The sequence below is a fragment of the Varroa jacobsoni genome, unplaced genomic scaffold (assembly GCF_002532875.2).
Source record: "Varroa jacobsoni isolate VJ856 unplaced genomic scaffold, vjacob_1.0 contig00257, whole genome shotgun sequence".
NCBI classification, from domain to species: Eukaryota; Metazoa; Arthropoda; class Arachnida; order Mesostigmata; family Varroidae; genus Varroa; species Varroa jacobsoni.
The window spans coordinates 62,295-184,505 of record NW_019214437.1 but is presented as its reverse complement, the minus strand read 5'-3'; the positions used below and the strand labels follow the sequence as shown (position 1 = coordinate 184,505).

General features: G+C 39.2%; 5 protein-coding genes and 2 long non-coding RNA genes across 10 annotated transcripts; 3 read left to right on the top strand and 4 right to left on the bottom strand.

Annotated features, from left to right (window-relative positions):
- Positions 1-778: 778 nt before the first annotated feature.
- On the bottom strand, positions 779-18,752 carry LOC111270999 (uncharacterized). The gene is made up of 12 exons (XM_022851509.2): positions 18,618-18,752; positions 17,304-17,388; positions 16,861-17,011; positions 16,034-16,121; positions 13,981-14,133; positions 13,529-13,654; positions 12,737-12,838; positions 12,110-12,227; positions 9,808-9,904; positions 5,490-5,583; positions 3,865-4,096; positions 779-1,051 (listed from the first exon to the last, which is right to left on the bottom strand). Exons 2-12 carry the CDS (start codon positions 17,386-17,388, stop codon positions 942-944), a joined length of 1,356 nt encoding a protein of 451 aa, XP_022707244.1. The 5' UTR covers positions 18,618-18,752; the 3' UTR covers positions 779-941.
- A 1,107-nt stretch (positions 18,753-19,859) lies between these two features.
- On the top strand, positions 19,860-29,300 carry LOC111270998 (putative glutamate receptor). 2 transcript variants are annotated; one of them, XM_022851508.2, is made up of 11 exons: positions 19,860-20,063; positions 20,334-20,534; positions 20,852-20,937; positions 22,137-22,221; positions 23,049-23,210; positions 24,649-24,799; positions 25,355-25,572; positions 25,817-25,969; positions 28,205-28,341; positions 28,711-28,838; positions 29,147-29,300. In XM_022851508.2, the coding sequence occupies exons 2-11, from the start codon at positions 20,424-20,426 to the stop codon at positions 29,260-29,262; spliced, it is 1,347 nt and encodes a 448-aa protein (XP_022707243.1). In that variant the 5' UTR covers positions 19,860-20,063; positions 20,334-20,423; the 3' UTR covers positions 29,263-29,300. The 2 variants fall into 2 exon arrangements, with proteins under 2 accessions (XP_022707243.1, XP_022707242.1); XM_022851507.2 differs by having other exon boundaries at positions 19,861-20,063; positions 20,837-20,937.
- Positions 29,301-35,316: 6,016 nt separating this feature from the next.
- dlt (codanin-1 like protein dlt) lies at positions 35,317-42,248 on the bottom strand. 2 transcript variants are annotated; one of them, XM_022851514.2, is made up of 7 exons: positions 42,022-42,248; positions 39,682-39,733; positions 39,454-39,534; positions 39,155-39,253; positions 38,767-38,969; positions 38,039-38,641; positions 35,317-37,659 (listed from the first exon to the last, which is right to left on the bottom strand). In XM_022851514.2, the coding sequence occupies exons 1-7, from the start codon at positions 42,244-42,246 to the stop codon at positions 35,737-35,739; spliced, it is 3,186 nt and encodes a 1,061-aa protein (XP_022707249.1). In that variant the 5' UTR covers positions 42,247-42,248; the 3' UTR covers positions 35,317-35,736. The 2 variants fall into 2 exon arrangements, with proteins under 2 accessions (XP_022707249.1, XP_022707248.1); XM_022851513.2 differs by having other exon boundaries at positions 39,454-39,733.
- Positions 42,249-42,737: 489 nt separating this feature from the next.
- On the top strand, positions 42,738-48,400 carry LOC111271000 (histone acetyltransferase KAT8). Of its 2 annotated transcripts, none has more exons than XM_022851510.2 (8): positions 42,738-43,196; positions 43,663-43,737; positions 44,012-44,100; positions 44,762-44,905; positions 45,220-45,444; positions 45,632-45,763; positions 46,137-46,355; positions 47,082-48,400. In XM_022851510.2, the coding sequence occupies exons 1-8, from the start codon at positions 42,998-43,000 to the stop codon at positions 47,361-47,363; spliced, it is 1,365 nt and encodes a 454-aa protein (XP_022707245.1). In that variant the 5' UTR covers positions 42,738-42,997; the 3' UTR covers positions 47,364-48,400. The 2 variants fall into 2 exon arrangements, with proteins under 2 accessions (XP_022707245.1, XP_022707246.1); XM_022851511.2 differs by having other exon boundaries at positions 43,058-43,196; positions 44,002-44,100.
- A 1,224-nt stretch (positions 48,401-49,624) lies between these two features.
- Positions 49,625-53,229, bottom strand: LOC111271002 (uncharacterized). The gene is made up of 2 exons (XR_002686589.1): positions 52,867-53,229; positions 49,625-49,723 (listed from the first exon to the last, which is right to left on the bottom strand). It is a non-coding gene; the product is annotated as an uncharacterized LOC111271002 (long non-coding RNA).
- A 10-nt stretch (positions 53,230-53,239) lies between these two features.
- LOC111271001 (uncharacterized) lies at positions 53,240-56,087 on the top strand. Its single transcript, XR_002686587.2, has 2 exons — positions 53,240-54,963; positions 55,249-56,087. It is a non-coding gene; the product is annotated as an uncharacterized LOC111271001 (long non-coding RNA).
- An 8,219-nt stretch (positions 56,088-64,306) lies between these two features.
- Positions 64,307-65,097, bottom strand: LOC147752051 (uncharacterized). The gene is made up of 2 exons (XM_086972733.1): positions 64,933-65,097; positions 64,307-64,795 (listed from the first exon to the last, which is right to left on the bottom strand). Exons 1-2 carry the CDS (start codon positions 65,095-65,097, stop codon positions 64,307-64,309), a joined length of 654 nt encoding a protein of 217 aa, XP_086828859.1.
- Positions 65,098-122,211: the final 57,114 nt, after the last annotated feature.

The window sequence follows — 122,211 nt, the reverse complement described above, 5'->3', positions numbered from 1 at the left end:
ATTCACTAGTCATTTTTTAGATATTAACTGCAAATAACTTTATCGAAAAGTTATTTGCATAAAAGTATGTGTCCAGCAATATTGGTACGCGTGAGCTTGTTAAAGTGCTGCCTGCATACATTACATGAAAAATTTCAATGGATACTAATTTAGCACTGATAGTAGGCCAAAACACCTAGAAATGCACGGGGGTTAAAACTGTCAAAAAGCTCAAAATGTGTGAAACACTTTAAAAATAATAACCATTGCAGTTTACCCAGGCGACCCAATTGGTATTTGATAATTTTCTTTAAAACTGCCTGTGATTTTCGTGTAAAAAACCCCGGTGTATCAAAGATGGCTCGCTAAGACGTTTAGATCAAATGTTGTGCCGGTCAAGTCTAAATCCCTTCAAGGGCTTTTCAGTTTGCCTAATCGTAATTTTCAGAAGCTGCAAAAAAGCTGACGATAACGTAGACTATCGACTTCGGGCAATAACTTTTTTGGCCTTGTCGACGCCTTGCAGAGTGTAGAAGGCTTAGATAATAACTAAACTTTTCTCCAATTCCGAAAACGACGCGTTGTTGTTTTCCGTAATGAGCTCACTGTTGTATTCTACAAAGAACTGACTTTTGTTCGATATTAGGGACAGCAGATGAATGGATGCAGGTTATACCTGCTAAGTTTTTTTCCCATTTGAACGTACCGCCTCCTGTATATATATATATATATATATATATATATATATATATATATATATATATACAATAGGCTACTCTAGTCAGGTATCAGAAATATGTGAAACTGAACAGTATAGCAAGGTATTTATTTAATTCCCTCATTGTTTGAGTCCACTACTTACAATGTACTCTCGCTTTTGGGTTTTTTTTTGTTATCGAGTGAATAATAATCAGACCCCTAAATCAGGAAGTGGCAACTTGAGTTTAAAACTGCATTTATAGTCAGCGACCAGTATTGCGGAGTTTATCACTCAAACCTGTCAGGAAATGCAGTACACTTTGCCCTCCGCCGGCCTGTTGAGTACTGTCACCTAACTGGCGGAGAAAGCCACCTGAAAGACATATATATATATATGTATGTAATAGATCAAGATTTTACTGCGGGGGCCAAAATTGATTGGCGCCTAATACATCTTAATGTTGTTGGTTGTATATGATGTATAGCGTTGTATGTAATGATGACATACACGACCGGTCAGCAGTCAGCTGATAATCATCGAACTGAAAGCGTAATATAATAGCGTTAATTTGTATGCATTCCGAAAATTAGTCAGAATCCCATCTGCCTCGTACTACAGATAGTCGTTAGTCATTGCTGACGTCGTGAAGATTACAGAAGATTAGTTCTTACGTTACTTAACCTGTGTCCATTTATATAGATGTGATATGCTGATGCTTTCGGCAGATGTACAAGTGTTGACAATGACCAATGAGATACGGTAAGTAGCTTTGGTTTAGAGTGTTCAATTATCCGTATCGGGTGCTTAGGTTCGCTTAGATTATTTGAACCAGGTTAGGCTCTTCCGATTTTGTCCATGAATATTTTGTGGAGTTGTCTTCGTTGATTTACCGACGCAAACCTGTGCTATTTGCCCGGCGGTCGAATATCATCGGCGCCGTAGGAGCATGCTTGGCGAAGGCTTACACACACAGCCCTGCTTCGTAATTCTATTCGACGATATTAAATGATTTATGCCTCTTTTTTCCTTGGAGATAACTACAACCATTATGCATTCTCTCTACATCTGTAGAGTTCTCCTCTAATCTACGCAGGTGTTAAACAATACCATCCAAAAACGCACAGACAAGATCGCCTCTTTTATGTGTCAATTATAGATTTCTTCTAACTGGCATGTTTTCGGATTCGGCGGAGTGAAACTGACAACAAACACCTCAGCCGCTATAAAATGGTGATGCAAAGCCGTGATCCACCGAAAAACCCTCAGATAGTCAGCATCAGTGGTAGTAAAGCATTTGAATCTGGATCATTTCGCTTGAGGTTACTCCGGATATCTAGAAATAGATCTTACAAATTTCTTGTTTTGACTCGACAACTAGGTCTTAATGGCCTCTCGTATTGGAGCCAAACATATGAAGGATTTCGAAAGTTCCTAGAAATTTAGATTTGTTTCTCTTCGGTCTTCAGTTTCTCACGCTTGGCGCAACATTTATAGAAATTTGTTACCATTATAACGAATGGCCTACGATATAGTTGAGGTGCTTAAAGGAAAATGTGATCCGTCGGAAAACGTTCTGAGACCATTTATGCCAGGTAGTAAAGATCGGCCAGGATGGGCTCACATCTTTAATATGATCGCTAGAAATCTGTAATGAAAATTTATTTCAGAGCTCTCTATATAAAAATATATTAGTGGTTGCTTTTTAGTACTCATTAAGCTCTAACTTTCTGTTCCCGAAGTGCTGAGCCTTTATGAGCATACGTTGTAATTTTCATCCCGACGGAAATATGCCATTTCAATCTAAATTTATACTTAGCAGATCGTTCCTGAAGATGTATGTGGTGAACATGCTTGACTAAAAATCCTATACGACCTATAAGGTCAATATTTTCAGGTCAGCGACAGTAAAATGACACTCATCAAAAATATTTTACATTTCAATTGCTCAGGTTTGTTTTAGTTGGTCGATGATTAGGTAAGCATGTCCTGCGACAATCGTTGCTTCCCTGCAGAAAGAGTCATTGTTTCTGGACGGTAGCAGACAGCGAGGCCACCGTTTGCGTTAGCACGAGTGGTATTGTGACATTCAGCGTACAACTCCGGCAACGTAAAAGGCCCTCGCCGCAGTTCTTTTTCACAATACTTCTACTCGGTTCTGTCAAAGGCAAGGACAGGCGATCCTTACAATTTAATGTAAAAAAAAAAATTTAAAAATTTAGTTAGTCATAGCGCGTTGTTTTTTGAGCTGGGTTTTTTTTCTTAATTTTAATAGGCAAGCAAATTTTTTTTATGAAAACGACTCCATATACTTTGCCGATTCGATATTTCTTTATAACACCCGCAGAAGGCTATAATTTTATTTTACCGATTTAGTGGCAGCAGCGAGTTTTTTTTATATGTAAATGTTTCGAATTTTACGTTCACTACCACTAATACGACCGGTGTGTCCTCGCACCTGGACCACCTCAAACAGATTATACACTACGCCATATGGAGGGCTTGTTTGTAGACAAAACTAGTCCAATTTATTTGTAATTCTACCACGATATGGATAGTTTTGTTTGAAATCTAATATTAAACCTGCGCTTTTTAGGCTTTGTTGATGTTGTCGTCTTATTTAAAATCTTGTAAATGAAATAATGTCATGTCCGGCAGCGTATGTTTGGAAAGAGGACATTGCGATTTTCTCTGCATAATTTCATCAGTACTGTCAGGCCAAGCCTCGGTCCTTTGTTAATCGAATTTCTATTTCTGCAGCATCGCATATATTGCCCGTCGAGGACTGCCGCTAACAGAACGAACATCTTGGTTCGCATAGCTCCTATTCGTAAAATTTAGCATATATATATGTTAATAATTAAGAACAGCTTCAGCTATGTTCCCATAAAGAACCTCAGCTACAGCCAGCATTCAAATAAAACTTCCCGATTGATTATCACATAATGAACTCGATATTGCCCGAATTTTATTTTGTGCTATGATTAGAACTCCCAATACATTTTATACTGTAACAAAGAGATCCATGCCTATGGTCAAGCTGTGAATATAACCACAAGATGTGCAGCCTCCCCGCCAAGCTTGATGAGTTCCCCCGAAATATCTTCTATCTATGGAGGTCCCATTTAGCCAAATTTTTTCGTTTTGAGCAGATGTAAAAGTACAACTATGCCATCAACTTAGCTTACCAAGAAGCTGATTTGGGTCAACGCTGGAAAGAGATTTCTGCGATCCCGCGCTTGAAGGTTGCGACACCGGTGATGTTGGCTGCTGTGATGCGTCGTCAACATCACCCGATTTTCTACCCTCGGGAATAAAACCCTCAAAACCTTCTAACCCAATAGGTGCGTCTGCCGGTGTAGGAGTTGCAGAGTCCACCGAATGTCCGCGCACTTTTCCGGGTTTCAACCTAGACTGAAACTGAAAGGTCAAGAGAAAATAAAAGTAAAGGGAAACAATGGCAGATAGAAACTTAAAGCTACGTAAAGCTTCCTAAGCGGTACCATATTGTTATAATAATGAGCCAACTATTAGAAATTACATGTGCGCTACGAAAAAACAAGTTTCCACTACACGACTAGTCATATGGCTATACAAGCGACTAGTCATATGGTTTTAAAAGGCCGAATCGGCTATATTCAAGGCTATTCGGTACGGTGCTTTATAAGCATCCATAGAGTTGGCTTATAACAAATAATAATCACTTGACGATTGTTAGACTAGCGCACATAAAGAGTACAAGTCGAGAGAAATTGCAAAAGCTCTAAGCCAAGGGATAGTCAGAAAACAAGAATTCAAGGTGATTGGTAGGCCAGAAAAACCCAACACCCCTGATCGTTAGCCATTCCTGCTCATAAACGTATTTTACTATAGCCAGCTTTAAGTTCACAACATCGCATCGCTTTCTATCCACGATACAGTGGACGCAACGGAGTAAGCATGTATCGTTAGTTCGACACCGTTTATGCTTCTGTACTTAAAAATTTAATTTTTCAAAAGCGAATTGATTAAGTATCAGGTCACTGACAATGTACCGTAGATTGCGTCTAAGTTCCTGTAAGTTAACATACAAGATAAAACTATGGAAGCGTTTCGTTTACTCGAGCTGTTCATTCGTAAAATCTTCGTCAACTATAAACGTGTATGTGAAGACTCGTACTAGCTAAAACTACGTAAGGCAGATAACTTAGATTCGTAGAGTCCAATAAAAAAATTATTTATTTTGGCTCTTGACAAATCTGATAATAAAGATTGAGTTCCTATATTAAACTCTTACTGCAACAAAGGGTCCACTTTAAATAATTAAGTCTCACCTTAGACTTCGAGCTGTCATTAAAGTACCTGTCTATGTAATACATAGTTTGAAAGAAATTAAAGTATTTCTGAGGAATTCTCTGTATATATCGCTGAAAAGTATAGCTCACAGTAGGGTGTTTGCCAAGGCTCATCTAGTGGATACTTGTGAAAGTATGGTCGGATAATTGAGTTGTGACCTGGCAAAGGCACACCTGCTAAGATCATCTGTACACTATACCTTTCTTTACTGGGCAATTCTGCAGTGACCATGACTAACTAGAACTCAGGAATAAAATTACTTATATCATTACATTATTTGAAATGTATAGCGAGTAATATTTTCGATATCTGAATAAGTTAAAATCGAACACTCTACCTCCCTAGTTAATTTAGAAATCACCGCCTCAGAGTCTTCTGATTAATTGCGTGATATTCAAATTGATTGAAACCACACATGCTCATTTACTAACTATAGATTCATAAAGCTGATTGAAATATCTACAAATTTAAGGATTACCTGTTTTGCTAGGTTTTGAAGGAATGTAAGGTCCGGCGTCGATTCACCGAAGGGGCTACCCGCAATGTTACCTGGATCGGGAGAGGATGCGCCTCTGAAGAAAAATGATGATACTGTTAAATGCAGTGCTAATCATTCCTCACGGTGAAGTTGTTATAAGTTTCCCCTCGGATACTTGTTGACTCTTCCCCCGCCGTTGGATAGATTGAAGAAATACATGAATAATAATGACTACTAAATGCGCAAGTAGAAAGATACCGAACTTATGATTTATGGTTGAATATTTTCTTACAATAAAAGTGTACCTAGTAAAATAAGAACATTGTCGCCATCCCTGCTCCCGAAGGCACAAGTCTCACAAATTATCCCGACCAACTTCAAAAAACGATATTAACGATACCATACAGAACATCAAACTACCAACTAAAATTCCTGAACAACCGGTGTTAAAGCTCTATGGTTCACAAGTGTTACTGAGCCTTTGTGTTCCCTCGAAATTATAATTTCCTAAATGTCATGTTCCCAAGTCTTTAATAGCTATTATTTCTTATCTAGACCAACGTCCCCCCGAAAAGTGTTGCCTGTCCTTTTGTAAGGCATAATTTTTCCTGTTTATTTCCTGCTTTCTATTGCACAACAGTTTAGTTACCTGCGCTAATTGTTTTGTGACGCTACTTCAATTTTTCTAAAATGATTTTGTACCTGCGATAGCTAAAATGTTCTCAATTAAATAGCTGTTTCAATCACTATCTCATAACATATCAAGTCATTCAAATAGGCCGAATTTTTCAAATTAGCGCGGCGTGAGCTTTCTGCGTTTTCTTTTTAAGGTTAATTGTAACTATTGCACATCCCGATCATTATTTTTTTCTAATTGCTCTTGGCATCATATGTATATGCATAGCTGAACACGCGCATAATACAACATGAATGTACAGGACCATTTAAGAGCGAGCCAACGCGTTTATATGCGACAATGCTATCGACTGTAGCGTGATTTGCTTGGTTGGCCGCAGTTACTTTGCCCTCGATCCTCGTAATCACGTCTCTCCGTAAAGAACAAGCAGACGACCCAATTTTTAGTAAATCTTTCGTGATTTACCGGCAAGTGTTTTCACACAAACAGCAGCCCATATGACATACAATGTACAATATTTATATCAAAGAGGGACGGCGTCGTCCCTAGTAGGAGCCCACGTAAATTCTCAATCGTTGCGACGGCCAGCATAGTTTTCAGCAACTTTAGAGTGTTTTGCTAATTAAAGGATAGCCCACTTAATGACAACGTTATTTACGAGTAGCAGTGAGCTCTACGTCGCCTGCCGTCGAACCAAGGTGAAGACAATGTCGTCTGCATCTACTGATTTTGCATTTATGAAAATGTTTGTTTCGCGATGGATCCGTTCTTCTTTTTTGGTCGTTTTGGCATAGTTTGGCAATTATCTGAATAATATCGTCGTACATGCTGTTACTTTCCCTTGTACTTTTTGAGGGATGACTGGTTATTTGTGGTGGCGCTATTGCCTTTTTGTCGCAGAAAAGCACCATAGACGAATTTTTGTCGCTTGACGTAGAAAAGCAGACGAAGCCATCTTCACAGTAGTCAAAGAGCCAGCCTATGAAATAATGGAGAAAAACAATTTAAAAGCAAAATATACTTGTGAGAGCACATGTAAGCAAGCCCATGACAGTTAAAGAGATACATTCCGCTTCGTGTACCCACTGAACTTCGCTCAGGTCAAGCTTCTTCGCTCACACCTCAAAGGGCATCAAGACAGTTCGGTGCACGCAGCAAAGCCCCATGAAGGAGGGCAATACACTAAATAGAAGCCATGCATTTATCTCGAAGAAAAGTGTAGTCTTGCTTTTGCATCATATGAAAAGTCCCATACGCCTAAGGGCGAAACCCGCCACGATGATCAATAAAGACAAACTTCGTATCGCAACAAGTCATGTCATGGCCTCCATCCGCGCCGCAGACAACATCACAGTTGAGGCGCAGTTAGCAAAAAGCAGAATGTCAAAAGGAGCGTCGTACGCTGTACAACACCAAACACTGCCTCGAGTGGGTTTTTTTCGAAGAACCGTGGCGTAACTTCCTGCGTTTGGCGACAATGAAGGCCGGCTCATTATTGCAGTTAACAATATAAGCGGAAGGAACGGTGTTACTGGACAAGGATGTAAGAGCTGCGGGTGATCGAATAGATAAAATACTTTACGAATGTACTATGTTTCTTCGGCTTGTCTTTATCGTCAGTACAACAACACAAAAGCGACTGTCGGTGGGAACGATCATGTTTATTGAGAAAGGTTAACGTTTCTGGAGAACGTCACAGCGCACTTCAACATCTACAAAATAACGAAATGCAGCGTAACGCACTGACTACTACTTCTCTCTTTATACTAGCTTACTATTGGAAGAGACGAATCAAATTATTAGGTATAAATTACCCTATCTTGTCGTTCTGCTTCTACAATGACAATGCAACTAGATACGGCCGATGAGCTCCGATGACAAATAAATCCAATCCATAAACTAAACGCCATAAAACGCGTACCATCTCGATGTCTTATCGGTACCTCAATAAAAAAAAATTTGGGGTTACGACTACATTGCATTCTTATGCGTTATCACTCTACAATATATATATATATATATAACATTGCTTATACACTGTAACGTGTGTGTCAGTATGTAATTTATGCTGGCATGTTTGGAATACTACAGCGCAAAGAATTTGCTAGTTTCAAATCCCGAGGACAAAATGTTTTCGTCTGTCTGTGTTGCACGCATAAACATTGTTTCAGACGACTGCTCCCCACACCTAAGAAAAGATGTCTATGCCCAGTTCCGAACTTTTCATGCCTTTTAGCTTAATAAGTATACCTATACGTCATGCGCTATAACGTAAGACTGTACATCGTATCATCACATGCGAAAAATATACATGTGCCCATTAGTTATAGTTTGAGATAACGCGTTTCGAATAGTTTCGTGTACTAAATTTTCAGCCCTCATATTACTCAGTGGAAATAAAAAATTGCACCGGGACTATATAGATAGTCCTGGCATGAGGTTACAGCCCATGTGAGTAGCTTTAGTTCAATATACGTATACAGTGATTCAGAATTCACTTAGTATAATCAATATGTTCTGTCTACAATAAGCGTCTTCAGGGTAACGGAAGTCACCGTTGTTAGAAAGTGACTTCATTTCATCATTGATATGTATTATAATAGCTAAAGGCGATGGCTGCACTGTATTATAAAGGACACTTGGGGGCAATGGTGCTTACCTTTAGTACCTAGGTTTCATGGATAGACCATGACCCGAATAAATAACACGACCTAAATTAGGAGACAACAGAGTCTTTTTACAGTATTTTTGTTAGTCATAAGGGACCTCTAAGAGCTTATCCTACTTTCTAGTGTTTCGTAAAAAATCAGAGACGAAAGCTTAAGACGGACAGATTATAAGCAAAGGCTGAAATAGCTAACGTGTGTGATCCTTTAGCCGGTTTTTCCAGTCAACTCAGCGAATTTACAGGGAAAATTCTCATCCGTAATAGGAGAATTACAGGAAGAGGGCAAACAGCATTCGGAATGTCGCTACTATGGCCATTCTAAACCGCGGTGTTAGACTACCGTCAAATAGTCCGTGTCTGTTAGGAAAGTATTACCCTTTGATAACTAATAGATGTTTTCATATAAAGATACTATGAAAAAAAACTGTGTATGTTTTCAAAAAGGATTACGGTGTTAGCCAAGCAACTGTTTACCATGGCATCATTCATCTATGCAGTAGCCTGGGCAGTATGAGTGAATATAGCTGGACAAATCAGCAAAAGGTTTGCACCTACTAGGAAATACATTTAATAATATAAGATATTGATTCATCTATATCTACTTACACTACATAGTTTGCATTCAATGACCGAGTGCTCGAAATGGGAGAAAACAGACAAACTGCACGAAAACACTGAATAAACGATTGATTGTTCTGGTAAGAAATTGGGTTTTTACATTAGTTATTATATCGCATTAAATTGATGGCCTTTTGCTTGAAGCGGAACTACGCCCAATTTTAAATCTATACCTGTTCACGTGCCTATGAGTTTAGTGGGCACACCTACACCATCACGGGGAGTTAAGCATTTAGACGTTGTGCAGGAAAAGCTCCATTGATATGCTTTAAATAAAGCTATTACTAGGGAAAGGATAGGCAAAGGAGAACAGGGGAATCCAAACTGACGCTGTTTATGATGTATATCTAAATAGGTATTTGTCAATGTAGAAGTATAACGAAACCATTTGATACCTATTTTGTAGCTGCTTGAGCTGGTTAATGAAGGTCTCTAGAAGTAGAGGTCCCGTTGAGCCTTGACTGCCACCCGGCCCGCCATTTTCGTCTCCACCTTAAAATTAAGGACAGCAAATAATGATCATGCAAAATCTTCTTAGCGAGTTTATTCATTTAAGCCGTGTAATATATATATTCTGGCCTAACAGGGTGTTAGACCAGGGATCTCTTTATAACTCAGTCAGAGTATTAGCCGGTCAAAGCACCTTAGCGAGATCTAGTTCATAAAGTTTAGTTCTATGATTAAATGTTTACAGCGTCGTCATCTGCTTAAGAGTATACCGAAGCTTACTTCGGGTAGTTTTTTCTTCTACGAGATACGTGCCTTTATTTAAGAAGCGACAAAGAGCTGCAATTCAAAAGACATTTACTTCGCTTAGTTCCTCAGAATAGCAATGAAGATCAAATAAGAACTCGCATGGTTTGTCCGAGAGTACAAAGTAGATGGAACGACGAGAGAAATAGCTGAGCATAGCGCGCCGATTCTATCTGTAACGTACTTTGCATAGTCCTATATACCTATATAACTGAACATAGCTAATTCATGCATTTTGAAACGCAATTGTGATGTTGCAGGTGACGCTCATGTGACGAAAAATATGACGGGTTTAGTATCACTATACAGAATAACACAATTCTGTATATACAGTTCGGTTGAAAGGGGAACGAAATGCATGCGCTCGTGCAGTTGATGTAAGCTTCTATTAAAATATTTTCTATATGAGCGTGCATTGGATACGGCTTTTTTTGTCAGGAAAGAGGTTGTGAAAGCTGTAAAGTTCTTTATAATAAGGCATGTCCTTATCACCGCACTTTTTTCCAATCGTCAGATGAGGAAAACGCAGGGCAGAATCTAGATGGTTCAGTTTATCGTCTATGGGCAAACGTGCTTGAATTTGCTAACTGCCTATCTAGCATAAGGCTCTCGAAACGTTTGCAGTTTAGCCTCCGTACGATCAGAATTAGCCATCAATTTAAAACCATAGTGTGGGTAAAGCCCACAAAAGAACCCGACGAGAAACCCTCTATATTTGTGCAATCTCGTATACGGGATCTTCCACTCAGAATACTAGAAATTCAGCATAATATCTAATATGGGTGACGGTTTCACAAGTAGCATAGACCCCGAATATACCGACGATTATATTGGTCTTCGAGGCCGAAATCGCCTTATCCAAATAAAGTCAGCATTGCCCATCACTGCATAGCTTGCGTATTTTCAATCTAGTAATGCGTCTTGTTGGGATTCAGCTCTTGCGAGTTTTCGCAGCTTACGTCAAGGACATACATAGTAAACACATTGCTGTGTCTTCAGTGAAGGACCTTCCAAGAAGATATATACATTAATTAGTTACAAAACGTTCTGGAGGCCGATAGATACTAGACAGGCACTAACCGATTAAATATGTTAGTTGAATTGGCGACACTGAGCCACACTTTAGGCGGCATTGTATTGGAACAACTCCCGTCGAAGCATCATCTTTTATACTGATTGTTAAATAAGCGCGAGAAAACTAGGCACACCTTTGCGTAGCATTTCTGCATAGTTAAGACTTGCTTAACGTATACGACTATGTTGAGACCGAGCCGTTTGCATCATACCGTTTTCCCGTCAGGTCAAAGATAATCAGAGCTGTTATAGATATTACTGGAACTGCTTTAGCAATACCGCAAACGGGCAAGCTTTTCTCTGTTAACGAGAAGAATTACTGAAAGAATAATCGTTCTAATCTAAAGTGTCTAAGTTGACAAAAATAAGATGCAAGCCAAACGAATCTCACAATGCTACTGTCATTAGGTATTAGTTTAGCCGTGTGGGCTGGTTCGATTAACTGTGACTCTGCACACTTTATTTCGATACTCTGAAAAGAACTAACCAAGGGGGCATAGTAGACCTGCAATCGTTGGATGAATGACCTCTTCGTTGGATGAAAGAACAACGCCTTTGGATTAAGCCGTACTGCATCACTGAGACGGATACGTACACAACAGTTACATTTGGAGGGATGTGTGATTCGATTGATACGTGTTTGATTGCGGCAAGCAGATCACAGGTACGCGTTAATAATGACTGATAGAAGAGTTAGCATTGGGGCATCGAGATTGTCCAATGATGAATATATTCAATAATAACGGTCATTATCGTTTTTTGTAAAAATAATAAATTACTCATACATCTATTTCCTTTGCCATTTCGATTATGAGCCTACTTTTTTTCTATTCCCCTCCCCTCCCGCCCTCTTGGCCCTGTCCGCATTACCTTGTCTGCCCTGAATTTGCTGGAGAACATTTTTGAAACCCTCAAGTAAATTTGTCGGGTCAGGCATTGAAGGCGAGGGGCTAGCGGGCGTTCTGCCACCATTAGCACGCCCTTCAATCTGAAAATTCACACAGTCTTTATAATCGTGACACTGCCTTCTACACATGACTAAATAATCTGAATAATATGACTAAATAATAAATATCAAGAATAGCGAAGCAAACGACACGTAGATTCCTGTTTTTGAAATGCGGAGCACCGTCGCATCTCATTATCAATAAGCAATAGTATTAAATAGCACTCGGCTCGCACAGCCGGTATTGGAGGACTCAATGGAATAGCTAGTTTCAGTACGTACAAGATAGGCAATGCATAATAAACATGTATATTCTACACTGGGAAAAGAAGCCAGCACACGAGTGTTATATAATATATTGCTCATAATGTGCATATGGCAAGACATGCTTTGGGCGAGAAGCGTCAACTTGAATCAGATGCCCTTCGAAATTTCAGCAGAAGCAGCCTTGTAGATAATTCGCTCTCACACAATCGGTAATTGCTTATATATCTTTTTGCCTAGGATCGTATCGTCTCAGACATCTTGTTGAATGAGAACGTATGACTCACCTCCTGTGGTGTCCTACGTCCTAAAAAGGCACGCACAAGTCCCTCGAGAAATTCTGGTTTTGGAGTTGTAGTCGTAGTAGTTGTCGTAGTAGTTGATACTAACTGTTGTTTTAGTCCGAAACGAACAGATCGTTTTATTTCAGTGTATTGATTTGTACTCAGTAAGTGTACATAATGAAATTGACCAATGATAGATTAAGCAACCAATGCCTCGACTAACCTATTCATACATGTGTTATATCTCATGGATTATTATACAAAATATATTGTGGAGACTATTTACCAGTAAAAGGATCAAGAAAAGCTGAGGAACTTCAGCAGGAAACTTCGATCATCGCAAAAACCGATAGTAAGACATAAACCGTAATCTTAACACAATTGAAATACGCGTCGTCGCCAATACCAACTGTGCTCGTTCTGTCCACTCATAGAAACCGAAACTTCGAGTGAGAGCAGTTTTGGTGCATTAATGAATTCAGAGATGAATGAATCTGTTTACCCTTTCGAAAATTTGGGAAAAATCACCCGGTTCTAGTAGTTTTTAGAGAAATGTTAGTTAGATTTAAGCGCTAAGCTGTAGTACATTGATGACCTTGTCTGTATCAGCCATTAGAAAGAGCGATTTTTTTCTAACCACCATATATCTAAGAGACGTACCTCTAATACTCCTTGGAACACATGCAAGTCCGAAAAGGACTATGGCGTAACGTACCGTATCACTAGTTTCAGACCAAAACTGTATACCCGTTGATTTTAATGGAATAAGAAACAAAAATAGCGTAAACATCCCACCTGTTTGACCACAGCGTCGAAAATGGCCCGTCCAGATCCATTATCGTTGTTAGATAGCTGGCGAAGAATCCCACCGATGAACGAATTGTCGGCCGGTGAAGGTGTTGTTGGAGCATCTGGACTTAGCTAGGATTCGTGATTAGGAATGCATTGTGGACTCTGCGTATGTAACCTAGTTACTAGTTAGGCTAGTAGTTAGTCGTGTAAATTTACTTAACGGTTACTTAATGAAGAGTGTTCATCTATTAACATATTGCTTTTGTCTACAAGTGAAACGTTGTAGATCATTAGATCGAAGACAACGCAAACAAATTGATTAATTCGTAATATTAACCATTTCTATTTTAGCAGAGTAGGTATTTTTAAATTAGGAGAAGACGAATCTATGAACACGAAGAAAAAGATATTTTCAGATTGCGTCTTAACAAAAGCGTCAGTTCAGGTTCATCTACCTGATTCACGATCGTGTCTACAAGGGCTGAGCTGTCCAAAGAAGATTTACTGCCCGAACCGGCATTTCCCGCAATCGCCTTGAGTGCAGCATCAAAAATAGATGTGTCCGATACCGACCCAGTTCCGCCGCTCGCATTGATCCTTGCTCGAACCTGCACATAAAACGTGTAATATAAAAGCAGCAACAGCAGTTTATTTATAACCTAATATGTTATACTATAATATATATACTACTAATCCTAAGACGAAATAGATTTTAAGCGATAGATTACAGGTAGTGATCATATCTAACATAATTGAAGATGGCAACATTAGCAAGCAGACTGTTAACATCGTTCATATATCTGCGCTACAGATGACCCTATAATAGCCAAGAAGTATTTTTTAAAGCTAGGAAATAAGTTTTTTAAAAGCTGGAAGTACTTCTACTGATTTTATCGTACATCCAGAAGCAAACGGGATCTACCAAAACATCGAACAAAACATGCTTGATAACATTGGACGGCCTATTTCCAAGCTCTGTACTCTACTCCACCTTTTGGTCAAAGGTATGATAATACGGAGTGGTTGCAGATGTCGGACTAAAAAGAGTCGTTTATAACCATCTATATGCACTTGGGCCTACGGTAACCATTATGACATTTTCAATTACCACTAAGCTATTTTTTGAAAAATCGCTTTACGCAATCTTTGAATAATCGCATACGGCCGTTTTCAGTCGAAGTTTTCCGTTACATCCTCAACGGACGGTAGTCTCTCGAAAGCGTCTTCGTACAGAGAGAATGCCTCACGGAAGGAACATTCCTTGTACTAAATCACTTTTGTACTTCCTTTAACGTAACCGACGCAACTTTGAGATTACTTTGGTGATATACGGTATTTGTGCGCTAATTTGACTTCTTTTGGTGCTGCTTGGCCCTTTCCACCAGGAGTGACTCCTTCTTAGATTAGGGCATGCTAAGTTTCCTAGTTTTCTAGCATGCTTGCCATCATATTATTACCTATAACGTGACGTATATAACCTAGTGACGTAAATTTTTTCACAATAAATCACGGCTGTATTATAACGCTTTTATTTTACTGTTGGCCTTCTCCGTGAAGGTACTGTTGAATGTCATATCGACTTCTTTCAGAAAAATTGATTTGATTCCGCAATAGTGAGGCAGGCATTTCAATAAAAGAAAAAATGGGAAGGTCTAGCTGAAACAAGGACTATTAGGCAGCTATGCTTTAGGCCCTATTGGTCGATAGCCCAGCATTTACCACCTGTTGAGCCGTGCGCTCGAAGTACGATTCTACGATGCGCTGATCATAAACCCGAGCTTATTTCTCAAGTGGATAGTACTGAGATGTATCGTATACCGATTCTAAGCAGACTGTCTATTTCATGTAGTGTTACATATTAAATATAAGGTAATCAACTAACTGTAGTTAAGAATTTGACAAATAAGAAGATTGCTTCGATCGATATGCCTTTTGTTCTCGTCATTGAGAAACTTTGCACCTGAAGATCTTCCCTTTTCATATGGCTAGCAGTATAATCATCCACATCTAATTCAAACATGTACGAAGGTATCAACTGATAGGGTCAGATGTGCGTTATGCTCCTAAGCGTCATAACCAAATGGCTAAGATGAGACGCGTTTTTGTAAGGGATATTTTTTTTACTGGACTACTAGGTCCTGTTAAGGCTCGGACATTTAGACGAACTAAGGGGTGCCTCTTCCAAGCAATGTTTATTGGACCTCTTATCTTACTTAAAGTCAAGTACTTAGACGGGTAACAGCATCATGTACATGATGAGTGGAGGAAAATTCCGTTACACGACTTCAGTTTGTAATCTTTTGATCAGTTTGGTAGACTGAAATGATGCGAAGAATCACGTTTATCATATCACGTAATATCAGAGTACACAGGTACATCTATATTACCTATATCTATATCTATACATCTATATTAATATTGAATAGAATATTAAGGTTGTAACACTTATAGTTCTGACTGGGCTTTAATAGTCTACCTTTGTCTACCTAGCATCGATGACTGACCAACCTGTCGTATCGTCTGATCAAGAACGTCTGATCCTGTACTCTGTCCGCTGCCTGCGGCAACTCGAGCAGTCTGAATAACTTGTCTCAACCTATGACCAACCATAACAAATAACAATAGAGGGCAGTTACAGCATAAGCTTAGTCGCTTTGAAGCTATAGGCTTCTATATGTTCTATAGGCTATAGGGCTTCACGCGTGTGACTGTGCCTGCAGACGCCATGTATTCGAAATTTTGCAGATCCTAACGGACGATTTGAAGTTAAACGAATCTGCATCGTCATTGGCCCTAACTTAAAAACAATTCTCCACAGATGGTGAGGAGTCAGGTAGCATGGCATTTTTAGCACGTCAGGTGGCCGTGATATTTTTGTAACCTTGACACGAAGCTTAATGCGCATCGGACTTTGTCATGAGTGGTCTAAACAACGTTTCTAAGACGACATCTACGTTTAGCGATCGTTGATTTTCCATATTTCGCCAGAACATGTGTCAGAAATGAATAGAACGACTGCACACGGTTAAAAACGAAACAAATAATAATTACACATTTTTATGCAACAAATAAGCTTTTGTTGTTCAGTGATGTTTCTGTTTAGTAATCGTGTATACGCGTTTTGCACACTTCAGTTTATAGTCGCACGACCAATATTGAGTCGACCAGATATGGTAAAAAGCTTCCCATATAAATCGACGAGTGTGTCTTCTTTGATCAAAGAAGTGAAGTGGTATGTTAAAATCTATCGCTAAAAATAGTCATTTTAAATGCTATCCGCTTTGTGTTATAAAAAAGCACTGTATAAGCGGAAAAATGATCCGCGCATGCTATACCGATGTTGAAAGTTGGAGACGTTTGCTAGATCTTCTTCATTGGCACCTTTCTTTTGAGCTTTCTCCGCAACGTCGGAAAGCAGCATTAGCTCTTCAAGAGAAAACGAAGTCTTCGGTGAGCTTGACCTTAGTAGCTCCTGATCACCTGATACTGAACAATTTTGAGAAAATTACTGCTTGCCTTAACTCGAAAACATTTGCAAAACAATAGCGGCGTTCCCTATGACAAAATAATACTATCTGTTCTATTCGACGACAGTCAGTCCTACGGAAAAAAAAGGGTTCCGATAAACCTGTAGACATTGTAGTTCTTGAGATAATTCTGCATGAAGCCGTTTTCGCTAAATGAAAGACGAGAAGAAAATAATCCAAATTGCCTATTAGCGTAAATGCACGTATTTTTATTACGTGTGTAAACGATACGCATACGAGTCTTTACACACCCAGTCGGTTAAGGCCACTAAACAGGAGCGCAAAAATAGCGGGAACGACTATCGGCAGCTTGCGATGAAGTCCCATAGTTGCCATCTGAAATGATTGATAAAAGACAATTTTACGCAGTCATTCCGTTGCATTTGCAAGCTAAACCACCCAGCAGTCGCTGACAGAATGAGCTACAAGACTTACTTTTATGAATGCGCAAAAAAAACAAACTTGTGTCGCAGATGAGCATTTTTGTGTCTCTGTTAATGGATCGTTCAATTTTACTAGTCTTTCGTATATAATAATACAATTATACAGCGTTGAAGCACAGAACTAGTTTTCTAAGCTTAAGTGTGGATGTATGCTTGAGTGCACACACATCATGGCGTTTATAAGAAAAAAATATAAGCGTAAATGCGTCGAATTCGGCAATCGTAAGACACCAAGAAACTTAAACAGATGATACGAGTGCACCTCAGATTTGAAGCGTCGCTTTCGACTGTAACGAGCTTCGTGTGATATAAGTCTTCTCAATAGTTATACAAACATCCGCATATGATTTTAGCATATGCGGATGTTTATATATATATATTGACACAAAAGAAACTAGCCAGTGTGGGTCTCAAGATCATTCTCATACCGATTTAGCCCCTTAGCAGTGATAGAGTTTAATTTCACATAAGCTTGTCATAGGAACTGCTATAGCATTGAAACAAAAAACAAGAGCCTCTGTCTGAGCCCTTGAGATACTGATTCGAAAATAACAATCAGTTGATTATCGGACATAAGCAAGACAACAAGCCTTATTCCTACGGAAAGCTTTGCGTTTATGCACAAACACGTTTATATTTCTAACAGATTCGCCATTAGTCGTAAGTGTTACTAAACAGTGTCAAACGCTTAATTTGTCTTATACAAGAATCATATTTGCCCTTTTAAAATCCCGTCCTTCATTCCAAGAGAAACAACAAAATCCACCCAGGAGAGGTCTTCAAGAGTTCAATAAATCAGTGAGCCTAAATATGTCCGAAAGACATGAAGTCAACAAGGAATATTTGTTCATATGGTTCAGTCTGTTTTATCGATATAATCCACTGTGCACGCCTCGTATATCTGTATCATTCGTGTCATAAGCGGCCTATGTGCTACTGTGGCCTGAGACAAGCACGTCGTTCAGCACCTACATTCACAAATTGTAAAAAGTAGTCTTACATATTAATGCAGCTGCCAATCGGTCAACAAGATTCTAATTTAATTCTTCAAAATATGCCTATATCAGTGACGCTAGTAGCACTCGTAGGTGTTGTCGTATTGTAACATATATTAGTACATACGAATGGATGTTCCAAAGAAATGACGACGAACTCTACGCGAGCGAAGCTCCGTTTTCACACCAACTGCGTCTACGATAGTGGCGATTGTAACGCACGTACGAGCAGCTAGCAAGTGCGATCTTGATTTTCTTTTTCGCCATAGAGAAGTTGAGACAAATTAGAAAGACGGGGAGGGATGCCATGACAAAAAGAAACCTTCCCTTGACAAGCGGTTAAAGGAAATGGCTTTCCTCTCGCCTTTCGCAGTTTTTTTTTCAGTGTGACCAGCGTCAAACAGTTGTCAAACTAGCAAACAATAACAGCAAACGCTGCTGCAGCAGCAGTAGCAGCGACTTACCGGCCAATGGGTGCTAATGATGTTTGTCTTGATTTTTCGCCAAAGTCCATATCGGTTGTTGTCATCCCCAGTGGAGACATACAGAGCTCTAAACGGCCTTAGCCGATTGTTTCAGGTATATCGGCCCATCGATAAGCTCTACGTTTTGTCCGTGTGCAGGAAGATTGTTTTTTTTGCATGTAAACGCTAGGCTTAATGGTATTCGAGAGGGAGAACATTCAAAATGGGGATTTTGCTTCATTAGCGGTTTTTAGTCTTGGAAATCCTTCGTCCATTGCTTTCGTGAATTTTTATGAAACAGAATATAATTGGATGTACATGTCTTTTGTAGCGCATCAACTAGGCCCAATGCGTAGATTTTTTCGTAAAATTCATATGGAGTACCTGTTTATTTAATAGATTAGCACTCTAGACAACGGCTAATCAACAGCTTCCGCTTTCGACTTGACTATGAACCCATTCCGACGATAGATTCGTGTGTCGCGTAAGGCTTCAACCCGAGAGCGATTGCGTTTATTCTTCGATTATTACCAACCCTCAATACACTATAATGCTGTTTTCGCTTAGTTACAGAGAGACACCGTTAAGAACAGCATTTTTTTCTAAACTACATACTATGCATAGAATTTTCCTTGGCATTCGCTGCCATTTTATAAATCAAAGCTTCTGTTTATTAATCGATTTGAAAGTACGTTACGCAATTCTGTTGCATTATTGATATTTTCCCTTTAATTGATCCCCTGCTCAAGCAACGACAAATTGGCACGAGCTCGTCATACTCTGCGCCAAGGATATAGTTTTAATTGAAATAGGTCTAACAACAGATCCATGCAGCTCGTCCATCCTCGCGTTTACCCTAAACGTCTGTCCTTCGCAAGCGCAGATGATTGCAGGAGCCCGCTTCGCGGACAACACTGATTAGCGACCTTGGTGTCGCTAACGGCCTTCAGCTACAATATTTTTTGGAATATTTTAGTATGATTGTTATCGCTGTTGTTTATGGGATTGCCTGTGACAATTTTCCCCTTCCGACACCCTGGTCACAACGGAATAGAATCCACACCATAAAACTTTTCTAATGATTTTTTCGTCGACTTCTAGTCCAGCTGGTAGGCCTGATTTGCCGTGCTCTATTATGTGATTAATGAGACGTATTTGCATTTAGTTCCTATTATTCTGAAAACCGTCTAAAGGTGTTTGTGATCTTTGTGCATCTTTGCCTATTCTAACGTTTGCACTGTATTTTGAGAAATCAATACGACCTTATCAGATCCACGCGTCTGCTTATTCTAATTGGAGCCGACGTTGCCGACGGCTAAAACTGCCAAATCGCTGAAAGCCCTATTACCTGTGGTGTGTAAATATTGAATATATTACAGGTAAGGAGTGTGATATTGTATGGTGGTTAATGAAATGATGCTCATTTTTGCTAGCGGCAACAATGGGTAGGCACATTAATCTTCGTGATAATGAACTTGGAAGACCTCTCAAAACTCCGTAACAAAACTCAGTCGCCTGGTAGTTATCGTTTGCAAAGGATGAACATGAACACGACGTTGCTAAGAGTGGCTACGTTCAACGTACGTAAGACCTGTACCCAGTTCCAATGATAGGATCCAGCTGAATTTCCTTATCCTTTTCTTGTGGTGCAATAGAGAATTTGCCTAGTCTTAAACTTAATCTATTTTAGCTTTAGTGAACAAACGAATTGACAACCTTTTTTCTTTTCTATTATACCTCTCGTATACGTTTAGTGAATTTACAAAAGCACATTCTTCCTGTAGTCGGTAAGATAATGATCGGTACTGCTGGCACTGAACTATAATTAGACGTTTGTTATAATTTTGTGCGCCTTAACAACAAATAAACATTGATGTTGCAGTATAAACCGTTTCAGTTCTTCAACGAAACCGGCAATGGCGCTCAGGTTGGAGGCTTCTATGGAAACATTTTGAATGCGCTCGGTTCATCATTGAAATTCGAGTTCGTGTGCTCTTTTTATATTCGATCTACAAAATGTATGGACGCAATCGCATAGGGTAACGGGAGTATTAGAAAATAAATTTAAATTTGCAAAAATTTAATTTGCCCGACTAGTCGAAATCAGCCGGACAAATTTAAATCGCTTTTTTCACTTCTGCTAGAAACGCTCTTTTTGGATCTGCGTGATGTATATATGGCATTAGATCTGGTAAGTACGTAGATGCACCTGTAGCTAGACCTAAACATCGAATTATAATTTTCTACCACTTGACATTTTTATGCAAAACTATATTCTAACAAATTATTTTCTTAGTAGTGAACTTCTTAGCGGCAAAAAAGAACCTTTCAATCTGGACGCCCGTATTCTGGTCCTTAAGTAACCAAACTAACAAATAAAATGAACATCACGTAAAAAAAAAGAGCTATGTTACGATTCTTAACGGAGCCTCCAAACACACTCATATAAAGTGGACATTCTCGACGAACACTACTTCCAGGCTAAACATACGAAGGACCAGAAAGTATTATATGGACCCATTGAACCTCTAATACCTTCCTCGTAAGCTGTGCACCGATGTTTATCTGAAGCGATAACTAACGTTGATTGATTCCGGGCGCTTCTTTGGTAACTGCATTCACTACTCCGTTGTGCAATGATAATACAACAAAACCCAACCCTTAAATGGAACGTTGTGTTTCAGTCAGTCGATAGGTATTTCGAAATTAAAGACTATTATTGCCGACCAAGGAGGCTAGTTTTAAAAGTGTTTTGCCTTAGACAGTGGACAGCGTGTACGGCAGTCGGACCCACCATACATGGTGTCAAGCTGAAATCACTTGAACTTATAGGCACGTATCGGGCAGGTGAAGTACCATTTGTATACGAACGTTGAACATAACCAAGTTGTGCTAGAATCGTAATACAGTGGACGTTTGTCCCGTGGGTACGTAGTCGACCCTCTAACGTAGATTAACTTCTTTTAAAACGGTTCCAGGTGAATGAAACGTACAAATATATACAAAAACACACGGCACAAGTATACATATATTCAAATTGCGCGAGTATTTGTGAAAATAACATACTTGTCATTAATTCTAACCACTGGAGATCTTAATAAAGATATCATCTTAAACATAACGTCGGCAAGAACAAGTTATATCGAAATTTAATTTGTCTCTACTTCTCTGTATTTTGACAGGTTCGATATTCTAGATTGCGGCACCTGGGGCGAACGGCTCCCAAACGGATCATGGACAGGAGCATTTGGAGCAATTCATGTTAAGGTAAACTATGTCCAGTTTGCTCCTACACCACAATTTAGGCAGTTTCGCACGGAGATCGATTGTCATTTTGCTTCAACCACTTGACATTCGCATGTGATCAACAGATAAGCGCCCATTTCTTTCATTTGATCCACCTTTGGCCAACCGAAAGGCCAAATATAAGCAGGTCTCTATTTACCATCTAACGGATACCGGCACGAGTTCTGTACAAGCGCGTGTATTCACAACCGACCGCATCGTGCCTCGATCTGCATTCAAACCGGAAACATACCACGCAAAAGGTGAAACTGGTCTGGTTTCCATTCAGCGTTGTAGGGGTTTATGTTTGCTAAAAGTTCTTTGATAAAGAACGCGTTTATTCTATTCACATTGAACCATACGTTTGGCTTAAACGGCATCTATCAGTTTGTATGCTAAAATACCTTTTGAATGATATAGCGAAAATTTGCCATATCATATTAACATGTATTTTTGCTATTGACCGACCAAACGTTGCCGCTTAAACAGTGACTACGCCCTATATTTGGTCAATTTGACGCCATTGATCGCCTTCGCCCCATATCTTTCTAGTAGCTCACATGATTAATCTGTTCAAATGAAAAACGTTTGCCTCCAAAGAACGAGGATACGCCCTCCAGGCAACTTTGAAACTTGAAATTTACATTAAGCAACCATCGCGTTAATTTAGGTAAGATACAATTGGACCTACATAAACTGTGTACAAACAATACATGAGTAATCGCCTGTACATGTATTCATAGTATAATTCAGATTTGTCCGTGTTACGCTTACGTTCATATATCTTACGATAATCGTATATATTCTAGGAGGCGGATATAACGTTGTGTCCAACAAACCCATCAGCGGAATACTTACCATTCGCGGTGCAATCGCCTGGCCTTCATCCAACTGAGCTCATCGTTCTCGCCGGCAGATTATCGCGCTTTGAGAATAATGCATTTGCGATTATTACGACTTTTTCACTACCGGTACGGAAATCGTGAAGAGCTACATTTTGAAGCCCGCCTCTAGCGTATTCATAGACAGCAGAAGCCCAACAATAAGCATGTCTGAGCAGGCAATCGTGATGAAGACTCCTACATAAGGCAATATTTTCTTTACGTAGTCTTGGCTCACCCTCAAAAATAATCATAACAGAATTACTATCGACTCAAGCTTCACCAACGACATGCACTGCACGACAATTTAGATTAAATCAAGGGCAAATAGTAAAGCTATACATGCGATAGTCGTCACTACTGTATTGATTAAAAAAACGAATAATAATAATCGTACAAGTAATAACAATAAACGAGACAACTACCGTGACACGTGAAAATGCCCCACTCTACAACTTTCTTTTTTACCCAAATGCAAATTTCCGCCGTGTGCTTAATGTTCCTATGCAGATAATTTCCATACCTATTTGCCACTGTAAAACGCTTCATTTATTACCGCCTACTTATTACAGAGCCGCACTATTTCAGCTACAAAAAAACTGCCATTATTATTATTATTATTAATTTTCCAATGAAACGTATCAGGTTTAGAAATCACAAAATACAACCAATTATGTAACCAGCCAGCCAGCCAGCCGAGTTTTATCGGGTAGAAAAATTCGAACGCAGCTGACTAGCGTCTCCAGAAGCAGTAAATTTCCTCGTTTTCCTTTTCCTTATTCAGTCTGCATTCTTAATCCATTATATACACGAGCGTACTCTGACGATGAGTGCTAGTAGGTCACTAAGAAATCACAGATTGAGATTGTCTCCCGCAACGCTTCTACCCTAACCCCGAAAATAGCAGCTTTTTATTGGCCAAAGCATCAGATCAAGTCTATTTGAGTATTCCAAAACAATGTAGGAAGGTTACGCTATAAATTCAAGCACATCCGGTGGATATGGGTCGGACAAGAAGCGGGAAGGGAACATTGGTGCATTTTTCTGCACACACTCTGCATCACTTAAATGACTCAAATGAAGAAGTGCCTGATGATTGCTATCCTGAATGATCTGGGTAGAATTCATATTTGAAGGATGTGCAGGCCACTATCGCACGCATGCGCTGTTAAAACGAAGCGGGCTTGACTAAAGCAACAAGATAATAAAAATCCAACCTTTCTTTGCTATAACGAATTCCATAGGAGCTGATTACTACATTGTGATATTCTAAAAAATCATATATTTTATAGTCCTTATGAATGCACTGGTTACGTTTATGACTAGAGTTAACGTAGATGCACTATTTGATTAAACTGAACGTCAACGAATAACTAAAACTACGTCGTCATAAATAGTAGAAAAAAAATAGACTTCAATGGCGCCGTTGTCTCTCCAGTTATGCACTAGTCACCCATTTTTCCTATATAATATCAGGCGTTGTTTAAGCCATATGTCTGCTACAGATGTTATCTCCTGAAATCTATAGGTCTGGCTTACTCTTGCTTGCGGCGTGGTTTTATTTGCCTTTGTCACGGCCTTCAGTTATTGGGTGTTGATGCGACCATTAAAAATTGTTCCATTTACCAAGCTCGCTGCGGACTACGCGTTCATTCTGGTTGGGAACATCTGGCAACAAGGTATGTCGTCCTTCTACTTGGAGCAATTCATATGGAATATTTAGAGATTCATTGTCCATACATTATCCAGTATCTTAGAGCCGTAACGACAAGCTTATTGTAAGACCACCTGCATATTAAACTTCAAAGTTTTAACTTATTTGACACTAAGTAACAATAGTAGCGTTGTGAGCTAGAATGTAGAATAATGGATTTTGACTTAAATAAAAAACAAAAAAACGCCATAAGGTTAGCTAAAAAAATAACCATAGCTATAAAATTTAGATTTTTTACGATACTTCAAACGAAAAGTATGCTCGGATGGACCACAGTTCTCACTTGTTAAGTGAAATTGTGGTTTAGCCAGGGGGGCTACATTGACGCACAGTTTTAAACCTCCGATGCGATGAATCCCCGTTCTTTTTACGTGGGCAGGTGTGCTGGTCGAAAACACTGGTACTGTATATTTTAGTAGAAACAAGTTTAAGTTGAAAGTAACTACATAAAACGAAATGTTAATCTACCTGATTTGTTTTCGTCTGCTATATTATTGTTTTCTACAATACTTGGTTGCAGCAATTCCTCCACCGTCCTTCAACTCGATTCGAATACTGTGGATGTCGTGGTACCTTAGCGTTACCCTCATACTGATGTGCACATTCGCTGGTCAAATGAAGGCATCGATGATGTTTAAACCTGAGAAAAAGCGTATCGACTCAATATTTAATGTTTACCAGAAGAAAAAGCTCAAATTATATATTCCCAAAGACAGCATAATAGAAAGACTGCTAAAGGTACAAAAGCCGAATGGCGAAATTCAGTACGGTCTTTGTCTTTTGTGGACCATCAGTGCCTTATACATACAGACCTGTAAAGATTCTCACTTTAGGGAAAGTTAATTAGTAGCTTTCAATTTTTTCTTAATTGCTATTTTACTACGTCCTTCTGCATTACACGTACCGAAACTGTTTATGATAAGAGACTAACAAATGAACTGTCATTTTGATGAATATTACAAAAACGCGATTTCAATTGCAGAATCACGCGGAGCCGTGGGGGCGCTCCTTGTACCTGCGAATAATGCGGCAGGGTACAGTTGGCAGTGCCGCCAAGATCTTTCATACCGATATCCTAAATGAAGTCGTTCATTCGCGTACCGTAATTATTGCCAGTCGAACTGCATTGGCAAGGGTAACGTTTAGTTAGCAACACATAGGAAATACAAACGATGCATAGGAATCTTAGAGGGGCAAGCAGAAAAGTTGCCCGTATTGGCAAATTTGCCGCTTTGCTGTAGCAAGTTTGCCGGCAAAATAACATCGACGTGGTTTACTTTCCTAACTCAAAAACTGTTCGCACTAGCCAAAAAACTTAGTATATATATATATATATATATATATATATACCCATTCGAACCAAATATAGTTGTCTGATGGGTTTTGTGATTTAAGAAGCTTCCGTAAGGTGTCAAGCTATTGATGCCGCGTGGCCGTGGAGAACGCACTGCTAGGTAGCCTTGGTGGCATTTGATGTCGTTGCTGTTTATTTGTCATCAATTAGACCACCGATTTCTTTGTCGGCGCAACAGTAACTGAAATATATATGCTGTAAGGATTTAGTAAAAGCCTAGAATGTAATCATTAATAGCTTATGGGCTACGGAATGATCCCCTCGTTTTTGAAAAGTCAATGTATAACCAGAATGTCCTTCGTTGTTGCTATAAACATCAAGCTTCTTAAGTTTCTGGGAGCGTAGCTGGCAATACTGAACGTTTTTTCGTCGTCAGAGTAGATATGGTCAACAAATAAGTACCCTGTAGGATCTTGGCAGTAATAAACTGAAACCACTATTTGCTTTGATTGTAACAATATCCGTTTCAACCTGGTTTTTGTCGTTCTCGGCAAGTACAATCACAGAATCGCCTCTTCGCCGTCGCCTCTTAGTGGCCACACTCGGATAATCTATGGACATTTGCTCATTGGCACGTTCCAAAAGCGAAACTAACACTCTTAGCAAATCTGAAATTCCAAACTGATACCTTGAAGCATCAGCGAGTTTTCTGATGAACGACTGTCGAAGATCTCTCGTCAGCAACAAGTGCAAGAAGTGCTAGGCTGGCCTCCTATGTGAAAGCTCGCGTACCATATTGTGACAGAGCTCAAATCCCAACGATAAGGAACGCTTTTTCTTCTATGTGCCTTTGTAATTTCTATGTAATTTAAAAGCGCTTCAAGAACCGGTGTTTTTTGGGAAGACGCCCATTGCACTACTCTTGAAATGTTTGGCAACTGTCCAAAGTATTTGAGTTCGCGTATTGCCTGCTACGCAGAACATCGGGTCGTGTCTATCAGACCGTGGCGCACTTTTCCAGCTGTATTCCTCTATAGCAGCCGCGCTATTACACCGTACATGATGTTCACGATTCAGGGTATTTGTCTAAAGTGTAAAGCATGACAAGCGCGCAAATATCTTTAGACAAGATTGCTTGCTTTTTGCATACCATCCATATTGATGCTCATTTTGAGATAATAGAATTTCGCGATTCACGGTACTTAAAAAGGTAATTTTGCTCAGTTAGCTCGACTGCAGATTCACCTCCTTACGTTATTTTGCTGTTGGTTGACGAGACGTGTTAATAATAAGTGTGCCCTTAATTTCGAAATTTAATCCATAGGCCAAGAATGAATTAGATCCATACGCTGTGTTAGGGCTTGTATGACAAGGGCCTTGCCCGTATTTAATGTACGCCGTAGTAGCCCACAGTAGCCTCGATCACTCATCATTGCTCGTCTGCGGTTTCTTTCTCTAACAGCTCTACAATACGGGTCAAACGTATTTTGTCCTGGCTAAAGGGACTGGGTTTAACAACCAGATCCTATCTCGTGAAGCTTAGTAGCCGACGACAAAACCACAAGGCTTACTTGCGACACGATAATTTTCAAATTGCGTGACAACCTCATTAAAAACTCTCGAATGCAAAGACGACTAAATTTGAAAAAAAAAAAAACACTGGATAACCTGATTTAAAAAGCCCGTTTTGCACATATGTATCCTTTTGGCTACAACAGCAATCAGCAAAGCCGAACTCCGTGTTAAAACTTTTGCTGTCCTCCATTTTTGCCGGCAATTGCCATTTGCCAAAACAACTAGTACTGCGCATTTTAAAATTTAAATATTTGTATTTAGCCTGTGACCTCCAACAACAAAACATTTCAATTGTTTTGTTGAGTTTAAACCCATACCTTTAAGAATGCGCCTAGCTCCAAACTGCAACCTAAACATGCGTTTTTGCATGGAATGTAACAGGAAAATGTTACAGACGATAGGATGTAAATATTTGCTATATATATATATATATATATATATATATATGTGTGTGTGTGTACCAACAGCTGTAAAAAAACGTTCATTAGTTGTTATTCACAGGTGGCCGACCCATACTGTTCCGTGATGCCGGCTGGAGAATTCTACGCAGCACGTCAGGTCGTGTACTCGTTTCTGGGGGTGATTCATCTCAGTCGGAGCACTCTGAATGAGAGAACCCGGGGGAACATACTTACAAGGTAAGACAGGGATGATTTTTTCTTAAAAGTCCACGATAATAGCAGTTCTGATCAATGCAAATCGTGCATTATATCTAAATTGCTGCGCTCCTGCGCTGTTTCAAAAATTTCATCTTTAAAAGTTTATGGTGGCAGATACACTACAAAATGAGCAGCATCAGAATAATGGATACCTTAGTCATAACATAGTGGAATCCATATCCAGATATGACAAATATTTTGCAAAACCAAGTGATATAGGAATATAATCAACTAAATTTATTAAGTTGACGGAAATGTCATAAGTGTAAAGAAAAAAGAACAAAAAGCAGAAACAACTAAAACGGAACGATGAGAATCATGATTATGGTCTTGTTCTTTGAATTGCAGATTGACCTGGTTAAATGAAGGTGGGCTTCTTGCAAAGTGGGATGCGGACGTCTCAGGGGCGTGGGAAGGCTGTCTGTCACGGTTTTACAGTGAAAAGCATGAAGCACTTGAGGTTCAAGATCTTGAAGGTTAATATACGAACGTTTGGATTTCAAATGCTCGGATTAAAAAACCTCTTGTATATCAATTATTCGAGTAAATTTAGAGCTCTCCGATTAGAAGAACTCTAGCATTTGTCTTCAATTTCAGTCCCTCAAAGCAAATGTAAACCGAAAATATAATTAATTAGATAACAGACGAGAGGACATATGCACCTCTATTAGACTACTTCAACATAATTTAGTTACGTCGGAATAAACAGCAACTTGTAGGTTACACGCTTAGATGAGAAATAAATGTGAGTATTTACGTCTAATAGATATTTTTTGTTTTTCAGGTGCTTTTTACATTTGGTTTATCCTGACAGCAGTCGCAATCGTTTGTTTGATTAGTGAAATAATTGTTTTGAAAGCGTTATCTGTCAACAAGACTAAAATCGGAAACATTCTCTGAAAAATCGCGTGAATAAAGGCATACGTCATTTTTCTCAATTTTGCCCTGTGTCGTCAGGTGCGATAGCTCAAAAAAAACGGTCGAAATTCGGGAAAACAATGCATATAGTTTTTTGGATAAAGGAACAGTTATTGCAATAAATCTAATAAACAAATGCATAAACAAATAAATTGTGATACAACTGTATAGGCACTTAAAGTTTATGCTCAACAAGTTTTACTCAAAGAACTTTAGAAAAAAGTTCAGAAAAGCAGCACATTGTTTAAATTTAAATACAATAAGACTGAATTGTAGTGAGTGGCTATACACGTTAAGTGTTAAGCCATAAGTGACTATCAATAAATACTAAAATAACGGTAATAACTCTTGTACTTATTCGCATTTTTTTCAGGGATCATTAATTCAGCAAGTATTACTTTACTAATTATATTTCACTATTAATAACAATATTATTATAGCTAAATCTCCACTGAACCTCGCAATCCAAACTCGATAGAGGGCTTTTTCTAACTTCCTAAGAAGTGAAAACACCAGGAACCGCGTTAGCATTGCCTCAGTGTGTGGCTCCCTTAATGAGGTCTCATTTGTTCAACAGAAGCTGTGAGATCTTCTCTAGAATTACCCAAGGTAACCGTTAATCCGGTGTGCTGCGTTGTTCCTTTTTTGCCTTTCTTTCCTTTAGACGCATGATATTTTCTGTGTAAAACGCTTTCCTGTTCCACCCTTACCCAAACTAGATCATTCACTTAAAAATACTTTTAGTGTCCGGTCATTGTAATTCCATGTGTGCGGCATCTCTTCAGGCCGCTTCCATTGCCCGACATTTTGCGACAACATATGCCTCTTCCCCTAAATTGCATAGAACACAAGCGTTAATCGACGTTTTTATAATCCGCACCATATATGCTTCCATTACTATGTATTTCTAAAAAAAACCAACGTGAATTACTACGATACCGGTACGAAGGATCGATCATAGCACTCCCCCAAGCCTCGGATCAGTATCTAAGTATGCTTAATTTGTGTGTGTCCTTCTCTAATCAGGAATTCCATCAGCTCAGTATCTGTCTTGTTTATTTAAAGTAAATTATTTTTCTAGTAAGCACAAAAAAGCAAAACTAACATTCCTTTTATTATGATATCTGAGATGACTTTCGACCGCTAGTTGTACAGAGCATAATATGATATCAAACTTATCACAAGCCTAATTGTTTAAAGTATGTAATTCCCTACAGGTCGTTAACAGAAATACGTTTGTCTCTTACGCCAGATAATCATAATGATTATTACTAATCCTTATGAAACATTTGTCTCAGTCTGCCATGTGCTTTCCTTGTTCTCAACCGAGTCAAATGGACGGCACTTACGCCGACAGACGCTGACAAGGCAGATGTCTTCGTCGCCTATATAAAAAGGAAGTTTACAAAGCAAGAAAGAAATACAGTACACAATAAACACGGCTATAAGCGAAACTGGTCTAGCCAAATTCAAGCTGCATTTTTAAGGCACCTTCCTGTTCATAGACGAGGCAAGAGGCTAAGCAAAAATAGATCCAACAAATACATAATAGCCAGGATGTGAGCGGAATATCAGATTACCAAGAAGGCCATGGAAGATTCTGAGTAGACCAAACAGGACAAAGTTGATGTTTGGGGGAAGTGCGTAAACATGTAGCCTTAGAAGGGGAAACATGATATACGGAATGCTAAGGAAAAAAAAGGTGGAGAAAAAGCCGCTGCTACATAACTTTTCCAACTCGAAGGTCAGCTATTAATAAACTTAACCACTGATGACTGTTTGCTTCCGTATGTATGGAGCGGAAATTTCTCGGTTAAGAAGGTAACCAAAGAAGTGACGCTAATATCGCCACGAAGTTCAGCCCCGCAAAATATTGTTTGTATCGATGTACACGCACGCAATATGATAAAATTGTTCATAAGAAATAACATTTACACGGTCAGGAATAATCTTTCGCTGAAGACAGGTAACAAAGTTAAAACTCAAAAATTCTTAAGTTATCGTAGTCGATTCTTAAACCTTACAATTCGCTTACATTATTGGCATATCATTAAAGAAGAATAAAAGAAAAAATTATTAATCAATGTACATACATTTTCTGCTTATAGGAAACGGCTGGATTCATCATGTAGCTAAAATTCAATTGTGCCTAAAAAAGAACATTTATAAATACTCATTGATAAAGATCCTTATTCCGTCCTCTCTTTGCTGAGGACACTAGGATTCATAAGTCTGTAGGTATAATCAGTAAGAAATCTTGATCATTTCCAGGTTGACGATAACAAAAAATGATAGATAAATGGACTTGTAGGATAAAATCGCGAACAAACATACAGCAAACAAATTTTTTTTGTATTGTACATCAAGAACGAATAGAAAATAATCTAAGTAAAATCAATCAAGGTAACAATAAAGCGTTAAACTTGTTCGTTGGTTTTTCTCTTTCACGCAATCGTTCCAAATTCAAGCAAGATAAAAAAAGAATTAATAATAAGTTGAGAAGAATAAAAAAATTGAAAACAAATTGGATGTCACAAAGATCTAAATAACTGGTGAAGTAATACCTTTCTAAAGTGTAAGATCCTTTTAAAGGTGGTTCCTCTTGCATTTAGTTGGACCAATTGCGGTGTGCGTGATACGACAGGTCAGACTAACGTCTGCAGTTATTACAACACAAGAAGCTGAACAAGAAGTTTCAGTACATTCCGTTACAGCCTTGATAGCTTCACATATATATATAACAATGTCAATAACACAATAAGTGGTTTGCGTTTTGCCCAAACGCAAAAGGTAAGGTGTTAAATCAGCTAAAAGCTAACCGGTTTTTGATCTTATGTAAGTTAAACATCAATGGCCTTTTCCTAACGGGTTCGATGATACCAGAATTCATGTACACAAGGATGCGAATAATAGTGTAGTATTAAAATATCTACTAGTTAAGATTTTTAGTCTAACTCGGCGTAATCAATAGGCGCGTCAGATGTTATTTTCAATAATGACTGTATTCTTTGACTTGCTTTAAAAGGCGTATACGTCAGGTGGACTGGGTATCCTACGCTACCCGATACGCATATAAAAATGGTGTGACGTGAGATAGGTGCTGCGAGATGCGGCAATATAAATTTAACTGGCGGTCAGAGTTTTCTCGTATTTAGCGAATTTTTGAAATAGCCGTTACTCGCCTGTTCGATGTCTCATTTGAAGAACCCAATACGAAAGAAAACTAAAGAGTGCATGTGAGTGCATCTAATGACCTTTGACGCATACCATTGTAACCCTTCTGTGACACGCTAACGATTTTAAATCATTTCGTTATTAAATTATTACTAAATTGCATAGCTAGGTTGCATAGCTAATGCTTATCGTGTGAGGCCGAGCGTGCGTATCTCACAGCTTTCATAGTAATAGCCAACGATGTTCAAGAATCAGAAGTTATATGGCATTTCAGACAATTAAGGATCGGCTATAAATAATGTAAATATCGCGTTGGGCGGCATAGATTGCTGGCTCGCTTATATACAGTACAAGCTCACGCTGAAATCGATCACTGAACTTGGCCAACTCCACAGTGCATCGTCCAACGGGCTCCCTCTTCCCTCATCCAAAAACTTATCTTCGGCTAACTCTATCACCTCATTCAGCTTTCGGTCGACTTATACATCTGTGAATTTCTTACTTTTCATCTCAGTGTGGATAACAATAATAACAAACAGCATCGCCGGGTATCTTGCTTAGCTGCTTCGTTCTTTTGACCAACACCTACACTATTCAAACTAGAGGTTGGGTCCAGTCGCTACATCGGCTTCTTGTTCGCCGATTAGACAACAGTGCTATTTACACCAAGGGCGACCCCACCTTAGCAAATGCTTCAATGGAACAATAATTTTAGCAATTTGACTTTCGAATTAAAACATAACTTAACCAGCAGACGTTGGTAAAGCAACGAGTTTGTCCTCCAAGCGCTCCATCGGTTTTTTAAAATTTTTGTTAATCTTATATGTGATTCATCCAATTGCAAAACTGCATATTTTTGGCAAACGATTCCTTTGACCATTTTAGCTGACAAAGCCACTATTCACAAGTCATAAGTACTTTCAATAACGTCGCGGAAAACAACTTGGTATTCACACCCGCGGAATGGGTTCCCTTTATGAATCAGTTAATTTGCTCGCGCGACGACTCGATCACCTAAAAATTCTGAGAGCGTCACTCCCCTTGGCTAATTCTTTCCTACCAATCGAACCGTACTACGCCGACATTGCGAAGTTTATCGACTGTGACTCAACCTCGCTCAGTTTACTCCGCTTATTGGTCCAGAGCCTCTAGCCCGCTTCTTCAGTTTTGTTTACCCTATATCGTCGCTAGTAAATCAAATTAGCTACAAAAATGTATTAAAACGAATTATTTAAGAAAAATAAAATAATTCTCCTACGGGAATATTAATATATTTGATTAAATAGTTAAAATAAAATAGAACTTGCATATATACAACATGGGTCCGTCCAGCAAAAATATCTTTTCAAACAAGAGACAAACGTTAGTTTATGTAGAGTAAACTAGGTTAGCTTAATGATGACAAAAAATCAAAGCTGGTGTAATTTATTAACGTTGCATGTTTCTGATAGTTTGCAGACCAGAAAAGGATTCTTTAAATCTATTTAGTATAAAAGAAATAACTAGGGCTGCACGAATATCTTTGATTTGATTAAGCAGACTATTTGATTTAACCCAAAATAGGCGCATGCGAGTAGAAGTGTGGGATAAAGCATTTTGTAAATAGGCGCTGAAAAAATGAATCATGAAAAGGACATATCGAAGGACACGAGATACTAGTACATTGCCTGTTAAATCAGGCAATGTTGATTACTTTTTCACATTCCATAAGAGGCAGTCGAACCTAAGACTGCAACAATCCTTGTGAAAATTGTGTACCTAGTTATGCTTAGATAAAACACCAAAAAATATGGTTTATATCGTTTTTAACGCTAAAAAATGTTTCGTGGAGTGTGCTGAATTGTTTGGTATATAGAGTGAAAAGCATTAATCCCATATTTCAAGATGACGCTATTTTGCAATAATGCGACGCTTCGCACCACTTCATTTGTTTAAGATGCACTGCAACTTCCCAAGTACACGTGTGTTAGTATTTAGGTCTGATCTAAATAAAAGCACCATAGATATTTACCTAGGTCAAATCGATAAGGTAAAAAAAATTGACAAAAGGGTGCTGTATACTCTGAGCGAGAATCAAAGAAGTAGACATGGACACATTGGCTTCTCTATGCCTTTATGTCACAACAATTACTCATTCAATATCGAATTTTGACCTGTGATGAAAAATGATTTTTTGCGATTATCATAGACGATCATAGCAGAGAGTCGATGTGACCGAAGCAGCAGAAAATCACCCCATCGCTCTAAAGTAACTGTTCAAAACGTAAGAACTGATGGCGCTTATGTGATGGTCTAATGCAAGTGTTATCCGCTACAGCTTCATAAGGCCTGTTTTGTCGATTAACGTTGAAGTATATTGTTAATTAGTGGAGCAGATAATTTAAAAACTCCGCATTATGTCGCCAAAATTAGTAAACAAAGGTAAACCACTCCTATTACACTACAATACTTGTCCGCATACGACAAAGATCTTGATGGACAAATTTTAGGGAGTTATAATTGAAAATTGCTTTTATAAAATACCGTTTTTTTTTCAGGATCTCGATAATTTCTTATTCACATCTTAACCTGATGTCGAATTTGCCCTTCGAAATTTCATAGGTTCTCGTGGCCCAACCTTTTACAGCAGTGGGATAAGTAAGTTACCACACAAGTGACAAATGGTCGTAGACAATAATGCTGCATAGTTCAGTTGAAAATATGAGAACTAGATCTATGAAAAATGTTCGAAAAATGGAAGTTCTTCATGCTACAATTTCCATAAAATAATTTTTTTGTATTCTTTTGTTCACAAACTGACATTAATATCGTCCGCTTCTATTAATGACTATTATTATAATTATATATTATGAATCCATCCAATGTATTTATCAATTTATTTATTATTAACGGAAGCCAAGCATTGGTGTGTTCTACTTGTGCATTGCATAATCACTAAATGAACCAGTATAACACGATATTGTGTTACATGCTTTCTTTATTTTTACAGTCAAAATGGGATAAGACTGTGTTACTAAGCTCTTTAATTACGTTGAGCGCATCTAGTAATATCAGGGTTCTCAATAATAATTATATCAAACAATAATGGGTAATAAAGTATGAAAGTGTAAGTTTTTTTATAAATAGTTTTTGATTTTTAACACTACGCGAAGAGCTAACTAAAAGCACTATTCAACGGTACGTTTAGAATATAGATTTTTACCAAGCCTTATATATATATATGTGTATATATACATATACACACACAAACAACAACTCTTTCTAAAGCATCTAAATCACCGATTACGCATTTATATTGTCAATCATCAACTGATATTCACTTAGCAAAGCTTTTGACGATTCGCTGTCTCCATCGGCAAAATGTTCAAAAATATATCGGTTTCTGGCTGAATCAACTTCGTACTCTTCATGCAAACCAACCTCTTTCAGTATCTTAATAACAGCGCAAGCAACCTCCATTGTTCCGACTCTCATAATCGATATCATCCCCAAGTCAACGAGAAGACTTTTAGTAGCACTCAATGACGCTTGAGTCCATTCACGACGATGCAATAAAGCCTGGCGGGCACTTTCAACCGTCGTCTTCCACGGTGGTAAACGGCTTTTAAGTGTCACCCTTATTAGATGTTCCAGCGAGTCGATAACGTAACCTACTGAATTGGTAGCTTCGTGCATTTCCACCGATTTTTGTTCAAGCGCAGCCTCATCCATTATATCAACTTCATCAATAGCATCCTTATTACATTCCTTAATTAGACTGTGTAGGTACTCCTTCGAGATACGAGATCGGATCCAGTTTTGTATTTGCATGTGACACTGTTTAGCACAAATCTTCTTTGCTACAAGCACTGCGTCTGGGCTACAGTCGACGGACAAAAGCTCACTGAGAGCACGACCCATATGCAAATCACACGCCGGAAGAAGAATGTTTTCTGCCTTTAACTGCAATCTGGCACACATATTTTGAGCGAGGGTTCGCATCATCTCTGATATAACCGTTTTTCCGCTGGCCCGTACTTGTTTCAGAGAAGCTTTTACGTCCTCACGAAACTGGAGTTCTAGCTCGAGCTTTTTAGACTTGACCACGTTTTCAGGGATCTCCTTGGCAACATGAGCCACGTTTCTTTTGACCGAAGGAGGATGTATGAAAAAGAATGTTTCTTCCAGTTTGGCTTCTAGATTAAGTTCGTGCCGTGACTCGCAACCGACCGGTACAGGGGCGATTTTTTTTAAACGAACCTCATTCGGATTTAGGCAATAGTAATCTATGACTATGGATTTTAAGTTATTCAAAAACGGAAACGTCATTTGCAGCAAATGTACATCAATAAGTTCTTCAACGCCGGGCTTAAGTGAAATGTCTATTGTGGGTCCAGAGAATATTATTGGCATGTCCAGGTTGTGATAGACCCAACCGATCATCATGCGAAACAAGACAGAGCACAAATCTGATGATTTACATGACCGAAACAAAGCGGACAGTATCTTCCAGGTCTCCTGGTAAGTCGAGAGTTTGCTAATACCCGGATCAGCCAATGCAAGATACGCGCTAGCCCAGGACATTGTTAAAAGGAGTCGCTTCTCTCGTACAGATGAACGCAGGCACTCGGCAAGATCCACAAGTGGGGGCATCTTTTCACGAAGTGTACGCTGATGTTCTTCTAGTTGAGGAATCGCAAATTCGCCAGTCGAGTAAGGCAAGAATTCGACAAGCCCAAGAAACGCTCCGTATAGCCTTAATCTGTATAGATGCGTGCAAAGTTCTTCACGAACTTGGCTGTCAATGCTAGTCTCAGTATCACCAGGGGTCATATCCTGTCTGTCTTCGTTGAATATATGATTCACAAGAACACTCTTAAGATGAACATAAAATTGCGCGTAATTTGCTTCAAGAATAAAGCTATGAAAAAATGCTTGGTGCCCATTAAACTGGTATCGCGTCGACAGCGAAGTGGAGACAGGCTTCTTAAGCCGACCTCTTAGCTTCGACAGCTTATCGGGATTTAAGTTGCGGAGATCTTGAATGACCTTTTCGGATGTAGTCCCTGATTCGTCAGTTTCGAGACTTCCACAGCATGTGGCAACTAAGTGGCGCGTCAAAAGCTGCGCAAGATGCAATAAATTGCACGAGTCCATACATAGCTCGAAAATATTGCGGACTCTACTACCAAAACGCAGCTCATGATTATCGTATCCAAAGGTCGCCTGAAAAAAGGTCAAAGATAGTATCAGTATTTTGGGTTAAAAGAATATTAGGCGACTGAAAAATTTGTTACCAGCTATAATTTCCAAGCACCCCTAATTTCCAGAATGGTCGGCGGGAAATTACATGCAATAAAATACTTAATAGACAAAAAATACTTCCAAATTACAAACGCTGGACTGATTACTAATCAAACATAGTTGTTTGTATAACCTAATCAGACTGTAAAGTGGCTGTTTTTATCTTAGTAGAGAAACATTTTCTATATGAATAGCAATATAATAACTCAGATTATCGGTTGTAGGCCTTTACGGATTAGGTTAGACGCTATTAACTTGACGCATGAGGGAATACTAGATATGCATTTTCAAACAGCGCTACCTCTTGCCAGTCTTTCAGTAATTGGCAGAATGCATCTCTTTGGCGGCGAAAGGCTCCAAACTGCTGCTGTGTCGGAAAATTATCCGCGTTATCGATAGACGTATCGAACGATACTCCTTGAATAAAACTACTCCGAAAAGTCGAGAAACTCTTTTCTTGACTATACAGTTCCGCCAACCGATTATGCAATTCCAGGTTCATCCTTTGCACATGCGGAAGATCCCTCAGAAGCTTAAGCATGTCACGCCCAAGAATTGCTAAGAGAGAATCACTATAGCGTAATACTTGGACCGCAAAATAGCCACAATTGCTGATAGTACCGAGCAGTAGGCTGCTCTGCGAGTTCATGCGCTTTATTTTGACGACGAGCAATTGTAGAACGAAATGTATTTCGACTAAAAGGTTTGGTACAAAGTTGCGCGTCAGACAATTGGCGTAAAGGTGCGCGAGACGATCAAGAGTTTCCTGTCGACACACAAGTTCCATCTCGGGCGAATCAATCATTTCGTCACTCGATGTGGGTACTATTGAAGCGTTGTCTTGTTTCATGGTTCGAGCAATCTTCTTTTGCCTCTGCGTCGCTTCTTGAGGGCTACGGCTCATCTAAAATTAAAAGCATTTATGATTTATAGAAAATACTTCCAAGTGGTGGCAGATAATTGAAAGTAATCGGAACGAAATATGGTCGGTGTTCTCCAATAGGTTCCACACGTGCCGAAGACAATTACCTCTGGCGTATTCACGAAATCAGCAATAAGGACTGGTGGCTTTTGCCATACGCTGACAGGCGTCGGAGTAATTCTTTTTTTCGGCGAGACCGACTGCTCATGTGTTGCATCCTTGACATGCGACTGCGCTGTCTGTGGGGTCAAAGAAGTCTGCTTAGCTCGACCAGCCCTACTGCTTTTCGGAAGCGAGCGACTGAAGATACCTGCAATAATAAACAGATTCCTAATGTACTGATTTCCACTATACGGAGCAGATGAAATAGTCTATTGAAGATTATTAAAGTAATGCGCCTTTATGAACACATAAAGAATAGGTTATAGCCTATTTTGTAGAAGTATTGACTTCGGTTAGCGGAAACAGGTATTCCAATATGAGCAGCGTACTCACCTTCAGATGCTAAGGGAGAAGTATCTACGTCAAGGTTTCCTGGCGATCGAATTGGAGTTGAATGTAGTAACTTCTCTCTTTTGGGAGTTTTTCCGCCACCTAAAATATTTTTGTATATAAGTTTTCAACATAAGAGCAAAAATGTAGCTTAGCCCGTATTAGTAAGTAGTTACAGCCAGATGTTGTCCTGCAGCTATCTGTTCGCCAACATGAACTATCCTACTAAAACCTACTAATAGAATCTTTTTTAAACTTATTATTGGGTCATACAATGGAACTTCATATCAGCAAACACTCACCCTTGATTGGAGTTGAAGAATCACTAAGCGACGGAAATTCCTCCGTACTGAAAGATAAAGCTGCCGGTGACCCACAATGTGCTGCAAGCGACGAGGCAGAAAAGTCCGTTTGATCTCGGTATGTGCTATTTCTCGATCCATCATATTGAGAACTATTCCTAATTTCCAAAGGATTACATAGTTGACGAGGGCAGTCCGAGTTACTACAATTAATCCTTTCAGGTGTACCTTTATCAGAGGGTCTGTCACTGTTGGGTTTCGATGATGTTAATCGACGATTCTGCAAAGTAAGTACACCACTTAATAACGGCCATAATATTACTACATGTTCGGATCTATCTCGGAACATGAATCAATAATATTCTTTCCATACAGAACGAATTTTTTTTGTAAGGACTGAAACCTCCCTACTACCGCAATAGGAAATAATGACTACGGCCTGGTGTGAATCACTTTTTAATGCATTATAAGTAGGGAGTCTCCCCGCACGCATCATCTCTGTGATAAGCGTAACAAGCGAGAAGGCACGTAAGTGGGTTTTCGGAAGACTAAATAAGCAAGATTAATTACTACACTATGTCACACTCATCTCACTAAATCAATAAAGAATTTTCTGTAACAAATCGATATTGGGTATGAGAAGAGCATTTTCAATCCCAATCTTAAAAGCAGGACATTATAAATTAATCTCAGACAAGCAAGGTATTAAAAGCAACGATGAAGTAAGCCAATCTATTCAGCATGCTAGTCTTTTTTGTGTTGTGCGACACTAAAGGAATTCTTTAGTATGAGCTTTTAAATCATCGTGAAACTATTGCTCCATGGCACTATTATTGCCAAGAGAATAAACGAACGGCTGTCACGGAAAAGGAATGAATTCATATTGGTGATATCCGGAAACATGGGACGCGATAGCTAGCATAAAAAAAATATGCAATAAAAATCATATAACTCTATCGATACTTAAAACCCTTTCTTTATAGTTGGCTCACAGCTGTATTCGTACAGGCTACAATTGTTTACCATTTCTCAATTAGGCGGTTATTTCGATAATAGTGAGTAAATGCACTATAGGTGCTCACCGAGCACTACAACAAATGGTGGGTAAATAACAAACAGGTCACCTAGTTTAATCTCACTTATGGAGTGGGGCAATTGTTCTTGCCACTATTCTTCACACCATGCCTTAAACAATATGATCTCCCCTCTATATAAGTTGCGGAATCACCTTTTCGTAGGTATAGCATAAAAAACTTGTCCCCATGAAAAATGTCCCCGTAGTGAGCCTTGCTGCACTTATGAAAAGTTTTTGCCAGCAATTCAATGAATGGCATGGCAAACGTAGAAACAGCTATCAGTCTCAATACACCTCACTTCTTTAATTTTTGATTGCTTATTTGATTGATTACTTTTCTGATTATTAACATTTGGTCATCTATTTTGCCAACGCTACAATTTGAACTCGCGTGGTGGCATGCTTGTTAGTTATTCATAATTTGATGCTACGCACTCAAAAAGGTGTGCATTAGCCATTCCACCCTGCTTTCTTCAAGGCCCCTACGCCAGCCGATCTCGATGCGCAGCGATAACCTTAAGTGGTCGCCCAGGTCCTGTGATTTAGATCCTCTCGATTTTTGCAAGCGCAAAACAGAGTCTATAAAACAACGGCAAAAACAATTCACGACCTGAAACACAACATTTATGAAGTGATTGGTGAAACTGACGCGAACTTATGGGGGCAGTGGCTCCAAATTACGAAAAAGATATTAAGTTATACAAACCGTCAGTAAGAGGACATTTAACTAGCATTATGTTCGACAAGTAGTGCAAATTAAACCTTTTCGGCTGAGCTAAAGTAAGAATAAAAGCCCACAAAAGAACTCGTTTTTGTTGCTCATTCTAAGAGCAATGAAATTTACAGATTTTACAGATTCAAAAGGGACAAGTCCAAAAGCGATTATTTTAATTTTTCAACTGAAATTTGCGAAGCTACGAATATGGGTTTGCAGGTGGTTTGCCCAAAAGGAGTGGAAAATTGTGTCGTCGCAGGATTCAGAAGTCGAAGGTAAAACTATGGATCATAAGAATAATTGCTTGGACTATTAAGGTCTTCACACCGTTTTGGAAAGGTCAGGCTAGTTGAACATTATTTAAAAAGGCAGAGACTTCATACGTGATATTTGGCAGGCATTAAGAACACTGCTGAAGCACATCAAACCAAGATATATCAATTGCACTATATTAAGTAAAGTGCGTCGTATTAATAATTGAGTGCTGGCGCATTGGCTTGGATGGCTAAACTTCTGGCTTAAAAAAGTCAGGCGCCTATAGTTCAACTCCGTTAATAAAATATTACACGGCAGGTGTAATCAAATAATAAAGTATAGAATTAACTAGTTCGATAACTTTAAATTCAATGAAACTTGATCAAGCTTTTATATAGGCAGATTTTATCAAATGTAGCATTGTACATTATAATTAATTTTTTTTATACAACACAATGGACATCAAAATGATAGGTAGCAATTATATAATTTACATAATCGATCATGAATAATAAAATATTACTTTGCGTGGGCTCAGAACCGTATAGCTCCTTGGTGCATGTTCAAATACATTGCTGCACTGCTCACGAAGATACATTAAGAGTTCATAGATGAATTCTGTTGAGTTTACAGATGGAATCTGAAGCTGATCACATATTGCACTGCAGTCATTACTTGAAACAAATTTTAAAATTTCCTCACTATTTAGATTTCCGGCAATGAAAAATTCAACCAGCTGGGCCGCCATTTTGAACTGCTTGTCAAACACCTTGGCGAAAGCACAACCGGGAAGCTTCATCTAGAAAATCCTATTGTGTGTACAAAAATCACTTATTGTTAATTAATCATCAATTATTATTAGGACAGTTGGTTTGTGCGTAATACATAGTAAATGAGTTTTGGGGAAAATCGGAATTGCTTGAACGCCTCCGTTCTTTATGACAGTAAATTCCGTATCTATTGGCCGCTAGTTTAACCTGTCATACTTACAACATACTACCCTCACCCGTTCACTAACCTTGTAGGTTTGTGAAATTTGAAAAATAGTATCAGAAAATACTGAGGCTTGCGAATCAACAACACGTAAGCGGATTAAAGTCTTATTTCAAAAGAAACCTGAATCCTTAAACTCTAGTAGCTGGGCTTTGCTTTCCCGAGGCCGATTTTAAGCAACGAAGCTTCTATGGATAACACCGAAGCGCCTGAAAGCCCCATTGTTTATTTACATTTCGGCGCTACCATCGCAATAAGCAACAAAAGCTTCTAGGGAGGTAAGCTGTTACGGAACACCGTTGAAGTTGTTGAATTTTCGAGTTACTGTATGTGCGCTCGTCTGCGCAATGTTTCTTGACGTTAAGTACTGCATACATGCTTGTGTTTGAGTGCTGAGCTCAGAGAATACGTAACGAAACTGTTATCCAGATTCAAATAATCAAACAGTCCAAGCGGAAGATGTGTTTTTTTTAAGTATACACGCTGTATAAACTACAAAAAAAACAATGGTTTTGGAGGAGAAAAACGTGGCAGTTGAGCCAGTGGCTTCGGCAGGGACCACCGCTGGAGGTGGTAAAAGTAACCGCAACAATGCCAACACCGGTCCCACTGCTAACGCCAATGGTGATGGCGATAGTTCACAGGGAGAAGCGCCGCTGAAGGTTGGAGAGCAATACATGGTTCGCAGGGCGGACAACACATGGCGTAAGTTTGGCCGGTCATTGTGTATTATGTTAGCATAAATGGGGTAACTTTGAATGTCGCCTAAACAATAGTATTAATATAATACGTCTGATAATCACTTCTAACAAAAAAAAACGTAACTTCGATGAAACATGATATGTGAGTCAAATGTTGTGAGTAAAGCAATTTTTATCCACAAAGGTTATCTGCATTCATATATGATGTAAATATACCTAATCTTAATAATGAACGGTAGAACTTTCGGTAAAAAATCTTTCTTCATGACATGCGTCAGATATATAGTCAGACATATATGTTGGGGTGGCTTGAAGTGACATCGCTAATAATCATGTGACAACGCTAGCCGAACAAGCCATGTTAGTATTTAACTAATAATAATAACATTGGCTATTATCATTCATTTAATAACTAGTGTATGTTAGCTGAATCAACATCAGTTATTTTACTCCTCACGCTTGGTTTCCAGAATCTGCTGAGATAATTCAAGTTCGCAAGACAGCAGCCGGCGACGAGTACGAATATTATGTGCACTACAAAGGATGTGAGTGATTTTCAGTAGCTTTAATTGAAAATCGTGACGATGCAGACAGACGAAAAGCGGGTACTTTCATACGTGTTTGCCCATATGTAGAATTCATATTGAAAATTTGTAAGTACGCTCATGTTTAAAGAAAAGCTAAAACTGTAAGTGCAGTTTTTCAATAAGTAAAAAGCGATAGGCCCCTAGTCACTAATCGCATGCGTCAGTGATATCAAGTTCATTGTAGATATCCAAAAATAATAGCTGTATCTGTGTTTTTTTGAGAACCCAACAGTTAATCGTCGTTTGGATGAATGGATCGAGCGGGACCGTATTTCAGTTTCGGCAGCCGAAATTTCAGAGGCAGATATTGTTCCCAATCCAGTAAGTGTAGTGTAACACATTTGTTAGCTTTTGAGGTTTTTCATTGAAGTGCATTTATTAGAATAACTGCTACGTTGAACTGAGCTAGCATCGAAGGTTACCTGAATATACGAAATTTAGCAGCCGTCATGCACGGAGCTTCTATAAGCATACTAAGCATGCAGTAACGGGGCTCAAAAGCGTTTCTATGAGTTAAACGTTTTTATAAGCAAGGAACTTATAATTATGAAAACTTTGTTCATATAATTCTTTCACTTTTATAGTGCTCGGCAGTTATTCTCCAGGGCCTAAATATAACTAAGACGTGTATATTGTAAGCTCGCCTTGGTTCACAAAGTTCGCGGTAGGGAGTCAGTATTTGTTTGATGCATGCATAGTATTTTAAAATCATTTTGGTATGGCCAGTCAAGTAAAACCCTTTAATTTTTTAATTTTTATTTTGTTTTGTGCTATATACACAAAGGCATTGTCATCCGCGTCGAAAATCGATAAGATTCAACGTTTAGCTTCTATGTCGTTTTACTGTTATCGTTTAAGCTTCCTTTACTTCTTCGGAATATTGTGTTTTACTTTCTATTACACATAATTAAATGCTTAGCTGCATTTAAATGTTTAGTAATGTTTGATGATGATCATAAAGGTTCTGTAATTTCTTTTAAAGGTTGACCCTATGGAGCAGTCAGACAGGAAGATTACCCGAAACCAAAAACGTCGACATGACGAAATTAATCACGTACAGAAAACTTACGCCGAGATGGACCCAACTACGGCTGCACTGGAAAAAGAACACGAAGCTCTTACAAAGGTTCGCAGTATCAACATCTTAGGTGTCAAGAGAAGATAGTTTAGCGATAAAGATAGCCCTGGCGTATTATTAATTAAGTCAAAGATCTGTTCAGCAAGAATAGAAATTTCTATTCTGGTGAACTGTAATACACGGCATAAGCCATTTGTTGGCTGTATTTGAGCGTGGTCTAATTATCCTTGCGTATTTATTCAGCATAAATTTTGCAAGAGCGAAGAATGCCGGACACAGTTCTCTCTTGCGCTTATTTTAAGCGTGTTAAACAAAGGCTTAATATTTGCTGATTTGCCTATGATTATTGGGAAACGTTTCAGGTAAAATACATAGATAAGATCCAGTTTGGAAGGTATGAAATTGATGCGTGGTACTTTTCGCCGTACCCTGACGAATACGGAAAGCTACCTAAGTTATGGATATGCGAGTATTGCCTTAAATACATGCGGCTTGAAAAGACGTATCGACAGCATCTCTCCGATTGTACATGGAAGCAGCCGCCCGGCAAGGAAATTTATAGGAAAGGAACCATTTCGCTTTTCGAGGTTCGTAAGCATCTAAAACAGATGGGTTTGGACACTGAACCTTGTTTGACGTTTGTCTAGTTTCATGTGAAGCCTTTAAATGCTATACACTATTCTGCCTTCTATGATTAATTCTCGTTCTCGTTGGCTCCAAGCAAATGCTTAGTGCCAGTCAGCTTTTTTACAAATAAAGTCATTCGCTTTGCAGGTTGACGGCAAAGACTACAAAGTGTACGGTCAATGTTTATGCCTTCTGGCAAAACTATTTCTCGATCACAAGACACTCTATTTCGATGTCGAACCATTTATGTTCTACGTGCTATGTGAAGTCGATCGTGAGGTGAATATCAATTTTAACTGGGTGAATGTTACAGTGTATCATTTGAGGTAAAGTGCGTTAAACAATTTTATAGCTACGTACAGCTGAGCACTTCGGGTATTTTTCAATTTCAAAGTAACGAACGAGAAAGTCGTGACACCGAAAATCTAAAATCGAAAATATCAAATTTCTAATTATAAGCACAGTGATACTGCAGTACAATTTCTTACTTTTAAAACTACTATAAGCTGCATAGGATTAAAGTTAAATGACAGTGCTCTTCCAAACTGTTCAGTGAAAACACTTGCTTACCTAAAGATATATGTCACTTTATGGATTTATTAGTACCAGTAACTAATACGTGCAAATATTTCTTGCTATTCATTGTGCAAAGGGTGCCCATATCGTGGGTTATTTTTCAAAGGAGAAAGAAAGTCCTGACGGCAATAACGTAGCTTGTATCCTGACGCTTCCCCCATATCAACGAAAGGGCTACGGTAAATTCCTGATCGCTTTCTCCTATGAACTGTCAAAGTTAGAGAACGTTGTCGGTTCTCCTGAAAAACCACTTTCCGATCTTGGCAAACTAAGCTATCGATCTTATTGGTCTTGGGTAAGTAAGCCCGTTGCCTACAATTTTGAATATCGCTAGTTTATATTACTTGTGAATGAAATATGCTACAACATAAGGCCAAGTGATAGTTTCATTAGCACTAGATCAACCTCCATTCCGGGTAATTCGTGCATTTCAGGAATTGTCGATATACCGTGAAGCTTGTTACATCATCTGTTTTATTATGCATCTGCTTTGCCAAAACTAGTCTAATCAGACAGACATTAACTTATGTATGGATTGGTTGAGTGATTCCCGAAAGTTGAGCTAGCCTGTGAAATGGACGCAGAAAATATATATTGTTACAATAGATGTACTTCTGGTTTCGGCCGGCGGTGAGTACATAAAATTTCTAGCCGGCCGATTAATCGCTGGTCGCCAGAGATTGCACCTTGTCATTCCCGCACTAAAGAAAGAATGTGCGCTCGCCGCTAGCATTTTAAATGAAGTCACTCTTAATTTCTATAATTTATACAACAGTAGGAGTCAATGCTTCCTACAACGCTCCCTGTAGTTCTGCTATCGCTACCATCTATATGATTAAACCTCTTTATTTAAAAAAAGACTTTAATGTAAACATATTTTTATCTGTATGTGTCTGCTGCATAGTATATATGATAGAAGAAGCGATGTCTGTTCTGGTATTGCCTATTTGGGAACATATTTTTTTTGGCGACGAAAAAATATAAATGTCATCAACCTTACAGCGTACGCTTGGCTTTTTAGGTATTATTGGAGATTATGCGAGAATCGACAGTACGACTCTCAATTAAGGATCTTTCGCAGTTGACTTCAATCACCCATACGGATATTGTATCTACCCTTCAAAGTCTCAATATGGTTAAGTACTGGAAAGGCCAACATGTTATATGCGTTACTCCTAAACTGGTCGAAGAGCACCTCCGTAGTGCAGAATACAAGAGGCCACGATTAACCGTTGACGCTACCATGCTGAAGTGGAGCCCTCCAGTCCGTAAACATCCGCTTAAGAACACTCGAAAACTATAGTATTTGCCCTAAAAAGCGAAACCGGCCAATATTTGAACAACTGTGTCATTGATCTACATGTTTAGGGCGCATTCTTTACTTAACATACGTCTTACCTATGAATGTTCTTACCTATGAATGTTTCGATTATGGAAACATTTGTTGGGATTCTGTTCTGATAATCAACAACAACAACTGATATTTAATAAGGACTACAAAAAACACTCAGCCCAGAACACATTTTTATTTGCAGGTTCACTGTAGACAAAACTATTTAATTATAATAAAAATTAAAAATAGTAATATCCATTCTACTTGCCCTGCTACATAAAGCTAACAATAGGATACATGTTAGGACACATTATTCTGCGGAGCATACGACGCAACTGGGCAGCCTGAGCAAAGCGACTTTCGTATTTTTGACGTACCACGCACATGGCAATTATATACTGCCTCGTTTTTCGGGGTACATTAATGCTCTGTATAATCCTAATAATAATCGAATACTTCCGTATATGAGCTCACTAGCAGGAAGTTGGGAAGAAACGGAGATTCCGGAAAGATATTAGTTGGATGGAATTGAATAAAATAACTATAGAGCTACGCTTGCTTTCATTTGCTAAACATTTCGTTTCTGATTCAGTTTCGACGTCGCACACTTCGCAGTGTTGATGGAGCTTGCACATCAATCTATATAAATGGGGAATATGCTTACCACCCTGGGCTGTATAAGTATTATCACCTATTGGCCGCTTTTGTAAATACGCAGATGACATGTTTTTTAAGTAAAACATTGGATAAAGTTATTTTTGCTTGGAGCTGAAATTTCAACAAAGTTTGTCTGAATCATTATTATCTCAAACAATCATTGGCTTGACAAATCTGAATTTGACGCGCAAAAATCATTTTTCTGCATCAAAGGCTAAGTTAATTAGACCTTTCGTTGCACAGTCTGTGAAACAAACACGGAAGTTTTCCTCTACGATTATGTGTCTGACTTGCTAGTTGAAATGTTTATTCTTGTAGATAAATGTAAATAAATTTAAATTGTTTAGTTATATCAGCGTACTTGATGCAAAAACATTGCGTGCAAGAATAGGTGTCGGTGTTACGAAAGTAGATAAATATCGTAGGTTAGCGCTACGATACGAGAACTGGTAAAGTATTGCGTCTTTAGTTAACGTCATCTTCTGAAAGCTACATATTGAATGCTGTCTTTTTTTTGTTCGGTTTCTTAAAAAGTTACTTAAAAAATATTTTCAAAACGGGTAGCAAAAAAGAGATCTAGTTAATTTATAAAGCACTGTTTCATTAAAAGGAAACGTAATACAAATGCGTTAGGGCTTGACGGCTCATCAAAACGTGATATATATATATGTATAACTTTGAGAATATGGAAAGCTTTTTCCTTTATAATTTTTCATCTGTTAATTGCACGTGCCAGAGCTGGTATTGTATATGATTACGTGTTGATAAAATTTGGCGCAGCAATAGAGCGCATGTGTAGACTTGGTCCAATTACCACCAGCGCTACTGGCAGCAATTGGTGCGGTTGGACGCTATACGGTTGTAGTATGAACCAAACTTTAAAATATCATGTTGCTAGTGGGTGTGATTTCTAGCATAGAAGAGAGATCATTTCTAGCTAGTGCTACGCTTGGTCCATCTTTGTGTACTTGTAGTCATATGAAACCTCAAATTCGATCCTGACCAATGCTCTTTATGCTCGTTTTGAGCAGGCATTTCCTGACCTCATGCACATGTGCTATTTGTAAGCATAGATTGTTCAGGGCCAAGATTAGCGCAGAACTAAGGAAGCTATTTAATGATAAGCAAACGTGTTTTCTAATCCTTAAATTTGTCCGTTATGCTATTATTACATTGCGCAAGTAAATATTTTACCGGGTTTTGGAAACGCTAACCTTCAAAGATGAAATCGAGTTAGATTTAAAAATTATGGGCTGATATGGCAATCCAGCAGTGAAAACGTATAATAGTTTGGTATCTACCAGCTGTTACACGCAAATACTGCAGGCCTTGAAGTTGAATAACTTCTGAACTAGCTGACTTCAATGATGATTTTTATTATGCGTTAAATGTACTTTCTCTTCTCTGTGAAACATTTGCCCCGTTTTGGCAACTTCTGAACAGAGATATACCTATTTTTCGCGTTGCCGTGTGTAATAGCAGGTGTCCCTAATATTCACTGCCATCAAGGAAAAGTGGCGCTCACGTATACATAATTTGCATATATAAGAAATCTATAAGAAATGCACTGTCACTTCCTTTATGAGCAACTTTTATTTTGATAAGTGCCATAGCCAACAGACGGAGTTGTTGGCGTTGCCCACCGCAAAGCACAGCTAAGCGCGCGAAAAGCCCTGAAAAAACCATTTTAATTGTTGACTATCAATACAATACAGGCCTAATTGTTGTAAGCTATCAAAAATACGCTTTCATCTTGCAACCCACCATTTACTGTAACCCTGTGACCCATAAACTACGGCAGGCTGTTTTTTCAATCCAAAATCCTTTATTGAAATTTATTGTCGTTTATGACGAAAATGGTTGTTACCGATGGCTGTTGAACGGGCATTTCTATAGAATGGCGTCGCCACTTTTAATGGTATAAATGCGTAAAAGTTGAATAGGGTGGGCCGTTGACTAATTGCATACATTGATTAGGCAGCCTCAACATTCGTAGCATATAGTAATTATTGTGTCAGGTCCGCGTGTTATTGGCAGTGGACGTTCTAAATCATTCATTCAAATAGCGGAGGCGTAAGTCCTTCTGAAGCAACTGTTTGGACAAGTTCAGTAATTGAGTAAGCTATATTGGTAACATAGAAACTATTGCAAATAGATATGATTATTTAATTCGTACTTATATATTTTTCTATGAACTATGCAAGCGGCGTAGATAAAAAAAACGGTGTCTGCATCCAACGTGATATACAAATTTATAATGTTACGGTCAGGGTTCAAGATTTCCCAGTTTCCTGACAGTGCAGAACTCATAGAGCAACACTACGGCAGTACTGCCTGACTATCGATAGAGAACACGCGTTAAGCTTATGATGAGCTTATAGCCAATGTTGTCTACGCCGCGGCGGTACTCGAACTAGCCACGTCTCATCGCATAGCTGAGGTCTGCCGTAACATGCAGTGACTCACAAGCTGAGCCGCCTGGGCGACCATTTGTCGAGTATGTGTGGGATATTTGAGAAAATTAGAACAATGCAATGCACAACATTGACATTTGTACATCAGCAGCAAGAAAAATAATTAAAATCAACACAAACATCTCTTCTCTAACGATTGGGTTACTCCGTACACAAGGGGCCAATTGTCACAATCAGTACCGAGAATGTTCTCGTGATCCGGAACAAAATTCGTTGAAGTAAACGCTGATACTGCACGCCGTCGTATTAAGAACATATGCTGAACTTCGTTTGACGTAAATACAGTGCGTTGAGCCAAATGTTGATGTTGAGTTTCTATAACAATTTTTTCTTTTTTTTCAATAACAAATAATTTTACCTTGAAACATTTGATGGATTTCTAGCCATGCGAGGGCTAGAAGTTAAGGATATAATAAATAAGAATCAAATTACAATGTACTTTATGAATAATTATCTTCATTAACCTAAATTATAGTGTTGTGTGTGCGTAGCATAACGGCAATTGGTACAAAGTTCTTATCACAAAAATGCAAAACTGCGACCCTTTTTCAAATAGCAATCACTCTAAGTTATGTACCACGTTTTACAATATTGAACTGGTAGGTATATCAATAAGGTTGCGTACAAGGGCAAAACTGATCGCCACTGCTGCGCCAGGTGCATTCTAGGCGTTTCGACTAGAAATATTATTATTAGCACATATAACATGGGAGGTCAACATTTTAAGAGTTAACAGAAGGTCTGAACAGTTAACAAGGCGATCAGTGTGTCAAAATACGCACTGTGAGATTCTAAAATGTGACATACTTCCTCCGTCCTATCATCAGTATTTAGGAAGTATGTTATTCGCGCTTCAAACACATATAAAAACGCCAAAGATATGTAGTCCGACATTTTTTGGAGCAGGTCTTTTTTTTATATGCAGCATATGATCGATTATTACGCAGTAGTTCAGCTAAAGAAACATCAGAACCGAATCGCTACCACTATTTTATCTAAGCTGCAAGGAACAACAATACATATCTTGCCTATTAGCATCCAGACTCGTTAATTTTTTTTTCTATATATTTATCGCATATTGCTACGCCGGGCGCCATCTATACTATTTCCGTTTTTCCGAACGTAACCTTACGCGATTTTAGACCTTCTCAACCTAAACATGCATCTTGTAGCTGAGGTCGTTACAGTTCCTGTGCTACTCCCGTTATCGCATTGGAATTTTCCTATTGCCATTTCCTTAACGCAGTTCTTTCCTCCGAAGACCCATTGCATTGTTCAAGTCAATATTCTCTGTTTCCAGCTTATCCCATTATCATGTTCTAGTAAGTGGCATTACATTGTTTTAGCAATTTTGCTACCTGGTCTCTGCTGTTCGGTTACCCTGAGTCAGATATTATTCAATCGTTGCTGTGTCACTTATCTTGTGTCCTTATTGCAATTTTGCGGCTACTACGTTAACGTTGACCCATTACTGCTTTGCGGTTATTCCGCTTTCTCAAAATGAAACTTAACTTTCAGAACTTCATGCAAAGACTAGATCGTCTAAAAAATAAAGTGATAAAGTTAAATATTTAAACTCATCAGCATTCTACTTTGAGGATTCTGCATTGCTTCCTGGAAAAAAACACACCATATTCAGTTTCATGGCAAACAATAAGGAACATCAGTCTGTAAAAAAAATTAAACCTCGCATCTCGAGTGTAAAGCTCGAAGACCTAAGCAACTCTTATGTTTAGATGTTTCGCAGATTCTGTCAAGCTTGTTTTCCAAAAATGCCATGTCGGCTATAGTGCCCTTTCGTCAAACTGTGTCCGTACTATGTCTATAATCACGAAAACTGTCCTTGTTCTTTTTGAATATTTCATATAAAAATATGATCTTGTATATATGTACATTAAACGTGTTAACAATTACGCCCTTAAACAGTTAGCTTTTTACTACGCGCAAATTTATGATGGCCTTTTTCCATTTTCAAGTGTATTATATTAAACAAAAGGATTAATCACTGAAGAGATTAATGTTTTGAATTTGAACAGCCTTAGTCAAGCATTACTTATTATAGCATTAGTTGTCTGGTTTCTTCCAGCACAAAACGTGAAGGCATACCCCCAACAATTTTTTCGGGGCATATATTAAAGAGACTGATAGCTGGCTGAATAACATCAATGTCGCTTCAGGTTTCGTCAATTTTAGGAGTTAGGGTGTTATTCATTTCTGATAAGATTTAGCAAACAGGTTGCCAGTGGCCTTATGTTTGCTTTGTTATCTATATTTGCAACTTAACTCGTCTGAATGATTAAATAAAATAAGAATCACAACTTATCTTTTAACGTAATAAATACCTTTATAGCCGACGCTTTGTACTGATGACACATAGGTGTCAGACAGTTAACAACTATTAGGTTTCCAGCCAATCAAACATATGATATTCGTGTAAAACTACCTAACGCAAGACGGTTTAACTCCATACCGTGATAAACATCATAGTGTCGTGTCCATTATTACGTGGCAAGCAAAGCTTTGATAGTGAAGCACGCAACATGAACCTGAAACGTGACGTTTTCTTCTGCTTGAAATAGGTCGGTTCGATCGTACTAATGCAAAGTTCACAATTCACCAATGCAGGCTACTAAGGAATCCCTTGAAACTACGGAACTGAGCTGCTTTTAGCGTCGTCAGGTTTATTAATACACCTAATTCATAGTCGAGGTAATGATAGATAAAATCATTTCAAATATAAACAGTTTATTAAAATTTCACTATTTTTCGTTTGTTCTATTCCAAACTAAGATCCGCTGACTGTTGAACATAAATGTATTATCCATATTTTTCAATGGCATTCGATTATATAACATCCGTGAGGAATAACACATTGAGTGCAACTTAATGACTGTTTACTTGATAGCATTTTGATAAAGTGACTTAACTATAGATTTGTTTCTTTTCTGAGCGGAAGGAAAAAATTCCATCCAATAACATTTCAAAATGCCGCCGTACTAAGTGATATAAAAACAAATGTCTTTGTTTGCGTTTTGCGGGCTGTATATAAGTACAAGTATATATTGTACTTATAGCTATGCCTTTTAGTACTCCATACTTCGGTACTAAACTAATATAAAATAAGGGATTAAACTTTTCCTTTTACTACATAGATAGGTCTCACTTTTGTTTCGTTTCCTTAGGTCTCGGTATTTCGTACAATCAGCTCGAACCACGATTTGGTAAATGCATATCATAATCACATATTTTAAGCGGACACATTGTTCTAAACCAAACCGGTGTTGCCGCTCCCTTTTGCAGCTTTTGCTAAAATGTAAGCTTTCACTCAGTACGGATCCTACTACTAGTATATGATTATCATTTGCAACTATAACGAAAATTATTTATTTGCTACTAGTAGACTGTTTGGAGCAAAGTTTCGTTTCGTTGGTAGCGCCCTTTCTACGGAGACAATATGCCAAAAATCTAGGAATGATTTTTAACATTATTTTGCTTTAAGACCAATCTGCTAATCTTAGCTGTTAACATTTAGCAGAGTTGATAAGCACATCTGGCACAAAAACGCACGGTGTAAACTTGCTTATAGCGGCCTAAGCACAAATGTTTTGGTGTCGAGAGAGAATAGCTCACTTCGTTCTAAAATTTACAATTGAAATGAGATGAAGAAAACTTTTCTGACTGCACTAAGCCCATTCTTTATTATTGCTGCTACTTATTGATAAAGGCTTAATTGATGACTTAAAACACACAAACATTTACAATTTACTTCGACAGATAATAAATAACGATATAAGCTATGATAGCTCAAATTAGTTGGGATAGATCTATTGAAAAATTCCTAAAGTGTCCTGCTCTGGTGTTTAAATAATGAAGCAGAGTTCCGCTAAGTCGAACCTAAATGTCTTCGATTTTACTGGCTCAGTTCAGTAGTGATGACAGTTTGGAGACGCGAATAATCCGCAAAAAGACAACCTTCTCTTTTTTTTTGTGTGTGTGTGTGTGTATATACATCTTATTCTATCAATCTAATTAACAGTAGGTCTCAGAAGCTTTGTGAACTGGTGCTTTTTGGATAATCTGCCGCAGAGCTGTCTTCATCAAAACTACTTTTGCGGTCAGCGGAGGTCGTATATAGAGATTCTTCGCTAACATTCTCCAGTGTTACATGTCTCACATGGACAAATCCGTATGGTTCGCTGATCTGCGGGATGGCGATGCGTGCTGTACCTGTTCGAGACAACGGTGCTGGCCGTGAATGACTACATCGGTGTGAAATAAGCAGACGCGGTGAGCGTTCCGCGTAGTATTGGCATGCCACTTTTGAAGAGACTGTTGCCGGGGACTGCTTGAGACGCTCAATAAGGACATCGTAACGGGCTTGGTCCAAATCAACGACCTTTTGATCGACGAACGAGTGCCCGTCAATGTGCATAAATTCGGTAGGTAAACTAATCTGATCGTGGGTGATCTGGCGTCGGTGTAGACGACCAAACATCTTTGACGAAAATTTTTGACACAATAACTGGAGGCAATAAGAAGTTTGTGAGTTTTAGTAGACAACGTGCGGTAACCGTTGGCAAACCAGGTAAAATCCATCAGATTGTAGCGCACTTAATTAGCAATTTTTCTATATACTCGACATTTGCAGAAATTCCATTAGAAAATGATGTTCTGCTTCGTCTATCTTCGGCACAAAAGTTGATTTATACTTTAAAATTGTCCAGTTTCCAGGTCCGGGGAGGTTGAACGTATGCGTTGACAACACAGTTAAGCCGGTTGCTAAATTGAGCCAGAAGACGACTTTCCCGTAACTCTCTCACAAGCAGCTGAAAAGCATGAAGCACAGATAAGCATCGAATTGCAGTTTCTATATTCACAGTGTAGATCATGGAGCTGTACAGACAATGCACTCCGTCACATAGCACTATCTATCTATTCCACTCGTAGGAACTCTGAGTAAGCCAAAGCTGTCCATGATTAGGTTACCGGTATAGTTTCCTCTACTCGAATCAAAACACGGAGAGATATATACACTAGTAGCTGTTATTGTCATGAATCGAGCAATTTTCGCTTTTAGCTCTCACTGCTTTCTCGAAGTATTTCGATAAATACAGGCAATAATGGTACAACTAATAGGAGAATTGAACAACATAAGAAGAATTCAGCCAGTGATCAAACAGTTCTGGCAGTATTTGCTATATCGATAATGGAAAAACTCGTGGTTGACGGACGTCAGCTCGAGAGCGGAAATGTAGTGTGCCGATGTTGTGACTACAAACAGGGTGGAAGCGTACCGTAGACAATATGACATGCGACGTGTACGACGAGTTTTTGAGTGGAATCATGTGTGTGAAAACATCTCCAGAAAAAACGTAGTTAATAACGAGCAGTTGCAGTTTACGCAATTAGACTTAACAATAACATAGAGTCTCTGCGAAAATTGGTCCAGTAAGTTAGAAAACCGAGTCATACAAAAAATATGGCTTTAGCCAAAGCCATGTGTATATTTAGTCCTGGCTCAAGCTTTGTAACCAATAAATTAACAGAACATAATTCCGATAGACTCAGATGGTGTTATTCAATTTAGAATTTGAATTGAAGCTTATTTTTCTTCTAAATGGTATTACGTAATTATAGAACAGTAATGCGCAGCAAATTAGTGAGGCATGACTTGAAATTTAGAATTGATTTATCATAATGCTAATTCTATCTTCCGAGAGACTCACCTACGACGCTCTAAACCTTTCTGCCTAATTATTTGTGTTGTTGAGAAGATGTGTTCGCACTAGATCTGTGTAAACGCTTGAGCGTCAAAGCTTTTGAGAAAGATCAGCTGTCCACATTTTAGTACTATACATTTATTCAAGCTTGTACACTATTTTATGAGGTAATACGTACAGCCAAGGGTTAAAGGACGTTTGTGTTTACAAAAAATTTACTAAATCAATAGGTCACTCACTTTACAGCCCCAATTCCATTTAGAATCGCACTAATTCGCCATAAAAAGACTCGACGCGCTTGGCAACTAGATTTGAAGTTAGTAACAACTTCAAATCTACTCAAACTAAAACCAAACGTACACCACTTGTCTATTCGTTGCAGCTTTCACATACTCGACTGATATATCGATGAAGACTGTCTATCGAGCCGATCGCAGTATGTGCAATGACAATAATAAATAATTAAATCATAAATATAAACATGTTCTCCCGAACCGGAATTATGAAGTGCACGCAAAAATTCATGGGCTGGCTGTACCGAGAACGTTTTGATACGAAAATATGTTTATCTACTCTTCGAGTAGAATGTGTTGACGTTAAAGGACAGATCGACTGTAATACCGCTAGCGTTTTACAGTGGCAGCGAAAAAGATGACAAATTCGTTTCACACAATGAATGTAGTGACAGGGATGTCATCGCGATCCCGATCTCTAAAGATATCACAAAATGCACATATTATTTTCCCGCTAGTCAGGCACGCACCACACAGTATCGGTTTCGTCCAAGGGTCAACGGGAGTTAGAGGATAGTGCGGTGTGTTCTCTCTCAGTTCTTATGGACGTCATACATATTACCGCGGTCGTAAGCTGGCACATGGAGGAGAAGACATCGAAGCTTCTAAACAATACAACAATGAGATATCATCGATGTGAACCTTCATGACGTCGATCTTTTCCTGAAAAGTTCACCTACGAGGCGTGTCAATGCACTGTTCAATGTCCTCTAGGGTACAGCCGTAGACTCACCAAATAGGCTGAACAATTCCGCCGTTCGGTCACCTGCCCTCTAGATAGGCGGCACGCTTGATTACAGAACCCACCTGACTGTGAAGATTGGCTGAATTGGCTAGTGAGATTAGCAACAGAGTTCACTTTTGTATGACCTACGTAGCTAGTCTAAAATTGTGTTTTCATTAAACAATTTTAGCAAACCATAATTGGTATCAAGAGGAAATTCAAATTTGCAGCATAATATAACAACTTTTGCTAACCCAAAGCCTTACCCGTCTGAATGTGTTATGGTTTTAATATGTGTGACTCGAATACACGACTAAGCCAGTGAATCCAAATATGAATGTGATGAGGTTATCATCTCACGGCACACCACACGCGTGTACATAGATGAAGCTGACCATATAAGTATCAAGTTTTTGATATGTCAAGGCGTGGACAGTGCTCTCATATTCGCACGGACGATGTAAACCATTGACGAGTTACATATTTATCAGCCACTGGAAATAACCTACCAGTGTGTTCCTTTGATGTACAGGAGCTTATATGACTACGTCTATCTACTAGTGCAGGTGGCATTTTCCTCTTCCCAAGATATTTCAATACACGTTTTCTCTCCATTGTTGTACAGAAAAATTGCGACCAAATACACTTCATTGAAATCCAATCCGAGATCGAAAAACATAGTACACATTAACGTTTGACTCACGTGTTTCACATTGACACTCCAGGAGCTTTTCGACAATTTCCAGTTTACTAATGAAGTGGGTTTGGGTCGCGTCCAAAGGGTTGTGAGTGTTGATTCCAGATGTCGTTGCTGATCAGCTCGACGCGATGGTCTTCTACTCTCTGGGATATGGGAGCTTTTTATGAGAGGAAGAAGCCAGTGACAGTCAGACAGAATTCTACATATCAATGTGTACCTATGTAAGCATAGAAGTACATTCGTACATAATGTTAACCTTATTGTTGTTCTGGTAAGTGGGTTCGTCGGAGACCAGATGAAAGACCGTAATTTCCAAAAAACAATACGAGCTTAGCCCACTATAAAGTTCCGTATAGTTTAACAGTCGTATTCCAATGAGCACAGATGTAGAATCATGAATGAGATTTTACTCGGTAACCAAGCATCGGTTTCCGTTCACAAAGAGGACTTCCATCGTTGTTTGTTTGTTTGTTTGTTTGCACTTAATGGATCTTTCTCCTCGAAAGGCGCAACGATTCGAGGTAGATCCGTTGCTACAAGAAAAAAGAAGTCCTCTTTAACGCGATCTATTCAGTTTCTAAAACGGTTTACATGAATCGTACGGTGTCACCAGTAGTGTGACTCTTTTCGAGTTTTCTATTTCTGGAACACATTGGTCATTCAGCGAAGGTCCCCGTATGGTTGTCCTAAGGTCACGCTAGACAGGGCCGCTAAAAGTATCTGCGACGTGTCGGTTATAAAAAGTGCTGCGTTCACACAAAAGCAGGCGTTAAATTGCGTGATTTCGTGTAACAGCAGGCCACCCATATGTTTTCACAACTATATAACTAACTTTGAAACTTGCACGCAGTTCCCGCTACACAACGAATTACATCCCACAGGTTGCCTTAGCTGTGACGGGGTTAGGTATACTTACTTTCTAAGAACACGTGTTATACGTTTTACGTTACACGTTTTGCATATTTTTGCTAGTGAGAGATTAAAATCTTGGAACGCAACGCCTCACCACCCGCATGTGACTTTTTAGCGACCTTTGCAATCACTCTGAAATCACTCTTGTCCGGCTCTGTCAGAAAATGGAGATAGTCCTAATCCGTGGCGTTTAATCGTTCGCTTCTGCCTCAGGAAACGGGACTGGATTATAAACATGCCCTGCTTTAAATGTCAATATAAAAACCCAGCATATTGAGCAAACAGTATTAAGGGCAACCTTATTAGCATACTGCTGACTCACGCATTGACCAGTTGACCATGATCCGCCTGTTATATCCGTTGTTATTAATGAATGAAAGGAGTCTTGCCGCGGCGCTCACCTTTCTGGGGCGATTGGGTACATTTTCTATTCGACACTCGACCGTTATGTGGTAGAGAGAGCCCGCGATGATTTGCAGCATAACTATGGCTAAAGAATTACTTTTTATGGAAACAATATATTTGTAAAATACGACTCGACGAATACGCAGAACAGTGGTGAACAGTTCTGCTCATTGATGTAGTGTGTAGCAAAATTTGTGGAAGACAGATTTAAAAAAAAAATCCAATTCAGTAAGGTCTTGCGGATTAAGGGACTCGTGTTTCGATATAATCTAATACTTCGCTGCCTCTAGAAATTAAGTTGCGAGTGTTTGAGGAAACTAGATAACGGCGTAACAACAACACCTTGACGTCAATTCTGCATATGGAACACTGCAGGGAGCGTACCATCAGGACGGCATTGTAAATACTGTGCTTCTAAAGACTAATATTTAAAACAAATAAGCAAACGTCGCGTTAGAGAACAAAGCAGTCCAGGGACCGATGGCTATGCGGCGGTGGAGACTGTACCGGAGAATGTCGGCCATATATGCTAAGAACTTCAATATCGGACACTGTATTACTTAGGAAATATAGCTGAACCTGCCTCACTGGTCTGCCTCCTGACTTGCAGGCCACACAGGCCCATCAGGACCGGTATAACAAGCAAAAATATAATATTTCTGTTCAGGTCACTTGACCAGTAGAACTTGCAGTAAAGAGCCACTCTATATGGTATGCCAAGCTACAATAACTGTGGTATATAGTTGCAACGTAAGAGTGAACTCAGAGAGACTCAAAAATACAATTCAGACCTAAAGGAGATTTATTGGTGAGTGCTAGACTATAAATACATAACCCTATTTGGAACACTGCAAGTAAAAAAGTTATTGGAAGCTTCAAAAAAGCCACAAATAAAGCCGAAATACCGCGCACAATAAAGCACAGAAAACACCAAGTATTTCAACGGCAAAGAAGTAACACGGTACCCAGCTAAAGCCGATTAACATACGCTGCCGTGCACGTCCACTTCTCAAAAGCGAAATTTCCTCGTCAGAGCGTATGATCTGAAAACAGGTCGCTTCCTGAGTCCCATGCTCGCTTCAGGATAGTAGGAACAGGAAGAAAATAACATAAATAAGCATTTCGTCAGCGTTTTATTCGGATGACGCATTTTTCAGGAGTTGATGAGGCCTTTGAGTCGATGCATCGTTGTTTGTTCAAAATGCTGCCACTGTGACATCTCACACGATAAAAGCTATGTATAACATAGAAATAACAATCGGCAACACAAAAAGTCTAAGCTGTTGGCTTCGTAGACGCGTCCGAGCATACTATGCTCGTAAATGTTTTCCAAATTGTGGATTAACATAGCACGAAAAGCACAAGAAAGTTGACACTAAATACAAAATACGAGGTATCTACTTACGTTTTCGAACTGGGTCTCAAAAGTCACATCGAGTCTCGCGCGTGTTCACTTGACGAATATGCACAGGATATGCTTAGAACGAGATATTTCTATTATGTCTGCCTATTAAACTGTGGTAGCGCGTCTCGAAAGCGAGAATTGGCGTCCTTTACGTTAGCGTTCGCATTTGACGGTACCCTTTCTTTTTTATTTTGCAATGGCTATTTAATAAATAGCGCGTCAAGTGGTAAACAAATGTTTTCAATTACTGCACCAATGAGCGTCCCGTTTCCGACTGACTAAACTAATGTTTTTCCCAATCGCGCTACTATTGGACCTGATAAACATTTCAAACACTTAATCATTCCTATAATCCAATTAATTGCTATTTTACAACGGATTGTTTATCTTCGACTGTGCTTGCCATTGCTTATAATAACTGAACATTTTATTTGGAAAACAAAATTAATGATTTAACATATATATCAATAGTAATTTTTTTTCTTCATCAGCCATTTGATGTGAATTTGAAGACGAGAGGTCAGGAGTGACAACTAGACATACAAACATGGCAGACTACTAGTGGCAACCAGGCGCGCTAATACTGGCAAACCGCTGATAGCGAAAAGGGGGGTGGTCGTTGAAGTGGGTTTTGAGGGCTTGCTTTTTTGTATTAGAGTGGCATGAGCCAGCTATGGAGAAATAGAATTGTACAATGCTACAACGGGGAACTAGTAAGTCGATGTGGTTTTGCCAGGAAACAACAAGGCTTTTACCAAGCAAAGAAATCGGAGATCGCTAACCTGCTATGTATTAGAGATGAAAATGTCATTGGCTCTGTGAGAACGAAAGGTGCTAATGAAAAGATAAAAATATGGTATAGAAGCATAATGTAAACGATTACAAAGCATGCACTCAGAGTGAATAGGTCTAAACTGATATGTCAGAAAATCGCGTTAACTGAACCTGATTCTCTAAGAAGTCATTTATTATTTAATGTAACAAATGGCTTAACTATTGTTGCCTAAACACAACTTAGCCTTGACCTTATTCCGACGTCATCGATAGAAGGTACCGACAAGGGCTTTTTGGTTAAAATTTCACTTTAACAGTGCTTTATGATTCGATCCAATCTAGCGGCCTGTAATTTAACGTTTCTTATAGTCGACTTTTTACATTCTGCCCCATTCAAAATAGTTGCCTGGAAGCTAGAAAAACGCTGGATTGTCCTAGAAACAAACTAGTACACTCGGAACGTTTATACGTCCTGAAATAACTAAACAGAGTCCTACAGTTCGCGAGTTAAACAACGAGCAGCGGTATAAATAGAAGGCAAGGCAGATCATCCATGGATTTAAATCTTGACACGCTACATAGATAGCACCAATTCACGTTTAATTTAGTGTTACTGCAGAAAAAACGTATATATATATATATATATATATATATATATAAGAATTAAGGTTATATTGCCCCTATATGAGGGGCTTAACGAATCACCGTAAACAAATTTTTTTTTAATTTACATAGTGCCTATCATGGATAAGAGCCAATAAAACGTATGTGAAACGTTAAGTGCTGAATCAACTTTGTTATTATAAAATAAGAAACTTTTATTCGTGCATTTTATGTTCACCTAATGTCAGAGCTGTGAATACAAACTATGTAAATAATAATAACTAACCTAATTACGAAACTACAGAACGAATTAAACATACGTGTTTATTTTTCATCCAATTTAAATTTCTTGTCCTTTTATGATCCATGGTAAATTCTGACTGTTGATCATAATTATCCGTAATAACATTGTTTCATCCAAGCGATGCGTTGTGTCAATGAAATAATATAAAATTTTCAACCACAAGTGACACAACGTTGGTGATAAGGAGAACCTTATTCTAACTTTCTAGGTAATATTTTATCTTAAATTATAACCCTGGAGGTTAGATGTATATATAATATATATATATATATTATTGGTATTAAAATAATTCAGTGTAACAGGTTTTGTAGAACGTAACTTCACCTTTGAAAACCTTTTTATCGTTTATCGAAATACGAAAAAATATTTAACTGTTTTCGTGAACTCCTCTGTAGTGTACATTCAGTACTGCTCTACAGAGTGAGTCCTAACAGCCATAACAAAGAAAACAGCTAATATGCACTAAATTTCGGATTGTTTAGACATCTTCGATGACGTTGAACTACCTGCTCTAAAATTCTAATAAGCATCATCATACGCCAAGTAATAGTATGGTTATTCAACGTAATGGCGTCTCACCCGAAAAATCGCCCGTGTGTACGAAAGTGGCACAAGGATCTAGCATACTGTACTTAGCGTATTATCTAATTAACAGCAGCAGCTCCAAGATATGGTAATTAAGGAAATCGGGTAATATTATAGCGGAGATTGACGCTTCCGTTCTCTAGCAGAACCGGGATCTTATGACTGGTGGCTTCTTAATCAGCTAGATGTTCGAGGCAAGTGATACGATTCGAGGTAACTGCATGATGTAAAACGGAACAGTGAAGCACGCTTGCTTTACCCTTCAAAAAGAACAACGTCATAAAGCCTCTGCACACGACATCAGCTTCAAGCTGTTAGAGCTATAAATATCATATGAACCTCGTCCGCGTTTCAGAAGCTTCAAGTAGTTTGCTAGGAAAAACCGTACGGCTTGCCGAAAACTCGCATTTGCCCAACAAAATGAGTGTTTCAATATGGTACTACTACCACTACTACTTAATACATTTAGGAGATCAGTTTTATAACCGAATCGGCCTTACATTAAATATCACTGCCACATTCTCTACTGAGCTCGAGAAACCTGTACGTAGAGCAAGTAAATAAATTCAAAGAAGAAACAACCGACAACCTTGATAAGCATAATAAAAACAGTAATAATAACAAGACGCAGCTTAACGTTCGAAACGGTCTGACATTTTACATACATTTCCAAGTTAAAAAATTGCGTGTTTAGCGCGTTTCATGTGATGTTTCAGGGTACAAGACGTTCATTTAGACCGTGCGGAATTATCGGCTTGAGACGCTTTTTCATATTACTATTACATTATATATAGCTTAGCGTTTGCGTTGGAACGTTTTCCAAAAATCCTCAACAATTTTCTGTAATATTTTGCAGGAAGATAGTCTACTGAGCGAGGCAACTGACGCACACACGAACGCTTTGTTTAAATGCTATCTATGCTCTATTTACTTACTCAAATTATGGACAAAATGCTATTATTATATTTTTGATACGTACGATATAGTGGCACTCTTAAAGCTCTGAGGCCGTAATCGCTAGGGAAACGATACTCAAGCACAACGGTGTTGACTGGCCACAGAGATTACATTACTCTCCAGCAATTTTGAAACTCAACTCTCCAAAACAGGGCTGGAGTCGACCTCAGGACGATCTTCGAGATGATTCACGCGGCACAAATCATATCGCCGTGTGAAAACTGCGACGACACGGTATCTGCGGTACGGTATAGATATGGATGCAACTTTACCTATGTATTTCGCTAACGAATGCATATAGGTGACCTGAGCTGCGACCGAACGTTCTTAGCAAGAAGATGACGTATAGCGCGCCAGAAACTATGTGGAGCTGGCTGTGATCTGGCTTTAGAGGAGAGACTTATGGCGGTTTCGTATAAAAAGAGAATGAATGTATTGTGTCGTTTTCCTGCCGTGTGATGAGGTATAGTACGATGGTAAGTATAAGTGACCCGATATGCATTAGGACGATCAGAGAATGTGCGCTTCCAGTAATTACCGAAGCTACTCCGTTCATGATCTTCAAAAGCCTTAGCAAACAGCCCTGATGATGAATTAAATCAGACACGATACCAACGGCGTTGATTTGGCGCGCTACTTCGCAAAGGTCGGGGCCCACTCCACGCACGCAGCACGACGGCGGCACGCTATACAAGCCCGTCATGCCACCAAGCTTGCTTAAAACATCGTTGAACGGATTGACGCCAGTGTTATTGTACGTTGATGTGGCCCAGTCACTAGGATCGTTGGGGCCACAGCAATGAAGAGATGTCTGAAGCGCATCGATACGCTGGTTGACCGGGCTATTTAGGTCATTGCTAGAGTAGTTCTTTTGCATTACAAACGATAGCTGGTTTTTGATCAATTCACAAAGAGGTTCCAGATCTCAACTTCGCTTCGGTGTTCAGTCACAAGCAGGCCACCCATAATTGCTGCACATGTAACTAACGCCGACGTGTACTTGAAAATCACTCCGCAACAGCCAACCAGGCTAAGAAATACGGCCACAACTCCCCGTCCCAAGATGAGGACTATCGCTGTCGAGTATTGCCCAACATAGTCCTTGTTGCCTAGGTGGTTCATGTATTGATCATTTAGTTGAATGCACACAAGTGCGACTCCAATGGTGAACAGGCCAAACACAAGGTACATGCAGTTCAGAATCAGCAGAAAGCACCTTAGACACGATGCGTATGCGTTCAACGCCGTCGTAACTGCCGTGTTAACCATAGAACAGTAAGAAAAGAAAGCGTCGGTGTTTAATATAGACTAACGGCACTGCGTTCGCGGGCTGAGGAGTACACCTACAACCAGAATTTTCGTAGACGGATCAGCCAGCCAACCTCGAACACGCTAAACAGCAGTCGAGACCCCTTTGGAACCGGCAACCTTTCTACTACTGCTCTGGCCGTCCGTGAGTCAGCACGGCTATAGTCATCATTGCCGCAACCAGCCATACATATATTCAATGGTTGTAAATAACCAATAAGTACTCCTTGGAGTTTATAATGTGAGCTGGACTCTGAAAGTGTACATAACAATTCCTTGTCATCACGCCTGCAGAATTTATCATATGACCTCATGCCGGCTATTATCAAGGGTACTCTTCCTTAATACTTAGCCACATAACACTACGTAAGAATTAAAAATAGCATTGCAAATGTTAGAAAAGTACGAGATGTCGTTACAATCTCGAAATGAAACACGGAGTTTTTTTCAAGGTTTTTTAAGAAAGTTAAACGCACTTGCTATCGATGGCATGTAGCATTATCGTCTTAGGACCGCATATTGTCTAAGTTAAAATCACCCGATTTCAGTTACAGGAGCCTCTTAACATGCTTTTGCAACAGGAACCATTAATATAATATACGGCAGAATCAAGTTATAACCATTTGACCTCACTTCTTGCCTTCAATTCGCACCATGTGGATAGTTAGCTCCATAATGTGCTTGTTTACAAACAGTGCAAAGTTTTGTTGATTGACTGGTAGAAAAGTCAGGTAGAAAAGATGATCTTTGACAGAACATTACGATTGTCTAGCAGAAGCCGTTTGGCCCATTTAGCAAATGTACAATGCTCTACAAATCGTCGGATGTAGTTTCAATCTCAGAGACACGAATGCCGAAGTTTCCGGATAGCACGCGACGGACTCAACTGTTGCGACCGGAGCAACATCTGATTCTGTCACATATCCTCAGTTACTTCCTTAATGAGTTCATTTGCGCAGAGTTTTTGTAAGCAGTAGTTTCTGGCACGGAGCAATAGACGTACCCGTCCTTTTACACCTTTTCGCAGGACGGAGTAAGACGGCTTTACGGAACGCCGCACACTCATTGGGCAATATACGATACTACTAAAAACATTGAGGAGAAACGTTTTCAAACAGCATGGTGCATTCAATTTTTTGATTTGCAGAATCGGGCAGCGTTCGCCTACATCGGCGGCTTAACTACTCCACAAGCATCGAATTGAAGTTGACGCATTGAGAATGAATGACCCTATATGTTCTTGAGTCTACGTGTATTTTGCAGTGACGTATGTAGAATCAGACCATATGAAGTCCCGCTGAGTAACACCTTGTTAAAATAAAAGAATTCAATATTGGTGGAAGCTATCCTATATTAGCTCAATACCATAAGCGTCAGTTGGAACATTTTCGTATTGAGGGCCGTCAACCTGTTATATTGAAAAACAAAATTTCGTTAGTACTCGCAGCAGTGTCTCGGGAGCTCTGCCTTCAATGAATTAGTCTAATACGTTAGAAGAATGTTATGTCTAACATGTAAATCTACGAAGGCACTCTAGTTCAGCTCCTCGAACGCACATTGGTCATGAAGGGTTTTGGGCCTAAAAAAACAGTAGAGACATCATGTTATCCCGCTGTGCTAAGCATAAGCAATTGTACCTTGCAGAACCATGGGCCAGGTTACGTTGCAACTCGTGGGCCATAACTCAGCCTGACCATTTCCCTATTGAATATGCAAAATACTGCTTTTTTTTCGAAATGTTAAAACTTTACATACCCATCTAATGGGCAGTTGCACTTTTACGCCGAGTGTTACTACGTAAATAGGACTGTTGTACAGATAGGAGCATTGTAGGGCTTGCTTATATAGTTTCGTGATAAAAACTAATTCTACAGCGCTTTCAGAATAAGCGGTACTACTGATGATCTAGACGTTGTATCCAACATAAGCCGGTGATTTCGGGCGGAAAAAAAATTATTTAATCTCGGTTAGGGGCCGTCTTTGCAAAAACATTAATCAGTATACAGTCTTTGCTTATACTTTGAAAACGAGCATCCTGTTTTCGGTATGATGACTTTGCGGTGGCACCTATCATTTTCACAGCAGGTGTAACCGAAACTTGATTGGATCTTCATATGTAGGGATCACGCATGTTTCTTTCAGTAAATTTATGTTTTTATAATATCATAAATCAAGTCTGTTTCTAGGTGTGGCAGGGTGTGATGGCTTATTATGTTAGTGTCGTGTGACAGAAATATGGGTTTATGTGTGAGACTTTGGATGACCGTTGTTGGTTTACTTGTGAATATCTTTTTCCATGACCACTTTGTTGACGCTTGTAGCAATCCAGCGTTTGAAGTAGTAGCAAAATGGCTTGCCACTGGCCGGGTCTTATACGACTGATCGCGTGCCAACCGCACAACACCAGCAGACAGCTTTTGTTACAAATTGTTATGGGGGGTTAAGTCAACTTCTGATATGGTGTTAAGCTCTTTATGTGAAAAGGCGTCCTCTCATTTCAAAGACCCTTTTGTGTGTAGTCTTGAGATGGAGGACTATCCCGTAATGAAACTGCTACTTGGGTTCATAGTGGGAATTTTGTGTGGAGGTAGACAGATAGATGTCGAAAAAATAGAAGTTTATTTACGTCCAATCAACGACTTAATTGCCCGATCTACATGGGCCGCCGGAAGAGTTTTCCGTTTGGATTGTCAGCAACAATTGCAACTGGATAGTTTGACCTTGAAAGCCCGATACTCACGAATGGTTGGTATCTTTATGAAGTAAATCATAGTTGGTCAATCAAAATACGGCGGTGCCAGTAATCGAGACATGGTCAATGCTGAAGTTTTTAGACTAACGAGAAGGCCGAGTATGATACTGGTAACCACAGCAGCCTGCACATGGCGTATGCCATTAATATCCCTCCTGCATCGACGTCCAGATTTCTGTGAAGTGCTTGACTATAAGTATCATCGAAGAAATTGATCCAACAATAAAGGCTCAGTACGATTATTGGAGCTCAAAGCTATGGAGAGAAGTCTGCAAGGATTGGAGCTCCGGATGACCTGTGCCCTTTCACAACAGCCGGAAAAGACGTTAGAGGTAAAAACTGATAGTTCGTTATATAATATTGAACTTGATCGTTATTAAATATAGTACAGATAACTCCTGACGGTATTCAGCAAGCAGCGACATTGCCCATCAATACTAGCAAAGAGCCATATTGTCTATATACAGTGCCTACATTTCAGACTCTTCAGCTGTGGCCTTACCTACCTTTCAGAGATCAAATGACAAGCGAGTATGTGGGAGCCTGACATTGAAAAATAACTCACTTGTGCTTGTATCTATTGAAACTAGTTAGAGCATTGATATAGATATAAACAATGTGATTCTTCAATTGAATTGTCTCACGTAGTGAATGGCACCTCTGCCAAACACATTCAAATTAATATATCTCCATACATTCGTGTACGAATTTCGATGGCACTCTCATTAATAGGTAAAGTGTCGCTTAAGTTAAAGTGTACATTTTACGCACGACTGCGTTAAATGGCTTTAGGAAGTACGTTTCATGCTACTGCAGTGGTAACATGCCCATAAATTATCAGCAAATTTTACAAAAACTTCGAAAATTTTCAATTTTTAAGTGCGCCATAAGTCACGCACACTAAATTGACAGTTAACTCGGTGAGAATCCGTAATGGAAACGTAAGTAAACGTCGTCCGGTGAAACTAATTTTGAATAGGTTAAGTGCTAACGCGTTATGTTGACCAGACTGCATTGCTCAGGTATCATTTTGACACTGTGGAGCTCTGATTCATTCAACCCTGGACCCTGTATTCTTAGGTTTTAAATTGGTAACCATTCTAAGATTACTTCAAGTCATCGTAGAATGTAAAATAATACTTAGCCGTGACCTCTTTTCCTTCTGGATTTCCTTTGTCACAATTTTACCAACCCGCTAATACTGCCGTAGTCGAATGATAGAAGATACGGAGACCCGTAAAGCCGTTTTCCAGAGACAATCTCATTTCTTCTGTCGTCAGTGTTTCTCTGGTATGGATAAGCACGGTGCAGGTCGCTAGCGTATGGCGTCTTGTATACTTAGCTCTGCAATGCAGAGAACACAGATATCTGATGGGGCTTTACCAATTTTATGAAGAAAGTTTTAAAACACTCTGTGACCCATAAGGATTTGCCTGAGAAAACCTCTCTACTAGGACGTGCAATCTAAGCTCGTGTGTTACGGATGCCCGCAGAATATGTCGCGTACTTCCGTTCTACTGGATCCTGCCAAAGTACGCACCTTTCTTTAATCTTCAGGCCTTAGGGAATGATGCCTGCCAGAATCAGGGCTAACATGATTTTAAGTGCAAGGTTTTGCTGGGTACTTCTAAGTACCTTCTTGACCATCATTTCCACAGGTTCAGGTAATGTCTAGACAGGCGCCTCAAAGAGCGCAATGAACTCTGCTATTTTTCTACCTTTTCCGTTGGAACTGTTCTTGAGGTTCCACTTGTTTTTGTTACAGCTTGCTTGATATGGTGCACTACTTTATTGCGTGATTAAGCTGGATGTCCAGATATCTTGCCGTTTTTATACTTTCCCCACCTAAAGTGAATATGAGAGGCTAACACTTCCACTGTTAATAGGTAATGCAGTTTACGATTTCGCAAAAGCCAAACATGGTCTGTATTCCTTCATCTCTATTACGATCTCTTTCAGAATCTGGTTTCCTTTTCTTTGGAATTCCTCTGCCGTCCGGATATAAACTATGACAGCGAGGTCATTTGTAAGGCAAAAATTTGTATTCCCAAAGGAAAGTTGCTTCGGCTTAACACCCTGTTAACTGCCAAAATTTATAGGAGAGGGCACAAGAAAGGCCTTTGTGGAACCCTTCTCCCATAATAAAGACAGTTTCTCCAATGACTATCAATTTGCTCCGCAGGTAGATAAAAGGGGTATTAAAAGACGTTTCCTTTTTTTGAACATCTGAGTATTGCTCATGGTGGCAGGCTATTGAGAGCATCTTTAACATCTAAATGAATCGTGAGAAAAAAAGCTCTTGCTTTAATCGAGCATTCCCCAATTTTCCTAGCCTTCCGATTGCTATCAGCACCGATCTATGTTTTCGAAGCCTTTGCTTTATGGTGGCCCAAATTCTTGTTGCTAGCGTCCCTACTGCGTATATAAGTCTGTATGAATTTTCACTCTTAGAGATGAGCTCATCACTTCTTTCTATTTTGGTAAAAAAACGACTTGAGCTGAAAATATGCGTGGCAGCTACAGCGATTATCTCAGAGAAGTTTTTATAAAGAGACCTTTTAACTACGGCCGGAATTTCGTCTAGACTCGGCACTTTACTGGTTCTGAGACGTTTTCCTATCTTAGATACCCCCTTATGTAACAGGTGGCATCCGTTTTTTAGGTTTCAAGCCTGTGAACTTAGCTTGATCAAAAGGCTGCTGATATGGGAAGAAGGATCCTCATATGTTCATTTTCACTTTTTTAGCAGAATGTATTTCTTTATCCTCTTACGGCTTTATAAATATGACCCCATGGGTCTTTCTGTATTTTTTGAAGAAAATTTCTCCAACAATTGTTCTTGCTATCCCTGACCTTTATCTTATCTATCCACTCCTCTTTTCTACATTCTTCAGTAGCTTCTTGGATCGCCTCTAGGTCATCGCCAGCTCTGAATCGTTTAAGCTTGGTTATATGCTGCTCGATACTAAGAAATCTCTTTATTCCTCCGATAATTTGGTCACAATTCTTGACTTCCCTTATGAGACCTTTTTGCTACGCTGACTGCAACCAGGGGGTCACTATAGATATTCCTCATTCCGCGAGTTTCCATATTGCAGCACTCAGCTTTTCATGACCTCCCCTATCTCTGTTTATCCTGAACGACATTCTGTTTCTAGGATCGCTGTTTGTTTACCTTAAATATATAGAGAACTATATACTATTATAACTATTGGATGCTCTCTTTTCTTCAAGACTTTCCAGCCATTGGCCTCTGTAATATCGTGAGATCAACGAAAGTGGAACCGGCGTGGCCCTAAAAGTTGATACGCCACCCATGTTTAGCGCTTTCAGGTTTTGCGTGGCCATCCATTCTAACAGCTGCCGACCCCTCACTTTGGTCTGCAAACTTATCATGTCTGTGATACCGTGTTAAAGTACTCGGCGTATTCTATTTCGGTTAGCAATTTCGCTACGCTATCTAAAATAGCATTTAAGTTGCAGAGGTAAATGCAATCTTAGTTCCCTATCTGTGTCCAGGAAAATTCTTTTCCGCACTGCTACTCTTTGCAATACTCCCAACTGTCTTTTGTGTGCACTGTGTTATCGAGACTCCATGTCATTTGCCGGCTCTGCCGTAGACCGGTGTAAGGATCGTTAGTAATTAGTAAGTCAGCTTTTTTTCCTATGCAATCTCTTCGAACAGATCATAAGAGATTCTGCTCCTGTTACAGTTTAGCGGTAAAGCTCTGATTATTGTTTATTAGCCCCAGGACCTTTTTCTTGTTGTGAATAAGGGCTATTATGTCATTTCCGTTGTTTTCTTTTGTTTTTGACGTTCATTCTTGCCTCGGGGTTATCGCCCTCGGTACTATGACTCACTTCGGTTGTCTATCGATGTAGAGACCCCACCAGCAGGCGATTTACCTGCATTGTTTACCAACATTCGCCTGCTAGTTTCCTCTACGACCTTTTCTTTGTATTTTGCAAAATTTATAGAGTTTGCAAATTGGTTCTTCCGCCAAGGTTGTAGCAAGTGAGTCCATCGCTGCAGGTTTTTAAAACACGTCCAAATAATCCACATCGGCCGTATTTTTTCATTGTAATAGCTTGATCAAAGCCTTTGCGATCTTTCATATGACATCACAGACAATACGGCACCGTAACCCAATTTACCGCCTCGCAAACAGTACATTCTGTGCACAATTTACCCTGTACTAAAACTCAGATTGCTACTACGAAATTTTTAAATTGGACCTTAGCGGATCAGCGTCCACTGGCCCTCTCATTGGCTTATGGGTAGTGAAACAATCTTTGTTTACCCCAGTGTCCTCGATGGCCTTACAAACCGCTGGCATGGAAATTCCCTTATAAAATTATAGTACGCGCCTTTGGAAGGTAACGTGGCCTGATGTAAATTAATTCTATCATCACCGTTTTGTAGAACTTTAGTCCCTGTGACCTTAACCAGATCTTAAGCAAATCCAGGTCCTGCTGAGGGTTTAGGGCATTTATAAACAATGCGTTACCGTCAGCATTCGTCAGTGTTACAGGACTAACGGTAGTATTGGATGCTCCCTTAGTGGTTTGTAATCACTAGGTGCAGATGCATTCTGTAAGCCGCAACATCAATTATCTTTAGAAGAAGCCTGTGGTTTCATGTATTCGAACTTATAAAACGTGGTATCAGGTGTTTAGATGTAGACTCGGTTAAAACACCTTGAAAAACCTGTCACTGCAAAAGGAGCCTGGACTGAAAAGGGAAGCAAAACAGGCGTGACTCAAAGTGGCCAGGTTCGGCACCGATGCCTTTTATCATTTTTCGGTGAAGCAAAAGTACAATTTTCTGACAAATTCTGATTAAAATATGTAAATAACCATAAAAAGTGGCATTGAGTACAAAAAACATTGGGCTCCTACTGAAAAGTATTGTTCAGCCTGATATAATAGCGGTAGGTTGGCGAAGTCAGTGTCAAGGTTAAGGAAGGGCGCACTGAATATAAGGTGTGGTCGTTTAGGTTATTTTAAATTTTTTGTGTCAATTGATATGCATTTTCGCACAGAAATTTGTAGACTAAACTAAGCTCTAGTCTTCAATGCAGAAGTCGAAAAATATTATATTGTCTTTCAAGTAGTCGTATATGAGCTTCCCAAGTACAAAAGTTTAGAAAACGTCAGTTAAACCTTAGATATTCACATGGCACGCTTACCAATGCTGTGACATTTTCTACGTTCGTTTTAACGGAAAGCCTTTTAGGTACCTGGATAGGGTTATATACATATATATATATATATATATATATTTAGAGAGATCTAACACCATTTACATGTTTTCTGTATACATTCTGCATGAATCAAGGTGGAAAGCACTTTAAAAAAAATGAAAACGTACGTCGGCCATGCATACGTTTTGGATCCCACTGTAATTAACTAAAATTTGCTTCAAAGTATTAATAGCTTTTTCTTATTTTCTTCCTTCTTCTTCGGTTAGATTATGACTAAATATTGTATAGTTATGACACTTTCTCCCGAACTTTCCAAAACTCTTTAGAAATTTGGCTATCCAATTCACTTGGGGCATCCCTTGAGATAGTGGAGGGAAAATCGTTAAATGAAAAATTTTCTTATCCAGAGAAAATACTGTACTTTACAAAATAATCAAGCATTACATGGCGCCATATTGTATTCGATGTCTAAGTATAGTGCTTAGGCAGCTGCAGCAGCGGCGACTATGATCCAGATTGCGTTTACTTACTGACTATATATATAAAGATGTTCCATTTATTTTTTGTTTCTTTTGTGTATGTATATAGTCAATTTATTTTAATCCCTCAACAAGTAAGTACTACAGGAGTCTGTCGGTAACATAGGTACGGACTTCTGTTGATAATAGGAGGTTTTGGAGAATATTGAAAATCACTTTGGAAGTGATTTTGGAAGGTTTGGAACCTTCACACCTCACCTGACTAAGATGAACTAACCCATGTATAATGCCTAAAAACATCACATACTTCACCATGCACTCTAATCAGACTTTGATCATCGGTATGTCTATGTTGGTTTTAGATAACGTTTGCGAACCTAAACCTGATAAAACTTCCGTTTCGACTTTTTTAGACCTCTCAGTCAATTTCAAGATACAAGTCCTATCATTTGACGGACGGAACAATGTGTTTGTTAAGTGGATGTTAGTAAATAAACCGTTTCGAAGATGCAGTAAGCTTAGTCAGAAACAACAAGTTGGCGATACACTGTCGGACCAAGAGGTAGTCCGCGAAGGGAGAAGACGCTCTAAATATCGCTCAAAAAAAACTTGCTTTTTATTTCAAATTTTGTATCGCCTTAAGCTCTGAGTGGCGTTTTCTCAAAGGACCAAGTAAAATTCGGGCAAAGGTCCTAAAGCTTTAAATGAATTCTGTTCAGAGCGAACCCTAATTCCTGCATCAACATGACTTAGTGACGGCAAGATAACTGATTCAAGATTTTAGCCAGAGTTAAGTGTGATTTTAACGTGACGTTGAACGTGCAACCCATTCATTATGACGAGTTACTCGTCAGCTGTTCTCTCCCTAAGCTCCGGACGTCGGTGCCAAAGACACGTGTACGATATTCGAATGATGATCAAAGTGATACTTGCTTATACGTAATAGTTAGTTATTACTAGCCGTCATCTCAAGAAGCATACAGTGAAGTCATTGTAACCTTGTACCGGGCTTTCTCCTTTTGCTAACTATGTATTGGTACGTAACGGTATGGCTATGTTAATAATAAAGTCGCACCTGAATTTCGATGGCATCTTATGGGCTTACCATCCCACCGTGTAATTGGTAATTTCAAAAACTTTTTCGCTCTAACCTTTCTAATACTAAAACAATGCACGATCGTTTTGCAATGTACTTCTACTGATGTTTGTACAAATTACGATAAGTTTATAATAATCTTTTTCATTGCCTCCGTCTGATGCAGACTACGATGATTCTTTAAACTGACATTTATTAAAAGTAGCTATGATCTATGCAGTCCGCGGTAATGATCTAAAATGGCATTTATAGCATAACTTCCCGTATAATCTTAGTGAGGAGCAGAAGTAGCTGATTCGAAATAAAAATACATGGAGGAAAACATTTCAGGATTACCATATGCGGCACGACAGGAGCTAACGCAGGATTTGGCTAATTATACTGGCGCAGCTGCAACAGCGAAATTTTGGTTTTGCATTACGCCGGTTGTCTGCGTACTAAAAAAGTCTTTCATTGTCTTTAGCTCTGATCGAGTACGCTTCGTCCGTAATCTCAAAGTAATTCACTTAAAAATTGGTCCTTCGATCTATATTTTTACAGGATCAGAATAGAATAGGAATAAACACAGTTGATGTACATACGGGTTGCTATATCTGCGAAAAGGCGTAAGAAAGATGCTCAAATGCTTACGATATCATTGCCACCATAGATCCTCTATGGTATAATCTACATCAGCGTCGCTAATACCTAGATTCCAGAGATCGCTTCAAGCGGACACAGAATCGGATTTCATTTTCATTACCATCTTACCAAAAAAAGATTCGTACGCTCAGCATCTCCCCGCATGAGATCGCCTTAAAATGCTGGTTACGGCGTCGTCTAGTACGTCTATTAGAGAAATCGTAGCTAAGTCCAGCAAGACTCATCCTATCTACACCTTCTATTAGGGTCATATTCTTGATATAATCCGCAAAAGGTGGTTTTACTAACCTGTATACAATATATAAATAGCTAAAGGCGTTAAAAAAGGTAGCCATATAAAATTCCTTTAAAGGATTTGTGAAAGCGTTCCACATTCATTTGTGGCCGACCTCTCGCTTCCCTGTTAAAGCTGATACGATTCCAAACCACCGAAATATATTGCAGTCGAATACGACGGGACTAATGTTAGATACAAGATTCAACATGCTGACTTTATACTGCGTTGTTAACTACAACTGCTTATATAGGGAATTTGGAAAAACAATGCAACACATTTAATTAGAGCACGTCACCACTGAGTGCATGTTTTTTTTTTCGCACTGCGTGGAAAAGCTAATGAAAGCGGGCCTACTACAACAACAATAATAATTATTATAGTGTCCTTGTGATACTTAAACCCAACGATCATTCCTCTTATTGCAGCGCTTGTTGATGGCTTCAAAGACCGCAGCGTTACCATAGGTAATGCGGGCCATCAGCGAACAGGGTTCTCTAGAAAAAGGTCCAAGTACCAAATCGAAGCAAACGGGTCACGTTCAAGTACTGGAAGAGTAAAAAAAAGCTATCACGACAGGGCTTAAGCTAGACATAATCTTGCTGACTGAACAGGGTCCAATAACGGCTCCAGGCCGTCTTTCCATAAAGACATAATATTGTTTAGCGAATCGTGTAATATACATTTTTAACTTCAATAAAATAGGACTCATTGTCACTCAATCGGAAACCGTTTTGAGTTCTACGACAAGACTCATTATTATTAGTATTTTTATTTATTTTTTTTTTTGATGGGCTTGATAAATGGAAGTTTCTTATTCGAAAAATGGGAGATTAAGCAAGTTTGCAGAGTTGCCTATAGTTTGAACTCAACTATGGTCTCTGTTACCGGTTGAATTAACCGAACGCGCGCGGTCAGACCGGTGACTGAAATTCAATTAGACTGTGAAAAGTGAGCTTCAAATGACGACGACGTTTGTTTCCGTTAATAAAAGTATTTGTCAATGCAGACTTTGAAGCATAGTAATACACGATTATACTTTAGGCTAATAGAGGCCATTTGGTTCAGAAACGGTGTTCACAGCTATTCATTTTATGTGAAGAGGCATCCTCCGCGGATGCTGAACTCATCAGTTATAATGCCATTTACCGCCTATGATTTTTTAAGCTTAGTTGCGAACATCCATTCAGAGAAGGGTATAGACGAGTGTCCTCGGCATCATCTTGGATGTGTAGTAGGTTGTTTAGGGAAAAAGATCTCCTCTTTTCAAATAGCCTACAATATATAGTGCTTCATATTGCAAAATTCAAAAATTTTAGTACTTCTAGCCTCGTGAGCGTTTGTCGCATGTGGTTCTTGCTGCCACAATAACGGCCCTCTGGTGAGTAGCGGCGGAGTTACCGAACTGATAGTTAAGTTAGGAAGCGTTTAACTTGCCACATTAAGTACAGCTAGCGTTATACGTATAGCCAGGCTAGGACAGGTGGTACAGTTAATGTGAATTTATCTATAACATGTGTGACGTTAAGCTCTATTAAAGACGCCACAATGTCCGGCAAAAAAGTAACTACTCTAAATTCAACTACCGTTAATTAGCACTGCGGCCGCTGTACGACCAACATCAACTTCACGTGGCCATTTTGAGGTTACAAATAATATGTTCATTATATTGAATTATATATTTCAAATATGTAAGGTGATGTTGTTACGTAACGCTTGACCGACTACTTCACCTTAGGCTAAAAATATTAAATTTAGGCACTATATAAAAGGGCAGCTGGGCTCAGTTTCAGCAAAAGTAACATTACAATCTAACCCAATTTAAGTTCTACTCAGTAGTTTTCTATAGCATTGTTTACGTATTGACGTCTGTTTCACATCATTCCAGCATCACAATCATATGTGCAGGACAGGCGTCAATCGATTCGCCATATGCAATAGATCTACTAATCCACAACTATTCTGAACTATCGAGGCTCTTGTTTGCGATCTAACACAGTACGCCAAAGTAGAGCGCTTAAGACGGTTCAAAAACGCCGACTATTCCGTACAAGCAGCCTACCGCTGCCTGTGAACTAGTACTAAAGGCGAAATTTTTCTCATTCTATCGAACCGGCCAATGGCAAGATGTTGGCTGGTTCGATTGACGAGGTTGATAGGAGCGCTATCAGCTTGAATTTGTTATCTTCCTCAACACCTCCAATTCACTCCCGCCTCTTACCATGATTGAATTGCACGGGTCCCGGTAAGCTGGAAGAAAATATGACGAAACCCTCGGGCTGTCAAAGCGAAAACCCCGCAAGTAAACACTTTTCTCCCGAGCTTTCTTTCTGAAATCTAGTGGCGGATCTGTTACGTAGTTGAAACAATCGTTAAGCCATGGTGCAAAAGGACGCGTCTTTCCGTTTTTATACGATGTGTTCCGTGTTAAACGGTATCAGTAAAAAAAAAAAACAAATATGGCCATCGAATTCGTTATAACAACAAATTGATAGCAAATAAGAATTTCGCTTATATTCCTGTATAAACAAATGAAACAAATCGTGCTGTTAAATAACCCCATATATCTGGTATAGTGTTGATTTGTATGCCCTCCGTATGTATAGGCTTATTTGTGTATTACTAAAGGCACCATTAGAACTTCTCTGTTTATGCTTCTCGTTCAGCGGGACAAATAAAAACAATCGTTACTACTGAATGTGGTAATATATGCAACGAAACTCTATAAGGTTACGTCTATTGCCTTTGATCTTTTTGCCTCATTCAGCATTTTTTATCGTTGTATAATAAGATCCTATGGTGGGTAGAAAAGAAGCGATTGAGAGGCCAATTATGTGCCCGACAAAATGTTTACTCGGAGTAGTTAGAATTTTTGTTTCAAACCATTAATAGACATATTGACGCCTTCGATTTGCCTTCAATTGGGCAGGAACGCGCGTCCTGCCGCTTCAACTAGCAGCTCGGATAAAAAAGATGGATGTCAGTTTTCTCGTACAATTCGTTATTTTCCTGGCGGGCAGTAGGCGGAACAAATAGAAAGGAAAAGGAAGAATTTTCTTGAAATCTCTAAATCATATAAGGTTCACAAACATCTCTATCTGCGTATTGGGACACGTCGTAGCCTTAAGTAGCGCTATGCACCCTACTACACGGTCTAGAGCTGGTCGTGCTTTGAAGCATTTCTTACTTAAAAAAGCCTTCAGGCATGGAGTGTGGACTAATGAACAGCCGACCAGGGTTTTGCTATAACGAAGTCAATTTGTCACTTCGAATATTTTTGTGCCGTTCTTGACGCACGGCAGCGTCTGTTGTGTTTGACTAGACCAGAATTTTGCTTTTGGGCTTTAAAATGAACACAGACGTCGTTGGCGTCGTTTGCTGCGATATTTCGGCGATATTCTTTCAAGCTACGATTAGAAAAATCCGGTAGAGAAATAAATCCTATCACGAAAAAAGCGACGTTCACAAATATGGTTACGTAACGCGTCCATGGAGCATTCTTGAATAGCGATTCAACTGCTGATAACATCATATTTCAGAACTTCAGTGTAGTTTATCATAAAAAGTGTAACGGCGTACTTTTAAAATATACGCGACCATAATGATGAGACGAATTTGTATAAACGCAAGTTCTTGTGTCAGGTGTAGATATATTTGAGGTTGCGCCAACTGGCTCTTTTATTGTCCTGACATTTAACTTGATAGCCTCCTTTGTGCCGCCACCCTTAGCCTCTACAATATAAATACGCTATAAACATTATATAGTCTTACCCTATAGAGCATCGACGGAGCCTAAAATACTCTTATGTATTTCTTATGGTGCTACGCTCGGGTTAGAGTCATGGATTTGCCATTCCTTCCGCCTTTCTCGCAACGAAACCGGGCACAGATCGATCCGGATTGAGTCTATAGCTTAGTACGACTTCTGGTTACCCACATTCTGCAAGTTATAATCTAAGGTCCTTCCAACAGTTTCGGTTCATGTCAGTAACACAAAATCATAGAAATAGAAAAATCTGGGCAGTAATATTTCTGGGGACAATTGATGTCTCCCGTGGTTATGTTGTTAGTGGGCGGGTCAACGCTTTTTTTGAGTGATATGAAGGAATGGGGCGGGAAATTGTTGGCCCGAAATCCTTGACGCTATGCGCTGGCTACCGACCGTATAGGACCAACTTCAGTCTTCTTCCACGACAGGTAGGCGTTTCGTAAGTGTAAAGCTCGTGCTCATAGTTACTTAGTAAAAGTACAACCCATAGCGTCCAAGCGATTCATGGCGACTGTATGCGTATACATTGTGAAGTAGTACAGTGTATTTTATTTTAGAGAGACGTGAAGCACACACGAGTAGGCCGCATCAATGTGGACTTATTAAATATATCGGGTGTATTTCGTCCCCCTTTGCCTAGTTGATTTGGTTCGCTCTATCTTGGTTTCTGCACGTAACTCATAACAGCAGTACTACGTTGCGACTAGCACTAAAACAACTAGTTGTGCCGATGTTGCCCGAAGTTTGTGGACATGTTTTATGGCCTTCTGGTAATGTAACTGTTTATGCGTTAGACAAACTCATAGAATTTCCCGCACAGTATGATTTGGTCGTTAAATTCTGCTTTCACAGAAAGCATTCGGGAGTGACCGAAGTGTTCTGCAAGCTGGCCGTATTGGATTTGGACACTGTTAGCCCCCTCGAAAAACTCCCACCGTTTCCGAATCGCAGTGGTAACTTTAAGCATGCTTTTTTAAAGCTTAATATGTTCACGTTCATCTGGCCGCTGTGAGATCTCAAACAATAGTAATATGCCTATACGTTCAACTGAAGATCAAATGATGAAGAAACTACGTAGCTGGCTCAAGGCGTGCTCTTCTCTACAGTCCTCGAGGGACAGCTTCACCATTTCGGTTTTGTTTATGATTAGTCTATGGAATTCGATTCGTTCATATTTTCATTTGCGACAACATGTCTCGTTCACGTAGATTGGCCGGCGGATCGGTATAATTAGCGACTTCGTTGCTCAGCTTCTATAGATCTTCTATGTGAACTGATTGAAGACGGAACAGTGATGAGTTTGAAGACTGAAGCAACAAGCAGACTGTATAGGACTGCGACGCAAAAGGTCAACAATTCGATCAGTCTAAAGACTGATACTCGTCCTGAGAGCAGTAACGATGGACATTCTTCCTGCTGATGGCGTTAGAAACTGAAAACCTTTCTTTATAACAGCGCTATGTGTCCAATCATCGCACAAGACAACATGGCTGTGTCAACACTTGTACGTATTCAATCCTTGAGAAATCACCTAACCTTACGATTTTCTACTTAACTATTACGGCATCATACCTTAAACAAAAACAGCATACTTTGTATTAAAGTATGCTGTTTTTGTACATGTATTGACGTCCATAATTCACATAATGTTTGAGGGTGGGCGTACTTGTGCCCTATTCAAGTATGTTAGCGGACCTTACAAGCAAAACCAGTACGGTTTCAGTCTGTTCTAGCATTAGTTAGAGATGACTTGCACCGTTAGGTATTTGCGTTAATTCTATTGAATTATTATGAACTCAACACAGAGTAAGATAGATCATACGAGAGCTACGACTAACATATTTGCGCACAAGCCATCCAACGCAAAACGTAAATCGTAGACGATAGAAAATGACAAGCGAAGACACATGGCGCTAAATAGCGTTTAACTAAGCCAGACAATCTAAATTAAATGTTTCCAGTTTTACATCCGACCGCCACTATGCATTTCGTCAGACGGCTGATTGTCAGATTGAATAAACTGTGTTTGTGCCCGAATTCGAACCTGCGACACAACGTGTTCCGAAGATTAGCAGGTAAATATGCTACCCTCGACCTCCCCACGAACCACCTCACCCTTCATGAATGTACTAGCCGATACCGTCATGTAGAAGCGTCAGTGCTTTGTTTTGTGCTTTCATTGTGACTTACTTATATAAGGTGATCTGTCTGGTTGGGCATCGATGACGCTATTGCTTTAATCCGGCATACGGAGTATCTGCATTCATAGAACCTGTCAACGTCAATTAGTAACGTGACGTGGATGCACTCTTTTTCGTGCTGGCAGCCGACCGTTTGATGAAATGTTTAATGGCAGTGCCTGCCGAAAAACTCAAAACAATTTGTAATAACGTTTTTATAAAGCAAAGTCAAAAATGGATAAAACAGGGGACTACAACTTTATTGCAACATGAGACTCAGTAACCCGTATGAATTTCGCTCGCTTTTAACGCCAACTCAGAGATCTGTAGAAATACGCCTCTTTCAACAGGGCGTCTGGCACGCCTCTCCCGGTCAGCGCCAATGAAACTCTAGCGTTTTTTCCCCCCTACTCTTTGCCATCCGCATTCTAGCCAAAGCAATAATTCTTCGCGCGCTCTATCATACAATTGCGGTATAGTAGGTCAGGGCCTTATTGGATATACGACTTCATCGCGCAAATGTTTGTGTTGCCGCGTATACCGCTTATCGATTTGCAGCAGTTGCGTAAAAGTTTTGTCATGATTATTTCTATCATAAGAAAACGATATATTTGTTGAAAATAATGTAGAGAGAAGCGCCTTCAATGTGAGGTGAACTGAAGATGACTTCGATCGAAGACAATCGACCAACTCACGTCTCTAACTATAATAAAGTTATGCGTTTTTTTTTTTGCATTTTCTCGCTTACAGTTCAAACTCGAATGTAATGTATAGTTGAAAATCTTTAGAATGTATAGGGCTTGTGCCGGCGGATATGGCCAGAAGCAAACAGCTACTTACTTACGTAGGAAGTGAATTTCTTAGCTGGCGTGATCGATTCATACATTTTGCCCCATATAACTTTATACATACGTTTAAGATAATGCCACTCTTTTAATAGGCGTATTGTTGACAGGATTACGCGTAATGCTCTCGATGCGAGAATCTTACTTATACTCAACATGATCTTCGTGCATGTTTAAGGGCTTCGCACTTCAAAAAAGAAATGCGAATATTCCAGAAAGATCAAATACATACATACATATTATTTAGGCTTCTAAAAAAATAGGCATCTATTTGCGATGTCTCGACTAACCTTTATGGACTCGTAGTCATCCTTTTTTATAATTATTAAAAGTAACCTAATCTGTTGTTCGTACCCTCACCATCGATCGTCATCGAGGAACTTAGTGCCGTGTGACTAAAACAAACAGAAGTGAAGAATTTTGACAGATTCATTATTATATGGTACGATATCCACTATATCTTTATTCGTTCCTCACACCCGCTGAGAAAAGCTATTCTCGGTACATCAGTTGAGAAACAGACTCAAACTTCACTTTCCCCAATTGCTTGAAAGCAGTTAATAGTATTGGCTCTGCACAAATGATAGAGCCTCTGTGACTTGACAATTACTAATATGACTGGTAATTTCACAAGGCTTTGAGATAAATGGCGAAAGCTTTGAAACTTATTGATCTAATTATAATTGCTTGCAACTTTAGCTCGACTTAGCGTTCATTTAAGTGCCTCTTAGTATTCCAAATGTAAATAGCTAGTGACGACAAGAACTTCTGACTCATACCAAATCATTGACTGTCCTTACGTCTTCGCAATCGTCCCAACTCATTAAAAAGGAGGAAATATTAGCACATGGATATTCGTCCCGATTTGTGCTACCGCAGAACAGCCCTATTTAGTTAAACCCAAAGTATATTGAGATATTGTTAGGGACTGGTTTAACCCATACTCTCATGACATTATTATGAAGTTGTAGAAAGATATGCAGGACAGTTAGAGAGTTGTTTTGACCACCGTACAGTTTCTGACATGAATAAACTAAAACTAACAAGATATACTTCAATTTTTTTTTCTAATTTTCCTGTACATGATGCAGCTTAATTTTTCAACACGATCATATTATCTCAATTTAGCGTGATGTTACGGGTACACCGTCAATCGGTCGCCGCACTATTGCTGTGCAGAGCTCTCTTGTCTTCAGTTCAAATCCAAGGATCATTTAAAGTCTTCGAACCTGAAATGGCTCGTACACCTGCCATTGAGACACTAAGTAGGGCACCAAACAAAAAAATCTTGCAAATAGCTATAAAGTCAATACGCTGTAAGTCCATGGCTAGAAATGATCTTAGAAAACATATCTGAATTCTCCTACAAAGCCAAATATACAAATGTGATTTAAAGTCTGTTTCGTCAAAGCTGGTGATAAACATGATAATATCATCTTCCCGTTCAGGCCTTTTTGTAACACTCTTCTTCCTGAGCGTTTTTCGGCGACCTTGCCCATTTTAGGATATTTTACGTAGTATTTGCCCAATTCGTGTACAAGGGGATTTAGATTAGTTCTTTGAATGCTAGATAAATATTGAATCTTATAGATGAAATTCTATTAACATAAACGTATTAACCTATTAACGTAAAAACCTATTAACATAAATTCTTTATTCATAGGCTGAAAGGTTGTCGGATATACAACAACAAATGCATAATCCGTGTTTATTGCACTTCCTACAGATAATGTCAAGTTATAATGGTTTCTGCATAAATGCAGACAATTGAATACATTTGTAGGCAACCCGTTAAGATGAAAAAGACAAAGAAGTGTGATATACACGTACAAGTTTTTAATATATTCAAGTGGCTATATGTAATAGAATATAATCTTAGTGCTCAGAGCCTAAACAAGATAAAGCAAGATAGGCTGACTCTCGAAGCGGAACTTAGTGCCAACCAACGATGTGCGCGGGTTTTCCAAGGAAATAATTTTTTTTAGCCAGAGGCGAAATTGGTGTTTTTTGTTGAAACCCTTCTAAATTGCTGAATGGGATTTAACTCTGTCTATTTCTATAATAGGGCCTGAATCTCCAAGTTATAGCTAACGAATCTACTGTCAATAGTTTCCTGACCCTGTATAGAGCGGCTGTTCTTTGACTTTGAACTTGAAAGTTCTGACATGTCCAGCAAAAATAATCTTCCAAGGTGTAGCGGCAAAAAAAAAACTCAACGAAACAAGAACATCTGCCGGATAGTGAACTTTTTCGAATCGACACCAATGCTTGCGTAATTTTCTTATTTTTCTAATTTCAACGGGTCTCCATCTCAAAGTGATGACATGAGATGGTTTTAAAAGTTTGCTGTGTTGCTAGCAGGCTAATTTCTTGGTCCATGGGCTTGTTTCGTTACCTAGTGTCACTTTTTCGTTCTGCCGTTTAAGCCATCAGGAATGGAAAGAGATGGGCTGCGTCGGTTGTAACTCACGGGGCATGACCTAGCGATTTTTCTTCGCCTTTTGGCTGAACAAAAATAGAGCGAGCAGACGTTTAATTTGAAAGCGAACACTGGCGGGAAAACTCAGGGAGATGACTGCACAGTATCGTATTGGGTTGGTGCTTATCTATCAGAGACGCTTACGGTTTTGCATTACCGTCCTCTTCCGGTTGAAATCATTTATAAGCCACGATGTAGGATCAACGTGATACATAGGCGAGGCCATGAAAATCATCCATACAAATTCAGTCAGGGGCAAGTTAGTAGGTTTTTAAAAGTGACGACGACATCTTGGTCGCCTGACGGGGCGAAAACTCAGGGAGATGACTGCACAGTATCGTATTGGGTTGGTGCTTATCTATCAGAGACGCTTACGGTTCTGCAGTCCCGTCAGGCGACCAAGATGTCGTCGTCACTTTTAAAAACCTACTAATTTGCCCCTGACTGAATTTGTATGGATGATTTTCATGGCCTCGCCTATATATCACGTTGATCCTACATCGTGGCTTATAAATGATTTCAACCGGAAGAGGACGGTAATGCAGTACAAAGGCTAATTTGGTCGCACAGTAATTGAAACCGTGTATTAGAGGGATCGGTGCACACGAAATTAGCTTTATTTGTAGAAAATCAGTGTAATATGTTTTTTGCTGAAAACGTTGCATTATTTAAATCCACATGGTAATTTTTGTGAATCACACATTATTTTGGGTTGAACGGGGCATCGCTTATTATTAGCACTGGAAGCTAATTTGACCCGTTTTACATGAAAAGCACCACTTGAATTGGAGCTTCTATTACCCATAACATTTGCTAAACTGCATTTTCTACACCGGGAAGAGAGGAATAACTATAAAAAAAAAAAAAAAAAAAAAAAACTAAATAGCGTTTAGCTTATGAATACCACGTATCAAGTTTAATCAAGGCATAATGTACGTATTATAATATTCGGGTTACAGCTTAATTGTCTGGGCTTCTGAGGTTAACAATGCAAGCATGGTATTGTTAGGCAAGTATTGTGATCATTAACCCTGAAAGAAGGTTATATTCAAAACGCTAGGGGACGACAGTGTTCCATAGCATACAAACGTTGGTCCTTTAACTTTTGTTTATATCATTAGCTATGAGCAAGCGACTCCATATAAAAATTAAACACGCACCAGTTTCCGTCCCTCATAAATATTTTTAAGCCCCGGCTGCGTACGAAAGCGTGAGTTAAGCAGCTATAACAAATATAACTATATAATGCCTTAAAATATGTCAGACGATATCTACTACTTTTTGATTATATATACCAGGGACTAACCGGAAAACGCTGAGTGGCGCTCTGTTCTCCGGGCTGTGCCTAGATGCTACAAACATGTTCAATCAAACTGATGCAGGCGGTGTGCGCATTCTTATGCATGACATAATTAACAGGATGTTGTCCTGACGTTGATACAGGTTGTTATTCTAGGCCCAGGAGAAAGCTGGTTGAGATATACATCTGATTCATTGGCAGCCCCTCGACCTTTTCTTAGCGTGAGTATGTCTCGCAGTGTGCCCGCTTGCGGCCCAAAATACAGTTACGAAGCGTCAATCAGTAATTCGACCATGACAATGGATAATTAATGGGTGGTACAGGCCGACTGTCACCTATATTATAGGAGTATTACTACATTTCGGTATACCTACAAATAAAAACGTATGCCAAAGATAAACAGAATTTTCTAGTTTCAAAACCCGTGGATAAATTTTCGCAAATACTTACTATAATAAGCGATAAGGATATTTCTTTAAAGTCGTAATAATTTTGTGACAGAGACGCTGTTATACCGAACTGTGCGTGAGAGGTAGCAGGGGCTGACAGCAGACGCGTACGCTGAAAGTATTGATAGGAAAATTTTAATCCTAATTAGCAGCGTTAGACGACGGGTGATTTCTGTCGTCATTATGTGACCCATTGTAATTATTCAAAATTGACCTGTTGTCAAGTTTAACAAGAGCTATTTTATCAGATGCCTATACTAGTACAATGGTAATATACGCAGACATGCTGAAAGCATTCCTCAATTAAAACATTTGATCTCGTTAAGCGCATAATGCTCTGATTAAATGATCGCGGTTTTTATCATTCTAATATACACAAACACGCGGCAGATTCGTCTGCACAAGTCGGAAGTGCGAAAAGAACAAACCAACCTGGCGTATCGACCAAAAATCATCATTACATACGCTAAAATATTGTTTTAAAATAAATAATAAATGTAAAATAGAAAACCATTGTTTAACGATCACTTCTGTAAACATTTTTTCAATAAGCATTTTCATTCTGCGATAGTCATTTGTCATAACTTGGTGATAAGAATGACATAATAGGGGTCATTGCTTTCAAGCTTCCGAAGCCAAAACTCCCAATTAAGCATTTAATTTCCAAATAGCATAATATGAGTTTCCATCAGATCCTTTAAATAACGAGGCTGTGTTTATCATAAATTACACACAAACTCATAACGTCTAAATATTACCATAATGGATTGTCTGTATAGATACGGAGACGTCTCTTAAGCGCGTCGATTCGGGTTCCCGGATTTACTAATTCAAGTAAACGTAGCGAAGCAGGGAAGTTGTATCTTTTCTGAGTTACTCGTTTTGAGCTAGTCAAATAATTACGCCACAGCTGATCAGCTGGCGTCAAATGACCCCAGAAAGCATTCAGTAACGCCTAATTAGATAACCCCCTCCGTAATCACTTGAAAAACTGGTGCAATTTTCGGCCACGGAGCACGTATTCTGGGACCTTTTGAAGCTGTTTCGAGATTGTGCCACCACAAGAGAGAAGACTGTTCTGCGTCATCTCCACTGTTAATGACTTTACCTATCTGCTGACAATTCAGTCTCGGATATATTTGTGTCGTACGAATAAACGGTATCGCCTTCTCGAGGCGCCAAGAACGAAAAAGCATAGACCTTTGCGTGCGGAACCGCCCACTTTAGGTGACTTGTATGACCAGTGATTATTTGACAATCACGATAATAACATGACGGAAGTATACGTTTCAAGGAGGTAAACAAGATTATGATCAAAGTATTTAACCATAAGAGACAATGAGATCCTAGCACACGGGACATCGCGACTGTCGCTCAGATGTCGACCAATAGAAATTAGATTTTGTTAGTTAAAATTGTGTACTATTACATATTCAATGACCGGTAATACGCAATTCGGTATTACTCGATCACTCATCAAGCGCGTTCATAGCTGAACGCACGTATGTATGAGACCATTATGTTTGGCTGATAAGACGCGTACGTCGCCACCATAGATAGTGTAAATATTTAGGTATAACCAAAAAAACGAATTCGCTTTAAGACTATCGACAAAGCAGCTAAGTTTGGAAGTTAATTAGCTGAGCAGTGCTCCTGATTGCAAGTTTCCGCCCCTTCACACTACTGAGTAGCTGTAGGACGCACGGAATATTCATGTCGCCCTACTGGTACCTACAGGCGACCCGCTTGCATCGTCTAACTTTAGATTTTAAACAACAGAACTCTATGTTCTCTGTCGAATTTAAAAACTATGTCCATATACATCAGTCCTGTTTGCAGCGTATTGGCTGGATGTGTGCTAGTCAAAATCTATCCGACGACAAGAAAAGGACAATTTTAAAAAACTTTCAAATACTTCAAAATCAAACAAATTTTTATGCCTGCTCGAAAAGCTCAGACCCGAAGTGATTTGGTGTGAGCATATTATTGTTCACGTTGTTTGCGAAAACAAACTATATCTGATTACTATTTTGGCCGATTGTTCCCTCATCCATCGCTTGTAATTTAAATGGAATAATCACACCGGCTTCTAGGTATATTGGAGATATGACAGGGTTGTTATGTCGCAGAGTAAACTGGGTACTGGGAAGCTTCGAGAGATCTTAATGAAGCAAAACGTTACACTTATCTTGAAGGCTTGACGAAGCGTGAATAATAAATGACGCGAGAAGTTCAACGCAATGGTGAAAAAGACGGTTTAAAACGTTACGGAATGACCGCCGTAGCATATATGTTGGCCAAAGCAATAATTTAGTACAGATTTACTATGAGAGAGTGACTTCCTATAATTTGAATTGACAAAACGGAAGCAATTTCTATCTCGCACGATCCGAAAGTTCAGAATTTAAGTAATAGTTATGGCATGTTTAGAAGAACAGTTTAACCAGGCTAGTTCTTTGTGATCGACTTAATCCGACATAGGAAAGGAACGATTACCTACTATTCTATGTTCAGGTTCGTTAATGTCAAATCCCTCATTGCAATGTTTATTTCTTATCCTCTTGCCTGCTTAGCGTCGTCATGCACTAACAATCTCAAATCCAATTAATAAGCGGTAGACGACACGTGTAAGCAAGTAGAGCCGAATATCCGGGAAAAAAACTGTTCACCAAGAGAACCTGCCTTTAGGGACAGAAAAATTGACTCAATCATGTGCGGTTCTCGTATAGTGCGTTGTTCAGGTAATACATAAGAGGGGGTTCCATAGAGAGACCAGATGGATATGCGCACGCTCGGGCGTTATAAAAGAACAAATGACAACACCCCCCACCCTACACGCACGCGTGTTTAGTTATGAGCCATGACAAAAGTGCACTGCGTTCGCCCGCACCCGCTGTTGCGTCTGCTGCCGTTTTTCTATTCCCGCGACGACGACGGTGACGATGACGGGAAAAAAGGAAAGATAATCTGAGTGGAAGAAAATCGGACGTTTCTTCACGACGAGAGACGAAGGCAGTGGGCCGATCGGTGCTACAAACGGTGTTTATCTACGCTCGGGTGTTGATGAAGTCGCCTGAGCAAGGGCTATGTATCTCCCATTCGCTATTATTTTCTTCGGCTAGAAACCGTTTAGCCAATTAAGGAAGGTACTTTGGTTGAGGCAGAAACCGAAATTTAGCCCAACTGGAGTAGAAGAAACTTCCGATAAAAAGTAGCTCAGTCGAACACAGTCAGAAACGATCTCAGTATTATAAGTGCTGCGTATTTACATGTAAGTTAATAGTGTATTGTTTATCTTTGCTCAATCAGGTTATTCTGTGGAAGCCGAACATTTAATCAAATAATTTAGAGGCATTGGTAGGTAAAGCCAGGTGATTAGGAACTCTGGACCAGGTTTGACGAGATAGATTGTCAACTACTTTTTCTTATTACTTGCGAACCTATTTATTTGCTTCGCAGCATATAGACCATCGCCACGCTTTACGCGACCCAGGTCAGCAAGAAGTGGAAGTTTTGGGTCATCTTAGAAAACGTACAGAATGAATAACCCATCCTCAGCTTTATATGTCTGACGAGTTCCCTACGGATCTTAAAAAAAATCCTAGCCGTCAACTTACTTATGCTTCTGGCCGGCTAGATTTTCCAGTCAAAAACAGCAATGTATGTGTAAGCCCATTTTCAAATGTTAGGCCATGCCATCTTCCCAAGTTCAGTGAGTGACCACGTGCTACCACCGTTACATTACGGGGACGCATTGTTGTGGGCCAGCGGCCTTAAACAACGCAACGAAACGAAAATACGAAAGCGTACAAAGCAGCAGAATTGCGTTCTTAATCACTTCCAATTCAATTTGCAGTATTTTAAGCACCGTATTGAAGTTTTGAATTAAATCATTATAAGCAATCCTGGACACAAATGCTATAATTTACAATTTTGGCTTCGAATACCCTTTAACTAGCGTGAAACGTAAAAGAACGTTTACTGGCAAAGGTACCGCAGCGAAATTGGCCAAATTTCTTTTCTTACTGCTTTCGACAAATATAAACCTGGCGTACACGCGTACTCATAAGCTTTTAGCGAAGGAAAACTTGAGACCGATAAGCTCAGTGTGCGAACGATACCTCTACTATCGTTGCTATATTTGGCCAAAAGCCGAAAATACGAAGTAAGTCGTAGGCATCACCCATCGAACAAATCGGGGATACAAAAATAGAAGAAGTATCTAATAAAGCCAAGGAATAATAAAAGGGATGTTTGTTTCAAGCGAATTCGGCAGTACTGTAAATGCTGTGGTATGAAAATATGCAGGCGTGGCTTGACCAACTAAAAAGCCTATATTTCAACACTAGAATATTTTGGGTTCTAGTTTGCTGAGGCACATCTAAATAAAGAAAACTTATTCGATGTGAGTTGTACGCCAGACAGAGCACAACTCTATGCATCTTGAAACACATGCTATGTTCGATCCACTCTGGAAGCAGTCACACCGCACTATGTCACCCGCCACCAACGATAGGGGAGTATTGCAAGCTGTCTAATTTGATCAACGTCTTCTATGGGTATCTATTATAAAATTATGTGATGATCGACATCTGCATTGTCTTGCATGATCACTAAGATGCTTGAAGATTTAGAAAACAGTACCTCTTAGCAAGGAGCAAATGCAAGATACAAACGATGCATTTTTCCATCTGCCCTCAAAATCTCTCGAAGTGAAGCCGCGATAGGGCTTGTATATTTAAATCAGCTTGATTTGGATCTTGAAATCTTGACTCTGTCACAGTCTTTGCAATCGTAACCGCTTGTTGTCCAACATTCGCCGCATGTCGCCGCTGCTGTGGTCGTTATTGTTGCACCCAATAGAAAAGTTCTGCGAGCTTTCTGAACACGTTTAGCGGACGCGCCTTTTGCGTTCACGTCAATAGTACGCTTGTCGCCCATGGCCGCTTTATCTCTTGAAAAGAGGAAAGCTTCCTTTAACAGAAATATGCCGCCCACTTGCTAGCAACGCGGGCCATGGAGGCTGGTTGCTTGCACCAGGGGCTGCATCTGCAGTGGCGACGGCAGCATGAAATTAGGCCAAAAATACCCGCTTTATTGGAACGCCACGAGAGATTCTGGGTCTAGGATATGAAAGTTCTATAGCAGGATGGGTGTGGGAATGGACGCAAACCCAAACAGTTTATCGCGCGCAAGAAAAATGACCTTTTACCGTCTTGCGTCGTCGGCTTGTTTGAGAAAGCAACAGTTCGTGAGCAGATAGATAGCTAGCTTTGCGAACAGAGTTGAAACTCGGACGCTGCCAGTCGCTCCTCACGCTTTTACCTCATGCTCGTCCATTTAACCACGTACTTAAGCTCAGAGACGCAGAACCTAGCGGAGAACTGCATAGGGAAAACGTGACAGACCTTGGTAATATATCAAAGCGAAAGTGCCTATTTGTCGTTATAGAGTGGGCAATGGAGCTTGACAATGAAGCTTCGAAGAGACAGTAGGTGCATCAGGAGACAGCACACTCAGGCAGAAAAGGGTAGATGTTAATCGATGGGTTCCGGCCTTTTCGATAAGCAAATCTAATATGAGTGGAGTAATGCATTGATTGATACCATTTTTGTAAATGCGTTCAAGATAGGTAACATCGAAAAACGCTGTAGCTACGTTGACTCGATCGTACTCAGCGTAGCCGCAGTATTGGTTGCGGGAAGTGTGATACGCGCAGGAGAGTATACGGCAGCTAAATAAAGACAGTGCTCTTTGATCGAGCGAAAGGTAACATTAACCGAGTTTGTATAAGGCGCGTATTGTTTATAACTCAAAACTTCTAGCAAGGCAGATACCGTATTTTGATTTTTTTTTTTTGTATTCTCGAACAAATTGAGGAAACGTGTTTCCTATACAACCTAGCAAATATTCCATGCTATCCACTAGAATGATAGACGGAACCTGACAACATACGATTTCTAATCTTCATTCCGTAATGCTTTTCTTCTAAATGAGCTAATTTTTTTTTAAACAGCTTGACAACTTTACATCACTGCGAATAGATGGCGACCGTGTAGCTTTTACAGGTGTCTATCGAGCTGATGTCATAAATCAAACTCTACACGTTTCTAGAGTCGAAAGTTCAGGTCGTAAACAAGTGGACGAGTCAGAACTTGTTTGAAAGCGAGAGTCAGTGTTCATTGGCAGCTAGAACAAAGAGCTCTGCACGGCGAGTATACATTCGTCGTAAGGCTGTTCAGTTAAAAAGATAAGTTACGGACCGGTAGCATTTTCTCATTTCGACACAGGTTCTAATGTCGTTGCTTTGAAATAATATGCCAATGTGAAAATTCAATACTGTAGAATCCTAATCATCACCCTAACCTTAACGTGGAAGGATTCAGTTCTAGCACCGTAGCATACAACGTACTACTATTGAATGGAGCATACGATACGTTGAATTCGTAGAGGTTGACTATCGTTTGCCCAGATGTGGGGGGCAACAAACCTAAACCGTTCTTCCCCTAGGATTTGTCACGTGTCGAAAATGATCGATGGTGACATTTTTTTTTGCGCAACAGTTCTTCTGTTTAGTTTCTTTTTTTTAAACTATTGCGTACCGTATATCATCGATGACTGGGTGGGTCAAACAATGAGCGGATATTCTTTTTTATATACGACACATTCCAATAATAAATAAACAAGTTGGCTAACTAATTTATTCAACTCATTTTGTTGAACTCTAGGCCTTAATCCATAAGGAATGTATCTCTTTTTTAAACTAAATTTTGAAAATAAATTGTGTTTCCATATGAAGATTATGAACTGTTTGGATCTCCTTTTGTACTTTTTTTTAGTTAATTTGGATTGCTCTTTGACTAAAGTACGAATGAACGAACGAGGACGGCCCCAATATTGTTCCAAAATCTCGTCTACTTTTGAAGCTACGAGTCTTTTGAGACACTAGTTTAACTCAACGGTTGGTATTGCTGCGGAACAAAAGAGATTTAAGGTCTATTGAATTTTCATCGTTATTTTCACACGTACCACGTTCCACTTAGTGACATGCTACAGGCTTAAACATGAATGAATTACTTCGCGCTAATATAATTGCTTATTATTTTGACAACGATTGAGCTCTACGCCGCATATCGCCACTGTCCTTTGAGGGTAAGTTACTAGTTTAACTTCAATTAGCTGTTCAATGAAAATTTTTGATAAGGAGAAATATCACAGCGCACTTACATAGTCAAGCTAATAGTTCGCCTTGTGTATATAAATGAAAGTGGTTCAAGTTAAATTCAACGTCAACACGGATCGTCATGTTCCTACGTTGCCTGGGTCACGCACTTGCGCTGCCTGTTAAAATGTTTTTAATAGTATGTTCTTGTAGCGACTACTGTATATCTATGCTTCTGCGGCTGTGGTAGATGTGAAACCCCAAATATAAAAAAAAATAACAAGATTTAATATTATTTATACTTCAACGAACTCTTTGATATATAAAAAAAAAAATGCATATGTGAGCCGAGAGCCACTAACAACTTATACGTTTCAAATTCTGGACATTCAATTGAGGCAGCTAGCTCCCATCACAAATCGAGGTGTGTCTAGACGCGCCCCTAATATCGGCAGTCAAATGCGTTACGCATTAAGCTATCACAGAATAGTAGGACAAAACCTCGGAGGTATGCGTTACTTTTGAATGAATCTGCATCTCTTTATTGCCAGTAACTTGTTACGGTTGACGGAACCCTGCGGGGAGGACAACAATGCAAATCGAAGGCGGGCGCGGCAAAGGCACTTGCCTAATAGTCTGTCATATATTGGCGACTGCCCAGAAAGGAGTATCCTAAGGTAAGAGCTTCCTATCTCAGACACTCAACCTCAGCAATATGGCGGCGACTCGTCTACGAACAACTGTTAAAAGATGGATTGAGAACACTGGCCGAATTCTGAAGAAAGAGTTAACTTATTTTGTTTTGACATTGCAGAAGTCCGTATGTGCCATTAAAACTATATTTATACGAGAGTACCGTTGTAGTATAATGTACAGTAAATAAAGATGGCAATAAATCGCTGAAAATGCGCAACAATGTTACGGGCTAAGTTGGCCCTGTGTACTCCCTCCGTGGCCTCCGGCCTCCGTGGCCGCAATTGCAAAATAGAAGTATGCATAGGCTGAATAACTGAGGACGTATTGTGTCGTGCGTTGTAATAATTTAGGACCGCTTTATTTACATTGAAAGTAGTAACGAGGGTTTCTCTACATGTCGTATTTAACACTATTGGTATAATTTAACGACGACTGCCTTATATGATGATGACAGCGTACGTGGGACGGATCGGTTGAAAAAAGTCATCGATAATATAATTGTACCATTTACTATGTCATAATACCCGAGGCCCAGCCGTAGGCTAGCCGTTCGTCGTAATCGCGTTCTATTTCCTGCTTCGTATAGTAAATAATCTAAATTATCTAAGTCAAGCCAAAAGGGTACACAAACCGATAACAGTTAATGTCGCAGTGGTATCATAAACGATTCGACAATGCAAGGCCAAAGGCCTATGGGTATGGGAGTTTTCTAAAATCCAGAGGTAAACATCTGAATTGATTTCAGATAATAATGCCATGTTCCACAGACGTATCGCGAAGCGTTATCGCTGAAACGGCCAATAACGGGGCTTTTATCAAGTTCCAAAGAAAACACAAACTGAATGATGCTGCAAGAGGTCACATTTTTAGACGAAAGCTCAATGTTAGCATCGTCTGATTACGTCGCAAGTTTTAAGACTTATCTTTGCGCAGAACTAAAAACTATAGTCTTATCTTTCAGAACAAATGAATTGCCGGCGATATCTCGATTTTCAGCAATTCTACTTCGTTTTCCATTGGAAGGATACCGTCGATGTATCGTTTAAGGGCTAAGCTTTCCTATATCTAGGAAACCCATTAAACGAAGAGGTTGCAACCAACTAGAATTGACCCAGCACCAACTAAGTCCAGTAAACGAACAGGGTTCAGTTCTCGAGGGAACCTTTTTGCTGAAGCCGGTGCCGGAGGGTCAGATACTTGAAAAGCCACGAGAGACAGCCTGCAGGAAATAACAAAAAAAGTAATAGATGTCCATTTCAAAATGGTTGTGTTCTGTTCAGTGCCTTATAATGGCTTACTTTTGGTAAGACCTTTTATACAGATTATATTGCTTTAGAAACATTCTCAATCGACCGCAAAGCAGATCTCAAATTAGAAGCAGAAAGAAGAAGAAATTTATTGGTAAAGCGACTATATTTGTCTCGTGAAATAATTCACAAGTTAACTTGCAAAAACCGACTGTTGTGCGTGCGTGCGTGCGGCTGCTTGAAAAGTCGCTGTACCTGGAAAAACTTACCATAAAATAATATATTGAAGTCGGCAGACACGTTCAAGTTACCGGACATTTAAACTGAGAATATTTTTGGTTCACGTGTCCTGATATGTGTGCCTGTTTTTTACTGCTCTAACTGAAAGAATCAAGCGTCCTCTATACGTCGGACGTTGTGGGTACTGATGGAATGTATTCTGAGCAATAGTTAATAATAAATTTGGCCTAGTACTCTCTTCGCTTCCAGTATGCTTCGAAAGATAGAAAACAGATTTTCTATCAATATAAAAATTCGGCTAATCTCTATATATATATATATAGATAGAATATAAGTTTGACCAGCTTTTGGGCTTACTGCGTTAACTTTACTAAAGTAGGTGTTTAAAAATGTATTCTGCCCCTCGGGGCCGGAAAATCGACAATTTATCATTGGTCGTTTGATGCTCTTTAGCGTGTTCAGAGGATCAAATTGATATCAACGAAAAGTACTTATGCTTGATTGTGCTTTAAATAGAACTTTCTTAATTTTGAGAACATCTCGCACACATGATAATATATATATATATACACACACCAATACAAAAAGTGTTGGTTCTAATATGACAACCTATAAATATGCGAGTGAAACAGGTATAGGTTTTAACAAATGCATTCCCTAAAATTGTCGTTGAACCCATCTAATCATATAACGAACAAATCTGGTATGCTTTCTTAGCCATAGTCTATGCCAGTTGTTTTTGTGCTTTTTGACGTTTACTGGTTTCAACAACTGCTCGCCAACCCGCTACGCGTATTACATAGAATAGCGAAACTCGACTTATGTCTGTTGTATGTTATTATGTATCTTTATTACGGGTATATGTATATATTTATGCTGTTCTTACTAACGGTAACCTATTGTTGTTTGCTATTACCACGGACCAGTAGTTTATTTCATTGCTGCTAACTATTCTACCCTATAACTGGGTTTATTGCTTTTTCGGGAAATTCTTTCGGGAAAAAGCGTAATGAACCTCTGAATTTTTATTGATGGCGTCAAAAATTTACCACCGTCTTCACAGGCACGTATTGTTGTTGGGAAATAGTTGTTTCAGTTAGGGGAGACCTGTAGACACAAGATACGCCAGTTGCTACCCTAGTGCTTTAACTTGCGAGAGATGTTGCAAGCTGCACTTCAGCCTTGTAGGTTAGGGCAGAAAATAGTTTTGAGAGTTTTTACAGAAACAGTTTAGTATCAGAACTATTAAGTCGGATCGATAATTTGTCAGTGTGTTTGACAAGGCACAGGGCATGATGACAGGATGCGAATGAGCTGAGATTTTGGAACTCTGCAGTATCTCAAGCTGTCTACAAGTCGTATCTCAATTTACTACAGTTCAGGGCTGCTTATCTTAAAGTAATCGACAGTCGTATTTCCTAGAATGGTCAGGTTAAGCTATTGTTATCGACAACTGTTATAACAAGAAATTTTCAGTAGGTATCTTTAATGCATTACAGAAGGATGAAAAACATGGAAAAGGTTTCGCCTGCTCGAACACCTTCCTATTGAAGCTATTGCCAGAATCTGTAGATGGCAGGTAAAAGTTAATTCGCTGAAAAATTAGGGTATAGTCATTTTCCGATTCAGCTTGTTGTCATTGTGTTCTGAAAAAGGCTTCGTTCTTAAATAGCACGCTTCTGCATACGAAGGCTATAGAGTAATTAGGTGATGCTATGGAGCATCGGTTAGAAAGTGATAGTAATCCGCGAGGGCGTTGTCCAGCGGTTGTAGATTATGTACGTATACGTCAAACAGAGGAGAATTCTACGATACAGGTAAAGTTCCCATCGAACGGTAGGAAGCTAAGCGATTGGAGAGAGCAAAACAACACATTAGATCTTTGGCTTATACGAAGTGTTCATATTCTATACCCAATATGATTTGAAAACTGACAAGTTAATCAACTTTTTCATTAATTTCATGATATTTTTTGTTTGTTGCAGCTGATCAATGAAGTTTTTTTTTACTCTTCATTTAAGCTCGAATTCAGGTCAGACACATCTACTAAATACCAATTAATGTGGTATAATGTTATTTGTATAAGAGAAAGTAGAAGTACTGAATCGCTAGGGTTTGTAAGTTGACATCCAATCCACCTTAACTGTCGCTGTAATCCAACAATGCGAATGCGTTGAAGGCTCTGCATTTAATTCTACTTAACTAAACTCGTGGATAATAACGAAAAAACTGACATACCCTCAAAAACATCAATGAATGATAAATAAATGTGTTCTTTAGAAACCCAGCGTAATAATAACAGTTTTCATAGGATTCGTTAATTCATTGCGTTGTATGTACTATTTTTTTCTAATTCATTTCGAAAGAAATGAAAAAGAGGTTAAGAAAAAAAGAGGTTAATTAACCGAAGTTGTTCTATTGAAGAAAATTAGGATTGCCCTTTATGTAACTTAGTTATAATAATAAATGCCATAAGACTTCTGGGGAGGGTCGGTCGGGGAGGAAGGGTCGTAAATGGCCGAGGAATTAACGCATATCATGGCGAAAATAGCTTTAATTGCTCGTTTATTATGTTTAGATGTATGCGCTGCTTCATACCTCGCGTGCACTTTCGTTATCTGCTCTAGTTTGGGACAGCTTTTCCTTTAATGTCACGGAGAGACAGTCGGCCCTCTCAACTGATTTTTTGATATGAAAAAAATAGGCTTGTCTACCGAACAGAAGCACAACAGTTGTTCTCTGCGTAATATTTTTAAGCCCCTTCGACTATGATGCCAGACTACAATTGTAAATATAGGGCAAGTGCGTGTATATAATTAGGGTCATATACTATATATAGGAAAGGTTTTTCCAGAGCAAACGAATGTGAGATACAGCACAAATGTCTGTTTGTGTTTGTCGGTTTTTTACCGCGAGGCGAGTACGCTATGTAGGGCGTTGACGTCGGTCATGTACAATAGATGTGTTAAGATCAAGACCAGAGAGACGTCACACATTTTAGTACAAGGATTTTGAATTGTAATAGAGTATGCTATTTCCTATATTTTTTTTTCCCTAATCACTATCATAATTGCCTGTCTATTCGGATACCGTGTATTCGCTTGGCGGTATTCCTGCCTTTCCATATTTAACTAAGATGAGTTGTTGCTAAAAACGTTTGTCGTTAGAAACATTCTTTTCTAGTCACCGCAATAGCTTTTCTGTTGATGAACGTGGTCGTATATTCTATGAGGCTAAAACTTACGATCATCAATGTCTGCCATTCTCGGTTTTAGTCTTCAACGTTCGAAGTTAGATAACCGCATCATATAAGTATCCGTCAGAAATTTAATTCATCATCGGGCCACATCTGTTCCCGTTTGGTTAGATGTCGTCAGGAGCAAAATTTTGTCAACTACCCTTGACGTCTCAGATATCTAAATCCATTGTTAGAGCTACGACCGTGACAGAATGCGGAAGCATCGAATGGCTGAAATGACGCTATTGAACAGCCTTCATAGTTCGAATTTGCGATCGTTAAAATGCCTTAATGAACGAGTCTTGTTAACATCCGACTACCCCATATTTGCGATTTATCTATAATAATACGAAATAAGATCTTTTGCTTGAAATAGTGTGCTTATTGTGACCGTATGTTGACATTGTCGTGTCTGATAACTGACCAGTTTAGAATAATCACGGTACGAATCGATAATACTTCTTCAGGGATGGCCGTGACGGATTGTAAATTGAGTCGCATCTAGTAAATACATTGAAGCATAGCCCCGACTAGAGAGACATACGGAGGTATGCTAGAGAGAGAGAGAGAGAGAGAGATACTGTGAAAAGTTGCCGGCAGGACTGGCCTGCAACGGCATTTCACAAACATTCTGTTCACACGGGCAAATTTACTTGGCTAGAATACTGGAAATGCACACAACCGAGATTGTTTTCTCCTTGCTAAAACTGACAGCTCCAAGTGGAACTTGGTACACCTTACGGACGACCAAGAAGGCCTGTCCATGTTTCCTTTGTCGTTATACGTTTTTCCGCAAATTTTCAATGTATCGTATGGTGCACTGAATTCGAATTGGGCCTACTTGCTCGACATAGCTATGGAAATCTATCAGTCGAATTACGTTCTGGATTGAATGTAGATTTGTCTTTCTGATCCGTTTTCCGCAACATTTCAATGGACGTATCAGTGCAGCGTACTGTTCTGTCTATATACAGGTAGTCACCTATTTACAGCTGCCGCCAGAAGGTATATAGAAGTTTCAGGTGTCGTTCGCCACGTATTTCGAACCAAACGAAGGTGTTAATAACTTGCCGGGGTCAACTTGCCACAATAAGTATAATTTTTTGAAGCAATGAACTTTAACGTACAGGCGAAGGTCAGCTATTTTTCTCGATATCGACTCTTTATTGCCAAATAGTTGTTCGAACTAAGCTTCAGCAGTTTGTCTATTTAAATGAATTGTCTTGTTTGGAGTTTTGATCCATAATTAATTTTAACTTCTCTGGGTTTATTTATATGAGACGTAACCGTACTGGGCTAATTTGGCGGGCCTTGCTATTTATTTGTAGGTCGCACAAGAGACACTTTAGCAATCATTCATTAGCGGTTTAGATCCGGAGCCAAAGCCGTAATTGGGATGTACCGAGGTTCTATCTTTGTGACCATCAGGACTGACATTTGCGAAAAAAAATTATGCAAAAAGTTGCCTTCAAAAATATTCGTTTTTGCTTAGATACGGTGTTCGAAACAGATCTCAAATGAAATTCCAAATTAAACTTAATCAGCCTGTAACAGAGAGCGTATTCGAGAAACTCTAACGAGTTCAGTGTCGCATGATCAAGTAAATTTAACTTACTTTAAATTTAAAAAACTAAATTTAAAGTAAGTTAAATCAAGACTTTGCCGGATTTAGAGGCATTGTACATAAGCTACTTAGAACTCACATTTTGAACACGAAAAAACCTTTTCCAAAGCACAAGCAGTAAATGACGGACATTAGACAAACATTTAGATTTGAACTAAAAATGAACAAAAACCAACTAATAAGGTGTAATTTCGTTGAATTACTTTGCGACCACTAGTAGGTCGGCGACAGTTACTAGATTAGTGTTCCACCCATCAAGTAGTATTGGTTCTCGTATCCAGACAATGAAAACGCCAATATTACTTCCAAAATAACAATCTTGTCGGTGTTTATTAAGAATACAAGCCGACGGACCGCTATCAGTAACAGTTACCGATCTTAGGAACCAAACAGGCCGGCATTGCGTTTCACTCCACTTACATGACGCTGATTCAACCGCTGTATCTCTTCTAACGGCGCCTAGAGCAGATCTCGCTTTGCGGCATAATATAATGAAGTTGGTCTCTTTTTTTAGAATCTAGCCAATGTGTGCGTAGACGACATTCTATTTGAGCACCAGAAGCGTAAACAATCTATGTATAGCTCAATAAAATAGACACAACTTTCAATACTTTCAAAACAGACATAGCATTAGGGTAGAAACGAGCGAATAAGGAATGTTTGTGAAACGTCATACCTGTGAACGCTTTAATTCTAACTTTTAACATATATATTGAAAAGGTGAGAGCGGGTTTTAAAACCAATCAATCAGGGTGAGGTGGGCAAGCGCATTAGTGCCACCTGAGTAAAAGTGAGCAGGAAACTCAGGGCTTCTATGGCGCCCTAGTATATTATTTAGATTACCTAATGGTACACAACACAGTCGAATACACAACGATCCGTTAGCATACGTTGTATTCAAACAGGTGTAGAAGAGACCAATAGCCGACACATGGTTATTTTAGACGGGCACAGGTGTTAATACATTACATGCTCGTGAATTAATTCTAAAATACTATACTTATATATATACAGTCGAATTACTTTTTGCTTTTTCATGGCTGTCATTACCCTCAAAATATCCCTACAAACTTTGACTTAAGGCCGATCACAGGCTATAGATAACGTATGTCTTGTACTCGTCCATTTCACCCATGAATACTTGTAGGCATAATTGAATACTTATCATTAGAACCGTTCATGACAAAATATTATATATATATATACATACAGATGTGTGTGTATGTGTGCGTGTGTATTCTTGTCTTAAAATGAGTAAGTAATTTGTATCTAATTGATAAGTATTTACTTAGTAGCTTTGAACAAAGTTGTCTCCTTGAAAGTCATTTCCGGTGGAATCAAGATTGGAACTTCTTCTAAAAGTATAAAGAAGTTTTCTTGACATAGTACTTCACGGAGTGTTCATCTGCTGGATGCTCAGCTCTTTTAGCCTAAACATTGCCGCGAGCCTGCTGACGCTCGAGCTGTAGTTCAGATGGCCTGACATTAGCCAATGGAGACCTCTACCTCTTGTACTAGCCCTCTTAAGGTAACTTGGCCATCACCATATCACTTCCTTCAGTGCAGCCTTTATGAGTTTCTTTAATCAGCAATCTATTAACAACGTTACTAGCTGCGATGACATTGGCCGCTGCTGGGCGACTTGGATTGTCAAGAAAATTTGGATTGGAAGAGCAAGTTCTCCTAGCCGCACCCATCAAGTTCTTAGGAATACTGCCCGAGGCTTTGACGCCACACTTTAATTTGCTGCTAAAAAGACGAGTCTTCTTTGAAAGGTTCTAGATCTCACCTAGACCTATCGTTGCTTTGTACAAAAGGCACCCAATAAAACAAGGAAGCTAATTAGACGGTTTCTTGAATATTTGTGTATTATTCGAATAAAGTTAAAAGTAACTATGGAAGAAGAACCCGTAGCCTCAAGTAAAGGTTAAATTGAAGAGTTTATACGAACTTACGCTGGGCCACACCTGAACATTAGGATATTTAGAAAATCACTGTTATCTTCATCGCATGAAATAATTCTATTTATTTTATTATTATTATTATTAGAGTATTAAGATTCCGGTTATTATTAGAGTATTAAGATTACGGCATCCTCCGTCAAACTACCTAACAATAACACTTAATTCATATGTTCAGCACGAAATAACTGACCCATAAACAGGATCGTCTGCCTCTGCATTTTAGTGATGTTCCAAATTACGTTGTAATTATACAGCTGATCTGGTGGTATTCTTATATAACCAATACGTAACTTTGGGATCCTATACAAATATTTGGTGATCAATTAGTGTTAAAGTAACATTATATATGACAGTTTGGCTGTATGCAGGAAAAATCCAAAAGAGCTTGGCCTCAATGTACGACCCTTTTGTTGAACGTAGGCCGGCCATGGCAGTCTGGAGAGCAACCAGCGATACATGAAGGAAGGCCAATCATCACAAAATGGATGCCTAATCGCCGACTAATACGAATGGGTGAAAATGCGACCAGCTGGAAGACAATCGACGACAGGCCAACAATTACAGCTACTTTTGCCTTCATTTTTTCGTTAACAACGTATATATTTTGTTATACGCAATTATTTTCTAACCTTACACAGGCCATTCACGCAATGTATCTGAACAAATTATATGTCCAATTAGATGATGCCTGTTCCTTGAGTGGCGATTTGTTTCGCTTATGATTACATGTTCGTTGATTGTCGAAGAAAAAGATACGCTATCAATCACCCTATCAGCTTTGATCCCTTAGACTCTTCATCAAACACCCCCCTAAATTATGACTATTATTGTGCTGGCATCAATTGGCCGCCTACCAGGGGGAATCTGAGGAAGTCCGACGGCGTTGAACAGACATAAAAATAACGACAACGTAGCAACAATTCGTGAATTTGTAGTTCTGTTGAGTTTCTGAAGGATACAGTGTCCATGCCACTCGAATAAGGCAAATGTTCATATATTTAGAGGATCAAAACGGGAACAGAAACATTAAGGGAACGTCGACAGGACCCGCCAGTCGTGGTGTATGCCAAATGATCTCACCCGTCGTTAAACGTTGTTATATATCGCTATCAATTGTTGCTAAAATAGATCAATTAAGTGAAGAATGAAGCTTTACTGTGTAAGCTTATAGTATTATTATTTGTTTTTCGTCATGTAGGTACCGAGCAGGCTTACCATTAATTGTCGGTCCTGCAATCGACCGAAGTAGCCGGAATAGCGGCGATAAATAGCCTAGCGTTGTTTGTTGTCATAAACGATTTACGATGGCATAATCTATGTTATATCGTGCTTGCACAAAATGAAATCGTCGGTGTACCAAGCAAGTATTTCGAAACATGGTTACAGCTTACGTTACAACTCTACAGGTACTATTTATAAATTAGAAGGGCAGATCAATCACTTGACTTGTATGTTAGCTTTCAATGCTCTCGTTCAAGGCAAACCCCCTGATCCACCCCGGTTCAGTCTACTTTGTCTTACCTAAATATCACCTCCAACTCGAATAGGGTTGTCTCAGATAGCGGCCGCTGGGTCAATGAGTCATGCTATTGCCTTCGTAGACGGAGGTGTAAAAAATGTCTGTAAAAGTGCTAAGAAAAAGCTGCATTCAGCTTTACGTTGCTAGTATTATAAAGATTGTCTACCTGTCTCTGCGTACACGAAGGCATGCAGCGAGGGTAATGTTTGTGTTCACGTTATCTGGTCGTCTTCACAGGGGCTTATTTATACGACTGAACATACGCGTTGCTTGAGTAGTATTATTCAAGGGCATATATACATATAACTATAAATCTTTCAGCAGTAAACCTTCAACCGAGCCTGTTTGCAATCGATCGAAGGGGCCACACAATGAGTGAACTGCGCATTAAGTTAGCCTATTAAGTTTACGGTGCTAGAAACTAGTTACTAATCGGTAAAGACGTCTGTCTTTCACATTGTTAATTTCGACAAATTATCCAATTTATTTCGGGATTGCAACGCCCTCTTTGTTTTGGCCAGTACAGCAGAGCGTGTTCCAAAATCATATTTTGCTAAGTTATGTTTTTTTCGTACGATATTTCAATGAGTACGAGAATTATTTCAAAAATGATGCTGTGAAGGCTTTAAGGGGGATGCTAGGCGTTTATGCTCCCTCTACATATTATGTGTGCGTATATACATATGACGACGCGTACCTTTAACGATTGCCGTGAAGAACGAAGCTGCAATGCATCGACTGCTATTGCATGTGTGCTTGAACTAGCCCGCCATAAATAGCGAGCCACTAGTTAAGAGGAACTCCAAGGTTAAACTACAGTGATGTTACGATGTTATCCAATACGCCTGTTTCTCATAAAATAATCTCGAAAGCTACCGTAGTTTTCGGGAAATTTTTTAGGGTATTATTGTCTGGTCTGTATGATATCCATACAGTACGCTTACCTTCAAGAACGTTAATTTACGGGATGATCTCTCGTTTCCTTTGGTTGAGATTCGAACCTTCACATACATTAGAATCTACTGCACTATGTAGTTTTCTTCATTCTACCAGGCTGTGCAGTACGAATACAGACCGTACGAACCCATGCAGAGCTTTCTTTCTGGCGACTCAAAGGTACGTCCGCAATTACGCTGTCTTGCACGGTTGCCGGTGACATCCAACAGGAGAGACGATCCATTCTAGAATACCTTGTTCTCTGATGTGTGATATATATATATATATATTTGTTCAGGAAGAGAGATTTGGCTACATCTACGGTGTTATCGTACATTTGTCACGAAAGCCAAAGAAATATATTAAAACAACAGAATTGTCAGGTTTCCTAAGGAAAGGCGACATCGCAATGAGCGTGTGTCGTTGTGATAAACGTCTACAGTGAATCTTGTGGACATACGACATACGATCTGATATAGTGTTACGTTCATACAACAGCTTTTAAAACTTCCGCAATACCATATATTCTATTCATTATTACAGTTTCGACACGAGGCGCCAAATTTGAACGTTCCTATATTTCATGCCAAACTGATCTATCAATTCCATTCGAATGCTGTGACGATCAATGGCTCTACTTCATAGAAAAACTAATGTATCTGCCATGTTTCTATTAACAATGTACGTATGCACCACCCCTATGTAAAATTAATATAGTTTACCAACGAACATAACTTTCTACATGCGATTGCCGAACTTTCCATTCTGAGCGTCATAAATAAATATTCCCAAATCCTTCAGGTTCACTTGTTCAAGCTTCTCGCTGTTCAAGCTTGCGTCATTTGCCTAACTTAGGAGATACATCGTGCGTGTCAACGTTCAGATCTGTGGTCGAAGTTTTAAAGATCTTCGAAAAGAAATAGATCAGTTTGCGTTACGTTGCGCGTTTTTTGCAGGTATGATCGAAGCGGCGATCTAAGCGGATCCGAAAAACCCGCCGTACCAATCGGCTGAATGCTTGTCTCTGCGATAGCTGAATCGACCAACTTCAGTCGATTAAAGTTTTTCTGGGAAACGAAATACCAATAAAGATTGCCAGGAGGAGGGAAGAGGTTTAAAGGCGGAAATAGGATTCAAGACTATGTACGCCTATATCATTGAGATCGTTGTGGAACTTCTTACCAACCACCAGTTCTGCTTGTTCTAGTATAGAAAATCAAACGTTTTTCAGCTCATGATAACCCTTCGATGACTCGATTCCAGAACGACAGGGTATGCAATCTATATGTTGTAGCTTTACCACTTGTGTTAACTTCACAAAATTTATTTCTATTTTGTGCGGCCCATAGCGATCAGCGAGTGCCAAGCAAATACAAGGGCGAGGTGAGATTTCAAGTATGAATAAATTCTATGACAAGGTTAAGCGAAGCCAATTGGCATTCACGAACGCTATGAATTTAACGTGCCAAAAGCACGAATATCCCTGAATCGTCAATAACGGCGACTGCTGGTGTGCGAAAATCTTTGTGACTGAATAAAGTTCAATATGGCGAGCGTAGGCGTTCCTTAATCTGAGGCGCTTCCGACCTAGCTGGATCGAATTAGATCTGATTCCAATCTGAAGCCAAGCAAAAACATTATCCCGATATTTTTCTCGCTATAATTCTTTCACTAGATTTTTAGCTGCGCTTGCATTAAGGTAAAGTTAGTAATTTAGCATACAAAAAATTCTCCAAATTGACACTAATCTTTTTATTGCTTATTCAATGAAAGCAATCTAAATACACCCTTTTTATCGTAGGGCCGGCCGACTAACTTCCCACTTCGGTTTCGTTCGATACGACAGAAGTTCCCACACGTGTTTGTAAATAGGTTAATCTATTGATGCCATTAACCTGCCTTCCTATTGTTTTTGCTATAAGTTCACTGGCGACGAACATCGCCGGTTCTACCAGCCTCACCTACACCGGTCAGCCCGCTATTATCCAATGCTTTCAGTTAATATCTAACCGTTCGTCGGCCGTATTACGGCAACATATAAGGATCGCAAGTAGTAGGAAATCCTGATTAGCACCCACGAATAGCTGCAAATATACCCAATTCAACCTGACTGATATATCTCCGACCTACCGTCGGCGTGCGTAGGGAGTCAACAAGTTGCAGATAAAAACTTGTTGTACTGCTGCGATCTGTACGGATTTCGCGTTTCGTCGTGTGCTATTTTATTTACATGTATAGTTGCTGGTATATATAGGAGATATTGTATAAGTCGATAAATCAATTAGCTCTACACAAACAATAATAGCATTGTTTATTAAGCTCATATACAAACATGCAGCACATGTCTAAGGATATGCATGTTGGGAATATGGCACAGATCCAAAAGTGCTAGTTGATCGTTGCCAAGTTTTTTATACGAGTACTATACTGCCTTCCCTAATGTCCTGACTGGAAGAAAGTCGGGCTGCGTTGTTAGAAGGGAAAGTATTAAGATGGCTGGTATACGTACGTTCGGTAGTAAATGCTACTGCATCAATTTCGCATAGAAACGGACCCAACTAATATCAATATATGTAACATAAACAGTAATAATGTAACATAACATATGCACGATCGTGTAATAGTGATTAGATGCCCAGTGAATTAACAAATGTAACAGTGACTCGGTGTGCTTAGAGCGCGAAGAGTAATATCGTTTGAAATGCGTCTTACGAAACAGATTTTGTGATTCAATTTTTTTTCAGATTTTGAATTAACCTGAGAAGCGTAAGAATACGTAAACGAGCTACACGTGTAAAGGAAAACATTTAATATGAACGTGGCGAAAAGGAAAAGGTCCGAACCTACATTCGGGCTTCATATGGCCATAAAGCTTATGCCGTCCTCGGTGATCGCTATGAGCAGCTTTAACAGGTCAACTAAATTTAAATAAATATCGCATTTAAAATTTCTGTATAGCTGTAATAGCGCTGCAAAAGAAGACCAGGAATAAGTTATTTTTGAGAAGTCCGAGCCGCTACTGATATGGAGTAGACGTTTAAGATGTTATGAACAGAGTGTTTTTTTCGAAGATATTCCTCTTTTTGTCGTCTGCTATTAGGCATTTGAGCTTTTACACGATGAGCAAATCTATTTCCTTATCTATAAAACCACGTCAACTCTTGGCGTTGAAGGCTGTTCTCGTCAGCGGTCGCCAATTTTCGAAGGGTTGCGCAAAACATCGGGAATTACCTAACAATGTCTATTGGGGATCCCAGTCATAAAGCTTACTTGCATTGCGAAGGCAAACTGGTATGCGTACCAAGTTTGTTGATAGATCGTTTTTCGTCCATAGTAATACAGAGTCATACAGCGTTATCAAACTAAAAAAGTGCACTTTTTTCCAGTAATATTAAGTTGTTCAATAAGTGGGTTCTTTATATTGCATGTGTGAGCCAATCCTGCAAATGGCAGACTTAGACGTTTTTGCACGAAAGGGATATATGTGAAAGTTGATTCAGCTTAGATATGTCTATGTAGCACTGTTTAACACGCTTTTGGATAATTTCGACGACTAAAAAACGTTTAGAATAGGTAAGAAAGCTATCTTTGGGATTTGTAACATGAAGAAAATGTTTTTTAATCCCACATTAGGTTCAGAGTTTATGTCCAATCCTCGAACCGCAATTCACGACATCTGTAATGACGGTCTGTTAAGCTGTCTGGGGCAAATTTATCAAATTTCGTATACTTATTGTAAATTACAGTATTTTTGGTGTTTTATAAAATTGTTAAGAGAAAAATAATTAAATACGAGGCACTCAAGTTGAAGCAAATTGAATGAGAACCAATCGAAAAGAGACGTTTGAATTGGCTGCCAAGATCACATCTTTCATTACATTGTCCATTTCTCAAAATTAGTTTACATTGTATTCGAGCGCGTAATAACTTGCTTTGTCCATGGCCGATAATCAACTTCTACAGGAGAGTTTAACTATTTGATTTGGTACTAAGCTTCAGAAAGAGCATTAGCATTGTGCCTTAATCCGTTATAGTTTGAAAAACTGCTTGAATTACGCCTTAAGGATATACAAAGCCTATCTTTAATCATGCTTTGAATGTGCTAAAAAATAGGTTTCTTAAGCTCCTCTTTAATCTTACAAGCTGTATGCTAGACCTAGCAGGTATCTATTTCATGCAATTCATCCTGCGCCAGTTCATCCTGTACCAGTTCATCCTGTTCATTTGCATCGCTAGTTGAGGCGTCCATCGATAAAAAATACATCACAGTGAGTACATGTAATATTAGGTAATCTGATAAATGGGCTTCAGCTGCACTCGGTTACATAAAAAGCTTATTTTTGCAAGCTTGTGCGAAACTTAGACAGAAATGCTCTAGCTGAATTGGATAGAGAGCTGTTGTTTATTTGTGCCTGTAGGCAATGTTTCAGCGGCCCGCTCGCTGCGAACGGCGACAACGAGGGTGCACGTGACGTAATTTTACGGGTCGTGATCGCAGATAAAGGATATTGGCAGAATAGGGGCCTGGTTGATCGGTGGAATCAGAGAATAGCTGTTTTCCGCGTTGACCCTTTGATTGCCGTTCAGCAAAACACCTCAACAACAGATCAGATATATTATAGAATCCAGCAATTTGTTTTGTGCTTATTTGCGCAATGTCACTCTCAAACGTTCGCTTTGTTTCGTCCGCAGTTGGCTCGTCGTGGTACGAATACGTTTGGGCACAGTGATGTGTATAAAGGCAGCGGAGTTGGTTCAAAATACATTTACGGGAATGAATCCAGAGCTTCGTATAAAGCAATTACTACCACAACGGGGGTTATTGATTTGATTTGTTCATATAACTGCTGCTCATCACCCGTAGAGGTCGTTTACGGGAAGACGGGAAAAGTCCAACGAAACACGTTAGTTTTGTAATTGAATAAAAAACAAGACTCGTTTAATACAGCCGTTGCGTGTAAGAATAACGACGCGTTAAATTAATCCTGCTGATATACTATCACTATGTGTGTAAATGACTGAATGTCGGCTGCCAGCCACCTATGTATCCAAGTTCTAAAAACACAGGCCATTAAATAAAAAAACAATAGCGGTCAGAAGTGACGACTGTTCGCTATTGTTAGCTACCAACAAATGGTGGTAAATCGTTTGCCAACTATTCTGTTTGCGTTTAGTGATATAGTTTATATCTAGGGCTACAAATCTATGGTGAAGCGCGTTTTCATTCATTCGACAAGGTTCTATAAACGCATGCTTGTTGAAACTATTCGATTTGATTTGTATCACACGGTTTCAACTTGTCGAGCGGCTGGGTCAACTGAGTTGTATCGGCTGCATTTTGGTTTATGGACGCAGCATGACTACGTGAAGTACCTCTATTCCTCAACTCTGATCCTCGGACGTTTGAGTTTAAGGCCATAATTTAAACGCCTCGACCAATATAGCATTATATAAGAAGAAGATTATAACGTGGCAAATCCGCAATGGAAACGCCACATCAGCCCTGTGCAACGTATAAACCAGTCTAAACACTATTTTCATCTAGGAGTGAAACTACGAGCTAAAAAGGAAAAAAAACCTGCCGCACTATAATATTATGCATACAAGTATATTATATATGAAGCATACAAATGACTATGCTTGGAACTGTGACTTATATATGAGTTTTACACTCTTGAGTGTAGTATCAGTAACTGAAGTTCATTCTAAGGCAAAAACTTAAACGGCAGCATATTTGCCTCTTCCTCTTATCAAATGGTTAAGCCACCAAAGCAAGCTGTTGGAGTATCTGTCGCGCTCATTTTTACTGGTATAGTTATCATGGTGAGAACAATCTAGCCTCAGATGACGCTGCTTGTATTTCGTAGCACTCGGCTTTAAATGCAGTCTTTCAAAAAGAAAATGGGAACAAATAGTAAAAAAAAAGTATTCGGTGACAAATGACCAAGGGTTCAAAAGAAGACCAGTTTTCTTTAGTAAAGATATACTATTTCGCCAAAATTTACAAACAATCGACCCTATGGGCATAATCAACTCTGCTACTAAGTGGTTATGGCTCACCATTTATACCTAGTGTTATTATGTCGCCACATCATGAAATAAACAATAATTTATAATACATTTATTTAATAGCTTCTCTTCGTTCGAAACTGTCTAGGTCCGCTAGGCGATACTTACTCTACCAATGATATGGTGTCTTCACTTTATAAAGCAATTACTATTAGTATGTATTATATATGTATACATATATTTTTAGATTATCTGAGTCTGTTAATACCAGCGAACCACACAGTTAAATTTGTACAGCGTGAATTTTAGTAGTTTTTTACCCTTAATGTATTCTCCCTTGGGACTGGATATTACTGCTGGAAGAATTTAAGTTCTGTGTAGAAAAACTGCTAAGCAACTTCTGTGATAATTATGTGAGTAAGGATGGGTGATATCAGTCAAGTTAAATATTCCATAATTTTCGTTACGTTGATTGACAGTTTTTAAACTGGAGTAGTAGTAGTAGTAGCCGTTTGCGTCCACATTACAGATAGCAAGCTTTGACTCTTCGGTCATCAATACAAGAACGTATTACTTCAGGCACTAAAGATGAATAGTTCGATACTTGACGGTGACAACTAATTATCTTTAGCGTTTATTAGATGCTATTTAGTTTCGACAAATAAAGGAATAAGCATACCTAACTAAGGGTCATCTAATTTAGTTACTACTAATTGCAGCCTTTCAGCGTATTTTGTTCTAGACGAGTCGCTTCGTAAAAAATATTTCCTATATTTGTTTTGTCGCAGGTGAAGTTTAATGGAGGTCGAGGTTTAAATGTTCCGTATAGTCTGATTTGATTATTTGTCAAGGTAACGGTCTAGGTTCTCCAAGCAATTTGCCAGCTGCGTAGTTGAAGCAGCCGAACGAAACAGCTGCTGTTTGCCCTATCGCCGTCATATGTGAAAGCGTCCCTACATTACTTTTATTGTAAGCATTAAAGGAATGAGCTAATGTCGAAGAGTTAAGGACTTCCACCTCCCATCCATCTTGGTCTAATCCACCCAGAATGGTTTGTAGCCCCTCATCCCCCACCGATTATAATCCTAAATATATAGGACCCTTTGAAGCATCAGGGCACATGCTGACGCTAGCATTGTGCCAGCTGATGTGCGTGCTACGTCCCCTTGGTATACGCACATAAACTCAAGGACCTAAAAAACATACTAACTAGCCACCACCCGAACAAAGCTTGGGGTCGATAGCCCCGCGGGATTTGCAACTGATTCAATTGGTGCGCTCCTCTTCTAACTGATGCTCGAGGCAGTTTATAAGGCTGCAGGCATAGACTCCAGATCGGTTCTTCCACAAGCAATATACGCGGCCGTTCCTGCCAATTACGGCATAGAATGACACCACGCGCGTTATCATCAAGCAATTTTGTGTTCACTTAATCTTACTCATTACATTTAGACCTATAAATTGTTGGCGCACCAACGTTTCCCGTGCATAATGGATCGTTGAAGAACTATTGGCCGTTTTTCTAGCTAAATAGGACTAAATATGAGTTAAATCCGGCCGGCGTTGGGGTCATTTGAAAGCTGAAATCCGATAGTGGTAGATGCACTAAATTTGTTGGCATAGTTTAATTTTGACCTAGAACAGAGCGCCTTGGAAGTAAGTGAAATTTCTGCAAAAAATCGCTAGATTGAACAATTTTTTCATGATAAAGGTATAAATGCTGTCCAGATCTATAAAAGAATTGGTGATCAAAACCCGGTATCGGATGAAATCGGCCAAAGATAGCGTTACCGTTTCCGTTCTAGAAATTTCGATACAAAAAATGCTCGATGCCTGGAAAACAAATTTTTCTGTTTGCAACAACAATTGCGAAACAATTTGCATCTTTACTGAAACACAGCGAAATCGAACGATTTCTAAAGCTGTAGCAGTGGCGATTACTGAGGAAAAGTGGCTCATGTACGATAATAACACGCAAATGAGGCTTTGTTGTACAATCTGAGGCAAAGTCTATAGTGACGCTAAAAGACGTGATACTATATGTTTGATGTTGCTGCAACCTAACAAAACGATTGGTTCGAACTTTCCCTGTCAACAACTAACCATTGGGAAGAATCGTCTGGAACTAGTGGCATCATCTTCCACCATGGCAATGCCGGACCACATATTCTTAGCGATCCGGCAAACATTTTCAGTTCAGCAAAAACGCCTTAATGGTGGCAATTCAGTTCCAATAGAAAGATGCAAAAATCACTTGGACAATTGTTCGCCGAGAAACTACAGAGGTCCTACAATAACGGAATGATGGTGTTACAGGGATGACAGAACGGTATCAAGTTTAGTCCTAATATTTTAAAGCATATAAAATATTTACTTCCTTAAGAGAAAAAGGGAAAGAGAGGGAAAGGTGACGTTTAATAAGGTCACCTGGACACTAGACCTAACGAAAGGGTAGGATCTCCGAGTCACTTGTTGCGCTGCCAGTAGAAACAGGTTCTTTCATTCAGGTTTCATTACTCCTTTGAATGAGGCGTTTCAGCGGTCTAAAACTACTGAAAACGTGTTGACGACAAAATATCTTCGTTTATCGGAAACAGAATAGAAGTAGGCAATAATTGCAGCTTTCAAGTGAGACGCTATGGAGATCCTCACAATAGAAATGCAAAGCCCCTTTCAGAGGCTAAGTACGTTTTAGTGCAACGGGTAAATTACGGGACTAAATGGCGACAAACAGACAAACAGACGTTGAATGATGACTTTACGTAGAAATGTTTACTGTATAATAAATACATAGGGAGACGCGGAGGAAAAATCCTGCTTGGAAGTTCCATGAAAATTTTTTGTGCTAATTTTTTGGTGGCCTCTATTGGACCTAAGCCTGTCAAAGAAATCACGGCGATATTTAATCACTAAAGGGATATGTAATACACGAACAGGTGATGGTTAATTTTTACGCTTTTTAAAAATATTGGTAATTTTTTTTAAGAATTGTATTTTGAATTACGCAAGCCGTTCCACGAGTCCTTGTCGGCGCTTCTCTGCCTTAACCTTTTCGTACAATCAACCCTAAAGTTTGTTGTAATTATTAGATATCAATGTTAACTAATCTTTCTGAGTAGCTATAACAAGGACCACATATAGGAGCTATCAGATATGCGCAATACTTAGTGGTCGTAGGCGCTAATTCGCCTGCGAGCTTTAATGATGTCAAAAAAATCTACAAATTTTGTATAATTTTTCATAGTTATACACAATAGTAGGTTAGTAACTGTCGTGCGCAGTTGTTCCCGTATAATTTGCTGTTCCATAGATGCGAACGCCGCCAATTGACCCTCCGTTATGTTTGAGGGTAGACGAAGCAGTGTATTTACATTTTTATTCAGAAAGCTTTCAGAGAGATTTTTGGTGGGAAACAGGACATGTAACGACAATGACCGATTTAGAAAAAGGAAATAGTATCTTCTAGTGCTTGTTTTTACATATTCGCAGTTCGCGACGATTGAATGAAAGTTTATCGGCATAGGTGTCCATATTGTATTAAACGTGGTAATCCGTAAAGGTTTTGTTTTACTGCACACAGTAGCCATGCATATATACGTTGGATTTAGTCAAAGAAGAATGCGGCGGTATTAGCTAGCAGAGCTTGTTTCATTCCAAGTATGGATAGATTTCTTGTTAAACTTCTTTTAATAGGATAAAAAAAATAACTTGTAACCTTTACTTCAGCCAATAGCTTACTTTTATAGTACACACTAAAGGTGCTTAGAGTAAAAATAAGATTAGTTTCAAGGAGCACTATGCTGAAATAGAGTAAAGGCCAGCTTGTTCGAATAGAGTCCTGCATGTCCAAGGCTTTTTTCGTCTAAATTATTCAATTATAACACTGATCTATAATTATATATTTTCGGGTCTACTATCTCGTTTTATTTCTCATCGTATTTCGGTGTTTGTTATTGGTTCTGTCACTGTGCCTATATAATAAACTATACTAAAAGCACTTTGTGGAAAAATGACAGATTTGACAAAAAGATGGAGCCATTCTCAGATCATTATTATCGACTTTGACAGGCGCTTGATTAGACTACATAAGCCAAATGTTCTCTGAGATCGGCTTCATTAGACGTTAGAGTGACGCCTTCCAGAAGTCCTATCTGTCGCATAGGTCGTATGATCTGTAAAAATTTGCACGCAAGTAAGTCACGCTTTCACAATAGCATGTTTCGCCTGTCTTAGATTCGCTAAAGTATTCCTATTCAACAAGCCTCAGCTCCGCATAGCTAGCTAGCTAGCTAGCTAATGTAACTGAAGGTTGAGCCGATTACGAAATAAAAATTAAAAAAGCATATTGTCACCTTTTCTCAAGTTTATGCTAACAGGCCGTGTGAGCACCCTGAAAAGCTAGCCTCGTGGCAACGCTTGACGCCTAATTGTTTCGTTGTAGCCCTCTTTTAGTTGTAGATCCGAAACTACTCAAGCACTATGTGGCTATGCAGCATAGAAGATATGCAGGATAAGTAAATGATTTTACATCTATATACTCATATTATCTTGACGTCGTAGGGGCAAAATCGGTCTAACCGATTGAATTTGATGCGACAAACATGTTCTGATTACAATTAATCCGTTTACGAATGATGATTTTTTAGTTCGCAACTCGGAGCGTAGTAATCAAAGAGTAATGCTTTTCCGCTCTTGTGTTGGCTGAGGCTAGATGACGAAATGCTCTGCGAAGGAAGAGAGCAAACTAAGTTCTTTTCTTGACTTCTTCCGTATTGTACATCTAAGTAAGGTTAGGATAGAGAGCAACGCGCAGAAGCAAATATGAACCTAAGAGAGCAGGTAGTGCCGACGGGATACTTCTGTATAGACGCGTAAAAGCGGTTTTTCGAACCCGTATCTGGGACTATCTCCTGCGCCGCAATGCGCCACGACGTGTGAGAAGAATAGAAGTGCGTGCAGCCAGGAGAACCAAGCGAAATAATCCTTCGAATAGGTTGCATATTGGAAATATCGATCATTCCCAGAACAGTGTACTACTACTATGAAAAAGAAATAGATTAGAATAGGATTATATTTGATTTTTAGCCTAGACCTCACTGAGAGTGGCGAAGTGGGCAGATTTGCTCAAAGCAAAAACAAACGAAATATAAGCGCTCTGTAAGAAGGGCGTATATTGGAATTATATTGAACATGTGGCTATATCTCGGCGTTTTGAGGATAGAAGGAGTATGTATATTAATACAATACAGCCTGACACTGAAGAAGCCGGTTGAGCGTGAACATTTGAGGAAACCATCATGGAGCAAGGAATGCTCTATAAGCAAAAGGCTTGAATATGAGGTCTAACGTCTAACCTTCGAGATGATAATATTTTATTATTAAAATATTATTCAGATTTGTTTTTCTTAAAGATATCCAATGACCAATATGTAGTAATTTTTCTTTCCCTGTTTGGTCCCGCGATGTTCGGCATTGCCCGCTTCTAAGGAAAAGCTCGTTTTTTAGTACGGAGCTTGGTTTCATGCTAAACGTACAAAAACGCGATCGAACGTTCGGCCCGCGTTGCGAGACAAGTCTTTTATCTTCCTCCAAATACACCTAACCCTATCAGATTAAAGGAAGCATGATGTCGTAAGTGAACTCGGTTGTACACCGAACATCACACTTTACTTTTTACGGGAAGTATCTCAAGTGTTACATTATTAAATGGCACATTAACTTTTCGACACGTTAACGGATACAGACACGCGGAAAGATACGTAGTTTGGTGCTCATAATAGAAGCTTCGGTAAAAGCGTTTTCTGCTTCACTAGCCTTCGTTTTAGGGAATAGTCGTACTAGGTGTGACGGAGGGGGGGTGTTAGAGCAAAAATCCATGTTCATTGACAGGATAGATTTCAGGTCAATTTAATATTAGGTCCTCGAAAATGTGTTGACTCTCATTCTGGTGAGATTACATAGGTTAGGTAAGCAGAGTCGTATTGGTGTCGACGCCATTTGAACGTTGAGATTGAGTAGCGTGAACTGGATTAATATTATTGTTATAAGAGTTAAGACTTAACGACGGAGACTAAAAGATCTGTAAGTGCCCCTTTCATTTTATAATTTTATTAGGGTACAGGCACAAATACTGCCCAGACCCAAAAAAAAAATGTGCTCGATATATATATATATTATTGGAAAAAAAAAGGATCAATAATTTTTGCTGGGTGAATTTTTATTCTAAAAATTTCGCTGTAAGGGATGTGGTCGACAAATTGCGTTGATCACGACCAGTCGTGAGTCGAAGAACAGTCGATAGAAACAGTATTGAAGGAACTTGATGAGACTGACACATAAATAGCCATCATATATGGCCAAACAACTAGACCAGGCAATTTTATAGCATTAAAAAAAAATCTCGATATTTATTCGGTCGTGGTTTGATTTGCGGAAACTTCACAGTATTTCGTAGCATTTTTAAAACGGCCGATCATAGTTGGCGAGAACCGAATCACATGTGACAAAAATACTCAAATAAATATGAAAATGAGCAACGTCTAGATTGACGCAAAAGAAAATAACGTACGCTACGTATTTGATGGGATTGGGAAGGAATCGTGCAGTGTGACCTGCTGCCCTTGGCATAACGATTGATTCGGGTCTCCGTTGTTAACAACTGACAAGGTTACAATAGGCCATTGAACGAAATAGCCTGGAATTGGTGAATAGAAGAGGCTTTTATTATGACAACGTCAGACTGCATACATCTATAGCTACTCGAAAGGATCTATATAGGAAATTTTAACGTATCCGCTATATACACCGAATTTTGCGTCACCACAGCTCCTTTAATCGTGTTAAGAATTGCTCGTGATAATTTATCGAGCAGAAATCACAGGAGTTCGGCAATGAGCGGATTGTGATGTAATCAAAAAATGGCAGAAGGCCGTCGATCGGAACGGCGCATGTCTAGACTACTGGTCTTATTTTAAAGTATAAAAAATATTAGCTTCAATTTTGATTTAAAAGCGTTTAATACGCCTTCGGTAATTCAACAGATATGCCAAAGGGTACGCAAAAGGTCGAATACTAACCACAAAAAAACACCGATGATAATTATGCTTCCTAGTATCCAAAATCAATCTTCTAAGCAAAATCTGCCGAAGCTCTGCAGATTAGCTTGCCACAGGGTTGAAGAATCATTTTTGTTCACTCGGGCTTGATACCTCAATCTTGCGAGTAGTGTACAAGTATTGATAACTACCTCCTTTTTTAAATTAGAATATATGTATAGTTTCTTTTTCTATGTCCATGCGACTAATACGGACCATACACAAGGTTTTGTTTACCCCTTAATCTACGAACGTGTGGAACTCGCATCGCCATTGACGAGGGCCATCTATCTCGTCACGTTTGCATCTTACTGTAAATATGTGTTAAGCATTAAAGGAACGCGTTTCGTACTCGGTCGTCAGCTGGCCTGGGTAATGCGCGCTCTTAAGACACTACAAGGCGCTTAAAGGAAATCCTTAGCTTTTACTCTGGGAAAATCCATGTTTTCTGCTTATCAGATAGAATGCTATTGGTTTCGTAGGGCAGCTGTTTTTTACCTGTCGTAAATAGGCAGTGTTTGCTTGAACATACTTGATTTAAAGCGTCGAAATAGATTGAATCCTAGCACAAGTTCCACGCATATCTGGGTCCACCGTTGCTAGCCGTTGCTGGATATAGTCCCGACAACGATGTCACCTCTTACAAATAGCAGTTACTTGTAGTAGTTTGTATGCCTTACATGCCAAATAAATAAACATGTGGTATTTTACTGATTTTACTGACTGAAACTGCTAGATTGCAAAAGTTCAATTTGATTTGGGTTATTATATAGCCTGGTTTCGTACATACTCTGGTAAAAGGTCCAGATTGACTAATAGTCTTCGAGACTAGGTTAGAGGTTTAGCAGACACATTCAAATACTATAATCTACACTGATAAGCCTGCCAACGCAATTTAAATATCATTGAATGTTAATTGTACGCTTTGCTAAACGGAGAATGAAGGGAAGAGGTGCAAACCGCATCGAACCTGTCCACTTCGTATGTAGTAACGCAAAAATAAATGTTTTTGCATGAGCGTTTACTGCCTTTACCTGGTTCACATTTTTTCATTCTAAACAGAATAGGTTCCTGGACGCAGGCAACGTCTTAAAGATAACATTTTAACTAAGTGTTGCCTACTTACTCGGCCATTCTAAACTTTACAGCTATCTAACTTTTTTTCATTCTAATATGTAGTATTAGAATTACTGCGAGTTCAACTAATTTAAAGGTTCAGGTAGGCATAGCAGTTCCAGCGCATGTTAATATGCCTGTTTGGACGGACGAAAGGTTTACTTCGTCGTGTTATGATCATCAAGTCGCCATTTGTTGTTAAATTAACATGTTAAGATTATATTTCTAGCCATGTATCTTCGTTTTTCTAATGAAACCTAAATGTAATAGAAGTGGAAAGGTCTCAGTTCATTGATACGTGTACAACAGTCATTGAGAACAGCACAACAATGACGAGCATATCCTTGTCTTGTCATAAGAACCATATCCTTAATATCGACATCATCCTCTAATATATATATATATATATATATATTTCAAGCTTTTAGCCCTATGGACAAAAAGATTCAGTTCAGACAGTTTCTGCCAAAAACGAAAACCTTGTCCGAGGTAAATTAATAATGGTTATGAGGTCCCGTGGCTTGAATTCTTAGCTCAAATAACGAAAACTAGAAAATCCCAAAATCAGAACATGGTTCTAAGATAGCGTATAGGCCAATTTAATGCCATCTCAGTGGCTTTAATGAACTTTGAATAGATATTTTTTTAGCTATGATTCTCCTTTCAGTGGCGTCAATTATGCAGTAACCCTTTCATATAAAGTATTCCGCCATAAAATGTAAATTATTCCACCTGCTTCGTAAAGCTCATTTCCGGTGAAAAAAAGGCTAGGGTTGAATCTGGCTATTTCGTAGCAGCTCCCGTCTTTACATCAACGCAGATTTCCTTCTGGTCAGGTCCAGTGTTTAATCAGTCCTGTTTGCATATCCAGTCGCCTGATTATATATATATTTTATTTATCAGTATATAATTTTCCAATCGGCAATCAGTTGGGCTTATCTTTATGATAATAAATGAAGACTGCTGCCTTTATAAACTATATAAGTACTTCCTAATCTAGCTGCCGACGCACAAACTGTGCCATTAATTTCTCAGAGGATTGGCCTGCGTTGAGAAACATGATTCGACCATTCGTCCACAAACTGACCTACCATGTCGATGCAGATACGGAAGGCTGTAGCATCATAATGGTATGGCCAAGTGTCTTCAACTAATATTGGCTTTATCGAAGGAAAATACACACTAAGGATTGTGTACGAGTTTTAGGGTAGCACGAGAAGCAAGCAGAGCATATATCGAGTGACACTCCACTGACTGGGCCGCCGGACAGCTTGGTACACGGAACAGACGACGAGATCATAGCGTTGAATCCAGTTTCGGTGTAACGTTACAACGTAGTATTGGCCGTATGCGAATGATGTCTATATATTTGAAAGGAAGCCCCAGGGGGACGCTTTTATAGAGTCATTTTTTACATTACATCACGCCGTAATATCTACCTTGGCGAGGGTACGTGTTGCGTAGATGCGTCAAACCCATCTGTAACACTGTTTCATACCAGAAAAGATAATTCCGCTAAAACGAACAGACCTCTTATTTGGGCCTCCCTAAATTTTTTCGAACTTGTAGCGATAAAGTCGATTTCGTTCATGTGGATCTCAGCAGTTGTTTCCGGAAATGCATGTTATCCATTAGAGATTATATATGATGAAAAACGGACAGGCTGGCTCAGTTTTAGATGCCCCGCTGCCACATTAAGGATTGCCCCTATCTCGCAGGTTGCCATAGGTCCAATTTAGCGACATAGTGTTTAGCCAGTTGGGTTTATTTATTATCTGCTGAGAGAACAACACAGTTTGCTACGAGAAATGCCAGGTAGACGATAGGATAGTATGTACAGATACATGCGATATCAATACTACACATTCGATTCCAGACCAGAATTCGCACCGTACATATGGCCCATTGATGTGATCGTATCAAGTCGGCCATCTTCATTTCAGTTTGACATTTAATAGGTGGATAGCGCTCGAAACAGAGGAAACGGATTATGATAGTCCTATGACGAAGATAAGTGGCTAATATATTTTCATTTCACTAAATTAATTTCACAGCATATCTGATTCTAGAAATGCAGGTAATCACAACCCTCTATCCGGAAGATCAGTAATAAACCGAATGTTATTCTGTTTTGCGGAAAATTGGAATGCCAGAATCCTAGATTGAGATATTACAGAAGCGTAACTGTGTAGGGAATATATAAAAAAAAAAAAAAAGAAAAAGTATTTTCATGGTACATTATAACTATGCGGATTTGATCGTTGTCGCATGTTACGAACCGCGAGGTTCACACTGAAACCATACACACAATGAAACCATAGATAGTGGCAGCGAACGGAACGACCTCGCAGTAAAGCGACGTGCACCGCGTCATACAAATCATGACGAAACGCTATGGGTACCTGTGGGTACCTAAGGAGCATAGCCTATTCAGCAACCGAAACATCCGTTAACTTCAATGTTTTTCGTAACCTTTGGATACCTCAAGGACATTCAATTGATACAGAAGGTTTGTTGTTGATAATTACAAGATATCAGGTAATAGATAAGAGCATCAACAGAGGTCTGTTAGGGTTCACAAACAAAGAAAGATTTTATTTGATAAGGTGTTTTGCTTATAGATAACACTAAGAAATCTAAAAGCTAGTTTCTACTTTATATTGTTTATCTAGTATTCTATGCT

What these genes read in the sequence shown, in the direction of transcription:
- LOC111270999 (XM_022851509.2), bottom strand. Translation starts at nt 17,388, where the DNA reads ATGGCAACTATGGGACTTCATCGCAAGCTGCCGATAGTCGTTCCCGCT. An exon ending in TCGACGCTGTGGTCAAACAG is followed by an intron (nt 12,839 to 13,528) that starts GTGGGATGTTTA and finishes CTAAAACAACAG; the next exon opens with TTAGTATCAACTACTACGAC. An exon ending in GCAAATTCAGGGCAGACAAG is followed by an intron (nt 9,905 to 12,109) that starts GTAATGCGGACA and finishes CTTAATTTTAAG; the next exon opens with GTGGAGACGAAAATGGCGGG.
- LOC111270998 (XM_022851507.2), top strand. Translation starts at nt 20,424, where the DNA reads ATGAACTTGGAAGACCTCTCAAAACTCCGTAACAAAACTCAGTCGCCT. An exon ending in TAAGAGTGGCTACGTTCAAC is followed by an intron (nt 20,535 to 20,836) that starts GTACGTAAGACC and finishes TTGATGTTGCAG; the next exon opens with TATAAACCGTTTCAGTTCTT. An exon ending in TTGGAGCAATTCATGTTAAG is followed by an intron (nt 22,222 to 23,048) that starts GTAAACTATGTC and finishes TATATATTCTAG; the next exon opens with GAGGCGGATATAACGTTGTG.
- dlt (XM_022851513.2), bottom strand. Translation starts at nt 42,246, where the DNA reads ATGGCGGCCCAGCTGGTTGAATTTTTCATTGCCGGAAATCTAAATAGT. An exon ending in ATTTCGTGAATACGCCAGAG is followed by an intron (nt 38,642 to 38,766) that starts GTAATTGTCTTC and finishes TTTTAATTTTAG; the next exon opens with ATGAGCCGTAGCCCTCAAGA. An exon ending in TACTGAAAGACTGGCAAGAG is followed by an intron (nt 37,660 to 38,038) that starts GTAGCGCTGTTT and finishes ACCTTTTTTCAG; the next exon opens with GCGACCTTTGGATACGATAA.
- LOC111271000 (XM_022851510.2), top strand. Translation starts at nt 42,998, where the DNA reads ATGGTTTTGGAGGAGAAAAACGTGGCAGTTGAGCCAGTGGCTTCGGCA. An exon ending in CAGGGCGGACAACACATGGC is followed by an intron (nt 43,197 to 43,662) that starts GTAAGTTTGGCC and finishes CTTGGTTTCCAG; the next exon opens with AATCTGCTGAGATAATTCAA. An exon ending in GAACCATTTCGCTTTTCGAG is followed by an intron (nt 45,445 to 45,631) that starts GTTCGTAAGCAT and finishes TTCGCTTTGCAG; the next exon opens with GTTGACGGCAAAGACTACAA.
- LOC147752051 (XM_086972733.1), bottom strand. Translation starts at nt 65,097, where the DNA reads ATGTACCTTGTGTTTGGCCTGTTCACCATTGGAGTCGCACTTGTGTGC. An exon ending in TGGCCGTATTTCTTAGCCTG is followed by an intron (nt 64,796 to 64,932) that starts GTTGGCTGTTGC and finishes ATCAAAAACCAG; the next exon opens with CTATCGTTTGTAATGCAAAA.